General features: G+C 40.0%; 2 protein-coding genes and 1 non-coding gene across 16 annotated transcripts; 1 reads left to right on the top strand and 2 right to left on the bottom strand.

The window, feature by feature from the left end:
• Positions 1 to 1,479: 1,479 nt before the first annotated feature.
• On the bottom strand, positions 1,480 to 1,586 carry LOC112135108 (U6 spliceosomal RNA). Its single transcript, XR_002916406.1, has one exon. It is a non-coding gene; the product is annotated as a U6 spliceosomal RNA (small nuclear RNA).
• A 50,623-nt stretch (positions 1,587 to 52,209) lies between these two features.
• On the bottom strand, positions 52,210 to 110,104 carry OSTF1 (osteoclast stimulating factor 1). Of its 4 annotated transcripts, none has more exons than XM_009244526.4 (10): positions 109,667 to 110,104; positions 81,342 to 81,388; positions 71,548 to 71,598; positions 68,748 to 68,811; positions 67,567 to 67,620; positions 66,017 to 66,124; positions 65,023 to 65,072; positions 61,814 to 61,892; positions 58,513 to 58,611; positions 52,422 to 52,740 (listed from the first exon to the last, which is right to left on the bottom strand). In XM_009244526.4, the coding sequence occupies exons 1-10, from the start codon at positions 109,698 to 109,700 to the stop codon at positions 52,682 to 52,684; spliced, it is 645 nt and encodes a 214-aa protein (XP_009242801.1). In that variant the 5' UTR covers positions 109,701 to 110,104; the 3' UTR covers positions 52,422 to 52,681.
• Positions 110,105 to 110,119: 15 nt separating this feature from the next.
• Positions 110,120 to 137,299, top strand: NMRK1 (nicotinamide riboside kinase 1). 11 transcript variants are annotated; one of them, XM_063713847.1, is made up of 11 exons: positions 110,135 to 110,390; positions 110,990 to 111,070; positions 111,700 to 111,789; positions 115,330 to 115,393; positions 120,932 to 121,022; positions 121,305 to 121,353; positions 128,441 to 128,588; positions 128,670 to 128,741; positions 129,381 to 129,487; positions 131,639 to 131,722; positions 136,930 to 137,297. In XM_063713847.1, the coding sequence occupies exons 4-11, from the start codon at positions 115,365 to 115,367 to the stop codon at positions 136,947 to 136,949; spliced, it is 600 nt and encodes a 199-aa protein (XP_063569917.1). In that variant the 5' UTR covers positions 110,135 to 110,390; positions 110,990 to 111,070; positions 111,700 to 111,789; positions 115,330 to 115,364; the 3' UTR covers positions 136,950 to 137,297.
• Positions 137,300 to 144,179: the final 6,880 nt, after the last annotated feature.

Here is a 144,179-nt window from a genome sequence, read left to right as displayed (position 1 = left end):
TCTATCTTGCCTTTAATGTCCTAACTGCCCATGGTCATGCCTGAGTGTGGTCCAAGATAATTTAGGGAGAAATTTAGTTTATAGCTTAATTGATAATAGCCCATCCCCAAAACTACCACCTCTGTAAAACTAAAGGCCGCCAGGTTAGGAGGATGACAGGGGCCTCAATTCATAGTTAAATGACTACCAGCCATTATTCTGGAAGTCGTAAGATTTGCAACTTCCCCAAGTACTCCTGTAAATAGCATCACTATTGTAGAATCTGAGATTGGCCTTTTGAGATGTCTTTTCAGACTTTTGCATTTCTGATGATGGGATGGTCCTACGGGGACCAGCGACTCCTCTGTGCCCCCCACCCAGAAGCAGACTCAGTGCTGGAGGACTGTTTTCCACACCCCTATGATTTCATTCCCAACCAATCAGCAGCACCCATACCCTAGCCCCTGCCCACCAAACTATGGTTGAAAAATCCTAGCCTCCAAATTTTCAGGGAGGCTGATTTTAGTAATAATCAAACACCAGTCTGCCGTTTAGCGGGCTCCGCACGTATTAAACTCTTTTTTTATTGCAATTCCCCTGTCTTGATAAAATCGGCTCTATCTTAGCAGTGGGCAAGAAGAACACACTGAGTGGTTACACAAGCACAAGGAAAGAGGCAGGAGCGCGTGTGTGTGTGTGTGTGTGTGTGTGTGTGTACGGGAATGTTCCAGTTTGTCTGCAACACAAGGCACACATAGAAAGTAAAGGGACATGGGGCAGGGATGCAGACTGGAACATAGCACCAAGGCACCCCCATGCCAGGCCAAGGGACCCTTACATAAGTATTTCCTACTAGAAAGAAAGAACATTCTTGAGCAGTGAAATGCTGTGAAGCTCAAACCCTCCTCCCCCACCAAAATCCATTGCCTCGGGCTGCTGGTAGTTCCCCTGGCTAATAAGGATACCTCATCCGAGCCATTTCCACTTCCAGGCTTTGTCACCTGCTGAGGCCAGAAAGGCAGTGAAAGGGTCTGGAAGCATTGGTGGCCTAGGGAGGGTGGCCCCTGGTGGCCACTCAGCTAACCAACATGGTGGCAGAGGCAGCAGCGGAGGCCCCACTACGCCACATGGGTCTGGGTTGGAATAACAGAGTAAATGGTGGGCAGCAACTTAGCACTGGCATTATTGGTGAGGCTGGGACACGGGCTCTCCAAGTCCCACTGTGGAGGAGGTGCGGGCGTCTACATGCACACCGTTGCTAATAGTAAAATCCTTGGAAGACCTTGATGTAGTTCTTGTGTTCAATCATGGCTCAGAAAGGAGCACTATTTCGTCAGTGAAAACCACAAAAACATTTTTTCTAAAATCAATAAACAAGTTGGAAATTATCAGAATAATTTGGTGAGTGATATGCACCAGAATTAGTTATATCACTTGTTTTGTGACATACAGTTTAGTTTAGTTAGAGAATAAGAAACCCATTTCTGATTTCCTTTTTTTTTTTTTTTTTAACACTTCACAAACTTGTGTGTCATCCTTGTACAGGGACTGTGCTAATGTTCTCTGTATCATTCCAGTTTTGGTATGTGTGCCACCAAAGCGAGCACTGTCATTTTCTTATTCACTTATTTATCTATGCAGCCATAGCAGTTGTCGGATGTTTTAAATACCTCTCAGGTTTGCAGTCATTCATTCACATAGAGACAGAAAGCTGTCATGACGGCCTGGCAGCAAATGAGGGGACATGAAGACGTCCCTCCTACACAGTGGCTGAGCTGACCTTCCTGCATCCAAGACCATTCCCACTCACCCTGCAGAGCTCTGTCCTATGACATCACCTGCTGACTCCCCTAAAATAGTACATTGATATAATGTAGATATGGTTTGCTTTTTCCTTCAGAGGTGGAGGACACTGTTACCAGAACAGAACGGGTTTATTGCCTGATTAACTGGCCTAAACGGTGGGTGAGATATATTCATCCATTTCTAATTAGTGAAAGCTGGCTTTGTGCCAAGCTCTGTGCTAGACTCTGGGACACAGTAAGAAGAAATGAGTAAGCAAAGGAGCCTCTGGAGGAAGGACAGCCTTAGAGGGTAAGAAAAGCTTTTGGGAGAAAGTGGTGTTGACAACGCTGAGACCTGAGAGATGAGGAAACATTAGCCAGGCTCTTCAGATGCTGGGGAGGAGACAGGGAAAAAGAAAGGAGAGGAGGGAGGGAGAAGGAGCAGAACACAACTGCAGGAAAAAAACAGCAAGTTCTTAAAGACTTGCAAGAGAAAAAATATAGATCCTTGGGGAAAGTGGATGCTTCTTAAGCCTGGAGCACTGAGCACAAGGTGGGTGCTATAGTTTGAATGTTTGTTTGCCCCCTCTAAGCCTTATGTTGAAATTTAATCCCCAGTGTGGCTATCCTGGGAGGTGGGGCCTAATGGAAGATGTTTGGATCATGGAGATGGATCCTGCATGAATACATGAATGCCCTCCATGGGGGATGAGGGTGAGTGAGTTCTCACTCTATTAATTCCCTCAAACATTGGTTGTTAAAAAGAGCTGGCACCTCCCACTTCTCTTGCTTGTCCCCTCTCTCAGCGTGTGATATCTGCACACACTGACTCCCCTTCCCCTTACACCATAAGTAGAAGCAGCCTGTGGCCCTCACCCAATGCAGATGCCCAATCTTGAACTTTCCAGTCATTGGAATCATAAGCCAAATGATCCTTTTTTCTTTATCAACAGCCCAGCTTCAGGTATTCATTTACAGCAACACAAAACAGACTAAGACAGTGGGGAGCTGTGAGAGGTAAGACTGTGGTGACAAGCAAGGCCCAGGTCACAAAGATCTTCATGAGCCACATGAACAGGACTGGGCTTTATTGTGAGAGTAATGGGAGGTCGTTGAAAAGATTTAAGAGAAGGGTAATGTGATCAGATTTGCATTTGAGACAGGGTGCCCTAGCTGCACTGTAGGGACTAGACGGGAGAGGGCTAGACTGGAAGCAGGGAAACAGTAAGGATGCTTGCTGTGGTAAATCAGGTGAAAGAAAGATGATGGTGTCAGAACTTAACTAATGACCATGGAGTTGACAGAAGTGGGCATTTCACACACTATTTATCACAAAGAATTAAAGACCTTGGTGACTGATGGGTGGTTTTAAGAACTGAAACTTTGTGTCCCTCCCAACTCCTGACAAAATTTAAATTTTGAAACCCTAACTTTTATGTGGCTATATTTGGAGCTAGGGCCTCTAAAGAAGCAATTAAGGTTAAATGAGGCTATAAGTATGGGGCCCTGATCCAATAGGATGTGTCCTTCCTTATAAGAAGAGAAACCAGAGAACTTGCTCTCTCTCTCTCTCTGCCCACCATGTAAGGACACATTAAAAAGGTGGCCATCTGCAAACCAGGAAAAAAGCCCTCACCAAAAACTAAATTTACCAGCACATTCATCTTAGACTTTCCAGCTTCCAGAACTGTGAGAAAATAAATTTCTGTTGTTTAAGTCACCTAGCCCATGATATTTTGTCATAGCAGCCAAACAGACTAATACAGATGGGGGTTCACAGAGAGAGAGGAGTCAAATGGGACCTCCAGGGTTCTAGCTTGGTTAAGATGCAACCTGGAATACCAGGCACTGATAGGTGTGCACAGGAGAAACAGGCTTGTGGGGAGGATGAGTTCCAATCTGGGCATATAGGGTCTGAGGGACTATGGGACATCCAGGCAGAGATGCCCAGTAAGCAGTTGGATACATAAGTCTGGAGCTCAGAAGAAGCAGCTAGATCAGAGACGTAGATTTAACAATAAGCATATAGCTGATAATTAAAGCCTTGAAACAACAAGAGATTTCTCAGGAAGAGAATGAGGATGAATAAAAAGAAAAAAAAAAGACTGAGGACATACATCAAAAAATCACCAATGTTTAAGGAATGGAGAGGAAAAAGAAGTGCTTTTGGGGAAGTTTAAAAGTGGAAGAGGAAAAATCCAAAAATGATGGTGGACAAACATAAGTGGGGGTGTGGAAATATCAAGAGGGAGAGCATGAACAATAGTGTTGGCTGTTTATGGGAAACTAAGTTAGGTCAAGGCAGAGAAGGGATGCATTGGTTGAGCAGTGCAGGGGATGCTGGCAACGTGGAAAAGAGGACCTTCAGTGGAGTGGCAAGGGCAGAGTCAGGTGCAGAGTAAAGGGCAGAATTAGCAGAATAAACTCTGAGAGAAGTGGAAGTAAAACAATAGCAGAAATAAGGTCAAACCATATTTGCAAATATTTTTACTCTTGAGCTGTAATTTTTTTTTTCTTTTTTTTTTTTTTTTTTTTGAGACGGAGTCTCCCTCTGTCACCCAGGCTGGAGTGCAGTGGCACGATCTCGGCTCACCGCAAGCTCTGCGTCCCAGGTTCACACCATTCTCCTGCCTCAGCCTCGTGAGTAGCTGGGACTACAGGCGCCCACCAACACACCCGGCTAGTTTTTTGTATTTTTAGTAGAGACGGGGTTTCACAGTGTTAGCCAGGGTGGTCTCGATCTCCTGACCTCGTGATCCGCCCGCCTCTGCCTCCCAAAGTGCTGGGATTACAGGCGTGAGCCACCACGCCCAGCTGAGCTATAATTTTTTGATAGATGTAAATAGGAAGATGGAATTAGTTACTAGAAGGCATAAAGAGATACTTTATTTGTGTAATGCTATTTCTTAAATTAGACTATATGGCAGGTTAGAAATGAAGTCACATTTCAACATTATGTGGAACTAGATTGGTATATTTTGTTCAGATTAGATTTTAATGGAAATGAAGCTTTGTGAACTTTTAAGCTTTCAAAATGGTTTATTTTGTTTATTTGTAAAGTGGCTTGAGAGCAACTATAAATACATTTTGACATCAGGCAAATTCCAGGAAAGTTATCTCTGTGTATGTAATATTGGTTGTCATTATGGTGATTTGGAGAAAATAATACTCCGTACATTATTATAACCAAATGATCCATATTGACCCAAAGCCTTACTGAACTATTGTTGAGATAGAAATATCTGGCTGTAGTAAGAGTCTTGGAAGTGCTAATTCTCACCCTTTCCCTCTACCTCCCACTTTTTCTCTGCCTCTGTAATCATCCAAATGCAAAAAGCCCTAAATCAACACTTGGCAAAATCCTCCTAACATTATTTTGAGACGTTTCTGTTTACTTGTGAGTTTTAATTCCTCTGCAAGGAGTTCTTCCCCGCTCTCAAATCCCGAAATGTACTGGAGGATTCTATCCCTCTCCTCCTCCCTCCAAATCCCAGAACTTGGCCCATCCAAGACCCATAACCTTACTTTCCCTCTGATTCTCTTCTGCTCCTCCCAAGTCCGGGCAGACATTATCCAGTATTTATGTGGGAGAACTGGCTCTAACTGTTCATGTGGTTTTCCAAACTTCGTGTTTGCCTGGTCTTAACTTCAAAAATACAAAAGTTAAAAATTACTTTTCTTTTATCTGCAATCTGCTCTGTGTCAGCCCATCCCTATGGCATAAAGATAAATTTCATACTACATCAGACTGACGAAGAGATACAAAACCTATAGGGAGGGAATTTTAGTTTATATCTCAAAATATTATCTTGCCATTTAAGCAAATAAAAGAGAGAGCTAGAAAGGAGGAGGAAGGAAAGAAAGAGGAAGGAAGGGAGGGAGGGAGGGAGGGAGGGAAGGAGGGAGGGAGGAGGAAAGTCATCAGATTTAATTTAAAAATTATATTACCCCCATCATCTAACACACAATCACTGGGAACAATTTTGGTATATATCTTTTCAATTTATTATCTATATATCCATCTATATATTTCTACTATGTCTATCTTTTGCTACCTGTAGGGTGCAATCTGCTTCATTGAATTTAATAATTCACTTCTCTCATGCTTGACAGCATTACTCAATTCTGAAAAGCCTTTCTAAATACAAAAAGAGTAAATTTAAATTTTTTCTTTAATTTTTAATGAAAAAATTTATGACACTTTTTTATCTTAACCTACCTTACCCAAACAATTTTCACATTGCTAACTAAGCAATAAAAACAAGTTTATACAAACAGCAGACAACAGCATCCCAAAGTATCTGAATATGGTTTGTACATTGACTAAAATATAATAAACATCTATTGTACTCACAAAATGAGGACGAATAGTCTTCGTAGTGGATGTTGGTTGGGGACAGTTGTGAGAAAGTCATTCTTTTGGAAGATGAATTTTCTACGCACCATTTTCTTTACCAATTCTTCACATTTTCAGGGATTCATGATTATATTTGGCACTCAAATTAGAAATAATTGGACTTAGAAATAAAGTTAGAGCACTGAAAGCTATCTGTAGGGTAAAATAAAGGCTAAGTCTTTGTATTAGTCTGTTTTCATACTGCTGTAAAGAACTGCTCAAGACTGGGTAATTTATAAAGGAAAGAGGTTTAATTGATTCACAGTTCAGCAGGGCTAGGGAGGCCTCAGGAAACTTACAATCATGGTGGAAGGCACCTCTTCACAGGGCAGCAGGAAGGAGAATGAGCGCAAGCAGGGGAAATGCCAGACACTTATAAAACCGTCAGATGTCATGAGAACTTACTATCACGAGAACAGCACGGGGAAACCGCCCCCATGATTTAGTCACTTCCCACTGGGTATCTTCCATGACACGTGGGGATTATGGGAACTAAAATTCAAGATGAGATTTGGGTGAGGACACAGCCAAACCATATCAGTTTTATAATTCTTAGTAATGTATGGAAAGAACACACAGAGACACTATGTCTTTACCCCACTGGATTGGTGAACCTACACAAAGCAAAATATTTAGAATCACCTAATATGGTGCCCAATTCTACTTGTTTCACATTATATTATTTGACTAGAAACTACTGTGTTGAGAAAATTGGTTTGGTTAACATGGTTATCCTAAAAGCATAATGTTTAACCAGTTTGGTTTGGTTAACATGGTTATCCTAAAACTATAATGTTTCATATAGCATATTTACTTAGTATTGCTTGGGTGAAAATAGTTAAATTTTTTTAAACATTGTCTGAAAAGTTGTATAACTGTGAAATAGCCAATATGGCCAAAAATTGTTGAATGAACAGTCATTATATGAAGTAAATCTATCTATGAAAACATCATTTTATGCCAGTAAATATGATTCTACAGCAATATTTTAAATGGCTGCATAAATTCCATTACATAAATGTACCAAAATTTATTTAAACAATTCACAATTATTGGAAATTTAGTTATTTTTTTCCAGATTTCATTGTTACAAACAATACTATGCATGATCCTTCTTGTGGTGAAGTCTCCTAAGAGGCTCTTCATATTAAAGTATTAGCCTTTTTATCCAAAGCTAGATCCCAATTCTTCTGATTCCCAAGTTAGTATTTTTCTCTCTACGTCAAATTGAGGAGACAGGGATCACACTAAATTTGCTGCACATAGATTGACACAACCACAGAAACAAACAAGCAAAGATTCCCATGAACACACACATATTAAAAGTAATGGCAAAAACTGCAATTACTTTTGTACCAACCTAATAGAAGTTTACGTTGATCATTCGATTCAGAAGAATGCAATTCTCACTCCAGAGTAATTGACCAACGGTTTATTAAATAATATGCTTTTCAGAGGCATATAACCAAGAAAAAAATTACTTCTTGTCCAACTTTGTCTTCATGGTTTAGTTTGGAAATCTCTTCTGAAAGACTCAATGCTTTAGGCTAGAGTCTCTTTAAGAGTTTTTCAACTTTCCTTGTTAACCAAGTAAGGGAAAACTGTGTTATGCTAGAAAAAAAATGGCCTGGTTCTAATTCTTTTGCCTTTACCTTTGTTCCTTCATTGACTTGTAAAGGTAATTAATATGGAAAAACTCTGGTGATCCATATGGCCAGTGTTCTCCATTAATTAAGTTATTAGTTCACATACACACACAGACACATACATGTGTTACCTGGGCAACTATACACAGAAGCAGAAACTAATTAACCTGGTGACAAATATAATTAAAGCAAGAACCTATAGCCTTAAAATGGTATTATCTGGTATCACCAAAAGAGTAAGACTGAATGTGTTTTCATTTACAGAGAAATAAATGGCTTCAAATTCCTATTTCCAATTCAGTTATGACATTTTCCTGATGAAGCATACGTCCTGGCCAGAGTACTGTGTTATAAACAAGCAAATTTTCTGTAAATGTTACAAATCTATTTCAAATCTAACAGGTTCTCTTATTTCTCCAATAGTTCAGGTAAAAAATATATATATATAGCACATTAATATAATTTATCCATCTTGTTCAGGAAGAATAGAGAATTGGTAAGGTTAATTGATTTCCCATTTACTATTTCTGGTGTTGGTTTCCATGAAAAAAAGATGTGTTTGGATATCAGCAAATCAATGACTATTTCATTTTCCTTCATTCTTTTTATGAGGAGGCAGCCTAGGGCAGTGAAAGCCTCCCCAGACAGAGGAGACATGGAAATGCTTAAGAGGTGCTACAGCTGCTGGAACAGACACCTGGAGTTGGTAGTTGTCATAACCCACAATCCTCACAACAATCACCAGCAATTTCTAGCAACTCAACAATTTCCACTGTTATGGAAGCCAGAATCAGAAAGCTTACCCTTTCCTCCCATTTCTGAACTGTCATAAACGCCACTTACTGCCAGAACCTAAAAGGCAGCCTCTTGGCAAAGGATCCTGGGAAATGTAGTTTGTAGACTCCCAGAACTAGTAGTACAGAAGCAAGTAAGGAAGAGTAAGTGTTCAGCTTAGAGACAGCAGATAAATAACTGGCACACCTCTAAAACTAAAAACAGAAGCAGAAAAGCAAAACAGAATTACGGAATTCAGAGGAAACACTGACAGTACAGAGAACGGTAACCAAAAAAAAACTTTTTAAGAAATGATTAAGAACAGAAAAAACAAGAAAAGGTAGGACATCCATAAAAACAGAATGAGACACTGTTAAATAAAAAGACATCTTAAAACAAGAGAGAGCAAATGGAAACAAAAACTTTGATAATTAAAATTAAAAATAAAAGTTCAAAAGAACACTTGAAAGGCAAGGTAAAAAAAAAAATCCCATAAAATTTAAATACACAGGAGTAGAAAAAATGACAAAATTAGAGGATCTACTAAGATCTGAATAATAAGAACTTCAGAAAAAGAAAACGGAAAAAGTAGACGAAAGGAACATATAAAAGATATAATAAAAGAAAAATTGCCAGAACTGAAGACAATAAATCTATAGTTTGAAAAGCCCCACCCAAGTACCCAAAAATGGCCAAGGCATGTCACCATAAAATTTCAGCACACCAGGGATAAAAAGAAAATCCTAAAAGTTTAAATAGAAGAAAAAAGAGACCATGTATAAAGATTCAGGAATAAGAAGTCATCAGACTTTTTTTTTTTTTTTTTTTGAGATGGAGTTTCTGTTCTTGTTGCCCAGGCTGGAGTGCAATGGCACAATCTCAGCTCACCGCAACCTCCACCTCCTGGGTCCAAGCGATTCTCCTGCCTCAGTCTCCCGAGTATCTGGGATTACAGGCATGCACTACCATGCCCGGCTAATTTTGTATTTTTAGTAGAGATGGGGGGTTTCTCCATGTTGGTCAGGCTGGTCTCAAACTCCCGACCTCAGGTGATCCACCCGCCTTGGCCTCCCAAAGTGCTGGGATTACAGGTGTGAGCCACCACGCCCAACCGAAGTCATCAGACTTTTAAAGAGCAAAAATAAAGGAGAAAGGAATAGAAAGTATCATCAAAATTTTGAAGAAAACTTATTTCTAACATACAATTCTGTCCCATCTACATTATCAAACAAAAGGTAAAATAAAAATAGAAACATTTTTAGAATACAGGTTACCCCCAAAATTGTCTCCCAAGCATTGTTTCCCAAAAAGTTATTGTAAGGTAAATTCCTCCACAAGAAGGAAGTAAACCAAGAAGTCATGAGTTTCAAAAGAAGGAATGAAACACAGAAGAGGTGAGGGGAATTTGGATGAGAATTGGTTCCTCAATGGCAGCTATGCAAAAGCCTAGAGATCAGCCAATCCAGACTGGATTAGTAGGATAAAAGGCTCCAGAACAGAGTTGTTTCCATGGGGAAGAGTAAAGGGGAGGACTAATAGATCAAGTATGGCTATACAAAAAGGACATGTACAATTCTGTCAGAGTACTTGGGAAAGAATTGACAGGCACATGGAAAACCAAATATATTGGTGGTGGGGGGAAGATCCTAGCAACTACTAACTCCAGCAAAAACAAAAAGTTATAAAAGAAATGTAATTGTATTACATTTTATGATAATGCTGTGAACAATACAAACATAATCAAAAGAACGTAAATGGTGAATACTGATTTCACCAAAAATGTATAATGTAGTAGATGTTTGCATGGGGTCAGAGAAAGCATTGGTGATGTGGGAGTATATAAGAGATAAAATCTCAACTATGCTAGTAGAAAATCTACCGAATATATTGAAAACTAAAACATTAAGGAATGTCATTTAAGCATGAGGATCCGTTTTACACATTATGAAACTATTGCTTTTAAATTGTCAGCAAGTTTTCACAGGTCATACTCAGAAATGGGCAGTGCTAGGATTCCAGTCCTAGCCTGTCACGCAAAACCTGTGCCTTCGACTCCTTTATGTGCTGATTCTGCCTCATTGGCAGTGTCATCTTTTATGTCTTTTATGTTTAAGCTCTAAGTCCCACTCTCTAAGGCGTGCATTTCTAACACCATAGAATCCCACATGACATCATGTTAGGGATATTACTCAGAACCTATTGCAGAGGAGAATCATACCAAATCATTTGTCATATAATGTGCTAACCACAAATGGTAGCACATCCTTCGACCATCATCCTCAGAATAAACTATAACACCAAGATCCTCTTACAATTTTAAAAGGAAGTCATCTAAAAATGGGTTGCTCTCATTCCTGACCTCTCAATAATAAAGATTCTTAATAATCATTAAAATTCTTAATGATTTTTAGTAATCATAACTCTTTATGAATGATTTCATACCATTTCTTTTGGTGTCTCACAGAAATGCCCATTTTCATATTGCAAGCTACTTTGGAGAACTTTTTAAGTACATGTCAAGTCTAAAGTTGTAGTTTTTGCCAGATATAAATTGGAATAACCTGAGGAGTTCTTTCAAATACTGATCCCTAGACACCACCACAGACCAATTAAAAATCAGAATCTCTAGATGTTTTAAAAGCATCCCAGGTTATTCTAATATAAAGTGTTGAAAACCGTAGGTTCACAATGTCAGAGTCGTTTGAACCTGTCCAACTCCATTTTGAATAGGGGTTGGGTAAAATGAGGCTGAGATCTACTGGGCTGCATTCCCAGGAGGTTAAGGCATTCTTAGTCACAGGATAAGACAGGTGGTTGGCATAGATACAGGTCATAAAGACCTTGCTAATAAAACAGATTGCAGTAAAGAAGCCGGATAAAACCCACCATAACCAAGATGGTGACAAGAGTGACCTCTGGTAGTCCTCACTGCTACACTCCCACCAGCGCCGTGACAGTTTACAAATGCCATGGCAACAACAGGTTACCCTGTGTGGTCCAAAAAGGGGAGGCATGAATAATCCACCCCTTGTTTAGCATATCATCAAGTAAAAACCATAGAAGTGGGCAACCACCAGCCTTCGGGGCTGCTCTGTCTATGGAGTAAGCATTCTTTTTTTTCTCTACTTTCTTAATAAACTTGCTTTCACTTTACTGACTCACCCTGAATTATTTCTTGCGCAAAATCCAAGAACCCACTCTTGGGGTCTGGATCAGAACCCCCTCTCCGGTAACAACAATAGTGATTCTCAAAATGTGGTTCCCAAATCAGCAGCACTAGCATTACCCGGGAACTTGTCAGAAATGCATATTGAGCTCTGGTGACCAGAAGTCTGAAGTCAAGGTGTTGGCGTGGCGCGACCTCACTCCCTCCCAAGGCTCCCCGGTTCCTTGCCTCTTCCAGTTTCTGGGGTCTGTTGGCATTCACTGTGGCTGCATCCCTCCAATCTCTGCCTCCGTCTTCACGTGGTTCTCTCATCTGTGTGTCTGTGTCTTCCCTTCTTCTGTCCCTTACAAAGACACTTGTCATTGGATGTAGGGTCCACTTGGTAATCCAGAATGATCTCATCTTAAGATTCTTAACTTAATTACACCTGCAAAGACACCCTTATCCTCACATTCATAGGTTCTGGGGACATATTTTTGGGGGGACACCATTCAACCCACTACAACACTCAAGTTTGAGAAGCAGTGGTAGAGGCAGAATGAATGAGGAAATTCCACATGGAAAGGTGCTCCCATCAATTTCACACAAATCCTCCCCTCTCTTTTCATTTTCTCCTCTTGTTCACTTCTTTCTCTTCCTTTTAGTCACTTGATTGTTATGTGTTTGTATTTATTTTTTTTTCCTCATATTCCTTGAGAAAAAATTTTTCCATTACTTTTTGACTCTTACAGCCCCGTTCAGGCTGCAAACTGCATTTCTGTTTTAGAAGAAAATTCAAAATAGTGAAACAAGGCTTCCTTTTTTGGGTGAAATATCAAAAATCATATTTCACATAAAATGTGGTCAAATCTGATTTTAGAATTAATACTACAGATAAATGCTGTAGATGGTTTAGTAATTCTGTTTTTCCCATTGCAACCAGTGTCCTCTAGTGGTCAATGTTGGAATTGATAGTAAAAAATAAACATTTTCATCTCTTTTCTTGCTTACTGATTAAATAACATATGTTGAGAAAGCAATGTGTGTCAGATACTGTAGATGTCTATATAAGACACCTAGACAAATAAAATTAAGATGCCATCCTTCAAAAGCTCGACTTTTTCCTGTATTATTTCAGAGATGCTGGAATATTTGATTGGAATATTTATTTCATTAAAATCTATGAAAACCATTTCATTAGTGTAACTATGCAGACGTTCTAGTGAGCAATTTTTTTTGTCCAGAGGGATAATTCCAAGAAACTTTATAATGTATGAAAAATGAATGAAATATACAACATAACTCAAGTCAGAAACACTTGGCGTGATGATTTAATAAATTGTACATGCCAACATAAAAATTTTAACTCTTTGAAATCCCTTTATCTCTCATGTTAATCCTTATATATCTCTTACGTTTTGAAGAATAGCAAGTTGGTTCAAGAGTGCACTAATCAAGCACACACATTTTACTCTCTTTCCTCCCCAAATCCCATGGAAATAAAAATAAATAAATAAAATAAACATGAGAATAAATCTGTAAAGAATTGAATCATGGGAAACTGGCATCACCAGACCAAAAGAAAGTGCAATTTTGACTAAATGTATGGGGTAAGTGTATAGCACAGTCATGTCAGGCATGAGAATTCCTGATCTGAGTAGGGTTTTCCAAGAGTTGTATTGGTCTTCACAAGACAAGGAGGTACTTAGGGGTGAAGAGGCCATAGCAGGAAGGGAAGCTGGGGGAGTGTTTATGTGGAGAGCCCAGCTTCTGAGATGCTTTCCTCTTAAACCCCAATAAAAGAACCTTCCAGTTAGAAATCTAGTCTTTCCCCTCCTACACTATAATTCCCTCTTTTAAACTTTTCCAATCCTTCAGTAGATAAATTCTTATTGTTATGGGCTAAGTTGTATCCCTAAAAATGCATGTGTTGAAGTCCTAACGCCCAGTACCTCGGAATATGACTGTATTTGGAGGTAGGGTCTTTAAAAAGGTAAGTAAGGTAAACTGAGGTCATATGGGAAGGCCCTAATCCAATATAACTGTTTCATAATAAGAAAAGGAGACTAGGAAGCTGGCAACACACAGACTGAGGGACAAGCACGAGAGGGCACAGCAAGAAGGCCGTCACCTACAGGTCAAGGAAAGAAGCTTCACTGTAAAACAACTGCTGACACCTTGGTCTCGGACTTCCAACCTCCAGAACTGTCAGAAAATAAATTTCTGTTGTTTAAGCCACCCAGTCTGTGGTAATTTGTTATGGCAGCAAACTAATACACATATTCGCCTGCAGAGCCTGGTGGAATAATCTTAGAGAGGTCGCACAGGACAATTCATAAAAAGAGAATGAAAGGGAGTCCCAATACCTCCTTATAACACCGGCACCCCTCAAAAGGGATCCTTATTATTTCAAGTCTATGAGCTGTAGGACAATGCAGTCTACAGAAAGACGAGGAAATTTTAGAAAGAGCAGTAAAACCAAGATGTTCAGAAGCATCCCTGAGTGGACAACTGGAGACACAGATGACTGAACTATCTGCTTCCACTGCTCCTGCATGATGATTTTACTTAGTACATGGATGAGTATTCATTTTAACCATTACATATTTGTCTGGGTGTAATATATAAAATTATAATCATTATATCAAATGCCTTATTTTACAGACATTGCTGCTAAAAATAAGGCTGGTAAAAATCGAGAATTGATTTAAAGCTGAAGAGGAAAAGTGAAAAATTCCATAAAGAAAAAATGTTATGTACAAGGCAATAATGATCATACATCTACAACCTAAGATGCTAGGAAACAAAAGAGTATATATACAGAGTTCTAAGAGGAAAGGATTTAGAACCTAAAATCCCATATCCAGACAAATTATCACTCACATAAGAGGACAAAATAAGGATATTTGCAGATGTCACACAAAACATTTAGATATAACTACTGATCTGGTTTGGATCTGTGTCCCCACCAAAGCTCATGTTGAATCGTAATCCCCATTGTTGGAGGTGGGGCCTGGTAGGAGGTGATTGGATCATGGTGGCAGATTTCTCATGAATGGGTTCATACCATCCCCTTGGTACTGTCCTCATGATAGTGAGTGAGTTCTCATGAGATTGGTGGTTTAAAAGTGTGTGGCACCTCCCTGCTCTCTGTCTCAGTCCTGCTTTTGCCGTGTGACGTGCCTGCTCCCCCTTTGCCTTCCGCATGATTGTGAGCTTCCTGACACCTCCCCAGAAGCAGATGCAGTTATGCTTCCTGCACAGCCTGCAGGACCATGAGCCAAATTAAAACTTGCTTTTTTATAAATTACCCAGTCTCAGGTATTTCTTTATAGCAATGAAAGAACCGACTAATACAAATACCGAATGAGGAACTTCAGTAAGAAGGAAACTGAATCTCATAAGTTAAATTGTATGTAAGAAACATTGGTAAGCACATTGATAATATGTGATAAAATAAATACTGAGGCCTGGTGCCGGCAACTCACACCTGTAATCCCAGCACTTTGGGAGGCCGAGGCAGATGGATCACTTGGGTCAGGAGTTCGAGACTAGCCTGGCCAGCATGGTGAAACCCCATCTCTACTAAAAATACAAAAATGAGGTGGGTGTGGTGGCTGGTGCCTGTAATTCCAGCTACTTGGGAGGCTGAGGCATGAGAATCGCTTGAGCCTGGGAGGCGGAGGTTGCAGTGAGCCGAGATTGTGCCACTGTACTCCAGCCTGGGCAACAGAACGAGGCCCTGTCTCAAAATAAATAAATACATACATACATACATACACACACACATACTGAGTGCTGAGTAAGGTAGAGAATAGAGAATTCCCTTCTCTCGGCATGAGTAGAGAGGAAGGCTTGGTTTGGGAAGCCCTGTGTTATAGGACTGGGATCCCCCATCTTGCATTCCCTTTTTAGGGTGCTGATAGGCAGGAGAAAACACTTTGGGCTTAGCCCCAGATAGTCTGAACACAAGAGGTAGCTCTTTATGGGTAAATGCCAATTGTCCACACTTGGTGTCCATAGTGAGCACTGGTGACCTCAAGCACAGCCTCCCCTCTCCCCACCGGCTCCCCACTGGGGTAAGAAAAGCCCTTGTGATATGGTTTGGCTCTGTGTCCCCACCCAAATCTCATCTTGAATTGTATCTCCTACAATTCCCACATGGTTTGGGAGGGACCCGGTGGGAGATAACTGAATCAAGGCGGCAGTTTCCCCCATACTGTCCTTGTGGTAGTGAATAAGTCTCACAAGATCTGATGGTTTTATCAGGGATTTCCGCTTTTGTGTCTTCCTCATTCTCTCTTTGCCTGCTGCCATCCCGTCTTCCTCATTCTCTCTTTGCCTGCTGCCATCCATGTAAGAGGGGACTGGATCCTCTTTGCTGTCCGCCATGATAGTGAGGCTTCCCAGCCACGTGAAATTGCCAGTCCAATTAAACCTCTTTCTTTTGTAAATTGCCCAGTCTCCGGTATGTCTTTATCAGCAGTGCGAAAACGGACTAATGCATGTTGGTTTCAGCTTGCTCACTGCTCAGCAATCAAGAAGATCCCTGGGCCAGTCATTTGAAATATCATTTTATCTTCAAAATAGGTAAATAAAAATGATTGAGAATATAGAAACAGAGGAACTAAAATACTAGACAATAAATAACAATAACATATAATAAAGGAGGAAAACAGAGATAAACAATCCAAAGATTATTTGGAAGGGAGTTAAAGATATAGGCAAATTTAGATTCCATTAAAGCAACTAAGTATGTATAAATTTAAGAGTGAATGTAAGAACAAGTGAAATAGAATATATAACTTCCAAACTATTAAAGTCAAAAAATAAGAAAGAATTTGATCAATCCAATCAAATTTTAAAAAGAAAAAAGATGCAAAGAACATGTAGTGTATAAAATGCACAAAATGAGATGGTAGAAATAAGTTCAAATAGATCAGTCATCTAAAGTGATTAGAATAAACTCACCAATTAAGAGACAAATATTCTAAAAAAGAATTTTTCTAAGAAAAGGTTTAGAAAAATAAAATACACATATATGCTGTCTTTAAGAGATTCACATGAAACCCAACAGCACAGAAAATTCGTAGGAAAATATGGAAAATGTTATACTAACCAAAAGAAAGCTAATGTAACCATGTTAATATTAATAGCAGACAGAATAGATTTTAGGATTTAAAAAAAATCCTTTTAGGGATAAAGAGGGTCATTATATAATAATGAAAACTAATTCACCACAATGATATAATAATTTTTAGCTTATACATACTTAACAGCATCACCTAAAAAAGATATAAAGCAAAAATTCAGAGAATTACAAAATGAATATGATAAATTCACAGTCACAGTAGGAAATATCAACAGAGGTCTATGAGTAATTGACAGTTTGACCAGAGCAAAACGATTAATCTTTATATAGCGATTATATAGAGAAAAACCTGTAACGAATAATTAGTAAGCACACATCGTTTTCAAACACGTATGGTATGTTTACCAAAATTTACCATATACTAGGTAATTCTCAGCAAACACTAAGAATTAATGTCATGCATACCAGACTCTCTGGCTACTATAGAAAAATGTAGAATTCAATAAGCAAAATATAATTGTATTAGATTTCTATTGCTGCTATAACAAATTGCCTCTAATCTAGTGGCTTAAAACAACACCCATTTATTATTTCATAGTTCTGTAAGTCAGATATGTGGGTGCAGCATGAATCAGCTGGTTCATGAATCAGCATGAATCATCTGGTTCACAAGGTTATCATCAAGGTATTCAGCTGGGCTGTGTTCCTTTCTAGAGGCCCTGGGGATGTTTCCAAACTCAGATTGTTGGTCTAATTCAGTTCCTTGCAGGTATAGGACCCAAGTCCCGGCTTCCTTACTGGCTGTCAGCCCCAGCTAGTCTTTGCTCCTAGAAGCTGCCTGTACTCCTTCTCATGCTTTCCATGTGCGCCACCCCCTGCAATCCAGCAGCAGTGATGAGTCCTTCTCATACTTCCAATCTCTCTGGCTTCTGCCACATTTCTCTGTTTCCAGCCAGAGAAAATTATCTGCATTTAAGGATATATTTAAGTAGGTTTTCCCCACCCAGATAATACAGGATAATTTCCCTATTTTAAGATCCATCATCTTCATATCTGCAACTCACTTTTGCCATGTAGAGTAACATATTGGCCCGAGTGCACTGGTGTTTACAGCTAATTGATCACAACCAGTTATAAATTTGTTTCTTCTCCACTCCCACTGCTTCACTTGACTAGCCTTAAAAAATAATTTAAAAAATTAAAAATAATAATATGTAAAGTAACAGATTTACAGGTTCCTGGGATTAGAGTGTGGACATATTTTGGTAGTGGGGGAGGGTCTGCCTATCACAATAGCCCAATAAATAAACAATATATTCGGAATTATTTTAAATCTACACTTAATAGGTCAAAAGAAAAAATCATGAAAATTTTAAAATATTTAGAGCTTAATAATGATGAAAAGCCAAAACGTGAAGGAATGAGCTAAACCCAATTTTGCTTAGAAGAAAAGCCATAACCTAAAATGTTCATGTGCAAAGAGAAGAAAAAATATTAATGAATAAATGTACTAATACAGACTTTTAATTAAAAACAACAGTCTAAACTCCAGAGCTGGGAAGGAAATAGTAAAAATAAGAGCCAGAGTCAATGAGTAAACAACAAACAAATTATAGAGAGGATCAAAGAAATCAAAGAGTCAATCTTTGAAAATACTACTAAAATAGACAAATTTCTGACAATATTGATCAACAAAGAGAGAGAAGGTAAGAATACAAAAGGAGAATAAACTGCTTTTTTTCTTCATTTTTTTTTTTTTAGAGACGGAGACTCACTCTGTGGCCCAGGCTGGAGTGCAATGGCGCAATCTTGGCTCACTGCAACTTCCGCCTCCCGGGTTCAAGCAATTCTCCTGCCTCAGCCTCCCAAGTAGCTGGGACTACAGGCACACGCTGCCACATCCGGCTAATTTTTTTTTTTGTATTTTAGTAGAGACGAGGTTTCACTGTGCTGCCCAGGCTAAACTCCTGAGCTCAGGCAATCCGCCTGCCTCGGCCTCCCAAAGTGCTAGGATTACAGGCGTGAGCAACCGCGCCCGGCCATAAACTCCATTTTTTAAAAAAAATTATGTGAATACTATAAACAATTTTATGACAATAAATCAGCAAGATTGCTCTATATATGATCAATAAATGAAAATTAACATTCTGGTATAACAGCAATAAACAACTGGAAAATGTCAATTAAAAGAATTTACAATAGCAACCATAAGATTCCTAGGAATAAATCTAACAACAACAAAAAAGATATGCAAGACATTAATAAAATCAAAATACTATAATGGAGGACATGAAATAATGCCTAAACAAAAAAATCTCCATAAATGGAGAGATACACTATATTCACGACAGGATAAAAAAGAAGGCCATTATTTTCAAATTCATGTACATTTTCAGAAACACACAAGGAAAATAAAATTAGTACTTTTTAAAATTTGGTATTAAGGAAATAGTCTAAACAAAATTAAGGATAAGTCACAGACTGAGAGAAGATATTTGTAATATACACATATAATGAACAAAGGATTCTCTTCCTTAGTATATAAAGAACTCCTAAAATTTAATAAGCAGAAAACAAATAACCCAGTAGAAAAATGAGCAAAAGAGATAAATAGGCAATTAACAAAAGAGGAAAACTAAATAATTGAACCTTGATAATAATCAGAAAAAAAATCCAAATTAGAACAATAATAAATATTATTTTATATCCATCAAGATGACTAAATCTAATAATGTCTAGTTTCGGAGGTTATGTAAGGAAAGGGCAGCTCATATATTACTAGGAGTATAAACTGGTATAACTACAAACCCTAGTGAAGTAGAGACTACACATACCTTTCTATCTAGTAATTCCATTTCAGGCCCCAACCCTAGAAAAACACTTGCCCAAGGAGACAGGTATAAGGATGGTCTTTTTGTGATGAATTTCTCAGGTGTTCTTTGTGCTTCTTGTATTTGGCTGTCTAGATCTGTCACAAGGCTGAGGAAGTTTTCCTTGATTATTCTCCCAGTATGTTTACCAGGCCCCCCCGCCTTGCTTCTGCTCTGCCATGTGAGATGGCTCCACCTTCTGCCATCAGTAAAAGCTCCTTGAGGCCTCCCCAGAATCCAAGCAGATGCTGTTCCATGCTTCCTGTGCAGTCTGCAGAACCTTAAGATAATTAAACCTTTTTCTTTATAAATTACCCCACCTCGAGTATTTTATAACAGTGCAAGAACGGCCTAATACACTGATCATCTGATAAAGTCAGTACTGCTATTGTCGTCATTATTCTTATTTTATCACTGAGAACTTTGAAGCACAGAGTGTTTTAAAATTTTACACAAGACTGGTAGAACTAGTGTGGGAGCGCTGGAGCTTGAACCCAAGAAGTTTGTATTAATGAGCCCACGACCCTTACGAGTATACCATTTTTTCTTTCTTCGCAAGAAAAAAGTAGATTGAGAGTGCATTTACAATCTGTATGAGAGAGATTATGTGTGGGTAGTGATGATTTACCTTAAATCTTTAGATCTGAAGGACAAGTGGACATTCATAAGCAAAGAAAGGGAGTGTTCCAAGCAGAGTGAACTCGTAGGAATTACCTTTGGAAACAGGGAGCACAGCATGCAGAATGGGATAAAATAAGGTCAGGTAGCTGGGGCGGGGATAGCCAGAGGGAGAGCCGTGTGAAAGGGACTGGAGGGGAAGGATGAAGGAAGAAACATGCAGGGCTTTTAAAAATGTTTTGTTATTACCCTGGAAAACAAATGAGAATTCATCCATGGGGATGAGATTCAAGCATACAGAGCTGGTTAGATGGCCAGAAAATGGATACAGGGACATGGAGTGATCAGTTGGAAGGCAGGGGAGAGATGACCTAGCGTGGTCCAGGCTGCTAAGGAGGGATGGACAGGTTCCAGTGAGGTGGTCAATAGAATAAATAATGGGTTGAAAGTGAAGGGTTAAGGTGAGGGAGAAATTAAGGATTATTCTAGGTTTCTGACCTAGATAAAAGGACAGACAGTATTGTCACTAAAATAGAAAATGCTGAGTAAGTCTGTAGGATATGATGAGGTTTCTTTTCAGATAACCTGATCAATCTTTTATTCTTTAATTCATAGTACCCCCCTGCCTTTTTCCCTTTTTCTCTTTTTTTTCCTTTTTGCCTTTGTTAGATGCCCAGGCATGCCACAGTACCAGGCGTTACCAATACCAGCTCACATTCCTTTCCTTATTTGGAAAGAGGACTAACTTTCTAGCTCATTACAGACACCCCTTCCCCTTTCTTCTCCGCTTTCTTTTACATGCCCACCTTATCTAAAAAAATCAAATGTTTAACCAACCGGGATTCATTTAGATTGCACGACCCAACCCCAGCCAATGGAGAAAGGGTACAGGGGCAGGACTTGTGTCAGGAATAAAGGCTCTCATGCCCCTTTGTTCAGGTGTGCTCTCATGGCGACTGGCCAAGGAGGCACCCCTCTGCACAGAAATAAAATTGCTTTGCTAAGACTCCTTTGTTCGAGTGTTCAATTTCCTTAGGATTTTGAATGTTATTCCTAACAAGTCTGAGTGTGGGAATGAGGGAAGATCCTGAGTTGGGTTTTGCACACGTTGGGTTTAGAATGCCTTGGGAATGTTCAAGTGGAAAAGCCTGGGAGGCAGTGGGAGACATAGCTCTGGAGTCAAAAGGACAGAATGGCCCGGGATGGAAAGATAAATTTGGGAGTCATCTAGTGGTATCTAAATCCATGAACAAGCATGCTCTCTCCTAGGGAAAAGGAACCTGAGAAGAAACAAGAGTCAAAGGTACAATTAGAGCTAGCCCAAGGGGGCAGGAACCGCCCGTGGTGTGTTGGTACTGGTGAACCTTGGCTAGCACATGTGTCACAGTGGGAAAAACATCCAAGATGATCCGTTCATAGAGGCAGCTCAGGGAATCTGTCTCTATCACGACCCTGATATGTTGTTCACAATCCTCCAGCTGCAGAAGGCTTCACCAATGTGAAGTAGAGATCCACGAAGTAAGTCTACCCCTTCAGTATCCTCAAACCCAGGCCCATATGCCTGCCCATATGCCCACCCAATTAGCCCCATGTGTTCTTGTACTGGCTGAATTGTGCCTCCTTCCCATCCCCAAATTCGCAAGTTGAAGCCCTAACCCCGAGTACCTCAGACTGTGACTGTATATGGAGATAAGGCCTTGTGGAGTTGATTACATTAAAATGAGGTCATTATCATGAGCCCTAATCCAACCTGATTGGTGGCCTTAAAAGAAAAAAAAAATGGAACATACACGAAGACACCAGGGATGCACGAGCACAGAGGAAGGACCATATGAGGATGCCATGAGAGGGCAACCATCGCAAGCCCAGGAGAGCGCCCTCAGGAGTAGCCAACCCCCGACGGACCGTGATCTTGAACTTCCAGCCTCCAGAACTGTAAGAACATAGATTCCTGTTGTTTAAGCCACCCAGTCTATGATATTTTGCCATGGCAGCCCTAGCAAATGAGCACATTCCTCAAAGCTTAATGTCTCATTTTTAATTTTCTGCCATCTAAGGTAGGCTTTTCTTTTTTCTGCTAAAAAGGATTATCCGGCTGAGGGCGGTGGCTCATGCCTGTAATCCCAGCACTTTGGGAAGCTGAGGCGGGCAGATCACCTACGGTCAGAAGTTCGAGATCAGCCTGGCAAACATGGTGAAAATCCTATCTCTACTAAAAATACAAAAATTAGCCAGGCATAGTGGCAGGCGCCTGTAATCCCAGCTACTCGAGAGGCTTGAACTCAGGAAGCGGAGGTTGCAGTGAGCAGACAGTGCACCACTGCACTGCAGCCTGGGTGACAGAGCAAGACTCTGTCTCAAAAAACAGAAAAAAAAAAAAAAAAAAAAAAACAATTATCCATCCCTGGTTGTCTAGTGGTTAGGAAAAAAATAATAATAAAAGCTTACCCACTAAGGATCACCAAGACATATCTGGGGTCAAAAAGAGGTTAGGTTTACTTGCTTCCTGCAGCAAGAAGAGCACACACCATGAGAACTGTGGCACATCTCAAACTAGGGCAATTAGAGGAGGATACTTACAGGGTTTGGGGAACTAGGGTTTGTCATAGCATGCATTTAGGGCAGAAGATGATGGGGAGAGTCTGAGCAGTGATGAGTCAGAATCTGTCAACTTGATAAGTTTTTGGAACAATCAGTGGTCTTATCTTTAAAGGACACAAGTCCTTGTGCAGTTACTATCAAATCAAATTTGTGGTCTTATTTTGAACATAGGGCTCTGGATGAGCTGATGTTAAAAGGGTCATAGCTTGGATAGTTTGGCCTGCATGTCCTGGTTTGGTACAGTTTGTCTGTGTTGCAAGGCATAGAACAGTTTTGCAAGTTGTGATTTGTTTATTTCTCACCACTCAGACCTCTTTGTGCTTACCTCAGGGATCTCAGACATGACTTAAAGAGCTGACATGGATAAGTGAGCACTGGATTGGTGAAGCATGACTATGCTTTCTTTCTCAGTGACTCCAAACTTTCTTATCTGTTTACAAACCACCATGATCCTAAGATGTGAAAGAAGCGTCTTGGCATCTGAAAAACTAAAGATTCAATACGCTCAATTAAAACAAATTTACTTTCTCATTTAACTGACATCCAAACAGTAGAATTACATTAACAATTTAGCTCAAAAGTTCAAATTGGGGCTCTAGAGTCAGGCAGACCTTCATTCATTTCACATCTTCTTGTACGATTTTAGGCAAATTTCTAAATTTTAGGCAAAACACCTTTTGGACAGTTTCATCACCAGTAAAATGGCATATATAATACTGCCTTTCTAATAGGGTTATTGTGAGAATTAAATAAGTTAATGCATGTCATCTACTTACTTGTTACTACGTTACAAATAGCCCTAAAACTTAGTGACTTAAAACAGCAATTTTATTTTGCTTATGGTTTTGTGGGTCAGGCATCTGGTAAGGTTTTGGCTGAGCATTCATTTCTGCTCCATAAAGCACCAACTAAGTTGATTCCTTTGAGGCTGGGGATCCACTTCCAAGAACACTGACTCCCATGACCGGCCAATTGATGCTGGCTGTCAGCTGGGAGATCACCCAGGCCTGGCAGTCAGAGCCCTTGGCTCCTCTCCAGTGCACCTTCCCACAGTGCTGCTAAAGTTCCCCGAAAGTCTGGCAACTGAGTTCCAAGAGACCTCAGTAGAAGCTGGAAGTCTTCTTTTAACAAAGCCTTCAGTCTCAGAGTGTCTCTTCCACTGCATTCTACTAGTGATGCATGTCGCAAAAGCCAGGGAGGAGAATTAAACTCTACCTGTAACTGGATAGCAGGGTAAAAAATGTGTGGCCATCTTAAATTCACCACTTATGTAAGTGTTTTACATAGTAACTAACCACCGTACTCTGTGAGCTAGTACATTGGAGATGTACTAGCTCCAATCATTGGAGATATTACTGAATAGAACATAGAACAAAAGATAAAGCTTTTGCTTCCTAAAATCAGCATAGGAGCACAAAGTAGGTATATATTTTGATATCCTGATAGAACTTTTGTCATCTTTATTAACTCTGTATTTCTTCAAGGAATGTTTTCCCAGGTTTCTTCAATAATTATAACCACCATAAGTGCTAATGATAGCTTTTCAGAGGTATATGAATTCTAGTTTTGCTATTCTAGCTTTGTTGAAACATTTTTTAAATAATAACTTGTCTCTGTATTGCTCAAGAAGTCCGTTATGAAGCATTCCCACTACCGGTTGTCTCTAGCAACAGCTATCAGGCAAAGGGTGGGAAAGAGCTTTCTAAAATATTAAGTTAAACCCTTTCTTCTCTTCCCAGCCCCTACCCAGCACTCTCTACTTCCATAGGATAAAGTTAAATGACTGGTGATCCAAGTACCTGAGAGAGGAGGCGTGTCCAGCCTTGAGAGATGAGGTGTAACCTACCAGATTATCTTCTGGTCACAGTTTTTGAAATGAAGGACAGAAGATGTAGGCTGACTTTCAAAATTGTCTTCAAATATCTAAAGGGCTGTCATCTAGAAAAGGCAGATTTAATTCCAAAGTAACAAAAAAAATCTTGGAGGAGTGTATGAAAGTCTTGGTACAATAAAACTAAACATTCTCTTTCTCTTAGAGCTGATTAAAAATGGAATGAGTTGCCTCAGGAAGTAGCATTTTTCCATTCCCTGGAGGGGTAGGTAGCAGCAGGGTCTGGATAACTATTTTGTGGAGATGTTACAGAAGGATTCCTACAACTATTGGTCAGGGACAGGCTGTTTATATGATGTCCAAGTGTCCTTTGGACTGTATATAATTTACAGTCCAAATAAAATTGACTTCTTGTTTTCATGCCTTCTTTTACAATCTATGTATGTAAAATCCTGTGAGTATGTGATATATTAACCATTCCTTCCCAGGTAGGGAGTGGCTTTGAGGTTCAAGAGACCCATGCAGCAGAATTTTGGAGAGTAATAATAACTCTTACCAGCAATTGTAATATGTGCAGCTGTAATTACTGAAGAATGGCTTACAGATCCTGCACACTTGTGTTAAGGCAAAAAGTCCAACATGCCATACAAATGGAGATATACAGGAATTGGATATAATAAGGTGTGGCATCTATTGGTTTGGGGGCATAGGAAAGTCCGTGCACAAAGTACAGTGTTGGAAAGCAGAAGGAAATTAAGCCTGGTAGGAACCTTAAGCGTAGTAGCATTTATTCGCCATGATTAGGTAAGAGATCACTGGGATTATTGGGATAAAATATTGGAATAGTTATGGGCATGGTTGTACTATTAGGCTGGAGAAGGGCTTCAGTCACTAAGGAAGAGGCTGTCACAAGACTAAAGGCTACTATCTCCACATAGATCATTCTCACAGGGAAAGTGTTTCATCTTTACCAGAAGAATAATTAGAAAATTATGAGCTCACCAATGACCTTGATATTGCCAAATACAGTTACCATACTCTGGGCTAATCTTACTACTTCTTTCAGCAACTTTTCACACAAGTTTTCATTCCCGTCTTTTTTTTTTTTCTTAAGATGGAGTCTCACTCTGTCGCCCAGGCTGGAGTGCAGTGGTGCGATCTCAGTTCACTGCAACCTCCGTCTCCCAGGTGTAAGTGATTCTCCTGCCTCAGCTTCCCAAGTAGCTGGAAATATAGGCCTGCGCCACCATGCCTGGCTAATTTTTGTATTTTTAGTAGAGACGGGGTTTCGCCGTGTTGGCCAGACTTGTCTTGAACTCCTGACTTCAGGTGATCCACCCACCTTAGCCTCCCAAAGTGCTGGGATTACAGGTATCAGCCACTGTACCCGGCCACATTCCTCTTTCCTTCTTTAAACATTTTCCTCTCTTGGTTTCAGTGGTTCTACACTGTTCCTGCTCCCTCCTCTTTGTCAGTTTACTCCACCCACATTCCCTTTGCTGGCCCTTCTTGACATCTGTTGTAAAGACTGGGAGTCCTCAAGCCCCATAATAACTATTCTCTTCTCATATCATTAAACACCATCTATGCCACCCATACACTGATCACCTCCACCAATGTCTATCTTGAGGCCAGACCACACCTAACAGCTCAACGTATATATAGGTTATATACCTAACTGCCTACTTGACATCTCTACTTGTGTATTTCACACCCTTATACTGAAGATGTAGAAAATACCTTGTTTGATTTTGCCCTTTGCCCACACCTTTCCTCATACCCCCTCCCCTCCAAATCTGTTACTCTCTAAGTCTTCCCTACACCAGTACATTGTGCATCACCATAGACTCAGTTGTTTAGTCAGACACCCAAGAATTTTCCTTGACTTCTACTTCTCCCTTACTCTACCATATCCAATCTATATTAACAAGTTCTGTGAGTCCATGAACAAAATATATCTAGAATCCATCCACTACCCATTTTTTCATAGCCACAACCCTAGTACCAGCTACAGCAGACCTTGCAATGGTCTTCCTAACAGCTCTTCCCATACCTGCCTTGAAGACCTTCAATCTACTCTCCATCCAGCAAACGCCATAGCTCTTTCAAAAAGTAATTTGTTTATCTAACATGTGTTTCCATTTCTCCCCACCCCAGCCCCAAATGGCTCAAAAAGAAAAAGGCTTACAGAATTTTTACTGGACTGTAGGAACAGGTGAGGTATCAGTTCTTACAATTTCTAAGATGCAATCTTTCAGTTCTCGTTAATTCTTTTTTTCTATTATTCTTTTCCTTTTCATGTGTCAATAAAATGCCTAGGAAATATATCCTCATCTGTCAAAGGAGTCCACTTTTTGACATGTGTGCTAGCCAAACTAGCCCCATAGTGGTCTTTTTAAAAGATAAATCAATTCAAGTGAATCTTAAAACTGAAAACTTTCTATGACTTCCCTTTGAACTTAAAAATAAAATATAACTCTTTACTGGAACTTATAAGATCTCACAGCAATGCTTCTCAAACTATCTATGGTAAAGAACCAGCTTGTTTTTCTTTTTTTTTTTTTTCTTTTCAATTTTCAATTCCTCTCTGATGGATACTTTTATAAGATAAAATAAAAATGAATTACTAGAAAAAATGAAACCAGAAATAAGATATCAAAATATAAGTCCAATTTTTTCATTAGATTGAAGAGCTATCAAACCACTATGTCAAATCATTTAAAAGGCTTTACAAGCTTATTTTCAATTTCTGAATTTATCCCATCATGAGCTAGTTCAAGGATTGACACTGACCTGGATTATTTGGCTCCAGCTTACCTCTCCAACTTTATCCTAGAAAGTCTTTCCCTCCTTCACTCTGTTCTAGCCCTACTTTCTATATCTTAAACAAAGCAAGGTTTTTCTAGCTTCAAGGCATGTTTCTTCCCCTGGATCTGGAAGCTTCAATATCCCATATGCCTCACCTGAAGAGTTCCTTCTCACCCAGTCTGTCAACTGAAGAATCATGAGTTTCATAAATTTGAAAAAGAGAGCTTTTTTTATACATATAAAGGCTTGCAGCCTGCAGGGTGTCCTTTCTAACAGTCTGGGAAAGTGTATCCCCCAGCCAGAAGCCAGAAACACACTTCATGGGAAGGGCAAGGGGAACAAGAATTTATGATGAACAGGGTGGCCAAATATACATATTCAATAAGCTAGAGGAGGCCCGGGTGCAGTGGCTCACGCCTCTAATCCCAACACTTTGGGAGGCCAAGGCGGGTGGATCACCTGAGGTCAGGAGTTTGAGATGATCGGCCTGGCCAACATGGTGAAACCCCACCTCTACTAAAAATATAAAAATTAGCCAGGCATGGTGGTGGGCACCTATAATCCCAGCTACTTGGAAGGCTGAGGCAGGAGAATCACTTGAACCCAGGAGACGGAGTTTGCAGTAAGCCAAGATTGCTCCACTGCGCTCCAGCCTGGGTGTCACAACAAGACTCTGTCTCAAAAATAAAAATAAAAATAAAAATAAGCTACAGGAGGAGTCATGAGTATTTATGAAAGGAGAAACAAGCACACGCACAGAGCTTCGTGACTCTCTATGGAACCCAGGCACAAAAAATGGCAGTGTTAGCATGATCCAAGGGTGGAGTTTTCAGCCCTCTGATGTCAAAAGGTGAAGAGAGGACATGAAAATCCACACTACTCATCCCCTGTAGACTGGTCAGAACCACTCCGTGGTTGGTGTTCTCTTATCAGGAAGGAATGCTGGTCAGTTGTTGTGCTGAAGCTGCAAAAAGGGGGAGCAGCCTCAGGAAGCTGGGTGACATCAGAGGTAAAATGTTTTGAAAGAACTGGTTTCTGTTTAGCCCTCAGGGAAGAAAGCCTGTTGGTGGTTAGTGAGCGGATGGGTATAATAAGACGTGTCCTATTTCCCATCCCATCATGACCAAGAACTCAGTTTTCAAGGTTACTCTGGCATCCTGTTGGCCAAGAGGGGGTCCATTTAGTCATTTGGGGGGCCTAGGATTTTATTTTCATTTATCAAGTTTCATTTTCATTCCCTTTTCTCAAATGACAATCTCAACTGAAGAAATCCTGTCATTCCCTAACACAGCCCCTGGTTCCTTTCTGCATACCACATATCATAATTCATATTCTTTACCTATTTATTGTTTATTTCCTAAACTAGACCTCAGTTAAACATAGAAAAAACATGTCAGCTTTATTCACCACCAATACCTGGCATACACTAGGCATTCCATAAATATTTGTTGTATGATTGAATAAATGAATGAATTGAATGAATAAATAAATGAGCTTTTCTGATAGAGCACACTACTAGCCATGCTATCCATACATTTCATTCAGCATTTGAGCAAGGGCAACCTAGCCAAAATGAACAACAAAAGTATGCAATTATTCTATGACTTCATTCAACTGTTCATCTTGTTGACCTAAAGGATAAACTGAGGTAAAATTAAAACAAGTAGAGAGTTTATTGGACCAAGTTTGAGGAATGCAACTGGGGAGCATAGTTTCAAGTTTCCCAGAATATATGCTCTAATTAGCAGCAGCTACAAGTATACAAGTGGGTGTTTGTTTGTTTGTTTGTTTGTTTTTGAGATGGAGTCTCGCTCTGTCACCAGGCTGGAGCCCAGTGGCATGATCTCGGCTCACTACAACCTCCACCTCCTGGGTTCAAGCGATTCTCCTGCCTTAGCCTCCTGAGTAGCTGGGACTACAGGCACGCGCCACCACACCCAGCTAATTTCTGTATTTTTAGTAGAGACGAGGTTTCACTGTGTTGGCTAGGATGGTCTCAATCTCTTGACCTTGTGATCCACTGGCCTCAGCCTCCCGAAGTGCTGGGATCACAGGCATGAGCCACCACACCCGGCCACAAGTGGGTTGTTAAAGGAAAAATGAAGAGGCAGTTCCTAGGTTGTTTACCAAGTTTTTACATTAAAATAACACAAGCTAGATTGGCTATACATTTTTCTTTGTATCACAAATTCCAGGAACATGAAGATAATGGGTGAGTCAGCTAGTCAGGAAACTACGTGGAAAAAAAAAAAAAAAGAACGAAGTGCCTTTAAACAATTGCTCCTGGGCATGGGTAGGGGCTGGGGGATGACCTATGTCCCATTCATGCATCTCCAGGCCTTATAAATGTTGCACACCTCACATAGCTCAAACTGCTCTGGGCTATTTCTTTTTTCTCAATTTAAATCAGGAATTTTCTAAAAAATAGTACTAAATCCAAAATTATTTAATGACACAACTGTCTGCTATTAACTGAACTTCATGGGGTTTGTATGCCAAAAAAAAAAAAATCATCCCAGGTCTCTTCTATCCTTTTGAATAACTTCACAGATACTCTTTTACTCACTTAGTGTAAGCATGTGGCACTTATATTCCCTTCAGATAATACCATTACCCACAGGGGTAAACACTTTAAGGTTAAGATTAAAATAGCACTATATTTTTTTTTCATCAAAGCAATTTTGCTTTCTGATGTTTTGTTTTGTCCTTTATTTGTAGACTGTGGTAGAATAATATGAATATGAAAGGCAAATCAACTCAAAAACAAAAATCTTCTCCAAGCATATAAATATTCTTAAAACCTTTGTTGAGAAAAAGGCTTGACATGCAAGTGGCACCCTAGTTGACTACTCTGACAAAAACAATGTGTAATTTAATTTCCTTGCCATTATCCTGAAGAAACTTAATTAAATGTTATGCCTCCAGAGAATATTTTTCAAGATACAACAATCCACATTTGAAATATTAAATAAGGAATTAAGCAATCCTCAATTTAGAGAGTAGAGGTTGCAGGGGAAGTGGGGGGATAAACTTCAGGCGCCTCAAAGCCAAAGCTAAACAAGGGAGCTGAGCCAAGAGTTAAATTTCAGAATTTTCAAACAAATAACAAAAGAGTTGGAGAACTAGGAGCTGTCCCCTCTTCAGCACTTCCTTGAATGTCCACAGTTTCTTCTCCAAACCCAAAGGGTACAGGAAGAAGTCAGAAAGAGGAGAGGGGTTACTTTTTTTTTTTTTTTTTTGAGACAGTGTCCTGTTATGTTCCCAAGACTGCACTCAAAACTACTGGGCTCAAGTGATCCTTCTGCCTCAGCCTCCTGAGTAGCTGGGACTACAAGCACAAACCACCATGTCCAGGAAGAGGGATTGCTTTCAGATCCTTCTCCAGAGCCTAGTGTGAAGCTTCTGTTATCTAAGAAGTCAGCACCAAAAGAGCCATCTTTCCAAGGAAACACAAATCAACCTGTTGCTTTGTTAATGTTATTTATTGTTGTCTTCCCTTCTTTAGATATTCACTCTTTTAGGAAAGAAATCTTACCTCTATGATTCACCCTTGTAACTCAGCTAGGGCATGCCTTGAATACAAGAGGTCAATAAATATTGTTGAATGAATGAATGTATATATGACTTAACACTAGAATGTACAGTAGATGATGAATACAGCACTGTTCAAGTTGAATATACATTGAATTCAATTTTATATAAAGTTTTACACTAAATGCTGAGAAAAACACAACTATGAAGATTAACCACAGCTCTTACTCTTCAGGCATAGATGGTCTAATTGAAAAGCCGAACTTGCACTAAGTGACATCAGCAAAATGGTGAAGTTGGCAGCTGCAAGTTCTCATTTCCCACAGAAACTCTAAAAAACAAGCATCAACTATCAGAACCAACTTTTTCAGAACTCTAGCAAACAAAAACTGAATGAAAAAAAGCACAACAAAATGTTAGGAAACTGTGGTGATTTTATAGCAGATTTGGTCTTGAAGCAGGGGCTGCCTGCATTCTTAGTGTAGGACACTTTTCTCTGATTCAAGAGGGAGTGGAGCAGAGCAGATATTATTCACAAATCATGTATGTCTGTTCTAATCTGTCTGGGGACTACCTGAAGGAGTGATGGAAAGCAAACATGTCTTTTTCTGCCTCAGAAATCAGGCCAAAAAAGCAATGCTCACAAATACTACAAGCCCAACTAACAACTTTCAGGTGCCTGGGACAAAAGATTATAGTCAAAACATAAAAAAAGTTGCCCAAGGCAAAGGCTGAGGAAAATTTCTTTAGGAAATCAGGACATTCAAAAGTAGTCATGTATACTGGGAATTTAGAAAGCCATGTACACACCCAGGACAAAACATACACAGAAGAAAGACCTAAGACGACCCTACATTTTCACCTTGAGTTGATCTGTAGACTCAGTGTGAGGGTGGGTAACTATTGAAGGAAGGGCACACATGCACATATACAAAGGCAGTCTGGAAAGATTAGTAGAGGTGGTTTTCCCTTTCTCTCCCTTTGTTTTGTTTTGTTTTTAGCTCCTGGCACTCACGGAAATCTCAGTCAGAACACTAGCTGAATATAAGCTAAGGAACAAAGACTTCTGTGACCTCACATGATAAAAAATATAGTCTTTGCAATAATAGTTTGGAAAAAATACTAAACAAACAGACTACTATAACCTTCAACAATAAAAAAAATCACAAGGTACACAAGAAACAGGAAATTGTAGCCCATTCAAAGGAACAAAATAAATTGAAAGAAACTGTACCTGTGGGAGCCCATACATCAGACTTACTTGACAAAAACTTTAAAACAACTGTCTTAAGTATGCTTACAGAGCAAAGGGAAAACACAGATACAGAACAAAACAAAATCAGGATAATAATATATGGGCAAAATGAGAATATCAATGAATAGGTAGAAATTATATAAAGGAATCAAACAGAACATTTGGACTGAGAAGTACAAGAACAAAAAATTTTAAAATTCACTAGAGAGGTTCAAAAGCAGATTTGAGTAGGCAGAAAAAAGAATGGCCAAATTTGAAAATAGGACAACTGAAAATACTGAGTCTGAGTAAAAGAAAAAAAAGTGAACAGAGTCTAAGGGACCTGTGGGATACCACCAAGAAGAGTAATATATACAACAGAAGAGGTTGAAAAGGAGGAGCTAGAGAAAGGGGCAAAATAATATTTGAACAATATTATTGTTCAAATAATGGCTGAAACTTCCCAAATTTGATGAAATACATGAATCTACAAATCCAATAAGCTTAACCAACTCCAAGTAAGATAAGCTCTGAGATCCACACCAAGACACATCATGATCAAACTGTCAAAAGACAAAGAGATAATCTTAAAAGCAGCAAGAGAGAAGCAGCACATCATGTAAAAGGGAGACTCAAAATTAGCAGCTGATTTCAAAAATTATCAGAAACTGTTTGGGCTAGAAGACAGTGGGATAACATATGTGAAGTGCTGAAGCAAATAACTGTCAACTAAGAGTTCTATAACCAGCAAATAATTTTTCAAAAATGACGGATAAAAATAACACATTCTTAGACAAACAAGTGATGAGGGAGCTTGCTACCACTAGACCTGTCTTACAAAAAATATTTAAAGAAGTCCTTCATATTGAAATAAAAGAACACTAAACAGTAACTCAAAGCCATATACAAGAAAAATAAAGACCTCTGGTAAAGGTAAATACATGAGCAAATATTAAAGCGATTATTATTGTATTTTTTTGTTTGTAACTCTACTTATTTCCTACAGAATTTAAAAGAAAAATGCATTAAAATATAATAAATCTATGCTTCTAGACACATAAAGGTATAATTTGTGATAACATCTTTATGTGTCTAGAAGCATAAGGAGAGGGATGACAGAGCTCTATAGGAATCAAATGTTGTGTGCTATTAGAGTTAAGTTGGTATCCAATCTAATTAGATTGTTATAAATTTAGTTATTTGTTTTGGTTTTTAAATTTTAGGATGTTAAATGTAGTTCCTGTAATAACCACAAAAAAATCTTAAATATATGTACAAAAGGAACTGAGAAGGGAATCAAAATGATCTGCTACAAAAAAAATCAATTAATCACAAAAGAAGGCAGTAATGGAAAAAATGAAAGACAAAAAAGGCATAAGATGTACAGAAGACAGACTGACAAAAGTAAGTCCTTTCTTACCAGCAATTATTTTAAATATAAATAGGCTAAACTTTCCAATCAAAAGGCAGAGATAGGCAGAATAGATAAGAAAACATGATCCAATTACATCCCGTTACAAGAATATCCAAAGATTGAAATTAAAAGGATGGAAAAAAATATTCTATATAAATAGTAACCAAAAGAAAGCTGGGGTACCAATACTAAAATTAGACAAAATAGACTTTAAATCAAAATTGATTAAAAGACACAAAAAAGGGCATTATATGAAAAGGAGTTTATCAAGAAGATATAACAGTTATAAATGTATATACAACAGACAACAGAAATATTGACAGAATTAAAGGGAGAAATAGGCAGTTCAACAATAATAATTGAAGACTTCAATACATTTTCAATAATGGATAGCGCATCTAGACAGAAAATCAATAAGGAGAAAGAGAACTTGAACAACAACATAAACTAACAAGATATGACAGACTTATATACAACACTTTATCCAACAACAGCAGAATATACATTATTCTCAAGTGCACAGGGAACATACTCCAGGATAGAGCATATGTTATGCCACAAAACAAATTTCTATAAATTTTAAAAGATGGAGATTATAGTGCATCTTTTTCAATCGCAATGATGAGATGAGATAAAGCTAGAAATAAATAATAAAAGAAAAACTTTTTAAATTCACAAATATATTCAGTATGGATCTAAGGGGAAAAAATTCACAAATATATGGATATTAAATTACACATTCTTAAATAACCAAAAGATCAAAGAAGAAATCACAAGGGAATTTTAAAAATACTGAGAGACAAATGAAAATGAAAGACAGTATACAAAAACTTATGGGATGCAGTAAAGGCAGTGCTCAGAGGAATATTTATAGCTATAATCAACTATATTTAAAAAAATAGCTCAAATCAATAACTTAATTTTATACCTTTATGAACTAGAAGCAGAAGAACAAACTGAGCCCAAATTTACTAGAAAGAAGGGAATAATAAAGATTAGAGTGGAGAAAAATAAAATAGAAACTAGAAGGTAATAGGGAATCAACAAAATCAAAAGTCGGTTTTTTGAAAAGATCAGCAAAACTGACAAAATTTTAGCTAGACCTGACAAAGGAAAAAGAGAGAAGACACAAATAACTATTAAATAAAATCTGAAATACAAATGGAAACAATACTACTATCTTAACAGAAATAAAAGGGATAATATTATGAATAATTATATAGTAATTGGATAGCCTGCAAGAAATGAACAAATTCCACACAAATTACCTAAACTGACTCAAGATGAATTAGAAAATCTTAACAGATCTGTAACAAGAAAGATCAGATTAGTAATTGAAAACCTCCTAATAAAGAAAATTTCAGGACCAAATTGCATCACTGGTGAAGTACCAAACTTGGATGATTTACCAAATATTTTTAAAATGATTAACACCAATCCTTCTGACATTTTTCTAAAAAACAAAAGAGAGAGGAATACTACCTAACTTATTATGAGATCACCATTACCTTATCTGATATCTGTTGAGGTGATCAGACCCAACACCAGGCCGTGGGGGCTACAAAATCTGGCAGACTCAAAGGAATGAGAAAAGACAAGTTAAGACTGCATAAGGTGGTTCCAGGGGGCCAATGCTGGTATGGAAGCTGCAAAGGCCCCGAGCTCTGGGAGCCCACACTGTTTATTGGTGATTAAACAAAGCAGCTGGTAAGGATGTGCGGATGTGGGGGTAGAAAGGTAGCGGTGACACATACAGACACATACAGAATATGCTCTGCTACTTCAGGTAATGGAGAACATGTTTACGAGCCTGGGAGAGCAACCAACAAGTCTGTGCACTTTCCAGAGGCTACGAGGGGTTTTATGCCCAGGGCTTAGATTTTGTGGTGCAGCAGGGCAGCCTTCCACTCTTTGGCACAGAGCTTGGTGTTCCAAAGGCCACCAGGGGTTTTAGACCCTGGACCCCGGACATCTTCCAAGACTCTTTTATATTATGACAGACAAGCCAGTCCTGCCTCAGCTCTTCTACCGACAATATCAAAGCCAAATAAAGCCATCACAAGAAAAGAAACTACCTTTTGAAAAAATGGAAAAACACCTCATGTTCATGAATAGAAAGGCTTAAAATTATCAAAATATCAATACAACTAAGCAAACTATAAATTAATGTAATTCCTATAAAAATTTCAACAGCCTTTTTGGGAAAAATGGAAAAGCCAATCCTCAAATTCATATGAAATTTTAATGAACCCCAAATAGCCAAAATAATATTAAAATGAACAAAGTCAAGGACTTGCATGTTCCAATTTCAAAACTCACTACAAAGCTACAGTGATTAAAACAGTATGGTACTGGCATAAGGGTAGAACATAGATCAATGGAATAGTATTGAGAGTTCAGAAATAAACCCATAGATGTATGGCAAATTAGTTTTGGACAATGATATAAAGTCCACTCAACAATGAAAGAACAGGCTTTTCAACAAATGGCCTGTAACAACTATATTTCTACAGCTAAAAGAATGAAGTTGGACCCCCAAATTATACCATATACAAAAGTTAACTTAAAATGGAACAACCTAGATATAAGGACTAAAACCACAAAACTTTCCGAAGAAAACACAGGAGTAAATCTTGACCTTGGATTTAATAGTGGAGTCTTAGATATGACACCAAAAACACAAGCCACAAAAGAAAAAATAGATATATTGGACTTCATCAATATAAAACTTTTGCACATAAGGGGCATTATCAATAAAGTGAAAAGAAAACCCACAGAATGGGAGAAAATATTTGCAAGTCATATATCTGATAAGGTTATATCCAAAATAATGTTAAAACTCCTAAAACTCAACAAAAACAACCCAATTTAAATGGGCAAAATATTTGAATAGCTATTTCTTCAAAGACGTATGGAAATGGCCAAGGAGTAACAAAAAGATATTCACTACCTTTAGTCATTAGAGAAATGCAAATTAAAACCACAGTGTAATAGTGTTTCACATCTACTAGGATGGCTGTAATTAAAAGTGGAAAATAAGCGTTGTCAAGAATGTGGAGAAACTGGAACCCTCCTACATTGCTGATAGGAATATAAAATGGTGCAGCTGCTGTGGGGAACAATTTGGTGGTTCCTTTAAAAAGCTAAACAGAGGCCGGGCGCGGTGGCTCACGCCTGTAATCCCAGCACTTTGGGAGGCCGAGGCGGGCAGATCACGAGGTCAGGAGAGCGAGACCATCTGGCTAACATGGTGAAACCCCGTCTCTACTAAAAATACAAAAAAATTAGCCGGGCGTGGTAGGAGGACCCTGTAGTCCCAGCTACTCTGGAGACTGAGCCAGGAGAATGGCGTGAACCCGGCAGGCGGAGCTTGCAGTGAGCCGAGATCACGCCACTGCACTCCAGCCTGGGTGACAGAGCGAGACTCCATCTCAAAAAAAAAAAAAGAAAGAAAGAAAAAGAATATTATTCATCCATAAAGAGAAATAAAGTTTTGATACATGCTATAACGTGGATGCACCTTGAAATTATTATGCTAAGTGAAATAAGCCAGATGTTAAAAGGACAAATATTATATAATTTTAATTAGATAAAATATCTTGAATAGGAAAATTCATAGAGACAGAAATAGACTAGAGGTTGCCATGGGGCTGGAAGAAGAGGGGAATCAGAAGTTATTGCTTAATGGTGACAGAGTTTCTGTTTGGGTAAAGAGAAAGTTTTGCAGATAGACAGTGGTAATGGTTGCACAACATTGTTAATGCAATTAATGCCCCTTTTTAAATGTTTTATATATTTTACCATAGTAAAATAAATTACACTAACAAAAGAATGTGAACAGATATCTGTCTTAAGAATATTTGCTTTTCAATAGAGAACTATATTTATTTAAGTAACATTTCTTAAAGGCCCTCTGTGGTCCACACTCTGAATGCTCTGGTGCACAAGACAAGATTTCAGAGCTTAAAGAATTTACAGTCCAGCAGAAAAGGCGGACCAGCCAACATCAACCCTGATAAATCCAGGGAAAAATGTAAACCTGGGAAGTTAGGCAGTACACAACAGGAGCAGCTAATTTAAAACAGACTGGGTAAGGCTATAAGATGAAAAAGGGTCAAAGCATTCCAAGAAAGAACAGCAAGTTAACAAAAGCTGTCAATGAGACAAACTCGGGCGTTAGGGGGAAACTGTTGGTGGTTGAACAAGGTTGGAGCAGAATTGAGGGAGAGGCCATTATCGAGGGGATAGTGAGGGATGAGGTTAAAGATACAAGCAAAAACCTGACTAAACTACACTGAGGAGTCCTTATCCCAGTCTACAGAGATGCCATTACAGGATTTTATGCAAGACGGTAATACCATTAAGGGCAGCCCTATAAAGAATGGATTTAAGAGTGGTAAGACTAAATAAAGGGAGTCAGGCATTTCCATGAGCTTGAGAGAAAAATCTTTAGAAGATAGAGGACCTATCAATAATGTCCTAAAATCACAAAATGCTTGATAAGTCCTGCATTGGTAATGCTTTGGGTAAACAGTCATTCTCATACAGTGTTGATGTAGGGCAATTACCCTATCATAGTAATTTGACAATATTTATGGAAATATATGTGCATGCTTAGCAATTTTTCAGGAATTCATCCTAGAGATAGACATGCTCTTGTATAAAATGAAATACATATGATGTAATTTATCACTGCACTGTTTGTAAACCTAAGTTATTGAAAATAGTGTAAATATCCATCAGTTGTAGCCCAATCAAATAAATTATGGTACAGCCATACACTGGAATACCATTTGACAATTAAAAATAAATGATAAAGCTCTTATATAAAGACAGAGAATAACTGCCAAGATTTTTTTTTTTTTTTAAACAGGGTCTCATTCTGTTACCCAGGCTGGAGTGCAGTGGCACAATAACGGCTCATTGCAGCCATCAACTCCTGGGCTCAAGTGATCCTCCCACCTCAGCCACCTGAGTAGCTGGGGACTACAGACACGGGCCACCATGCCCAGCTAATTTTTTGTATTTTCAGTAGAGATAGGATTTTGCCATGTTGTCCAGGCTGGTCTCTAACTCCTGAGCTCAAGTGATCCTCACCTCGACCTCCCACAGTGCTGGGATTACAGGCCTGAGCCACTGAGTGAGGACTAAATTTTTAAGCAATAACAAAAACAAAATAATCTCACCCCATACCCCCAAAAAAGTGTAACATATGATAGTATTTATATTAAAAAGAAGGGAGAGATCTTAACTTTTTTTAAAAAATGCTGTTGCCAAGATAAAATTTTAAACAATAACAATAAAAAATAAACAAAGACCGGGCACGGTGGCTCAAGCCTGTAATCCCAGCACTCTGGCAGGCCAAGGCAGTAGGATGGCTTGAGCCCAGGAATTCAAGACCAGCCTGAGCAACTGTGGAAATCCTGTCTCTACAGAAAATACAAAAATTAGTCAGGTGTGGGGTGCACACCTATAGTACCAGCTGCTCAAGAGGCTGGGAGAATCGCTTCAGCCTGGGAGGTCTAGGTTGCAGTGAGCCGAGATTGTGCCACTGCCCTCCAGCCTGGATGACAGATCAAGACCTTGTTTCAAATAACAAAAATGCAAGAATTGAATATGTTACTTTTTGTGTAAAAACGAAAGAAAGAGAAATTCTGTACTAAAGAAGAAAAATGCAGCTGGGCGCGGTGGCTCACGCCTGTAATCCCAGCACTTTGGGAGGCTGAGGCGGGTGGATCACCTGATGTCAGGAGTTCAAGACCAGCCTGGCCAACATGGTGAAACACCATCTCTACTAAAAATACAAAAATTAGCCAGGCATGGTGGCGGACGCCTGTAATCCCAGCTACTTGGGAGGCTGAGACAGGAGAATTGCTTGAACCCAGAAGGCGGAGATTGCAATGAGCTGACATCATGCCGCTGCACTCCAGCCTGGGCGACAGAGTGAGACTCCCTCTAAAAAGAAGAAGAAAAATGTTAAAAGAACATTATTAAGACAATTGGGGAAGTAACATTATAACAATGTTAAATTCCCTGAGTGTCCTGAATGTGTTGTAATTATGTAGGAAAATGTCCTACTTTTCTATAAGCTGATTATTTGTTTTATCATTCATTCTATAATTTTGACAATGATTAACGTAAAGCCCATTGGCCTATAGTTTCTGAAATCCAACTAAATATTTCCTTCTTTTAAAAATAAGCACATTTGTTACCACCAAATACGAGCCTTTCGGAGAGATAATGAGGCCCTTTGTGGAAATTAATCCCAGAAATATTAATTGCTCAGCACTCAGTTCTAAATTTCTTCCTGATCATCAGTCTGATGCCTTGGTTAGAGTTCTGTGACTTTTTCATTTTCTCTGTGCTTCAGGAACATACATAAGAATTGTAAAGGTGGACACCAGACTGGAAAAAAAAAAAAGTTCTGTAGAGCCATTGGGAATCTTTGAGTTCAAGGTTAGACATTTAGTGTCATCATTCCTTCATTATCATCAAGTATATTCCTTAATTAGAAAGCCTGGATCACTATACCTAATTTATTGCCTCCAAAGTAATTTGAAACAGAAAAAAACATTAAAATTCTATTTTAAATTATCTAATGCAAGTCAAACTGGAGTATAAAAGAGGATCGAGACACAACATTTTACTTACCAATTCAGAAATTGTGTGCCTGGAAGACACACTTGTTCATAACTCACTCAATCACAAAAAATAAAAATAAAATAAATCCAGAACTAGAAAAATTTTTAGAAATCATCTATTCTTAGTCCCGCATTTCAAAGATAAGCAAGTTGAAGCTCAGAGAAGAAGGGATTGAGCGTTTATTGAATGAATATTATGTGACAAGCATTTTTTTTCTTTTTTCTTTTTTTTTTTTTGAGACGGAGTCTCCTCTGTTCCCCAGGCTGGAATGCAGTGGCGTGATCTCGGCTCACTGCAGCCTCTGCCTCCTGGGTTCAAGCCATTCTCCTGCCTCAGCCTCCCAAGTAGCTGAGATTACAGGCACCTCGGCCATCATGCCCAGCCAATTTTTTTATTTTTGTAGAGATGGGATTTCACCATGTTGGCTAGGCTGGTCTTGAACTCCTGACCTTAGGTGATCCGCTAGCCTCGGCTTCCCAAACTGCTGGGATTACAGGCGTGAGCCACTGTGCCCGGCCATGACAACCATTTCACACATGATGTCTTGAAGCTGTAACTGTCCTACTTGGCAGCCAATAGTAATCTCAGTTTTAGAGATGAGAAAACAGAGGTTCAAGAGATTAAAAAAACTTGCCTGATGCTTTTTAGTTAGTTTGTAGTTAAATCCACGTCCAAAACTCAGTTCTCCCTAAAAGTGGATGCATTTTTCTAGAAGGGGAAGTCAAAATACTTTGCACTACTTTTAATTTTCTGAGAGTGTCCTGCTCTATTTGAAATTTTTGAGAATTTCTTGCTCTATTTGAAATTTGTGAGAATGTCTACAATGACAACATCTTTAAAAACTATATTTAAAGTGTTTTGTATTTCTGAATCATGGGGAGTAATTCTGTCAATGATATAAACAGACATTTTGGACCTCTTGGAAGCATTTTAAAAATAGTCAATTAATTATATATAAATAACAAAATAAACAAATCTTTAGGCAGGCTCATGCATTCCTTTGGTTTGTAGCATCAAGCCTCTGAGTTTGGGAAGCAATTGTTTGATTTCAGAATCCAAATAATGTTGATGATACCTTACCCACATCCACAGCTAGCCAGAAGTAACCCCATCATTTTAGAAATCTGAAAAAAACATTGTTTGTATGTCTATTTTAGAACTATTCATTATATATAATCTTTATGTATCTATATAATATATATAAATATTATGTATATGTCCATTTCTCTATGTGCCTCCAATGAGGCTTATCACAAATTTTGCTTATGTATAGCAGTCCATAAGACCACATGGTTGAAATTATACTGATCATTTATTCACCTGTTCATTCAAAAAGCACTTGCTTAAACCTGTACACAAATATTTATAGCTCTTATAATTGCCAAAAGCTGGAAACGACCCAAATGTCCAGCAACGAACTGTGTTATATCCATATAATGGACTATTACTCAACAATAAAAAAGGAAGCCACAATTGAGACACACAACAAACTGATAATCTCAAAGTCCTTATGGTTGAGTAAAAGGAGCCAGCCTCAAAAGACTACATACTGTATGATTCAATTTATATGACATCCTAGGAAAAAACAGAACTACAGTAATGAAGAATAGATCAGTGATTGGCAAGGGGGAGGAGAAGGGGAGGGTGTGACTCTAGAGTGATAGCACAGGAAGTTATTTAGAGTGTTCTGTATCCTGATTGTGGTGGTGGTTACCCAAATCTATACATGTGTTAAAATTTATAGACTTAAACATAGAAAGAAAAAGATGTCAATATTACTATGCATTTCTTTTTAATGTTTAAGCACTTACTGTATGCTAGGCACTGTGCTATCTTGAGGCAAAAGCAATGACAGACCCTATCCTCAAAGAGTGCAATGAGTTAAGGCATGAATATAAACACAAAGTAACTACAACATAAAAATATTTGTTACCTGATAACTAAAAAATAAAAACAGCAAATGTTATAAGAAATTAAAGGAAAAAGAGATCATTTCTAGCTTAAATCTACAGAAAATGTTGCAGAGTAGAGGTTGTATTGGATCTCACTTTCAAGAGCCAGAAAAGGCAAATGATCATTCTATGTGAAAATTTAGAAAGATTATCTTGTCAATAGTGTGCAGAAAGGTGTCTCAGTCTGTTTTCTGTTGCTTACAACAGAATACCTGAAGCTGGGTAATTTACAAAGAAAAGGAATTTGTTTTTAAAAGTTATGGAATTTGGCCGGGTGCAGTGACTCACGTCTGTAATCCCAGCACTTTGGGAGGCTGAGGCAGGTGGATCACTTGAGGTCAGGAGTTCGAGACCAGCCTGGCCAATATGGTAAAACCCCGTCTCTACTAAAAATACAAAAATTAGCTGGGTGTGGTGGCACATGCTTGTAATCCCAGGTACTCAGGAGGCTGAGACAGGAGAATCGCTTGAACCCAGAGGCAGAGGTTGCAGTGAGCCAAGATCATGCCACTGCACTCCAGCCTGGGTGACAGAGTGAGACTCCATCTCAAAAATAAGATAAAATAATAAAATATAAAAATAAAATAAGTTGAAAAAAATAAAATAGGGCTGGGCGCAGTGGCTCTCACCTATAATCCCAGCACTTTGGGAGGCCAAGGCAGGTGGATTACTTGAGGTCAGGGGTTCAAGACTAGCCTAGCCAACATGGAGAAACCCTGTCTCTACTAAAAACACAAAAAATTAGCCGGACGTGGTGGCATGCACCTGTAATCCCAGCTACTTGGGAGGCTGAGGCAGGAGAATTGCCTGAGCCCGGGAGGCAGAGGTTTCAGTGAGCCGAGATCACACCATTGCACTGCAGCCTGGGCAAGAAGAGCAAAACTTTGTCTCAAAAATAAATAAAATAAAATAGTTACGGACCTAAGAAGTCTAGCTTCAAGGGGCCTCATTTGGAGAAAGCCTTCTTGCTGGTGGGAACTCTCTGCAGAGAACTGAGGTGGCATGGGGCATCACACGTAAGGGGGCTGAGCATGCTGGCTCAGGTCTTTCTCTTCTTATGAAGCCACCAGTATGACTCCCATGATAATTCATTGACCTATCAATGGATTTATGTATTCATGAGGGCAGAGCCCTCAAGACCCAATCACTTCTTAAACACCCCATCTTTCAAGACTGTCACATTGGGGATTAAGTTTCAACACAAATTTTGTAGGGGACAAACATTCAAATCATAGCAGAAGGGATGCAATAAAAAGGGCCTACAGGTAGAAAGCATGCTTAAACAGAAGACAAGGAATGTGGAAAGAGCCTGAGCTAGGGTGCTGGCCATGTAACCTGGCATAGCCTTCCAGGCAGCTAGATTCACACTTGGGCCCTCCTCCCACCTCAGGTTGTACCGCCTTTCCCGACAGAATCGATGTACACCTTACATGTATTTGATTGATGTCTGCTTGTAACTTCCGTCTCCCTAAAATATATAAAATCAAGCTATAACCCATCCACCCTGGGCACATGTTCTCAGGACTTAAGACTGTGTCTCAGGACTTGGTCACTCATATTTGCTCAGAATAAATACCTTCAAATATTTTACAGAGTTTGACTCTTTTTCATGAGCAATCTGCTAAGAAGGAGAATAGCAGAGGCTACACCTGGGCCTTTTGTTCCACAGCAAGAGGTTTGAATCTTTATTCAAACTTAAAAGTATTTTAAGTTCTAGAGATTGTTCTAGATTCTTTTAGAGATTAGAGATTCTCCTAGAGTTGTACAATAATGTGAATAGTTAACAATTGAACTTTACTCTTAAAAAACAGTTAATATAAATTTGACATTGTGTTCATTTCCAGAATTAAAAATTAAATATAAAAAAATTAGACAGTAATGATGGTTATACAACTCTGTGAATACACTGCAAACCACTGAATTGTATATGTTAAATGGATAAAATATATGGTATGCAAATTATATCTCAATAAAGTGGCTTTAAAATTTTTTTAAAGTATGGGAAACTGCATGATATAATTTTTTAAATATCAAATAATAAACAATCCCTTGACCGGGCATGGTGGCTCACACCGGTAATCCCAGCACTTTGGGAGGCGGAGATTGGCAGATCTCTTGAGCTCAGAAGTTCGAGACCAGCCTGGCCAACATGGTGAAACCCCATATCTGTAAAACAAACAAACAAAAATATACAAAATCAGCTAGGTGTGGTGGTGCGCACCCATAGTCCGAGCTACTCAGGAGGCTGAGGCAGGAGAATCGCTTGAACCCAGGAGGCAGAGGTTGCAGTGAGCCGAGATCATGCCACTGCACTTCAGCCTGGGCAACAGAGCGAGACGCTGTCTCAATCAATCAATCAATCAATCAACAATCCCTCAAATCACAATTTAAAACTTCTTATTGAGGTAGAAATAAGGAAAGAATTTTCATAGATTTTATAAAATAAAGAATAAGAAAATAATACATGATAAGAATTTCTTAAGACTTAAGTATTGGCTTCTTTCATAATAAAGAAATTATGTTGAAAAAGAAATGAAAATGACTTATATACAGAATAAAGTAAGTTTATCACATAGCTTGTAGTAACAAGGAAAATGAAACAGTACTGGATGTACATTGTTACAGTTTTAGTATTAAACCACAATCAACATGCAACAGAGGAGACCCACAAAGGAATGTGAACACAATGAGACTTTTATTGTGTATCATTATGAATTATGTAAAACCATTATCAACAGCGCAATAAAAAATGCATGCAAGCCATTAAAATAAGCAAAGCATATCAATAAAGACTAAGGACATGAAATGGCCTTGTGTTCTCATTCAGTTGAAGTAATTACAAATTTTACTGGGCTCTTGGTTAAAAAGGAAACATAGTCGCCACAAGTATTTACTGAAACATTACCTATTTGCCTATTTATGATGATTTCATTCTTAAGATTCCTCAGTGGGTCTAAAGGACAATGCTGCTACTAAACAAAGCCATTCAACACATTTATTCTTATTCTCCAACTTTAAAAGGAAGCATCTTAAACATGAAAGTGCTATTCACTGCTGATAGATGAAATAAAGAAAAAGCAGAGTGAACACTGATATTCTGTAATAGGACAGACTCCATGGGATTGAGTGATCTTGTTATTGTAGTAACTAAGAGACCATAAAAATCAGGACACAAGACATTCAACTCCTGTTTATCTAGGAGAGGTAATAGGGGACGGCCAAAAAACATGGGATTATAAACTCCATAATGGCATTTTGGTTGGCATTTCAATTTCTTCTCATATTCGCCACATTAAATCAGAAGATAAAAGGTTTTTTTTTTGTTTGTTTCGTTTTTTGTTTTTTTTTTTTTTTTTTGAGATGGAGTTTCGCTCTTGTTGCCCAGGCTGGAGTGCAACAGCGCGATCATGGCTCACCGCAACCTCCGCCTCCTGGGTTCAAGCGATTCTCCTGCCTTCGCCTCCCGAGTAGCTGGGATTACAGGCATATGTCACCATGCCTGGCTAATTCTGTACTTTTAGTAGAGACGGGGTTTCTCCATGTTGGTCAGGCTGGTCTCCAACTCCCGACCTCAGGTGATCCGCCCGCCTCAGCCTCCCAAAGTGCTAGGATTACAGGCATGAGCCACCGTGCCCAGCCTCAGAAGATAAACGTTAAAAAAAAAATAGTTGATTTAATCAGGCCCTTTCCATTCCCCTGTGTGTGGCTAAAATGGAATTAAAGAAAAGGAAGGAGGAGAGTGCTGAATATAGAGTACCTGGAAAATTCACTCAAGGAAAACATGCCCACAGTGGGAAAATGGTCTCACGCAGCAGCACGATCTAGAAGGAAATATTCGTGACAACCATCTCAGACCCCTTGCTTCCAATTCCTCACTTGCTGGTCAGCTGTGGTATTGACTTATGTTTCTCATAGCAAGTCACTTCCCAGCCTCAGGCTACAGCTATTAAAAAGGGGATGGGGGTAAGGCACTGGACTGGACATCTGAGGACAGTTTAAAGACAATATGGAAGAACAATTCTCATATGAGCAGTTATAGTTTTCCTGCTGAGATTTCCTAGCAAGGAATAATTGCTTAGTAGTTAGAAGTAGCAGTAGCAGTTTCAGTTTTAACACCAGAGGAAAATAAATACATTAATAAATAGTAGTGGTAGTGGTAACAATTAATGAATTCACACAGCAGTATACAAGACACTATTGCTAACTAAAAATGAGAAATGGGGAGAGAGAGAGCTGATAAGGCATGATTTCCCATTTTCAAAAACAGAAGAAAGGCATTCACAAACTTCATACAGTATCTATATATGGTGGCTAAAACATAAACAGTCTTGCAATGGCTCACAGAAGAGCAAGACTCCCAGCATTGCCCAGAGCAGGTCTAAAGATCCAGTGAATACCTCCACCACACCAGACCACACTCACATACTCAGCTGGGCCCTCGAGTGCTCTTTCATCCTGAGACCAACCACCTGAGCCCCAGATCTGAGATTAAGCACAGGGATTTGTCACGCGTCCTGATGCAGATGAGGCGTACCACACCCTGGAAAGTTGACACAACCACCACAGAGGGTTAAGCTGTGATCCGAGGCTCAAAAATCAGGTCCTGGTCGAAGACCTCTAAGAAACTGATGCAGCAATGATAACTTGCTTCACACAAGGAGGAGCTGATATCACCTGATCCTAATTTTGGGCATATCATGTGGACCAAGGGACCTGGTCAATGTCACAGGCTCAGGATGACAGAGGACTGCATGCCAGCTTTCCCTGAACCCTGCTCTCAGGGTGGCATGCCCTCTCTGAGAGCTTTCAGGGCCATGAATTTCTCCAAAGCCATTTCTAGTTTCAGTCAATGAGCAGCTTTGTGTGACTCTTCAAGCCAACCTGTGTCCAAACAGGCATCACATCCACATCTCATACTCACTGTTGGCATGAAGCATTTTCTTGTGGCCTCAGGAATTCCCCTTCTGAAATGGGTAATAACAAAATATGCAATTTAGTTCTTTTTTGTTCGCCTTGTTGTTCAAAGTTAATGATGATTGTATGATACTTAACTTTAAAGTGTCTTCAATTCTCTTTTTCTCATTGACGCTGTGAGACTAAATTCTTCAAGTTTAGACTTTATAGGGGAACCTATGAAGGTGCAAAGTCTATTCATTTGAATAATAGTATTGTCTGAATTTTGAAGTCATGTAAGAGCAGAATGGTAACACCAAACACCTTTCTGATTTCAAATCATGTATCAAACATCAGACCCAGGTCTATCAAGCCCATCAAACCACTTGAAAGCAACAAGATAAAATTGAAATAGTGGCAGAGACAATCTCCCTACTTCATCTTTGAATTACTGTAATAACACTAATAACCAGGTCTTTTCCAGTTACATATCTCTTCCCTGTAACTCAAAGTACATTTATATTGAAAAACTTGGCCGGGCACAGTGGCTAACGCCTGTAATCCCAGCACTTTGGGAGGCCGAGGCGGGTGGATAACTTGAGGTCAGGAGTTGAGACCAGCCTGACTAACATGGTGAAACCCTGTCTCTACTAAAAATATAAAAATTAGCCAGGCGTGATGGTGTGCGCCTGTAGTCCTGACTACTCGGGAGGCTGAGGCAGGAGAATTGCTTGAACCTGGGAGGTGGAAGTTGCAGTGAGCTGAGATCGCATCACTGCAGTCCAGCCTGGCAACAGAACAACACTCCATCTCAAAAAAAAAAGAAAAGAGAAAAGACAAAGAAAAAGAAAAAACTCTACTACCACATATAAAGAAACCTAAATGACTGGAAGGCAACATCATTGTCCTTCACTCATTTTTAAAGTATTTTAGGAAATTCTGCTCTTCAATATTGGTGGTGAAACTGAAAAACGTGTTGACATGCTCCTTTGTATAACACACGTCTGGTTTTAATGCAGACTTCCCTGTTCATGGTTATACCCAACATTAACTGAGCAACTGCTCAGCAGTAGAGTTTTTCAGGAACTAAGTCTTTTGCATATATGATTTTATTTAATCCTTCTAACTCTAGGCAGTAGATACTACCACTTCCTCCATTGCACAGCTAGGGAATCTGGGTGTTTAGGTAACCTGTCACAGGTCAGTCAGCAGAGTCAGGCTTGAATCCAGACAGTGTGATCCCAAAGCCCATACCCCTCACCACTTCTCGAAGCATTCTACTAATTTCTGTCGGAACTATGGGTCATTTAGAAAAGGTAACCATTTTTCCTTTGAGGCTCAGCCTCTTCACTCCTTGTCTATTCCTTCCACTTTCCTTCCTGCTTCCTGTCAGGCTAATGTATACCTTTGGATTTCCTCAGTGTTCTTTTCCAGCCACCGCGAGGAACCTGGCCTCCCTGTGGCTCCCAGTTGCCCACAGTGCAAGCTCTGGAGAAAGGCTGAGCCTGCTGGGAAACCCAAGCCACTGGCCACTGGCGACAGACACAGCAGCACTGCCTGGGAAGTGTGAAGTTACTTACCTCCACGTACACATCGAGCTCCCAGACTCAGGTAAGACCACATCCCCTGACCCTTCCAAGGGATGCATTTATTTTCATGGTTACACAGAAGTGAGGAGCTCTCAGACCCTCTGAGAGAACTGCTGAACTTAGCAATGTAAACTCAAAGCAAAGTGAATAGCTGCTGATCTAAGCTTTCCTTCTCTTATACTTACTCATACTCTAATGTGTACAGAGTAGGAAATTTTGGAAACTTGGGAGTAAAACCTGCTTCATTAAATATTTCTTTAGGGTTACTGGGAACTAAAAGTTTTGTGAAAATTTCTCTGGAAGTGCTTAGGGTCATTTTAAATAAATTATGAATTGATTAGCAGATATGCTGAATTTGTTAGATGCCTATATCCAGGGCTTCCATTGGAAAGAAGCTGTCCTGTTTCTGCAGATTTTTCTGAGAGAATGTGAATGATGACATCTGACTGTTGCAGCAGGCAATAGCGCGTGGGTTCCCCAGACCCGTGTGTCCACCTTCAAGCAGTGTGACCTTGAACCAGTTCCTTCACTTCTTCAAACCTCAGCGTCTCTGTAAAAAGTTGGGGCATTAACATTCCTCACCTAAGGTTACTGCAAAGATCAAATGACATCATGTCTGTGAAAATGTCTCGCACAGGCACTGGCAGAGTAGACATTTCATAAATGGTAGTTTCATTTAATTTTATGTCATTTTAAGGGAGGGGCAGATGTAAAAGCTTGTTATTGAGAAATAAGGAAACAGAAGCCATAAATTTGTGGTCTGCAATTTTTCCTTCACATGAGAAAACTGTTCACCAAAGCTATATTTGCAAACAGGAATACCAGAATCTTTTACAATATTTCTCCCACTAAAACCTCAACTTTTAGTAATTGGACACTTCAAAGTTTGGCTATACAATCTTTTCCTGCTATATACATATTTACAATATAAAAATCAAGACAAAAAATACACAGTCTGAGTCAATAGGGAAGGCAGATAATCAGATGTAAATGTTAGGTTCCACAGCCTATCAGAAAAGAAATCATTTACGAAGATGATAAATATAGTGCTCACAATAAGAAAATTAGTAAATCAGAAACTCTACACAATAAAAAACATTTATGAAGAAGGCTTATGTGGAAAAATTACATTTCCATCTTTAAAATTATCTGCAAATTACCTAAAATTTCATTTTCAGCATTATTTCCAATTTTTTTTTTTTTTTTTTTTTTGAGATGCAGTCTGTCTCTGTTGCCCAGGCTGGAGTGCAATGGCGCAATCTTTGTTCACTGCAACCTCCACCTCCCGGATTCAAGCCATTCTCCTGCCTTAGCCTCCCAAGTAGTTGGGATGACAGGCACCCACCACCATGCCCAGCTAGTTTTGTTTTTTTTTTTTTTGTATTTCTTAGTAGAGACAGGGTTTCACCATGCTGGCCAGGCTGGTCTCAAACTCCTGACCTCAGGTGATCCTCCCGCCTCGGCCTCCCAAAGTGCCGGGATTACAGGCTTGAGCCACCGCGCCCGGCCTATTTCCAGTTTTTTTTTTTAAGATTAATAAAATGGAGTCGCCATCGCTTTGTTCAACATTTCCCTTTGAGTAATAACATAATTTATCTACTGAAAAGAGGAACCATGGGGGCTCATAAAGAAATGCTGTAATACATGTCAGCCCAACAACAACAAAATGTGCAACAGAACAGCCCAGAAAGAAAACTGAAATGGGAACCTCTGATAAGAATTTTTCTTTGCATGAGGCTCCTGGGCCTACAACTAAACAAGTATCGCACTGCCCAAGTAGCTGGAAGGCATTTCCTATTTAAAGGGTGCAATCGCTAGAAAGGAGTTCAGGCCACAGTGACTGTCAGCAAGCTCAGATTACAGCAAAACCTCTGAAGTTACTTCCAAAACATAATCAGAGTTCTCCTCTGCACAGTCAAAGCAGTGGCAAATTCCTAGAACTGATTTTTGTTGCTGAGTTCAGCACTACACAATCTCTGAGAAAGCTCAGATTAGCCAGGCTGAATAAACAAGAAACAAACCAAAAAAATTTCCAGTGGAGTTTCAGCCACAACTAAATGAGTTGTCCTGTTTCACCAAAAATTCATGCACATAGCTAAGCACTCTCCTCATCTTCAAAAAAACTATAGTTGTCCAACTTCCTAAAATTCTCTTAAGTTTGATAATGTTATTCTTTCCCTCAGATATACAAATAATATATCTAAAGCAAGTACATGGTATTTTGATAAAAATTGTCTATAGCCACACAAGCTGTATTATTTCTGCCCATGTTTTAAAAATTAAGAGTCTTTAATTGAAATCCATCCTAATTACCCCAGCCCAAAGTATAGAAGAACAAAAAGTTACAGGGTTCTCTAAAAGCTTTTTGTTAAGAAACAAGCCCCATTTTAAAGAAAAATCTTAAAGGATCTATGGGAATAGATACAATTTCAGGAAGAATTTCATATCTTCAAGTTTATGTTTAAGAAGAAGTACAACTGGTTAAATCAAATTTAATAACATATTTATTTTAAGAATAAAATGCCCTCTTTTGTTGGTGCCAGAATTTGTGTTCATACTTTGTTGTCACTAGTGGTACAGATTCCCTTCTACTAAAATTTAGTTGGGGGTGTTTGAAAGCCCTCAAATGGGCTTCTCTGGGTATCGTTTCTCAAGGCTCCCACAGAGAGAAAAACCAGTCACAGAATAAACTCTTATAGAGGCAGTTATTCATTTCCTGAGCTAACCCACTTCCTTCTTCATACATTTCCTTCTCTTCATCAACGTGTTTTTTGAAATTAGCATTGAAATCATCTTGCAAAATATACTTTTGGACCTAGGGCCGGGATTCTAGGCAAATTCCAATGGCCATGTCATTTTTAATATCATCCCTGTAGTGATACAAAATTAGAACGCCAAATGAAGTGTCATGTCAGTAGTACAGAAGGCTCCCTGCAATGCTAATTGTGTTTCAGCAAAAGAGTCTGAATCATTATGAACTAGATCCATACTGTGAGAAAACCAATGTTATTAAAAAAACTGAATGCAAAAAATTTCATGGTTCCTGACTACTCCATATGGAAAAGTATGGCATCTATCATAAGGAAATAAATTTTTTTAACCTTTCAAATCTTAGCGAAACTGTAATGAGTTGTTGGGTTTCTCCACTCTAAATACAACCTTGGAGATAAAAACTGGAAGTCTCACAATTATTAAATTTACCTATTTTATTAGACATGCACCTTCTCAATGATTATTGTCCTGACTTTGATCAAAGCTAACACAAGAAGTTGAACTAAAATGTGGCTCTCATTATTCTTCTGTGCTAATAAATATAAAATATAATTTAAAAAATAAAATCAGTTCTTACCTAAATATAAAAAGCTTTACTTAACGACAGTGAGTGATACCACAGAAACAGACAAAAAAAATAAAGTCCTCAAAATGTTTATTTTTGTCAGAATAGCTGACGATTTTCTGTTAAGTATTTTGTTTTATTATTATAATAAGCATTTTCCCCCCTTGAAAAATCCATTCAAAATATCTCAACCATTAAGGTAAAGCACTTTAACTAAAAAAAAAAAAAAAAAAAAAAAAAAAAAATCCTGATTTGTTTTTAAAGAAAAAAAAATCTTAAAATTCCTTTTGCTTGATAAATAGAAATAATCTCTTCTTGTTCTACTCTGGTGAACACAAATGTATTTTATACAGCCAAGAATCCAGTCACTTATTGGCAAACCAAAGGTGGGAACAATTCATTTACACGTTCTACTCAAACACAGTGCAACACTGCCGTGTTCATATATACTTTTCTTTATAGTTACCAACACTTTTCCGGCAAAGACAAAGTTTTGGAATGGCAAAAGCAACAGAAGTTTTAGATCTCAAAGCTCCAGAAAGGAATTAATCTGAGTCTTCATCATCGAGATAGTCCTCGGCATTGCTTAATGTTCGAACTGCATCTGAAAGAAAGAGGAGGGAAAAAAGCAAAATAGGGAAATTATAAACTGCTCGGATTTTATTTTTCCATTTTCAAAGCTCTTAAATTAGAATAGAATCTTCCATCTGACCCAGGGATTGTACTTTCCCTGAGGATCTTTCTCCGCTTTTGCTTTTCAGCCTAACCATTAAGTTTCTGTTGCCACAGAGGCTGACGATGCGTTCCATAGTCATGCAGAAGAGTTTTGGTCCTAGGTGGCATGCATCCATTTCCAACAGAAAGGCCCAGCCACAGGCACCGTGACCAATATGACCCACCACCAGCAGCACTCCACTCTGACAACCGAGCTTCCAACCTCCTCTCCTAGTGACAGCCTGAGGTCTTGCCTAAAGTCAAAGTCACTAGGTAGGAAAACTACCTAACTACCGAAGGGGAAAAAGGAAAAGAAAGAATGAAAACAAAGCTTCCATTTCAATGTAGAAAACACCGACAACAAAGCAAAAGGCTGAAATAGGGGGAAAACGTTTTAAAATAGAAAGAGCTGGACCCCATCAAATGTTCAAGCAACCTTGAACAGGACTCGAAAGGAAGACATCTGATCTTTCACAGTCACCCCTTCAACTCTCTAGTCAAATTCCTATAGCAACAGATTAGCCCAAGTATAATTTTAGTGGGAAAAACAGAATGCAAACACAGGCACATTGTTGAAGTTCAATAAATATATGTCACAGCACCCAGATCTTCATGATCTCTAAGTATCACATCTCTGAAGCTTATCATACATATGACTGGTTCCAAGTATGGGGCAGGAAGTGTAAGGGATGGACCTAGAACCCTAGTCATGTCATAAAGCAAGCATCCTATCAAAGACAGCATCATGTGAAAGGGTCTGAGATTCAACTTAAAGAGGCCTCCACTAGCCAAAGATGGGCTATTGATAAAGCTAATTGGAATGGATTAAAGCACATCAAATATTTCAAGGCACACCAAAAAGAACTCATTTGTCACCCTTTGGAGGATGACAGAGACCAGCTTATTACTTTAAAAACTCTTAAATAAAGGGCAAAAATCAAGCATTTATCCTGCCCTTGGTACATTAACTATTCCTCTGCGTAACAAAACAACTGATGAGGGAAAACTTTTCCTAATAGAATGTTCCAGCTAATAACTCAAAAAGAAGTGATTTAATTAGAATATCATCATTTTGCGCCGTTTAGTGAAGTAACAGATCTAGGCAACGATCATCAATGGATGTCACATCACAGGAAGAGTGACAACCAGGTATCATGTGCCCCTGATAAAAGAACACAATATTCTATATGATTTATTATTCCTTCTACTACCAAGAAAGATACATGATTAGGTAGGTAGGTAGATAGGTAGGTACGTGAATAGATAGATAGATTGAACCTAAATTGGATCAAACCTCTGGCTAGCTAGCTAGATTAGATACATAGCTAGGTAGGTAGGTAAGTAGGTAGGTAGGTAAGTAGATGGATAGAACCTAAATTGGATCAAACCTCTAGATAGATAGATAGATAGATAGATAGATAGATAGATAGATAGGCAGGCAGATACATGATTGATTGATTGATTGATTGATTGATAGAATGAACCTAAATTGGATCAAACCTCTAAATCTAACACTAACTGACAAAAACATAAAGGACAGAGGAACATGACAAATAACACCATGGGAATGCAGTTAGCAATGTCCACAATGGGAAATTCAAGTGAGTTGACCCAGTTTCTTTAATAAATAAATTGCAAGGTTAAAAAGGGGGAAGAGGAGAGGGAAAGGAACTATTGCTTAAAAAATAAATAAAGAGATATATCTACCAATCACAAACTGACCTTATGTGAATCCTGACTTAAATAAACCATAAGTAAATAAATAAGTAAAAACAAAGATGTATGAGAAAATGGAAGTTTGGACAAGGACAAGATATTTGATGATATTAAGGAATATTAAGGAATTATTTTTTAGGTATGCTAATGCTCTTTTTTTAAAAAAAGTTTTCATGTTTACATGTTTTGGAAAATGATTATTGAGAAAAAGAAAAGAAGAAGGGATGATCAGTACAAGGGAGGTGGACGCCGATTTATCTTGCAAGAGAGAGAAGGAAAGATAAAGCAGAACAGAGGCCAAGTCTCTTTTCTGGATCTCATTCTGCCACCCAGGCTGCAGTGCAGTGGTACAATCACAGCTCACTGCAGCCTCGACTTTCTGGACTCAAGCGATCCTCCCACCTCAGCCTCCCAAGTAGCTAAGACTACAGGCGTGCATCACCACACTCAACTAGTTTTTAAATTTTTTTGTAGAGATGTCATCTCACTATGTTGTCCAGGCTAGTCTTGAACTCCTGGATGCAAGCAATCCTCCCTGCCTCCCAAAGTGCTGGGATTACAGGTGTGAGCCGCCACACCTGGCCATGTTTCAGTGACTTCACACCAGTCTTCAAGCTACTGGAAGTCTCCAGGTTGACTCTATTCTTCTCCACTCTCCTCAAGAGGAGTTCACAAGAAGTGGGAGGAATATATTTTGTTCTCCCCTAACACACACCCAGGAATTTCAGGACTTCATGTCAACTTGGTAAAATGTAGCTTTCTAAGCCAAAGCCTGAGAGACAAATAGGAAAACTCTGTCCCCTTCTACTTTGCTATCCTAAGTTTTGCCCATATTCTGTGTCCTTGGATGGTTACTTCTGCTCTTTATTTTATTCTTACTTCTATTAAAAAGAGAGGATGATTTGCCACGGTGCAGACTCTGACTGAATGGTCATCAAAAGACAGGCACAAGTCAGGCAAATAAATCCCTTCTCCTTCCTTCCTTTCATGAACTGTTCTGAGGCAGTTTTCTCAGGAAACCTCCCACATGGTCAGGTGTTGTGTGATGAGCTGTATCTCTTCACAGCCCACCTCTGGGCATAGCACGCATAGGAATGTATATCTTCCTACAGCACTGCCATCCTTCCCTAGCTCACGTTCATTTTACCTCAGTCCCATTACCCTGGCTTTACATATCTCAAATCAAGAACCAGCACTTAAAACCAACCAACAAACATACAAACAATAAATAAATGATGGAGAAATAAACACAGGCATATGGATGAATCTCACAGACATCATGTAAATGAAAGAGGTCAGTCACAAAAAGTACATACTGTTTGATTCCATTTTACATAAAGTTCACGAACGGGTAGAACTAATCTATGGTGAAAGAAGCAGAAGACACTGAGGAAGGCATGTGGCGTGTGGGAACGGTTCTCTAGCTTCATCTGGGTTGTGGTGAACAGGTGTAAAAAAAATTAATCAAGCTGTGTGCTTAAGATTTATGTACTTACTTAATGTAAATTATACACAAATTTTTAAAGTTGGAAAAAAATTTTAAAGGGCTCAACTCTTGAGTATAACCCCCAGCCCTATATCCTAGTTATCTTCCATAGTAACTGCAAAATGTGAATTTTTGTACCTATTAAAAAATCCACATTGTGTTTCTAAAAGTAGACAACAACTATTTTGGGAGGCCAAGGCAGGCAGATCGCTTGAGGTCAGGAGTTCGAGACCAGCCTGGACAAAAAAGGTGAAACCCCATCTCTGATAAAAATACAAAAATTAGCCGGGCATGGTGGCTCATGCCTGTAATCCCAGCTACTCAGGAGGCTGAGGCAGGAGAATCACTTGAGCCCAGCAGGCGGAGGTTGCAGCGAACTGAGATTGTGTCACTTCACTCCAGCCTGGGCGACAGAGTGAGACTCTGTCTCAAAAAAAAAAAAAAGTCGACAACAATATCAGAATATACCTTTTCCAACTTAGAGTTCATGCTGACAATTAACTCTATGGCCAAATAGTCCAAACCTATTCCAATGAGGATCATAATACAAATTAAAGCTTTTTTTTTTTTTAACTGTATAACTGGGGAAATGAAGCAAGAAAAAACATTTTAAAGGTAACATGAAAATTGAAATATAAAAACTCATTTCTTGGCTCTGTCTGCCAGGCCCTAAGATTACCTCATTAATGAATCCATTACCTAATCAGTTCAAATTCAGGAAGGTAGACTGAACACACTTGGGGTGCACAGAGAAAAGAGTACCTGCCTCCCAGCCCTGTTCTACAAAGGCTGCAGAAAGGCTCATTACCTGCTTCTCTCAACTCAAACCACTCCTGAGTAAGGCTTCTGGGTAAGCTCTCTGGGGTCTAAGAAAGTTTGGTATATGCCTTGTCTATCAAAATGGAGCTCATAGCATGCATTAGACTCTGATACCTTCAGGTCATAAGAAGCCTTACTCTTCAGTCAGGACAGGCTAAGGGCAGCCACACAACAGGAAGTCAGTGGCAGAGAAAGGAAGTTAGGCCAGAGTCCTACTTCCTGACCCAATCAAGGCAGCAAGGAGTAGGAGGTCGAACTCAAGCAGAAGTATGTCTCTCACACTACTGCAAATATGGCTTCTCAATCATAATGTAGCTGGGGAGCACCAGCTCAGCTGATACTTTCTCATTCCCTTAGTAGAAACCATCTCCACCTATCCATGAGGAATTACTTTAAAGAAAGGCTTGCACTCCCAGTGAGCTCTCATGGATTAATTAAGGAATACCAACTGATTAGCAGTTACACTATATTCAAACTGAAGTTAAAAAAAGAAAAGAAATCTGGAACAAAGACATATCTAGAATAAAGAACAAAAGGAGGCCGGGCACAGTGGCTCTCGCCTGTAATCCCAGTGCTTTGGGAGGCTGAGGCAGGAGGATGGCTTGAGTCCAGGAGTTCGAGACCAACCTGGACAACATGGCAAGACCCCTATCTCTATATTAAAAAAAAAATTAGCTGGGCATGATGACACATGCCTGTAGTCCCATTTTCTCAGGAAGCTGAGATGGGAGGATCACTTGAGCCTAGGAGTTTGGGGCTGCAGTGAGCTATGATTGCATACCTGCACTCCAGGCTAGGCAACAGAGTAAGACGCCTTCTAAAAAAATAATAATAATGTACACTTAAACTCTATTTTAAAAAACCACCCATAGTACTATGAGTAAAGTCCAGAAGATTTAGCAAAGTCTAGCATAATTTTGATTACAGTTTATTGATATCCTCATTTAAAACAGAAATAAAATATAATCATGGAGCTATTAAATGTTATTTTTAAAAATATTTAGTGATAATCACTCATAAATACATATTGAAATGAGGAAATGAAGACGATCATTCTCTGAAAAGGACTGTAATGGAAAACAGGGTGATTAGAACTTGATTGCAAAGAATAAAAGAAACACACAATAAAGGTAAAAGATTATGTTTCTTGTCTAATTTCTGTTTAATTGAGGGTGTCCTATTTTGGGGGTTCTGATTAAGATCAAGGATATAGAAACAAACTTCAGAATCATCTGAAGAGTTTATCTTTTTTTGTTTTGTTTTGTTTTGTTTTGAGATATGGTCTCGCTCTCTCACCCAGGCTGGAATGCAGTGGTGCGATCACAGCTCACTGCAGCCTCAACCTCCCAGGGCTCAAGTGATCCCCCAGCTCAGCCTCCTGAGTAGCTGGGACTACAGGCCCACACCACAATGTCTGGCTAATTTTTGGTACTTTTTGTAGAGACGGGGGTCTCACTTTGTTGCTCAGGCTGGTCTCCAACTCCTGGGCTCAAGTGAACCTCCTGCCTTGGCCTCCCAAAGTGCTGGGATTACAGGTATAAGCCACTGCACTCGGCTGAGTTTATCTCTTTTGCACAATTCTAAGTTAATAAATCTTAGTTATGGGGCACCAGAGGAGAAAGAAGAATTTAAAACAAATACCTGTTCCCTGTTTCTTTTTCAGGAGAGATGCACAGGCAGCATTGGTAGCCATGTCGAAGGCCAGCTTCTTCTCAATGTTTCTTAAGTCTGTTCTAGCACCTTCCCAACACAAGAAAAGTCAATTAGGTTTCTTTGAAGACTATATAGTAGTAGCCAATCCTCTCTCCCCACAGCTAACAACTTTTGGCAAAATAAACTAGTGAACAACTCTGGCCCAGAAGTAAACGTTCTCAAAACAATAAACTTTCTCATGCAGTATAATTTGGCATCTTTAATCAGGAAGCTTGTTGCTGCACCTGTGATAACAATTAATTCTGAGCCTTTTGAGTCCCTACAGAATTGCATGTGAACTTTTCAGTGAGGAGTTTATGGTCCCTGTGGGGCTTAACTTCAATGAGCCCTTTGCTTCCTCTTTTGCTCAAGAGGGTCTTTAGAAAAGACCAACTGGGTAGTGCTTGAGGGGATTAATATTTTATATCTGTAAGTATGCTCTCATGCAAATTAGCAGAATAGCAACACATAAAACCAAGAGGCAATTCATTATTCCCATAAGCCATCTTCTACCCACTTTTCCTTTGCCTTTAATGTGTTCAAAATTACATCAGAATTCATGAATATATTTGCATTGTTAAAGATTCAAAAATACAAATGTATGCTGAACAAAAGCACAAGTCCCATTTCATTCCTTCATCTTCTACCTACTCCTAAGGTAACCATTCTTAACAAGTGGGCGTGAGTTCTTATCTCCCTTATTTGCATCAATGCATTCACACACATATTGATATAGACACAAAATCATACTACACGTATTGGTCTGTGATTTCATGTTTTTAAAACTTTAATGTCTAATGGTACTGTTTTCTTAGCAAATACACATATTTGTAACTCAACCATTTAAGTATTCCATTTTGTGGATGCTCCAAAATTTAATTACTCCTGTATTGATGGGCACTTAGGCTACTCCTAATTTTCATTATCACAAATACTCCAGTGAACATCCTTGAACAACATCTTTGTTCACATGTATTTCTGAAGAATGGTTTACTAAAAATGGTATTGGAAAGTCAGGCTAAGTCCATTTTAAATTCTGACAGCTACTGTCAGATTGCTTTTCATACTAGTCTCTAATGACCCTCTGAATTTCTGTGGTATCAGTTGTAATATCTCCTTTTTCATCTCTGATTTTAAGACTGCTTTCCAAGAAGGCTTTAGACCAAGCACAGTGGCTCACGCCTGTAATCCTAGCACTTTAGGAGGCCAAGGCAGGCAGATCATTTGAGGTCAGGAGTTCAAGACCAGCCTGGCCAACATGGCCCATCTCTACTAAAAATACAAAAATTAGCCAAGTGTGGTGGCGCATGCCTGTAATCCCAGCTACTTGGGAGACTGAGGCATGAGAATCACTTGAATCCAGGAGGCGGAGACTGCAATGAGCCAAGATTGCGCCACTGCACTCCAGCCTAGGCAATAGAGCTAGACAGTCTCAAAGAAAACCAAAAAAACAAAAAAAGAAGGCTTTATCAGTTCATACTTTCTGCCACAGTGTAGGAAAGTATCTTTTTTTTTGCAACCACTTCCCCTTCAATAAACAAAAATAGGCCGGCACAGTAGCTCATCCACCTGTAATCCCAGAACTTTGGGAGGCTGAGGCAGGCGGATCGCTTGTGTTCAGTTTAAGACCAGACTGGGTAACATGGTGAAACTCCATCTCTACAAAAATTAGCATGTGTGGTGGTGCACGTTTGTAATTTCAGCTATTCAGGAGGCTGAGGTGGGAGAATCACTTGAGCCCTGGAGGCGGAGGTTGCAGTGAGCTGAGATCATGCCACTGCATTCCAGCCTGGGCAATAGAGACTCAGTTTCAAAAAAAAAGAAAGAAAGAAAGAAAGAAGTGTCCCCAAATTTAAAGGCATAGAAATATTGCATCAAGAAAAAAAATAGTATGTTTAATTAGTAATATAATGATCTTGTGTCAAAATCTTTCTCCTAAGCAGATCATTCTATTCACAGTAGGGTTATATAAAACCTCATTCTCTCAGTGTGCGACACATCAAAAACTCCTGAGGGTTAACAGTTCTGTGACTAATCATATATTATATTACACTTTAGAGCTCATAGACATGATTTCTATCAGAAGAGGAAATATTCACAGACAGTGATGATAAAGAAGAAACACAACTATTTCCTGGGTCCCTTTAGATGAGCACTAATAGGAATATAATGGGATCCACATATATAATTTTTAATTTTCTAATAGCCACATTTGCAAAATGTGAAATTAATTTTAATTATATATTTTATTTAACCCAGCATATCTGAAATATTATCATTTCAACACATAACCAACATGAAAATTACTGTGATGTTTTACTTTTTGTTTCACTAAGTCTTTGAAATCTGGTATGCATTTTACACTTACAGCACATCTCAATTCAGATAGCCTCATTTAAAGGGCTCAGTTGTGCACGTGGCTAGTGGCTGCCATATTAGGCATCAAAGTCATCAGCATACCCTTTACAGGGCACTAGAGTGATCCTCATAATGTCTGGCCTTTTAGACCTGCAGCTTACATCACCAGCATACTTAAAATCTAAACCATTTCCTATCATATATCCCACAATATTGCTCTGAGGATCCCTAATGAGGGTAATTTCATGACAAGTGTCTTGGGGACTCAAGCATCCTACATGATAGGCTTCTGGACTACAGTACGGTATAGGTGATCTGCCTGGCCTTCTCTAAGAGTAAACTAATATTTGTGGGACAAAAGGATAAAGGGATAGTCAGTTTATAAATTCACTGTTTCCTCTGACTTATAAAAACAGGGGATCAAGATATCCTTTCTCATTCACTTTACATCTAGCACCTGCTCAGCTCAAAGCAGGACATTGCAGCCACATCACTCTTGCTTATCCATCAAGACTTCCCTGTGAGAACAGGGGCCTCAGCAACTTTACCTATACAGCTTTCTCAGACAGGATCTCCCCAACACATGTGTACACATACATTCTTTGTTTCTAAGGCTCTATAATCCTGCAGAAACGTACAATATGGTTCTTACTAAAAGTAATATATGTAATGTTAAAGCTTGCCATGGTTTTAGTTTATATTAAAAACTAACACAAACCAACCCCCAATAATTTTATTTTATCATAACTACTCCATGATACACAGGCAGAGCAAAGGTTAAACCCTATTTTGAAATAAGACTATTATTCTTCCTACCATTTCAAATGGCATAAGTTGTTATAGACTATTTTTCAGGGCAAGCAAAACCAGATAAACTCAGCACAAACTTTACCTTTTGCCAGAAGCAACTGGACGATATCTGCATAACCCTTCCAGGCAGCAGCATGCAAAGCTGTATCTCCCAGCTTGTTCTATAGTGATAAAAAGAGAAAGTACCATTTTTAAGATAGAGGGTGGATTGAAAGTACATGTTAATTTAGGTTTAACCCAGTTAAACCTAAAATGGGAACAAAGTTATAGAACCACATAAAATTCCAAAGAGAAAAGGAAAGGAGACTCAAGAGATGGGAGAGGAGTCATTTTTGGGAGATGGAATAGGATGGAGGAGTACAAGCTGACTTAGTGGAGCATGAGCTGAAAAGCACATGCCTGCAGAGGGAGATCCAGGAGGAAGCAAGCAGATTTGAACATGCAGAAGCCTGGCAAAAATGAGGAACTGGAGATTCCTAGAGGTGCTAGGGCAGGCATGAGGCATGGGTGGGAAAACAGAGATATTGGTTTAAAGTACTCATAAAAAGTAGAATCTCAGAACCTCTTCTCCTTCTCTTGCTGCCAGATGACCCAATAATGATGACAGATTTACTTGGTGAGAAATTAGCCTGATAGTTTCCAAGTTCATGAACACTAGGTACAAGAGAAGTAGCAAAAGGCCAGAAACTAAAACCTAAGGGTTAGGTAAAAAAAACCTACAGACTGAACAGTAAGACCCCTCTGTCAGGTACCTTTACATACCCCACTGCCCAGTGTGCACATACCCCCAGGCAGGAGACTGGAGGGCACTTCTCTGGTGAAGCAGTACAGCCCCATGTGCAGGGAAGGGAAGGAGTGTTACTTTCATTAGCATTTGGGTGTCACCTAGCAAAATAGCCAGGACCTCACCACATCACCCTGTGGAGAAGCCCAACCGCCAGCAGGCCTCACCAAGCACACACAGCTTCCAATCACACTTAAAAATGAATGGATAAGGGCCAGGCATGGTGGCTCACACCTGTAATCTCAGCACTTTGGGAGACCAAGGAGGGCAGATCACCTGAAGTCAGGAGTTCGAGACCAGCCTGGCCAATGTAGTGAAACCCCGTCTCTACTAAAAAGACAAAAATAAGCCAGGCCGGTGGCACAGACCTGTAGTCCCAGCTACTTGGGAGGCTGAGGCAGGAGAATCGCTTGAACCTGGGAGGCAGAGGTCGCAGTGAGCTGAGATTGCGCCACTACACCCCAGCCTGGACAACAGAGCGAGACTCCATCTCAAATTTAAAAAATAATAATGAATGGATAATGACACCAAGTGTTCGTGGAAAGCCTATAATATTTTAGGAAAGACCAAAACAAACAAAATAAATGGATCTCAAAGGGAAAAAACACAGTACAGTGAAGAGCCAAAAAATACAGTTTGAAAAGTTATAAATATTATATCAGCAAGATATAAGATCATATTGTGTCATGAAACAAGAAAAAGATACTACGTAAAAGTAACAATCAGAGTAAAATAAGAGCTTATAACAGAATTCTAAGAACGGCCCCCAAGGTTCCTGGCCCTGGTACAGGCCCCCTCCTCTTGACTGCCAGTGAAAGCAGTGAATGGTAACAGGCTATCACTCCCGTAATTAGGTTTCTAGTCAGCGGATGTTGAATTCATCAAAAGGGACATTATCCCAGGTGGGCCTGATCTAACCAGGTGGGCCCTTAAAAAATAAAAACGATGAAACAGCAGAGAGACAATCTCCTTCTGGCCTTGAGGAAGAAAGCAAACAGCCATACTGTGAGCTGTCTACAGAGAGGGGTGGCCTCTAAAAGCTGAGGGCCTCAGTAATACTACAGATGGAAGAAAATCAATTCTTCCAACAACCTAAATGCACTTGGAAGAAGACCCCAAGCTCCAGATGAGAATCTAGCTCCAGCCAATACCGTGATTTCCACCTGGGAGACCCTGAGCAGAGAACGCAGCTATGCCATGCCCAGAATTCTGACGTACAGAAAGTATAAGCTGCTAAGCCTGTGGTTGTTTGCTAGGCAGCAATAGAAAACTAATACAGAACTCTGGGGAATTAAAAAGATAACCAAAATAAAACAAAAGTGAGAATATCTCTGGGAAAAATTAAGAAAACTGAAAGTTCAATCCAAGAAGTCCAACATCCTACTAATGGGCATTCCAGAACCAAAAGAACAAAGAAGGCTCAGATAAAAACTCTAAAAGAAATAATACAAGATAATTTTCCAGGCTGAAAGAGTTCATCATAATCATTGGGAAGAGATGAACGCTAGCACATCATCATAAAATTTGAAAACACCAACAATAAAGTAAATACTCTTAGCAAGAGAAAAAGCAGATCACACATAAAAGAATGGGAATCAAAATGGCACCAAATCTCTCAAAAGCAACCCTGGAAACAAGAATGCCACAGAGCCATGCTTTCAAAATTCTGAGGGAAACTGTTTTTGAACTAGAATTCTGATCAGCCATATAATCAATCCCAAGCTTCTCTTTCTCAGGAATCTACTTGAAGATGTTCTCTGACGAAAGACAAGGGATCCAGAAGAATGAAGATGCAACATGGCAGAGAACAGAAGGGGTTCCCTGGAGGACAGCAAAGGGCCACAGGGACCAAGCTGCTCAGACTGGAGAATGATGGAGAGCTTCAGGAAGTATGAATCCAGGGAGAAAAAAGAAAGCTGTTGATTATCTTACACATTTTGGAAAAGTATTGTATATCAAGACTATATAAAACAGTAGAGAAGTCACAGTGAGATAACAAAAAATGAGTTTTAAAAAGTAAGTACAGAAACAAAAAAAGGTTATATAAGCAGTGAACACTATTTAGACACCCATAATAAAGTAAATATTATATAGTAATATAACCAAAAACTGTGATGAAGTACACTGAGGAGCAGAGGAGAACAGGCTTGGTGCTGGGGTGCTGAAAGATGAGAGCTGGGGCAGCTGACAAGCTTAACCCTTCACATACCCAACAGGAGGCCAAAGTACACATGAAGACAATGCATGGCGAGATAGCTCCGTCAGCCTATTCCTTAGTAACACAAAGGTAAGTACACGAAGAAAGAGCTAAAAGCTGAAAGTGACATATGAGGAGGAGTGGGTTTGGCACTTGGGGCTGTGCATAATTTGAATTTTAGTACAATTATAATTTTTAAAGTATGTGCTTGTGGTATTTTGACTACAATACTTCACATGCCCATGAGTTGCTCTGTACTAAAGAGAACAAGCAGGTATGTGTTAAATAATTTTCAGACAAGCAGTCTTACCTGCTGGTTCAGTTCAATATTTGGTTGAGTAAATAGCATTTCCACTATATCTGAAATTCAAAGAGAAAAGATACTTTTTAAGAATGAAAATTAGAAGCCTGACAAATCTAGGTACAATAATTTTATAAAAGAGAGATTCTTTAGAAGAACCTTCAAGGAAATGTTAACACATTTTGTAAAATTTATAAAACAGAAAAACTTAAGAATCTAAAAAGTGGAATTATTTAGGAAAATATACTTTTTCTAACAGTTTTGACTTTTGCATTTTCATATGACACTTATAGGAATATTTTTACATTCACTATAATACTTTTCATTCATATAACTAACATGTTTATTAGCTGAAATAAGATAGGCTTCTTTTCAGGAGACAGTTACAAATTTTCCTTTGGCACTGCTATTTAATTTGTTGAGATCTTCATTTCTTATTGTTGTTGAGTTTATTTCTTTTGTTATAGAGAGAGGTAGAAAAGCGGTGGGTGATAAATTTTTGTCCAGGAAGAAATACATCTAAAAATTCAATTTGTCATTATTATTGATTATAACAGAAAAAGTATCAATGGAATCACTAACTTTGGCAAATGTTGGCTTTCTCTTGAATGTAATAGTTTGCATTAAACTTAAAATGCAAATCATAAAAGCAGACCTTGTGAAAAGCTAAGCTAGAGGAGCAAATTCTGATCTTTTCTTCTGTAAGATTAGACAGTGGTTTTGTTTTTATATTACTGCTGTTTTCCAGTAACCTTTCTAAGCCTGAGAGAGGAAAGGAAGTGTACAGTCTTTCAAGTGAGAGGGGCCCATGCAGTGAGGCTGACTGACCACATTCTACCCACTGTTCTACAGAGCTTCCAGGAACAAGGCTTTTGGCCGGTGTTCTAAAAGATTCAAAAAGAATAGCCAATGCTTTTTCTTTCTCATTTTTTGTAAATCTGGCTCCAGTAGGTGAAACATATTTTCAGCAGCACAGAAATGTATAACAAACAAAATGTAATACCTTTGTGGCCCCCGTGGCAAGCCCAGTATAAGGCAGTGCTTCCAGCTTTGTCTAAGCCATTAACACCCACTCTGTTGTCCAAACACTCTCTCAACCAGCTCAAGTTGCCTGAAAGAATTTTACATTTACAAAAACACAAGAAAAAAAGCTTTCACTTTTTATTATGCTTTCAAATCAATTTCATTGTTTCATTCTGCATAAATTTCCATTTCTAATGGATTAATCAGCAAGTATTAAATTAAGACCTCCCCATTAATGCATTTATTATGGTGCATTTTGACGTCCAGCTTATTAATGGAAAGTATTAACATCAATGTTTCTAATGACAGGTTAATGGGAAGAGTTGCCTAAATGGGTATACTTAAGATATTTCTATTGTGTTAAAAAATATATAGGGGTGGGTGTGGGTGTGTGTGTGTACTTTTTCTTTGTGAAATTCTGAAAATTGAGGAAAAAACAATCAAACCTAAGAACAAGCAGACACTATTCATATTCATATTTACAATGCATCTTCAGTTCCTATAAGAAAGGCTAAATAACCTACTCAAAGCTGCTGCTCTTATATGCTAAACTATAACTATTAATTTAAAATCCTCAGGCTAATGTCCCAAGTATCTAATTTACAAAGAATTTTTTAAATGTCAGTTTAGTCCTTTTACTTTTTCACAATCCTAACCAATAATTTCCTTGTGTACATTCAGATTTCCAAAAAATCTAAAAATGGAATGAAATGGAGCTCATTGAGGCTTTACAAAAACTCCCCATTATCTACAGCAGGGTTTCTCAGCAGCAGCCCCATTGGCATTTGGGGTTGGATTTATTGTGGGGGTGCTCCTGTGTGCTGTAGGATGTGTGGCAACAACCCCTGCCTCTCCCCAAAAGATGCCAGTAACATCCCTCCAGTCATGACAGTCAACACGTCTCCAGATATTGCCAAATATCCTCGGGGTTTGTGAAAGAGGAATCACCCCTAGCTGAGGACTACTGATCTACAGAATAAAGCCCAAGACAAGGCCGATCGTTGTTTGGTCAAGGATCTTCCCCAGGTTCATCCCTGTTGGTCATGCCCTCCCTGGCCAAATGCTCACCACACCAACGCTCTCCTAAATGCTGTACCCACCAGACCCTTCCATTCTCTTGCCCTCCAGTTACTCACCCGGGCCTCTACAGCCTGTCAAACACATTTCAATTGCTGTACTTATCATACCATATTTTAATGATCTGTTACATCTCTCTCTCCCCTGCCAGATGTTGCGCTTTGGAAGTCACAGACCATGTCTTTCAACTTGCATCTCCCCACAACAGTGTTTCTTGACTGACATTTTAAAATTAAAATCACACTTCTCTAGGGTAATAGATGTTGGGACAGACTGTCTCTGGGGAAGGCAGGGATTTAACTGAGAAGGTGCAAAGGGAACTTTCTAGGATGGCAGAAATGTTCTAGATCTTGATCTGGGTGTTGGTTACGTGGGTGTATGCATTTGTCAAAACTAATTGAAATCCGTGCATTTTACTGTACTGCATACCTCAGTCAAAAAAATCACACCTACCTCTTTTTGCTGCTTCATGCAATGGATTGTCAATGGATTCTGCCTGCTCAGCCACTAGATTGAAAATAAAAAGTGTTAACCCAATGTTGAATTGCCACACAAATGATTTACTGAAGCCACTCATTCACCACAGTCCCCCAGCTTCAGGAGTACCAGGGCATTCAACACAGTTTCCTTTACTTAATGTGGATAAAAAGTAACAGAAAATCAAACGGACAGTTCTTGCATTAAATGAAGCTGAATTATGTGTTAAGGGAAACCAAGCCAAGCAATAAGGCAATAACATAGTAATTAACTGGAAGTATAAACAAAAACAAACAAACCTGCATACCTGAGTTAAATGCAAACTTGACATTACTCAAGTATTTAATAAAGTCACAAAAATGCAAAAGAAAGCATTTGATGTTCATTTTTACATTTTGTAGATCACTCTGCTTTAAAGATACCTGAAAATAATTTTGGTTCTCTTGTGTGTATTTATGTAGGATCGGATGAGGGGGGGAATATTTTGCTTCCTGTATTCAGAAAGAACAATCAGCATAGCTACCTGTCTCTTAAAGAAGGCGTGTTCGCGGCTGTCCCAGAATCAGTAGGAAGTGTTATTAGGAAATGGAAGAAAGAGGAATAAAACTCAGGAGCCTTGTTTATCAATTCTGTGCTCTTTTGACTTGATTCTGCTGACAACTAAACAAGTGTTTCATTTGTTTGTCCCACTTCCAGGTAGAAGCAGCTTCATGGCAGGAGCCGTGTCTCTCATCTCTCAAAGTCCCCAAACTGCCATGATAAGCATTTAATGAACATCACTGCCCCGAACATGAATGAACAAGGTCGGGTTACTCCATCACAAAAGAAAGGGCTAGTCTAAGAAACCATCTGCAAGATTGAGTTTATCAGCATTAAAAAAAATTGTTTTAAGGGTTGAAGAAAGTAAAACCATAAATGTTTCCTTGGAAACCTTGGGTTAAGAATGCTACAATGCATTCTCTTAGGCCATAGAGTCAGGCTCAAGCACATCTGGTGTTCATGGCCAGTTTATTAACAGCAGGCTCATGGAACGGAAAATGTCCTAGACTGGCAATGACTCCATTGCTTTCTCAGCCACAGCAGCAAGCAGAAAAGCCTCAAGAACCAAAAAATTCCAAGTGAACGAAACTAAAGTAAAACCACTCAGCAACACTTACCATAGTTGCTTGGAATTAGTCCAGTCCTGCCTTTGGAGGTGCCTTTCCACCAATTGGTATCGCTCTGGTAAAACAAGAGTTAAATTAAGTGGTATGAAATCCAGACTGCATTCATTCACTTTTCAAATTATTTGGCTCCTAGGGAGTACCTGTTCTACAAAATGTCCAGCAACCCTACCCACACTATCAAGCTTCCTCACGCCCTAGCTGTGGGTGTCCGTCTCCCTTACCACTAAGTTACAAATAAATACGCATCTGCCTGCAACAAATGGAATACATTTCATGACCGTCTCAACAACCAAACAAATAGGAGATGATATGAAACAGAAGAAAACAAATTACGCTAGTTTAGACTAGCTATATGATTTTGTGTCCACAGTTTCATTTCTCTTAACTTCGAGACAATTTTTTTTATGGGGGAGGAAGTTCTAAAGATCTCTTTATATTATCTTCATTTTGGGGGTAACTTTTTATTATAGAAAAATTTAAACTTACAAAAAAGTAGAAAGAACAATGTAATGACCATATATATACCCATTTCCCAACCGCATAAATCATTTATTAATGACCGATATTGTTTCATATATGCCCCCACGACCTCCCTCCCCTCCTGGATTATTTTAAAATAAATTCTAGACATCATATTATTTCATTTGTGAATATTTCAGTATGTATCTCTGAAAGATACATATTTTTTGAAAGGCAATTATAATGCCATTATCACAGCTTAAAAGTTTTTTCCAACAATAATTCCTTAATATCATCAAATATCTAGGTCGATACTCAAATTTCCCAACTGCCTCATAATTTGGGATTCAAATAAGGGCTATACGATATGATTGATTTGTCTTTTAAGTATCTTTTAATCTATAGGTTGTCTCTCCATTCTTTTTTATCTCTTACAGTGTATTTGTTGAAGAATCCAGTTGGTTTGTTCTGTAGTTTCAACCTCTATGGATTTTGCCTGTTGTATCCCTGTGTTATCATTAAGCATGTTTCTCTGTTCCCTGTATTGCCTATAAATTGGTCATCAGTTCTAGAGGTTTAATTAGATTCAGCTTCAATTTTTTTTGGCAAGGCTATTTCCTAGGCAATATTGATTTCTTCCATTAGGAAATGAGAACTATCTAGTCGGCTTCTTTTTGTAATGTTAGTAGCCCTTCATGATCATTGTCTAGATCCACTATTTCCTAGAGGCTGCAAGATGGTGACATTCTAATTCTATCATTCCTTCTTCATTGAAATATCATTCCTTCTTCCTGAATACCTCTTTAAACAAAAACTTCCTCATCAACTCTCAGATCGCCCAGATAAGAAATTCACAAAGAAAACACAGAATAAATGGTGATTCTTTCCCTTAACAGTTGTCAGAATAAAAACCTGGTTTCCTAGCATTCTCTCATGCTGACCAATGAGATTTGTTCAGAAGTAACATCAGAAACTCATAAATTTAAGTGTATTTAATGTGTTTCAATTCTTGGAAGTTGTTGCCCTAATTGATGCTCAAATTGTCCTATCTTTGGCCAGTGGGAGTCTCTTCAAGTTCGTTCCCAAGTCCTTTCAGTGTGACCCTACTGTCTTTAGGAGTTTCCATGTTTTCTAATAAGAGGATGTTCTGGGTTTATCTTGTACCTCTGCTGCCCCTGACTTGGTACCAGCCATTTCTCAAAGAAGCCTGTTCGTTTCAATGGAAAATAACATATTATTATTGGGTTGGTCATTTTTCCTAGGCCCTTTTAAAGAACACAGCAGGGAATATTTTCGTTTTATTTTAGATAAAATACAATGTGATCCTTCCAATTCAGATGAAGGAATACAGAGTTTTTCTTAAACTGTCATTAATCTTACATCTGTGTAGCCTTTTTGCCATGCTGAAAATCCGTGAGCAACATCACCGACCTAATGACTCATTTGCTCTAAACCACAATACACATGCAACAATCTCAGAATTAGCAATACCTACATTTCCCTAACAAGGGCGTGATTTAAAACAATTTACCCTTTTTTGGCCAGTTCTTTTTGTCCATATATATATATATATATGTCTTTCATATATATCCATATTCTACTATGGATGTTCAGTCAAATTGCTGAGTTTTAAACTTGGAATATTTCCTCTCTGTGTGGTTACGCCAATTACCAGGGTACAATTAAGTTCATTTGATTCATTCTGCTTTTAATTTTTAGGGATTGCTTTTTACTTCAATTTTTAACTATGTCAAGGTTTACATCAGTTCAAAGTCAAATCCACAAAACAAGGTATAATTTTCTAAAAAGTCTATCTTCCATCTATGTTCATTATACCCTATTTCCCTCCTTCCACCTAGAGAAAGGATCTTTACTCTTCATAGAATAAAACTAAATTTTACCTTGCAACTCATCTTTCAACTTTTTATCTGAAATTGAGAAAAACAAGTGTCTGCATGTGTGTGTGTGTGCGTGTGTGTGTACACATACACTCTCACCCTTTCCTAGAAAACTGAGGATACACTATCTACATTTTCTCACTTTGCTTTTTTTTTTCACTTAAATTACTTCATAATAGCATACAGAGATATTCCCCATTTCTTTCTACAGCTGCATAACATTCTGTTTGTGGATAGACCAAAGCTTATTCAACTCTTTTCCTATTGATGGAAATAAGGGCTATTTTCAATCTTATGCTACTATCAATTGTGCTAAAATGAACAGACTTGTACATATGTACTTCTATGTGCATATACATTTAAATAACTTACAACGTTATAGCTACATAAAACAGTCTTTATATGTGGTATTACAAGATGTTATCTGGACTTACCATGTCAGTAATGTAGATAATATCACCTTCCTCAAAGTATAATTCATCTGGCTAGAAGAAAAAAAAAAGTTTGACTCCATGTGATTTTTCATGAATTAGAATATAATGATTATATAGATTCAAAATTCTATCATATTCTAATAAACAATGCGGTTTTATACACTTAAATCAGCACATAAGCCATATAATAAAACACTACTGAAAAATTAACACACGAATAGATGGCTGGATTTTTTTCCCATGATGAACTGCAAAGAATTACATATATAAAGATTCTCCACACACACCTTGCATTCTTCTACAACCAAAGCAAGACATTTGTATATCGAAACAGAATATTAATAAAACTTCTCCCTTGTAGAAATTCTATAAGGTGGTATATATTTTTTCATAAAAATATAAATGTCTAGAATTAGAGTCATGAAAAACAGCCAGAAGCTTGATTTTCTATTAAACAAGGCCTTAATCCTTGAACACTTTAAGATCAACATCTGCTATCTGCTCATTTTGAGAAAATCATTATCCTAGCTCTTCATGTTCAGAGAGAATGAACATTTTCTGTATGAGAAAAGTTAATATATAATTAAACCATTAATAAGGCTAAAGAGCTAAAAGATATGAAGCAGTAACTCAGCCAGTCCAGAAACCCCAAGCAGCTCTAAGGAGTTAGCTAATTACACAGACCATATGTGCTCTGGCCTGTACCAACTAAATGTTCTAAAAACTTTCTGAGGCCAGGTGCGGTGGCTCATGCCTGTAATCCCAGCACTTTGGGAGGCCGAGGCAGGTGGTTCACGAGGCCAGGAGTTCAAGACCAGCCTGGCCAAGATGGTGAAACCCCGTCTCTACTAAAAATACAAAAATCAGCTGGGCATGGTGGGGGATGCCTGTAATCCCAGCTACTCGGGAGGCTGAGGCAGAGAATTGCTTGAACCCGGGAGGCAGAGGTTGTGGTGAGCTGAGATCACGCCACTGCACCCCAGCCTGGGTGACAGAGCGAGACTCCATCTCAAAGAACAAAACAAAACAAAACAAAACAAAACAAACAAACAAAAGCAACCAAAAAAACTTTCTGAATAAAGATACACATTTTAAACATCTTTTGACCATCAGTAGATAACACTTACCATGACTTTATAGTAAGCAGGGTGATGCCTACTGAGAGCAAATTTCAGGTGTTAGGAAATGTTTACATCATCATGGTGGATGAAAAATGCAGGACACAAATTTCACATGTGATAAGAACACAACTATGCATTAAATAGACACAGAAAAATTTCCAAATTCTGTCATGAGCATGTGTTGCTTTCATAGTTTAGGTGGGAAAAATACTTTTAAAAGAAAGGCTTTGATATTTCTGATTATAATTACTATTCCATATAAATCAAAATTATGCTAGTGAAACAAATTACTTCATCCAGCCAGGCGTGGTAGCTCATGCCTGCAATTCCTGCACTTTGGGAAGCTGAGGCAGGCAGATCACTTGAGGACAGGCGTTCGAGACCAGCCTGGCCAACATGGTGAAACCCTGTCTCTACTAAAAACACACACAAAAAATGTGCCAGGCGTGGTGGTGTACACTTGTAATCCCAGCTACTCGGGAGGCTGAGACATGAGAATCACTTGAACCTGGGAGGCAGAGGTTGCAGTGAGCCAAGATTACACCACGGCACTCCAGCCTCAGTGACAGAGCGAGACTCTGTCTCAAAAAAATTTTTAATAAATAAAATTAAAAATAAAATATTTCATCCATTCATTTTTCCATTTGTTTACCTCCTCTCAGTAGCAGACTAGAGCAGTAAATATGATTCTGCATTAGCAATTTATTTAGTTTTAAAGCTGATCTACATTCTTATTATAACTATTTCTCCATGAATCTAAATGAAGGCTATTATCAGCAATAACATGCTTTAAGCAACCATAATACATGGAAATACTTAGATGCATTATGCATTCAAATATAAAAATTAGCAAATGATGATTACTGATGCCCCGAAATGGCTAAAGTCCTTTAAAAGGTAACTTTCTGAAATATATATTGCTTTTACACTTTGATTTGCACAGACTAGTCTTACACATAGCACAAACTATGGAAAATTAGTTATATGTACTAGACCTTGTAATATACATTTTGATATTATTTGAAATAAGTTTTTACTTTTTATTTTTGTTGCTTGAATTTGGGAAAAAAGAAATTAATGATCACTAATATTCTCTCAAACCTGCCTCTAAAATGTTCTGATGATCGATCAATGACCACTATTACTAACGATATGTGACAGATATAGAAAGTGATTAGGTAAACAAACTATTTCCTTTAGTATTTATTTGATGCAAACTGGATCACTCCCAGAGAGGCCAGAAAGATGACTCTCTCCGCACGCAGCATCCCAGCTGGACTCAGCAGCCACCCCCACCCCAACGTCCCGCCCACATTAAGGTTGGCCTTTGCTGGCAATTTTAACACCATCTGACTCTCTCTCCTTTAGATGGTGCTAAGGCCTGGGAGGGGAGAATGAAGGAAGAAGAAGAGTGTAAGGAAAATAGGATATGTGGGCTGCAACATTTTCCTGGAGCAACTTTTCATTTCCTGGAACTTGAAAGAGTTCAATGCCTTGAAGAAGACTGTCCCATCTATGAGCCGTCCTGGGCTGTTCTTACTGAGTACATCTCCCAAAGTTAATCTCGCTCAGTTATGTCTCAAAATAAATCCTCCTCAATCAGTACTTTCAAGAAGTTAAGACGTCATCTTTCTCTACAGTTTGACCCTCCTTCTAAAATCACAAAAGTCAAATCTCCCTAAATTTCCACATTTAATAAAATCACTCACCCTTTAAACAAACAAAACACATTATGAAAAAGTGCCAAACAAATAGCTTTTAAAAACAAAGAACACACACAATCATGGTAATGAGTCTTTCTTATAAAAATAAGCAATAAAGTCAGGGGGAATAGGGAGTAACTGTTTAATGGGTACAGGGTTAATCTGTGGGATGATGAAAATGTTTTAGAACTAGACAGAGGTAATGAATTGTGAATGTACTAAACACCACTGAATGATTCACTTTAAAATGGTTAATTTGGAAATAAGCCAGGCACAGAAAGACAAACATCGCATGTTCTCACTTATTTGTGAGATCTAAAAATCAAAACAATTGAACTCATGGACATAGAGAGTAGACGTATGGCTACCAGAGGCTGGGAAGGGTAATGGGCAAACCTGGGGGGAGATGAGGATGGTTAATGGGTACAAAAAAAATTTAGAAAGAAATAATAAGACCTATTATTTGATAGCACAACAGGATAACTATAGTCAATAATAATCGTACATTTTTAAATAACTAAAAGAGTATAATTGGATTGTTTGTAACACAAAGGATAAACGCTTGAGGGGATGGATACTTAATATCCCATGATGTGATGATTCCACACTGCATGCCTGTATCCAAACATCTCATGTGCCCCATGAATATATACACCTACTACATACTCACAGGAATTAAAAATTTTTTAAATGGTTCATTTTATGTTATGTGAATTTTACCTCAATTTTTTAAAAAAAGTAATAAAGCCCAAAATAGTTAAAACTCTTAATGTCTTTCAAGTAATTCTTGTCCTCTGTGGTTTGGGAAAGTGCATCATTTGAGGAAGACCACTAAGTGCCAGTCGCTTCGACACCTCTCAGTGCTATTTCGGTTTTTGAATTAATGGCTGCCGTTCAATAGTGGTGTCTGCCACAAGCCACCCATTAGGTCAGACTTGTTTTTCAACTGAGGCAATGAGAACAGGCAGTCCATTTCAGTCAGGCAAAAAGTGACCTCATGTTTTCATCCTGAGAAATTACAGTCGACAGTTTATTCTCTTTTAATCCATAACTCCCAGACACGGAATGCTACTACTCGTAAAATGTCTTCTTCTAAAGAAACTAGGGACATGTTTTCCTAATTTAGCTAAGTAGGTAGTCTACCAAATTCTTCACAGTGTTGGTGGCAGTACATACAACACGGTAATTTCATTATTTTAACAACAGATTTCACCTGCAATATTCACATTTTCCATTAAGAAACCACTAGCAGGATACCTGATCTAAATTGTTCAATGAGCCTCTACTTTTAAATTCTCAGCATCACAGTTAGGGAACAGAAATGGGAAAACAATAACATAATGAAGTATGCACTTCTCTGTTTCCAGCTTGTTCTTTGTTTTTTAACCACATTCCTCCTTTCCTCTCTCCTTGAAGAACAACAAGGTATCAGAATAAGTAGGCTGTTGTCCACTGGGATGTTACAGCAAAGAGTACACACTTGGTAACATATATTCCCATTCCATATATTCTTGGTAACATATAATTCCCAAGGCATTAATTTTGTTGGTTTATGCAAATATATTTTATGAAAAGTTCAGAAAAACTGATATACTTTTGAAATTTTTCAGATTTGTCAGTCTGAAGCCCCCAAAATTAATAAAAAGAGAAAACAAATTCTCCACAGATGTTTTTATTCAACACTTTATAGTATATATTATGTGCCACGTACTGGTCTGGGCATTCAGAAATATTAACTAATTTGTTCCTCACCAAGAACACTATGAAGTGGGTGCTATTCTTATCATCATGTTACAGATGAGAAACCTGTCCAAGGCCATAGAGCAGGTACATGGTAGAACCTGGACTTGAACTATAAGTCAGATTACAGAGTCCCCGCTCTTACCCACCACCTGTGCTTTCTGTCATACAAAAGGCATCACACACAGCCATTATTAGCCATCATGGTGTCATGACCGGATTAAAAGCTGGCTGCCTTGGAAAATATCTGTCTCTATCCACTCCCAACTGCCCTACCCCTATAGTGCAGTATAACAAAACCAATGGCAGCATATTTTACTTGCAAAGTATACTTGACCTCATTTGGTCCTCACAACTCACTAGGCTTGGATGGGTCATGGATATAATCTCTATTTCACAACCAGGCTTAGAGAAGTTAAAAAATCTCTACAAATCAGAGTGAGTGGCAGGGCTGGGCTCCTATCTCAGCTCTTAGATTCCCAGTCTCCTTCCTCTACACGTGGCTCTATTAACCTAGTGCAGCCCAGCAACCTTTACATGACAGAGTAGGGTCCTGCTGGTTTCCCTTTGGAAATCAATGCGCCTCCTAATACAGGAAATTCTGTTCTCTCCTCATCAGTCTGTCTTGACACTCGTCAATTCAGTCCAGACAGGTCTGTGGTTGACACTTTATTAAAAGGAGCTGGGTGAGACAAAAGAACCAAACGGGGCTGGGTGGTGCCAAGACACCCTTGCCTTTAAGCAAGACAGATGAGAAATGGGTTGGCAGGAAGAACCAGGAGCTACCTAGCATTCTTCCTATTCAATGGATCCCCAAGACTGGGGTTGGGCATTGCTGTTCCCATCTCCTGAGGGGGAACAGGAGCTTAAAACTGGACCCAGGCCTGCCTGGGGGGCTGCACATGCCAGCAATGTCCCTCAGAGCCCACCTCAGCCTTTCAATATTGCCTGGTCCCAGTGACTTTGAGGAGGCCAGGTCAGCTTGGGATATGCTGTGGTGTATCTATCCCTCCAGAGAAGATGGCTGCTGGTCAGAGGGGAGAGAGAAAGACCAAACAGCTTCCAACAGAAATTCTCATTCAGAAAAAGAAGATAAGACTAACCTAGTTCTGGAATGAGATTCAAAATTTAACAATGGGTATGGCATGGCACTTTACCAGTCAGGAAGGTCTGTGGGAGCTAGAGGCTACCTGCTGTGCCAGACGCTACCCGCTTCATACCTGAATTGAACGGAGCTGAACAGGGGAGAAATATAGAGGCAACAGGGCTTGAAGTGGTCATTACTGACTGTAGCCTACAATCCTTGGGACTAAAAATATTAAAAATACAACATTTTAAATATAGAATATTTTTTAAAGCCTAAAGAATTAAATGTATATTCTCCTATATATTCAATAATAACTAAGATTTTTTTTAAAGCAGTGGAGAAACTCCATCTTAGAGTAGAATTGGAAGTAAATAAATCAATACACAACCCATCAAAAATATCTGTTAAATGTCTATTAATATAGCAACCACTATTCCTTTGATAGTAACAATTACTCCTTAATAGTAATAGCAGCTTTAGGCAATTAATCTCATTTAATTCTTACTAAAACCTGGTGGGACTATTATTATCCTCACTTTACAGATTAGAACACTGTGACAGAGAGGTTCAGTAATTTCCTCAAGGTCACACAGCTGCTCAAGAAGTGGAGCTGGTCCTGAACCCTAGTGCGGGCTCTGAACCCGGTGCTACCCTGCTTCCTCAGACGCTGTGCCTATGAGCAGGACTGAAATACCATGTGTGGAAGTTCAGAGGCAGGAGAGGCAGTCCACCTCCAGCTGGAGTGGTCAGCAAAGTCTTTACAAAAGAGGAAGTATTTAATGTGAGCTTGGAAGGGACAGGGCCATGGGTCTAGAAAGGGTTGAGAGATAGGTTCTACTGTGAGTCACATCTAGATGGGATAGTTCAAGAACAGAAAGGAGCAGAGCACACCGGGGCTGGAATAGGGGCTGGACTATACAGGACGACATCTTTAGTCAAATAAAAGGTTGAAGCAGTTGGTGGAAGCAAAGCCACCTTTGAGGAATGCCAATCTAGCTCAGACGACAGATGGAATGGAGGAGCTAAGTCTGTAGGCGGTGAGGAAAGGCATAACCAGGTCATGAGGAAGCAAAGGGGAAGGGAGAGGTCGGTGAGAAAGGACAAAAGCGAAGACAACGAAGCATACGAAGAGAGGAGATAGAGTCAGGAGTCACCTCCAGCCTCAAAACAAAGTAAATGCAAGTCCCATTCTAGATTCGAGGAGGCAGCAGAGAATGGTCTATTCATTGAGTGGCCCAGGCTGGCACCTGACCACCCCTCACCTCCCTCACTTTTATCCCTCTCAGGGTCATGCAACCAACCAGGACACAACTGATAAGGACAAGCAGAGGCATAAAACGACAGCGCTCCCCATGAGCAGGGCTTAAACATAACAGCCCTGGGCCTCACACTTCCCTGTTATAGGCTCTTTGTGCCCTCTCCCTATCTCAAATGCTTACGTTAGAGTCCAAACCCCCAGTACAGACGCCCCTGACATACGATGATCCAACTTAACAATTTGTCAACTTGACGATGAGCTTATGGGGGTATTAAATGCATTTTTGACTTACGGATTTTTTTGTCTTACAATGAGTTTATTGGGTTCACCATAAGTTGAAGAGCATCCGTACTTACATATATGACTGTATTTGGAGATAAGGACTTTAGAGTTAACTAAGTTAAAATGAGGTCTTTAGGGTGAGCCCTAATCCAATGACACATATCTTCTTTTTTTTTTTTTTTTTTTTTTAAGACGGAGTCTCACTCTGTCACCAGGCTGGAGTGCAGTGGCGCAATCTCAGCTCACTGCAATCTCTGCCTCCTGGGCTCAAGTGATTCTCCTGCCTCGGCCTCCCGAGTAGCTGGGATTACAGGTGCACACCACCACACCCAGCTAATTTCCATATTTTTAGTAGAGATGGGGTTTCACCATGTTGGCCAGGATGGCCTCGATCTTCTGACCTCGTGATCCACTCACCTCAGCCTCCCAAAGTGCTGGGATTACAGGCGTGAGCCACCGTGCCCAGCGACTCACATCTTTATAAGAAGAGGAGATGAAAACACAGACATTCAGAGGAAAGACCATGAGAAGACAAGGAGAGAAGTCTGATATCTACAAGCCAAGGAGCAAGGCCTCAGAAGAAACCAATCCTGCCGACACCTTGATCTCAGTCTTCTAGCTCCCGGAATTGTGAGAAAATAAATTTCTTTTGGTTAAATCACCCAGTCTGTAGAACTTTGTTATGGCAGGCTCAGTAAACTAACTCTACCCATTCCCAATCCCTCACCAACACAGGAGAGTTGTCAGTGGAATCTCTTGGTGAGAAGACTAAAAACCCTACTTTTCTTGTTCCAGAAACATTTCATGGACAAAGTCTTGGGAGAACTGTCTGAATATGCACACCCCCATGTTAGTCTATTAGTGGCTACCATTTTTTGGTGCTCACCATGTGGTAGGCCTTCAATATTCACCCCGCTCCATGCTCAGGGCATGGTTCCACTGCACAATGGTATCCCCACTTTCACATGAGGAATCAATGGCAGTGAGGTAAGAAAATTCACGCAGTAAGTAAAAGACAGATTTGGGATTTGAAGGCAGGCCCTGGCCTGATGGCAGTGAACTGATGCTCAGTGTCACTTGTTCTGTGTGACCTTCTGAGTTGCCTTTAACTTTGGGGACAGCAGGGTCTGGGGCAAACCCAGATGAAGCTGGCAACAAGCTGACTGCCCACAGAGAGAAAGCTCTGGTCCCTAGCATATATGAGAGAAAAGTCAACGAGAGCAGGTTTCCCCTTGATATGGTTTTGCTGTGTCCCCACCCAAATCTCACCTTGAATTGTAGGTCCCATAATCCCCATGTGTTGTGGGAGGGACCTGGTGGGAGACAATTGAATCATGGGAGCAGTTTCCCCCATATCATTCTCGTGGTAGTGAGTAAGTCTCACAAGATGTGTTGATTTTATAAGGGGTTTCCCCTTTCACTTGGTTCTCATTCTCTCTTGTCTGCTGCCATGTAAGACATGCCTTTCGCCTTCCACCATGACTGTGACTCCGATAATCCTCTTTTTCTCTATAAATTACCCAGTCTCAGGTATGTCTCTATCAGCAGAGTGAAAACAGACTCATACACCCCTCCTCCCCAAGAAACCTTCTTGGTTTCTTTCCTTTCCCTCCTAACTGTCTCAACTCCCTGCTTCACCATCTAGTCACTCCTGTATCAAAACCATCTACTCACCTCCAATCTTACGCAGAGCAAAATCCAAATGAGATCCACAGGCCCTAAATGCTCTGCCCTTCCAGTCCACCCCAACTCTCGGAAGTAGTCTCCTACCACCCTCTCCCATGTTTGCAACTTTCCAAGCCATGCTGTCTTCCCTGCTTTTTCTATTCTAGCATCCACCAAGGATGCTACTTGCACTTGTTGCTCCCTCACTTCCTTCAGGTCTCTCCCCAGATGCCACCTTTATAGAAAGGCCATCTCTGAACATGCTATTGAAGACAGCACTCTTTTCTCCATTAACTTCTTTGCTCCTAACCCTCCTTATTTTTCTCCATAGTACTTAGCCCCTGACAGTCACATTCATTTGTCTGCTTACTCTCTGTCTCTCTCCACTGGATGCAAGCTCTATGAGACCATCCTTTCTGTTGTCCCTGCACTAGTCACAAGGCCTGGACCAGTGGCTGGCATATAATAGGCGCTTAATAAACCACAGATAAATGGATGGATACCAGAAACTGTAACAATGGAAAATGCACACTGCAGAGAAATAAAAAATTATTCTGGAAGGTTAGCAGTAGATATCATTATGAGCTATTTTGAGGGAGAGGGTCAAGAGGAGAATGAAGGAAGGTTAGTATGAGATTCAGACGAAGGATGACTAAGACAGGGTCGCTGTGCTTTATATGCAAGTCACTTGTCAATTTGAAAGCAGGTGGTGTCACCATGTAGGGAGAAGCTTTACAAGACAGACATGACCTCAAGATGCAGAAGACATGCAAATCAGCCTGGGACTTAACTTGCACCGCTCTGGACCCAACATCCATTCCTGAGAATTACCTAGGTCTATCAAAGAAAAGGCACACCATTCACACCAGAGGAAATGTCTAAATAAAATCATCTTAGGTTTTTCTGTCAATTTTAAAAGTTAAAAACTGAACACTTACAGTTCTGGGTTCAAACGTATACAGGGCTCTGAAGACTTTAACTTGCCCTAAAAAAGGAAGAAAAAACAACAACTGAATTTTTCATTCCTGAATTTGCTCTTAATAGCATTATCCATTATATCCTTCAGAATCCCTAATTAGAAATCCACGTGATCAAGCAGAACAGAGGATACTAGAGGCTGGAAAGGGTAGAGAAAAAGGAAGGACAGGGAGAGATTTCCTAAAGGATACAAAATCACACCTAGATAGGAGGAATAAGTTCCAGTGTTCTATACCACCATAAGATGGCCATAGCTAACAATTATTATATAGTTCAAACAGCTAGCAGGAAGATATTAAATTTCCCAATACAAAGAAATGATAAATGTTTAAGATGATGAAACGCTAATTATCCTGATCTGATCACTATACATTATATGTATCAAAACATCACTATGTAGCCCATGAATATGTACAATTATCTGTCAATTATAAAATAAATTTTAAAAACATATCATTATGTATCAATGTGACTACATAGAAAAATTATATAAGTAGCAGCAGCAACTACTGTCATTATAAAAACACTGACTGAAATATCTCTATCCAAGAAAAAAAAAAAGCCTGTGGGAGAACAGTATTCTGTTCACAAAAGAATTCACAAAAGAATTGAGTGCCTTTTCCACATAGGAGATATTTTTTAATATTTCTTAAGTGAATGTAAGAACAGACACACACCTCTGAAAGATGACTTTGCTTCCTTCTAACAGCAAGGAGCTACATAATTATTTGTGCTTAGGTTCTGTCCTATACAGAGTCCTTCCAACCCTGAGATATAAGTTTAAAAATATAAACATGACCATCTTAACATAAACAAATCCTTAATGTGATCATCTACACTGGTTTAATATTCTTAAATCAGTGGGTTGGAATTCTATATATTCCAAAAGAAAAGAAAATACCACGGAGAGGAAAAAAAAAAAAAGGACCCACTGGAGAAACCTATGATTCCATTAAGTCCCAAAACAGAAAAGAGGCAACAAGGTCACATGCCTGAGAGTTGTCCTCCTTCCTGCCAAACAATACTTCCTCCTTTCTCTCTTCGTAGACTGCATTTCCATAACACTCCGGACTATAATCACTGATTTGCTACCTGTCTCATTTGACGGCAGGAACTCTAACTTGGTCAATTTCCCAGCACCTAACTGGCACATAGTAGAACTTAATAAATGTTTGCTAAATGAGTATAATCATCCCTCAGTATCCAAGGGCACCGGTTCTAGAACCACGATGGATACCAAAATCCATGGATGTTCAAGACCTTTATATAAAATGGCATAGTATTTGCACATATATACATCCTCCCATATACTTGAAATCATCTTTAGATTACTTATTATACCTAATGCAATGTAAATACTATGTAAATAGTTGTTATATTGTAATTTTTATTTGTATCATTGTATTATTATTATTATTATAATTATTATTATTATTATTTGAAACAGATTCTCACTCTTTTGCCCAGGCTGGAGTGCAGTGGCACAATCTCGGCTCACTGGAACCTCCACCTCCCAGGTTCAAGAGATTCTCCTGCCTCAGCCTCCCGAGTGACTGGGACTACGGGCACCTGCCACCATACCCAGCTAATTTGTATATTTTTAGTAGAGATGGGGTTTCGCCATGTTGGCCAGGCTGGTCTCCAACTCCTGACTTCAAGCGATCTGCCTGCCTCAGACTCCCAAAGTGCTGGGATTACAGGCATGAGCCACCATGCCTGAACAGTATTGTTATTTTTTAGTATTTTTCCTGAATATATTTGATTCACAGTTGGTTGAATCTGTAGATGTGGAACCAGTGGATACAGAAGGCCAGCTGTACATAAGTAAATTAACAAACCCAAATAGTATAGGAAAAAAGCCTACAGATAGCAAAAAAAAAAAAAAAAAAAAAAAAGGGCCTCTTTTAATAAAATAAATAGATTTAGAACAGATATCAAAATAAAAGGACTATCTATTTGATAGCTATTTAAAAGCTTTGGGAGGCCAAGACAAGTGGATCACTTGAGGTCAGGAGTTCAAGACCAGTCTGGCCAACATGGTGAAACCTCATCTCTACTAAACATAAAAATTTGCCGGGCATGGTGGCGTGCACCTGTAGTCCTAGCTACTCAGGAGGCTGAGGCAGGAGAATAGCCTGAACCCAGGAGTTGGAGGTTGCAGTGAGCTGAGATCACACCACTACACTCCAGCCTGGGCAACAGAGCAAGACTCTGCCTCAAAGTAATATAATAATAATAAATAAAAGCTCAGTTGCAGCACTAGAAGAACGTTTACAGATGGTTATCTAGGACAAGAAAATAATGCAGAACAGTGGCCTCCAAGGTGGGATACGGGAAGACTACTTCAGAAATCATTTACATTTTTATCTTTCTTATTCTTTTCTATTCCTATTTGAACATGTTTTGTGATATAACAGCATAGAATAATATACATACAACTTATAAATCTACATGCGTTTATATAGACTGAGTACTCAAAAACCTTTTGTGGATCAACTGTAAGCATTAAGAAGACAAGTATTTTTGTTGTTTTATGAATGAGACACCCGAGTGCCTACCACAGTGCCTGGCACATACAAGGTACTCAATAATTAGTTATTTATGGAATGAATGAAGCATGAAGAAAGGAATAGATGGAAGCATGAATTTTAAAAAGTCTGAGGCCAGGCATGGTGGCTCATGCCTGTAGTCCCAGCACTTTGGGAGGCCAAGGCAGGTGGACTGCTTGAGGCCAGGAGTTCGAGACCAGCCTGGCCAACATGGCAAAACCCCATCTCTACTAAAAATACAAAAATTAGCCAGGCTTGGTGGTGCACACCTGTAGTCCCAGCTACTCAAGAGGTGGGAGTCATGACAATCACCTGAACCCAGGAGGTGGAGGTTGCAGTGAGCTGAGATTGCACCACTGCACTCCAGCCTGGGTGACAGAGAGAGACCCTGTCTCAAAAAAAACAAAAAAAAATTAATATTAAATAAAAATTTTAAAGTCTGAAACCAGTAGTTTACAACAGTACTGTCTGACATAACTTCACACAATAATACAAAAGTTCTGTATCTGTGCTAGTCACATGTAGCTTCTGGGCACGAGAAGAATGGTTCATGTGACTGATAAATTGATTTTTAATATTATTTTAGTTAATTTCCCTCATGTTGCAGGTTTAGAACATCAGAAAATGGATTGACTTAATGTCCATTGAAAGGGGATTATGTAAATACACTCTGACTTGTCCACAAGACACAGTCATTTTAAAAAGAATGTTGCACATTATTCACAATAGCCAACATAGGAAATCAACCTAAGTGTCCATCAATGTCAGAATGAATTTTTAAAATGTGATATATATATATATACACACACACACACACACACACACACACAATAGACTACTATTCAGTCTTAAAACAGAAAGAAATCCTGTCATTTGTGACAACATTAATGAACCTGAAGAACATTATGTTTTGTGAATTAGCCAGGCATGGAGAGACAAAAACTGCATGATTTCACTCATATATGTGGGATCTAAAAATGTTGAACTCATAGAAACAGACAGTAATATAGTGGTTGCCAGAGGCTGGCGGGTAGGGAGACTTGGGGGGATGCTGGTTAAAGAATACAAATTTCTGTTAGACAGCAGGAACAAGTTCAAGAGATCTATTGTACATCATAGTGACTACAATTAATAACAATGTATTATGTACTTGAAAATGCTGAGAGTAGATTTGAAGTGTTCTCACCACAAAAATATAATGTAAGGTAACACATGTTAATTAGCTTGATTTAGTCATTCCACAATGTATGCATATCAAAACATCATGTTGTACACCACAATGTATACAATTTTTACTTGTCAATTAACCAAAAGGGTTGCCCAGCCTGGACAACATAGCAAAACCCCATCTCTACAAGAAATACAAAAATTAGCCGGGCATGGTGACATGCACTTGTAGTACCAGTTACTGGGGAGGCTGAGGTGGGAGGATGGCTTGAACCCAGAAGGCGGAGGTTGCAGTGAGCCAAGATTGCACCACTGCACTCCAGCTTGGGTGACAGAGCAAGACTCTGTATCAAAAAAAAAAGAGACAGAAAAAAAAAAAAAGAATGTTGCAGACAGAACCACAGACAATGACATAGAAAATAATCTACACACAAAAAAGCAGGTTTAGAACAGTAGGCAAGTACCATCCTGTTTATATCAACAAAACACACACAGTCATTGGATGAGAACACCAATTGTGGGGGCATCATATTCTACTTGACATTTACCGTTTACATTCATATGCCAAGTGTGTATTACTTTTATAATCAATGAAAACAGTAACAGTGTGATTTGGGATTGGGAGGAGGAATCATTCTTCTAAACATCTTAATACAGAAGAGCAGCTCAGAGCCCTGTTACAAGAAAACACTCTTTTCACCATCAGAATTCCAGGGCCACATCTCTCCTGCTCTACTAGGAGGGGTTTAATAGGCACACACAAAAGTAAAAACTTTTTTGGGTTTGGAGTTTGTTTTACACTCATATAGACTGAAGAAAGGAAACACCAAGCGGAAGGAGGAGCTGCCAGGAGAAATACAGTATTTTCTGCTGACTAGATTGTCTCTCTGAGAGCAGAGATTAGTTATCTTGATTACTTCGAACTTTCCAAAGAGAAGTCATACAAGGAAGCAGTCCACTTGTGACCAAAATCAATAACGATAGAACTTTCTTGTTCCTTTGAGGGAAGGCAGCGATGAGATGTGTTATGGCTAATTTTGGAAACAAGATCCCATGCGAACTAAATGGGTTTAGGTGAAATTCAACAAAAATTACAGAACCTGAAAACAAATACGTGGAGTATGACTAAACCACTGATTTTTGTAATTGTATCTTTCATGATCATCTTACTTAAAATGTTCACAACTGAAAGTGGGAGATTTATTTGCATTTTGATTTATACTAAACAGTGAACAGCAGGCAACTCCTTAGGCTATTATGCAAATAAATATTCTATCTGTTGTAGAAAACACTTTTACATACACAACCTTATTTATTGCTTAATGTTGGGACATTAGCCTCTTGTCCCTTTTCATCCATACATTATAAAAGTTCTGGGATTAATTTATTCCATCTTCAAAATTGAGTCAAGTGGAAAGGAAAGAAGGAAAGAGAAATAGCCTCAGAATATGAAAGAAATGCATAAAGAAGAAACACAGATGACCTTTATGATTACTGTTTAACAACCCTGGATACTATTCTTCTCAAGAAAACAATAATAATAATACTGAATTCATTGATCATTTTACATCATATTTATTTCAATTTTGAGCAATGTTCTATAGGTCTATACATTTACAGAGTATCAAGGGGAAGAAATCAGAGTACTCTGTGTTTCTGTATTATCTTCCCTGCAAACATCCTTAAAGAAAAAAAAAAAAAAAGCAGTAGGCTGAGCGCGGTGGTTCATGCCTGTAATCCCAGCCAGGCTGAGGTGGGCAGATCACAAGGTCAGGAGTTCCAGACCAGCCTAACTTGGTGAAACCCCGCCTCTACTAAAGATACAAAAAATTAGCTGGGCGTGGTGGCACGCGCCTGTAATCCCAGCTACTCAGGAGGCTGAGGCAGGAGAATCACTTAAACCCAGGAGGCGGAGGTTGTAGTGAGCCGAGATCGCACCATTGTACTCCAACCTGGGCAACAGGGAGAAACTCTGCCTCAAAAAAAAAAAAAAAAAAAAAAGCAGTAAACATCTTAATAGATCACCAAGAGGAAGTACTGATCAATTCCAAATTTACTTGTTCTTGTATATGCAAGGAGGCTAAGTTAGATGCTTTCCTCGGGCTCCCTCAAGCTTGATCATTTTCTCATCAAAGTCTAGTGACATATAACAAAGAGGAAAAATGGAGCTCAGAAGACTATATAAATAACCTGAAATTACCCTGGAATTCAACTGAATTAAGGTTAAAATGAAGCCCAATCCTTTGTCTGAGGCTTTAGGTGAACCTTGCATGAACCAGCATGTATTAGCACTAAGGATCTATGCAGGGCTGGTCTCTTCACATAAGCAAGATCAGCAAACTCCCATTACAGCAGCATCAGTGGTGCCCCTGCTGGCTCACTTCACTGGCTCCTCACCTTGCCAGTCCCACCCTTCTCTGTTCTGTCCAACCCCACCCAGTCCCTGAAGACAAGGGTGAGTCCACTAGTCATCAGCCAAACACTGTATTTTCCTCTGGAGTTGGGATGACCCTAGGCTTCCATAAATGAATCCCTGTTCATAGTGATAGAGGCATGGCAAAGGCAGAGAGAAGGGTTCTGCAACAGGATATTCTACAGGTAAAGGGTAACTAGGTGAAATTTCTGCTTTAAGTTATGCAAACAGAGTATGTGTCAGCTCATTTTTGAGGGCCTGAAACAGCACTTAGAAGGGCTTGGGGCTTACGAATTTGAGCAAAGAATTTCTAACCTATTTTATTTCCTGTTGGTGAAAAACTGGAGAAGCCTCTAAAGAAAGCCACTCAGATATCATTAAAAAGGGATTGGGGCTGGGCACGGTGGCTCACACCTGTAATCCCAGCACTTTCAGAGGCCAAAATGGAGGACTGCTTGAGCCCAAGAGTTCAAGACCAGCATGGGCAACACAATGAGACCCCAGCTCTACAAAAAAATTTAAAAATTAGCCAGGTGTGGTGGCGGTTGGTACGCACCCATAGTCCCAGCTATTCAGGAGGCTGAAGTGGGAGGACTACTTGAGCCCAGGATGTCAAGGCTGCAGTGAGCCATGACTGCACCACTGCACTCCAGCCTGGATGACAGAGTGAAATCCTGTCTCAAAAAAAAAAAAGAAAGAAACTGCTCACTATAAGAGACAGATATACAGATATACGATAAACAGCAAGAGGAATGACTATTTAAAATATCAGCCCCTGGCCATCTGTAATAGATAGACTATTTCACTTATGTCTTTTTAAGAATGTTAAGAAGTGTGAGACACTTAGATGGGCTTCACTTACAATGGCTGTGATAACTACTACATACCCACTCTGATGGCTAAAGTGAAAAATACTGACAATGGGATAAATCAACTGCGGTGTATTCAGACAATGGGATATTATTCAGCACTGAAGAGAAATGAGCTATCAAGCCATGAAAAGACACGGAGGAAACTAAAATGCGTATTACCAAGTGAAAAGTCAACATGAAAAGGCTATGTACTATATGATTCCAACGATATGACATTCTGGAAAAGGCAACACTATGGAAACAGTAAAAAGATCAGTGGTTGCCAAGGGTTGGGGGAGGTACATTTGAAAACGCAGTGTACAGTGGATGTTTGGGCAGTGAAACGACTCTGTATGATACTCTAATGGTTTATTAGAGTACCACTGCCATTACACATTTGTCCAAACCCATGGAAACCACACCAACAACAGCAAACCCTAACATAAACTATAGATTCTGGATGATGATGATGCATTGATGCGTCAATGAAGATTCATCAATTCTAACAAATGTCTTTTTAAGAACGCTGTATCTGGTGAGGGATGTTGATAATGGAGGCGCTACACATGTGTGGCAGCAGGGGTATATGAGAAATCTCTGTACCTTCCACTCAATTTTGCTGTGAAACTAAAACTGCTCTAAAAAAAACAGTCCATTAATTTAAAAACAATACCAGCATTGCTAAGCATTATAGAACAAATAGAATTCTCAGATACTGCTAGTGGGAGCGTAAACTAGTACAGCCACTATAGAAAATTGTTTGGTGGTAGCATTAATTCATTTTTACTAGTCTTATCATGCCTTGAGACCTTAAGTTGCATTTTTGGGAGTGGAACATAACTAGAAATCCCTTCCGGTCATCTTCTGTAGGACAAAAATATTGCATACAAAAATAACCCCTCCTCACTGTTTCACTAATCCCAGAACACAGTGAGTCACCTCAACACTTTTAAACTGAAGGTCATGACCTACTAGTAGATTGAGAAACTAATTTAGTTGACTTTAAGAAAATTAAATGGGTCAGAAAGACCAGTGTACACTATACATAATAGAAGAAATTACAGTTTTGTGAAATTTTGTTTTATTGGGAATGGACAGGTAGACAGATATTTAATTAATAAATTTACCAAATACACATTTTTTGGCCTAATGCCAAATGACCAAATGCTAAAATTAATATTTGCCAAAGCCAAATGTGGCTTTAACAGAATGAACTACTGGGATACAAGAATAAACCTGAAACCTGGCCGGGCATGGCGGCTCATGCCTGTAATCCCAGCACTTTGGGAGGTGGAGGCGGGCAGATCACTTGAGATCAGGAGTTGGAGAACAGCTGGCCAACACAGTGAAACCCCATCTCTACTAAAAATACAAAAACTAGCCGGGCGTGGTGGCGGGCACCTGTAATCCCAGCTAGTTGGGAGGCTGAGGCAGGAGAATCTCTTGAACCCGGCAGGTGGAGGCTGCAGTGAGCCAAGATTGCACTTTAGCCTGGGCAAAAGAGTGAGACTCCACCCAAAAAAAAAAAGAATAAACCTGAAATTTTATCCAAAAAAATAATTAAAATTACACTCTTATTACAAAAATTCCGGTAGACTCACTTTAAAACTTTGATATAAAAGGACAGAAATGGTAATTCCTTGGTACTGTTAACTGCAGCCTGATGGGACTTTTGTAAAACTAAACAAATCCTCTATCTAAAATGAGGTCTGTAGAAAAAGCAAGATGTTTTTGCACTAGCTCTGCCAGAGTCACTGCTGCCGGAAGTGACGCTGCCAGCACATTAGTAAGCTATCCTTCCTCCCTGATAGGAACCAACTGAGGTCAAGACTTAATCTCTTCATCTCCTGGGCCTGAAGATTTGCTTAATGATTATGATATAATGTCACTGAAAGTAATCCCACAAAGAATACAATGGATTCCCCAAAATTACTAGCAATCACACTCTCTCAACATCAGTTCTCAATCTATGCCTGTAATTTTTACATAATAATTTTCATACTTAAAATTCAGACTCATTATCATCATTAATTATTACAATAATTTACTCTTCCAACAATGAATAATCATTTATACATTCAACTGAGAGAATTTCAATATATTAATATTGAAAATTTTCTTGGGGAAAAATGGAAGAAAATGATTTCAGTCCTGGGAATTAAAAAAAAAAAAAGTTACCCTGGTCATGCCACCTCCACAAAAGGCAAATCAGACCAATACGAAAAGCACACATTGTAAATAAGTTACATTTAGAGAACTTACTTGTTTCCAAAGCAAATTTTTTCTTTTTCTTTTTTCTTTTATTTATTTATTTATTTATTTACTTATTTATTTTGAGAGACAGGGTCTCACTGTCACCCAGGTTGGAATGCAGTGGTGCAATCATAGCTCACTGCAGCTTCAACCTCTTAGGCTCAAGAGATCCTCCTGCCTCAGCCTCCTAAGTAGCTGGGATTACAGGTATGCACCACCACACCCAACTAATTTTTTGTAGAGACGGGAGTCATGTTGCCCAGGCTGATCTCAAACTCGTGGCTTCAAGCAATCCTCCCACCTTGGCCTCCCAAAGTGTAGGGATTACAGGTATGAGCCACCAGGCCCAACCTTCAAAGTGAATATTAAGGTAACAGTAAATCCATATGTCATGCCTTGTTTGCATTACTGATGCTGCTAAAGTGATTAGGCATGAGTGTTACCAATGCACTCTATAATCCTTGCTCAAGCAGAAGTCTTGGCGTGCCAAATAAAGTTGGCATTCCACCATTTGGCCAGTTATCCAAAGCTTAATGGTAGATTTTGGAAGAAATTTGAGTCTAAAGCGAACTTCTGTGTTCCCCTCTGGTCATGTGTGTATTTTTATGTTCTGGGTTATCAAGAAAAATACACATCTTACTGAAGTTCAAGGTCAAAAAACGCTTGGGAGCCATTGCTCCAGACTATCTGACGAAATTAGGAATTGTTACAGGACTCTATAAAGAATATTTTCCTACTTTGTGGATTTCAGCAAGTATATAAAAAACAATATTCTCCCATTTCCCCCAAAAGCAGATAATTACAAGCAATCTTAAAGCTCTCAAAATGAAAGAAGAGGAAGAGAATTATTTGATCAAGAGAGAATCATGGAAAATAATACTTTATACATATATCTTTCTCATATCTAAGAACATGCAGGGAGCATTAAACTTCCTAATTTATACCCTGTGGGTACTAAAAAATAGTGTCATCATCTCTGGCTACTCTCGGGGTAAGAAAAAGTATTAATTATTTCTATGAGACATATTTGAATTATTCTATTAAATATGCATGATGAAACAGGATGTTTTCTGTTGAAAAACAAAACAGGAGGAGTCTGTGGGATGGTATCCAAGAGTTAAGGCCATCATTTTTTATTCTTGGGGTGATAGAAAACAGCTGTACTCTGTTGGGCCAACACAGGCTCCCCCTCAACCTCTGGCTTTGTGGATTCCAACACCCATAAATGAGGTGATTAGCTCAGAACAGGCCTCCTGGCCCAGATCTCTATTGGCATCATTCCACAAAAGCCCACTGCTTTTTTTTTTTCTTTTTTTCTTTTTTTTTCTCTTTTTCTTTTTTTTTTTCCGAGATGGAGTCTTGCCCTGTCGCCAGGCTGGAGTGCAGTGGCATAATCTGGGCTCACTGCAACCTCCGCCTCCCAGGTTCAAGTGATTCTCCTACCTCAGCCTCCTAAGTAGCTGGGATTACAGGCACGCACCACCACACCCAGCTAATTTTTGTATTTTTAGTAGAGACGGGGTTTCACCATGTTGGCCAGGATGGTCTTGATCTCTGCACCTTGTGATCCGCCCGCCCCAGCCTCCCAAAGTGCTGGGATTACAGGCGTGAGCCACCGCATCCGGCACCCACTGCTTTTTTTTTTTCTTTTTTTTTTGAGATGGAATTTCACTCTTGTTGCCCAAGCTGGAGTGCAATGGCACGATCTCGGCTCACTGCAACCTCCACCTTCCAGGTTCAAGCAATTCTCCTGCCTCATCCTCCCAAGTAGCTGGGATTACAGGTGCCCGCCACCATGCCCAGCTAATTTATGTATTTTTAGTAGAGATGGAGTTTCACCATGTTGGCCAGGCTGATCTTGAACTCCTGACTTCAGGAGATCCGCCTGCCTCAGCCTCTCAAAGTGCTGGGATTACAGGCATGAGCCACTGAGCCCAGCCTAAAAGCCCACTGCTCTTGAAAATAAAAAGACAGGCTATAATCCTTGGAAAGAAAGTCATACTGTGAGTATAACAATGTCCAATAGTTTCCAATGTAATGAGTAAGTTTCTTCCTGCCTACTTATACTCTTGGATTAATTAAATCAAGTTCAATTAATTGTTTGTACATATACCTTTAAAGAAAAAACTAACAGCAACAACTCTGAACATGACATTCCCATCCCTCCTCTCTCTAACACCACCTCTTCCCCACCACTTCCCCTATCCAATCCAAAAAAGAAATAGAAAAAACCTAAAGAATTTGAAACACGTCTTGATTTCAGCTGCAGGAATAGCGGACTCTTTAAAAACAGTAGCCTGAGTGTTTTCTGACAAGAGGGTTCTGTTTATTAACAGTGTGCCTTTCTAATCCATTTTTTCTTTGCTTTTACTTTTCAGTGCCTTTCAGCAAACTTGGTTTACTTTTACATCTTGAGGGACCATACCTACTGGTTAATTTTATTTAGTCTCCACCATATAACATAAAAATCCCAGAGAGCGGGGTTTGAAATTTCAACTGACAAGCTCTTTGCCAACTGTCTTCACTGGGTAAAAAATAGAGAAAGAAAGCAATGGTTCCTAAAAACCCTTCATCTCAGGACAAACTGCTTCCAATGTCAGTCTGAGGAGACCTTGGGAAAAATGGAAGAAAATGATCTCTGTCCTTGGACTTGAAAAAAAAAAGTTACCCTGATCATGCTACCTCGGCAAAAGGCAAGATCAGTCCAAAGGCTCATCCATGAAGGCAATGCTTGTTTTTGTATGACCTTTAAGCTAAGAATGGTTTTACATGTTTAAACAGATGAGAGAAAAAATGAAAAATAGTATTTCAAGACACATGAAAATGATCTGAAATTCAAATGTAGTGTCCATGAATAAAGATCTATTGGAGCACAGCATTCATTTGTCTTTTGTCTGTGGCTGCTTTCACATTATACCACGGCAGAGTTGAGTAGCTGCAAAAGAGCGACATGTGGCCTACGAAGCCTAAAATATTTACTATTTGGCCCTTTATAGATGATGTTTGCAGACCTCTACCTTGTAGTCCTCTTTTTGCAAGTAACAAGTCAGACAAACAGAGCACTGGGCCACAGCATGAAGATCTGCAGCTCCTAATCTGCTTCTCCCCAACCCCAAAACCAATCTGGGTCACGACTTCCTCCCATATGAAATGACTGGTTGGGCAAATGATTATATATATGCAAGATTAAAGACAGAAAATTCCCTAACATCAAAATCTTTAATCCAAAACTAAATTATCCTTCTAAACTCACATTTATGGGACACTTACCATGGGCCAGACACCATGCAAAGTACTAACTCACAGCAATTTATTTAATCCTCAAAACAACCTGGTGATGTAAATGTTTTATTAACCCTATTTTATAGCTGGGGAAACTGAGGTTAGAGAGGGTAAGTAACTAGTCCAGGTCCACACAATTAGGGAGTGGCAGCAAAGAGCCTTAAACTCAGGCCCCTCTGGCTCCAGAACCCATGCTCTGAATACTGGGCTTTTAATTCTGGCACCCAGGGACTGAATGACACTAAACAAATACCATGTGTGAAATACTGAGCGCAGTTCCTGATGTGTTGTATGTGCCCATAAATGTTAGCTACTATTAATTACTATACCTTTTTACATTATTCTGGGACTTACTCCTTGTGTTTCTCCTTACTGGCAAGACAGCATTATCGAAATCCTCACCCTGTATATTAGAAAATTTATCACATATGATATCCCAGCAAGAGATATTCTAATGTTTTTTTTGTTTGTTTTTAATTTTAGAGACAGGGTCTCACTCTGTCACCCAGGCTGGAGTGTAGTGGCTCTATCATAGCTCCGTATAATCTCAAACTCCTGGGCTCAAGTGATCCTCCTGTCTCAGCTTCCCAAAGTGCTGGGATTACAGCCACCATGCCCGGCTAACTTTTCAAAAATTTTTTTGTAAAGACAGGGTCTTGCTGTTACCCAGGCTGGTCTTGAGCTCCTAGCTTCAAGCAATCCTTTTGCCTTGTCCTTCCAAAGCCCTGGGATTACAGGTGTGAGCCACTGCACCTGGCCGTAATGCTTTTTGTGTTTGAGACAGGGTCTCACTCAAGTCGCCCTGGCTGGAGTGCAATGCCACAATCACAGCTCACCGCAGCCTTGACTTCCCAGGCTCAGGCAATCATCCCACCTCAGTCTCCCAAGCAGCTGAGACTACAAGCTTGTAGTCTCACCACACTGGGGCTGCGCTCCTTTTTTTTTTTTTTTTTTTTTTGTATTTTTAGTAGAGACGGGATTTCACCATGTTGCACAGGCTGCCCTTGAACTCCTGAGTTCAAGCAATCTACACGCCTCGGCCTCCCAAAGTGTGGGATTACAGGCATGAGCCATAACACCCAGCCCACAATGCTTGTTTTAAGCAAAGCTCACACCTGTAATCTCAGCATTTTGGGAGGCTGAGGCGGGAGGATTGCTTGAGCCCAAGAGTTTGAGACCAGCCTGGGCAACACAGCAAGACCATGTCTACAAATAATTTTTAAAAAATAGCTGGGTATGGTGGTGTATGTCTGTGGGTCCCAGCTACTTGGGAGGCTGATGTGACAGAATCTCTTGAACCCAGGCAGTGGAAGCTGCAGTGAGTCAAGACTGTGCTACTTGCACTCCAGCCTGGCACTCCGGCACTCCAGCACTCTAGCAACAGAGGGAATTACCATAATTAAAAATAAGAGTTTATCGTGTCCCTTAAAATTTAGCTTCTGGGGTATATACTTATCTTTTGTTGTTATGTAAAACAGGCTGGTGGTAATATTATACATGCAATCAGCTATGTAAAACAAAAATCTGCATAGAAGAAAAACTGGAAAGAAACCACATCAAAATGCTAACCGTTATCTCTGAGTGGTAGAACTATGAGTCATTTATTTTCTTCTTTATTTTCTAAATTGTCTACAATGAATAGGTATCCCATATACAATCAGGAAAATGTGTTCTCTTTTAACGCCCTTTTGAAGAATAACTTACAAGGTACCTGTATTTTATTTTATACATTTATTATTTATTTGTGACAGGGTCTTGCTCTGTTGCCCAGGCTATAGTACAGTGACGCAGTCATAGCTTGCTGTAATCTTGAACTCCTAAACCTCCTGCCTCAGCCTCCTGGGTAGCTGGGACCACAAGCACGTGCCACCACACCCAGTTAATTTTTCTATTTTTTGTAGGGATAGAGTATCATTATGTTGCACGGGCTGGTCTTAAACACCTGGCCTCAAGCAATCAGCCCACCGGGGCCTCCCAAAGTGCGGGGATTATAAGCATGAGCTTATAATCTGGCCTACTTGTGTTTGATTTATCAGCAATGTATTTACTAATATGAGTCCTCTTTACCCACTTTCTCTTCCTGACTTCACCATGAAAAAAAATTGCCATGCCTAGTACACCCATAAAACTGAGAACATACGGACACTTAAATTAACACAGTGAGGAGGCTTTCATGATCAGCGCAGGCTATCGTGGGAGGTGACATCTACTTTAATTTTGGAAATAAAAGTAGTTATTCATTGTGATGCCACAGGAGTAGAAAAAATTTTAAAAAACAAACAAACAGTAGTTACCCATGCAAAAGGGGGCAGGGTCAGGCAGCCCCAGAATAAAGAGCAGAGTCTGGGGTTCAGGAAGTGGGGTCTAAGAATGTCCAGTCAATCAACATGCCGGAAGCCTGGGGTAAAAGATGGCAAGAGATTAAACTGGGGTATGAGCAGATGCTAGAGGTTTTCAAAGTTTTTTGAGATCCATAGGAAGAAATATATTTCATATCAGGACACGCACACTCATAAAATGTAAAAAAGGTCTTATAAAAATTTCTTATCCTTACTTTGAGTGATTCACTCTGATATTCTTTGTCGTATTCTATTTTCTTTTCTTCAAGACGCTAGTCATGAGTAATTATACTGACTTTACTACCTACCAATTCACCATTCACAGTGTGAAAAAACACCAGGCCAGAGCACTTCACATATCAATGTGTGCATCCACTGTTTAGAGATGAAATTATAAAAATGCCCTCACTGGCTGGGTGTGGTAGATCACACTTGTAATCCCAGCACTTTGGGAGGCCAAGGCGGGAGGATCACTTGAGGCCAGGAGTTCAGGATCAGCCTGGGCAACAGAGCGAGACCCCATCTCCGCAAAAAACAAAAATAAACAAAAAATTAGTTGGGACAGTAATGTGCACCTACAGTAATGTGCGCTACTTGGGAAGCTGAGGCAGGAGGACAACTTGAGCCCAGGAGGCTGCAGTGAGCTATAATTGTGCCACTGCCCTTCCAGCCTAGGTGACAGAGCAAGAAGCCATCTCTAAAGAAAATAATAATTTAAAAATTTTTTAAAATGGCCTTACTCTTGGCTCTCTATGAAGACACATGCTAGCAAGACAACATGATGATATAAATGTGCCCTTTATTTATAGTTCAACCTCTTTCAAACCTGATGTAGAGACCAGGATATACACAACATCTAAGAAGACAAAATGGGAATCACTAGGGACAGAACTGAGCTTAAGCTAAGAGCTCAATCAAAGCTGACCCAACAGATACACAGGGGCCAAGTTCGTAGCTAAGGGTATTTTACTATTCTAGGTAATATTAGAACTCTGGTAAAATAATACAAACTTTGGACATAGGAGAAAGATTATAAAACACAAGAGGAAAAAATAAAGAGCAAAGGATTATCAATATCTTTGAAAACGGAGCCCCTCTTTGTTCAGAAAACAGGATTCAAATGTTCTTATGTAGCACATACAAGAGCCTCCAAAAAAAGTCCATATCTCAAATTCTAACAGACCCAAAAAGAGGAAAACAACTTCAGAAAGGTCATCTATGAGAAACTAACAAGCTGTCCAAAGCATCTGTTTCTTCCAAGATCATCTACTCACTAAGACAACAGCCTTTAAACTGAAAATTGTTTCCCTAATTGCATCCTCTCTCAAGTCACAGCAGTGCTACTTCAAAAGGTTGGTGTTGTGTTCCTAAGAGCCACATTCCTATCATAAAAGTGGCTTGCCTGGTGACCTGGAAATGTCTGACCTGACGCCCTGACCTACCACTCCACTCCAGGGCTCCTCCTAGACAGCCCAGGTGGTGAGCCCTTTCTCCAGCTTGGCCCGGTCCTGAGAGTCGAGATTGTTTACGGGAAGAAGGGGCTAGGCAGAAGTCAGGAGGATCTGGAAAGACCGAAGGAGTCCAAGTGACTCCCAAAAATGCCAGGGGAGAATTTTAACCCTAAGAAATGTCAAGGTATTTTCCAAGCCGGCTCAAATTAGGGGTGGAGGAAGGGAAGCACAAGAGAATGGAGTCCTTTAGGATTTCCCCAGAGAACGGGAAGGCCAGGAAGTGAAAAGCTGTGGTTTCTGGGGCTGTAATTAAAATATGGTAAATTACAGGACCATTCTTGCCGAAATCCCCCTTTCTCCTGGAAGGTGGGGGAGAGTTGTGACAATACTTCCATATTCTTACCTTCAGCCACGCCAAGGCCCCAGGTCAGACCTACCCCTGAGGTTACAGCTGCTCAGAGACTTTTTTTTTTTTTTTTTGAGACGAGTCTCACTCTGTTGCCCAGGCTGGAGTACAGTGGCCTGATATCAGCTCACTGCAACCTCCACCTCCCAGGTTCAAGAGATTCTCCTCCCTTAGCCTCCCAAGTAGCTGGGATTACAGACATGTGCCACCACGGCCCGGCTAATTTTTGTATTTTTAGTAGAGACGGGGTTTCGCCATGTTGGCCAGGCTGGTCTCAAACTCCTGACCTCAAGTGATCCACCTGCTTCAGCCTCCCAAACTGTTGGGATTACAGGCATGAGCCACAGCGCCTGGCCTCAGAGACTTTTTTTAAAAAAAACTCTTTTTCACTGATGGATGCCCAGAAGATCATTTTATCTCTTTATGAACATGGACACATGGACAAGGAGGGAGGAAATGGAGACAATGGAATTTTTTCTTAAACTTCTAGGAATGCCTTGGTCCCCACCCAAGCCCTTGAGCCTGCAGAACTATTTACTGTTTAAGATGTGGATGGCGTGGCAGTGAGAATAACCTCTGCTCACAGAGACAGAAGGAAAAATCAGTGCTCTCTGGGGCAGTGGCTTGCCACCACTATGCAGTGGTCATTTAAATTGTAGGCTTTCAGAATAATCACTAGGAATTTGATCTCCTTCTATACCCACTGTCTACATGCAGAAGTAACCTGCTATCTCTTGCTATCTGTCCTAACAAATTGTAGTTCTTTACCTTTGGTTTTAAGACACTTAGTGGAAAACTAACACTTGAGCACTATAATAATTTTCAACTATGAATAGAATGATTTTTGTTCGAATTCTAAAGCCATAGCAACAAAATTTATTCCCGTAAGTATAATTCTATGTCCTTAAAATTGCCATTTTGGCCAGATATAGTGGGTCATGCTGGTAATCCCAACACTTTTTTTTTTTTTTTTTTTGAAACAGTGTCTCACACTATTGCCCAGGCTGGAGTGCAATGGCACTATCTCGGCTCACTGCAACCTCCGCCTTCCAGGTTCAAGCGATTCTCCTGCCTCGGCCACCCGAGTAGCTGGGTTTACAGGTGCTCGTCACCACACCCGGCTAATTTTTTGTATTTTCAGTAGAGACGGGGTTTCACTATGTTGGCCAGACTGGTCTCGAACTCCTGACCTAAGGTGATCCACCTGCCTTGGCCTCCCAAAGTGCTGGGATTACAGGCGTGAGCCACCACACCCAGCCTAATCCCAACACTTTGGGAGGCCCAAGTGGGAAGACTGTTTCAGCCCAGGAGGTCCCACTATGGAGACCCCATCAGACCAGCCTGGGCGACACTGTGGGACCCCATCTGTACAAAAAATTTTTAAATAGTTGGGCTTGGCAGCACATGCCTGTAGTCTCAGCTACTCAGGAAGCTGAGGTGGGAGGGTCACTTGAGCCCAGGAGGTTGAGAGTGCAGTGAGCCATACACTCCAGCCTGGGTGACAGAACAAGACCTTTTCTTAATTTAAAAAAAAAAAAAAAAAAGCCATTTATCAGAATCTCTTTAAATATATAAATGTTATTTTCTTTACCCCTGTAATCCCAGCACTTTGGGAGGCCGAGGCGGATGGATCACCTAAGATCAGGAGTTCGAGACCAGCCTGGCCAACATGATGAAACCCCATTTCTACTATAAATACAAAAAATTAGCTGGGCATGGTGGTGCATGCCTGCAATCCCAGCTACTCGGGAGGCTGAGGCAGGAGAATCACTTGAACTCAGGAGGCGGAGGTTGCAGTGAGCCAACATCATGCCATTGCACTCCAGCTTGGGCAACAAGAGCGAAACTCCATCTCTAAAATAAATAAGTAAATAAAAAAGAAAAAAAGAGGCTTTTGGTTTCTGCCAGTATAGCTGGCAGAGTGATGGGTAGGGAGAGAATCATTCTCTTAGCAGATTAGTCCTCCCTCTTCTAGAGATAAGCACTGAAAACCCTCCTCTCTGGAATCAAATACAATGATTTCTGTAAAGCAAGGTCTTAATTTAAATCTATGGCTTAAAACTATCACCTCCAAAAGAGATGGGAAAAAATAGTATGAGAGGAGACAAGAGGATCCTGAATGATATTTTGCACAGAGAATTTCTACAGTCTAGTAGAATACATAGTATTTTCACATCTTGGGTCTACAGAGTTGATGTTATTGAGTTATAACCAACTTTACATTTTCCAAACATAAAAGTCTCCAGTATCTCGATGGCCATTCAAGAACCACATTTTGCAAGGGTCTCCTTGGAATCTGTGCATATAAAGCCCCAGACATATTCCTGCAGGGAGACCCCAGTGTTCTCTTTCTCTAGACAGCTACAAGAAAAGAAAAAAAAAATTCTGCCCTATGTAGCAAGAGCCTAAGTGAACCAGATCAGGCCTAATTATTAATACATTACGCCCCCTTCCTAACCCTCATCCTATCCTTTCCCATCTCTTTGTTGTTTCTCATGGAAATCTGGACTTACGAAAAGCCTTTGCTTGGTGTGTTTAATTCCTCCATATGTTTCTATCCACATGCTGCTGAGCACTGAGTAGCTGGGATTTGGGAAGGGGATCATTGAAAATGGCCCAGGAGTCTAGGAGAAGGAGCACGAAATGAAATTAGTCAGAAATGTGAGAAATTATTTGAGAGGCCAGTATGAGGCCATGAAGATTTCAAATCAGATTTAGCATGAGATGAAGAAAGTAGCCTGGGCAACAAGGTAAAACCGTGTCTCTACAAAAAATACAAAAATTAGCCAGGCATGGTGATGCACACCTGCAGTCCTAACTCCTGGGAAGGCTAAGGTGGGAGGATCGCTTGAGCCCAGGAAGCAGAGGTTGCAGTAAGCCCAAGATCATCACACCACACTCCAGCCTGGGCAACAGAGCCAGACCCTTGCCTCAAAGAGAAAACAAAAGAAAAAGAAACAAAAGAAACTGAGGCATAAAGTAGTCTAGTGACTTATAAAGGTCACCTAGCAAGTTAACTACAAAATTGGTGCTAATGGAGCTGTTGCTTTAAAAAAAAAAAAAAAAGGAGACGGCAGGAGGGCCAGAAGTTCATCCCACTCATAACGAAGCATGTCCAACCCCCATTAGACTTTTATGTTTGGAAAATGTAAAGTTGATTATAACTCAGTAATACCAACTCTGGAGACCTAAATATGTCTGGGGCTTTATATGCACAGATTCCAATGAGATCCTCAAAAAATGTGGTTGTTCATGAATGGCCATCAAGACACTGAAGACTTGATGTTTGGAAAATGTAAAGTTGATTATAACTCAGTTTATCATGGTCTGAACTAACTTTTCAGGTTAAATCTGGCTGAGGGGAGGGGTCCATTCCATTGGTTGGGGAGCTTAGAGTTTTATTTTTGGTTTACACTTTAGAGCCCCAATATTTAGATACAGAATAGGTTTTCAAGAGTGCAAAGGCCTTAGGCAAGGACCAGAGCCCTGTCAGATGGGAAGGGTTCCCTCTAACCCACACTCAGCGAGCTAAAGTTTGGAAGCATCTTCTCCCCAAATATGGATTTGGTCAGGAAGTTCCTCAAAGACACACAGACATTCCAAGATAACCTCCAGGTTGTAGTCATTTCTTTATCTCACGGGAGTAAGTCCTGGCTGGGAAGCCGGGAATCCTAAAATAGAATCCATGAGTTTCTCAGAACCAAGCAAAATTCCTGGAGTGTAGGGATGCCAGAGAGACCCTTGTAAGGGGCCTGAGACAGTCCCTCTAGCATGAGTATAAACTGAGTTGGTTAGAGGGTCTCCCTTAATTTGAATTCAAATTGCCCTCAGGCTCCCTGGAAATTGGGAGCACCCAGCAGAAAAGATCCACATTAGATGCATTCTTCGGTCCCAAGAACATAAAACCAAAATAGCTTATCAAATTATAAGGGATGCTAAAGAGTTTTAAAATTCCATGCCAATCAAAATGCACAAATATAAAACCATCCCCCAACTCTAATCCCAAATGTAAGCTGAGAAATTTGCCTTGTGGCTTTCTAAAAATCCTACAGATGCACAGACATAAAGTGGTAAATGACTGGAAGAATAAAAAGGAGGGGGCATGTCCCGGCGCGGTGGCTCACGCCTGTAATCCTGGCACTTTGGGAGGCCGAGGCAGGTGGATCACAGAGGTCAGGAGATCGAGACCATCCTGGCTAACACGGTGAAACCCTGACTCTACTAAAAATACCAAAAATTAGCCAGGCGTGGTGGCGGGGGCACCTGTAGTCCCAGCTACTCGGGAGGCTGAGGCAGGAGAATGGTGTGAACCCGGGAGGCGGAGGTTGCAGTGAGCCGAAATAGCGCCACTGCACTCCAGCCTGGGCGACAGAGCGAGACTCTGTCTCAAAAAAAAAGGGGGGGGGGTCCACAGCAGTCACACCAGTAACTTGTTTAATTGATTTGCAGTTGCTAAATCTCTTTAACTCATTGCCCTAAACTAAACACCTACAGCAACTGTTAACACTCTGAGAAACAGATAAGCAATCTGTGAAGAGGGGTGACGTGTGCATTTAAATTCTTGCTTTCTGTGTGGAGCAATATCATTTTTTACAAACTGTTACACTGGGTAAACGGCCTTCTCTTTATTCAGAGAAAATTATCTGGTTCACAGTTCTCTGTGCACATACCAAATTTCCTTGACTTCTCTGAAAGAAGCTTAGCCCTTATTTAGTCAGACAAATGTGGATAGGAGGATGCATTATTTCATTTCTGCCTGAATCAAATGACTTTTCCCCCTTTGCTGCCCAGCAAACTCTTACTCAGCATTCGGAACTCTGCTTAGATTACTCCTCTTCCGTAACATCTTCTCAGGTGCCTGAAGCTCCTTGCCCCGTGCTTCCCAGCCCTCTGATCACACTTTGATAACATCTCCTATCACAAGCAGTGAGATTTTTCTGTTTAAGACATGCTCATACATTTTTGGCAGGGAAGTAAACTGGTATGACCTCTTTGAAAAGCGATTTGGAAATTTCTATGAAAACAGCAGTGCACTTACCCTCCGAAACAACAAATCCCACCGCCAGGACTTTATCCTGTGGATTTACATGTGTAAGCAACAACAATACTATTGGGAGACTATTTGTTATAACAAAAGATTGAAAACAATCCAGAAGTACGTTAATTAGGGTCTGGTTAAATGAGCTCAGCAGAATACTATATAGTTATTTAAAAGAACCAGGAAGTTCTCCTGGTTCTAATATTTGTGTTGTAGTGTTTGTTTGTTTATTTGAGACAGGGTCTTGCTCTGTCACCCAGGCTGGAGTGCAGTGGCACGATCTTGGCCTCCCAGGCTCAAGTGATCCTCCCACCTCAGTCTCCTAAGTAGCTGGGACTACAAACATGCACGACCAAGCCCAGCTAATTTTTTTCATATTTGTTGTAGAGAAAAGGTTTCACCATGTTGCCCAGGCTGGTCTCAAACTCCTGGGCTCAAGCAATCTGCCTGCCTGGGCCTCCCAAAGTGCCAGGATTACAGGTGTGAACCACTGTGCCTGGCCTGTACATTTTTCTGAAACTCCTTTAATTTGATAGAGAATCTTGACACCTCACTCATATCAGCCCACTGAAAGGTGTCCCTGTATCTTTTTTTTTTTTTTTTAATGTAGTCTTTCCCTGTCCATTAAGCAAGTGAGGACAACTTTGGCAATGGGTTCTGTTATGCCCTGAGGTATAAGGTGCATATTAGAAAATCTCACTGCACTAGTCATGTAAGTCAAATTGTGGGAATGCTGAAACGCCAAGGGAGGGGACCCCAGTATTTCCAGAAGGGAGGAATGCTTATCAGAAGCACATAACCTCCAGCCTTTGCTACTTTGTAGTAAAGCTACAAGAAAAGCCCAATCACAGTCTCTGAGTCCACCCCCACCTTCTTTCAGACAAAAAAAAAAAAAAAAAAAAAAACCCACCTTTTTTTTGCATCAAAGCGTTTTACATTATCTGTCATTCATAAATGATTTAGTGGCTGTGCAGTTACAAAGAAATAAAAGACTCTTCCACTCTCAAAAAGTGCATAGTTTAATGCTCTAATACGGATCCATTGAAAGAGGGCAGTTACACAAACCAAATATCAATAATACAACTGCATAAGCTAATAAAATGACTGTCCAACAAAAGCAGATCCAACCCAATAACATCTCTGGCAGGTTTCTCTGCTCATATGCATGGACTCAATTAAAGCTTCTGTTCCACTTCAGGTCACACCAACCACTCACTAGCTTTGAGATCTTAGATAGTTTACTTGACCTCATTAAGTACTACTTCATCCATAAAACAGGGATATGAGGACCCACCCACCTGAAAGGAAAGTCAGAATAATTAAAGGAGACAGAGCATACACAGTGCTGGGTGCAGTGCCTGACATATGGGGCCAAATATATGTTAACCACTCCCATCATCATCATCATTGTGAAATTTTCAAGATGTTTCTCAGGCTTTATTCTGCCAACAGGTATAAAAACTATCAAGTTTATAAAAGAAGACTATTCACGTGCATATTTCACCTCACTTTTTATTAATTCCTTTGTTGGGGTAAAAAATACATAAAAATTAAGTTCATTTTAGATAAAAACCTTTTTCTCTCAAAAATGTTATTTAAGCAGCATGTGTGTGATGTCTTTTAACTTTTATGATGTTTTTACTCTGAATAACAAAAGAAACTGAAACACTGACATTTGCTTCTTCAAAGTTCCATGAATTTATTTTCACAAGGCACATGAAATATTTATGCTTTACTTTCACCACCAAAATCAATAAGCCATTTGGAAAAAATGGCCAAGGTCAGACATCAGGTTTCCAACTACAATAGAGAGTTACCAAACCTGCTTAGAATGAGATGATTCTACGGCCCAAATCTCATTCAGTATCCTTTGGCCCATTCTTACTCTCAGAATAAAATAACTTTTAAAAGATTTAACGAGAACAAAAGTTCTGTTTTCTACACTTCTACACTCTAACAAGCCAGACAGATTCAACGCTAATTGAACTGCAAGGCTTCTGAGAGTGGCTGAAAACAACATAAATGCTATACGTGTAAAACTAAGAGGTTGTACTCATTTAGAAAAAGGAAAGGAGGGTCCCAGCCAAGTTTGGTGGTGAGCACATATAATTCCAGATACTCTGGAAGCTCAGGTAGGAAGACTGCTTGAGCACAGGAGAGCAAGACCAGCCTGGTCAACATAGCAAAATCCCATCTCCAAAAAAAAAAAAAAAAAAAGAAAGAAAGAAAAGAAAAGAAAGAGAGAGAGAGAAAGAAAGAAAGAGGGTACCATAAAGAATGAGCTGAAGACCACGAAATTGCAACACATCTTAGTAGAGTACCATGGTGGCACAGACAACAGTTAAGGGAGAAAGTTTCAATGACAGACCTTGTGTGGCCAAAAGTGATTCTATAGAAACAAAATCAGTAAGCAAGGAAAGGTCAAACTGTGACAGAATTGATTTTTCAAGCAGAATGCAGACAATACCATACAGCCTTTCGGAAACATATGCCAACCAACAGCAAGACATTTCAAACGGAAGCTGAGGCGCTGTTCTGAGGATAATTGTTCTTATTTTCTTTTTTGAAATGAAATGGATGTGAAGAAGAAAGAAACCTGAAAGAATATTCAACCAAATGTAAATAGTGATTATCAGTAGATGACAGGGATGATTTCTATATTTTAGTTATATATTTATTGTTTACCTTTTTCCAAATTTTCTAAAAATAAAAAAATATATATTTTTACTTACAAGCTTTTTAAAAAAAAAACAAAATGAATGAGATCAGCCATCCACTTGTAAATGAGATACTCTAGGTAATATCTGTAGATACATACGTCTTCCCCATTAGACTCAGGACCCTCATGAATGACACCTTAGATTATTGTTCCTTGGAACCCCAGTGTCTAGCACGGGCCTAAAATATGAGCTACATTTATTAAGAAACATTTGTTTAACAAAATGAATTCTGGATATGGCCAAAAACCCAAACAAGGTAACCCTGATCTATCCTCCAGATGGTACAAAAATGGCCAGGGTCTCCCATTAGCATATGCCCAGGACTTCCCTGGGCAGCCTCCTTCCACAAACGGTCCCCCTGTTGGGGATGTGCTGATCAGCCGGAAAGATGCTATTAGCCTGCATTATAGCTTAATGTCCCTTGTTTTTAATATCTTCCAGCAAGTCCTTTGTCCTTACTCACCTAGCTCCTTTCCTTTTATTATTGTCTACTGAATTGAGCCATGCTGTTTTGCCCAAATCTTGCTCTGAAAGAAGCTATAAGAAACATGGCTAGGATGTTCTGTCTTGTATTTCTGCTAGAGATATCCAGGCCACTCCAATACTTTAAGAGAACCCACAGGAAAATCAGTCTCAGATCTCAATGCCATTAAAATAACTACTTTTCAGAGCAAGTGACACATTTTAATTTTATGAGCACTATGAATCTTGAGATTTTTCTCTCTGCTTGCAGCTGAGAGCCAAATCTACAGTGACCTTACTACACATGCAGGTCTGTCTGTAAGCTAGCTTTTCCTCTTGTTTCATCTTACTATTCTTCCCTTCCTCTAGATGGCCATGCTTTATCTTTACTTTTTCCTCTCTCTCAGATCATGTGTATTTTTAGAAGTCCTTTTGGAATGAGGTAGGGTTTAAACAAACCAAAAAATTAAATACAACCCCAAAGCCCCCAATCCCATGCTGTCTTTGGAGATTTTTATCCATGCAGCTTGCCAGCAGGACAAGAAAGTAAAGCTCCACACCACTCTCCTTGCTGTACCAACCAGGGGCTGACCTTTATGTACACTTGTGACAAGAAAATCTGTAGACCAGAGGCCCCTCCCTTTCGACTTCCTGACCACCAGCTCTAAAATACACATTTGACCGCCAATGTGAATGGAGCACTATGACTTAAGGCAGAACAGCAAATGGTTAAGAGTGCAGACTTCCGCCAGGCGCAGTGATCCCACACTTTGGGAGGCCGAGGAGGGTGGATCACAAGGTCAGGAGTTCAAGACCAGCCTGGATCCTGTCTCTACTAAAAATACAAAAAAAAAATTAGCCGGGCATGATGGCGGGCTGCCTATAATCCCAGCTGCTCGGGAGGCTGAGGCAGAGAATTGCTTGATCCCGAGAGGCGGAGGTTGCAGTGAGTCGAGATCGTGCCACTGCACTCCAGCCTGGGCAACAGAGCAAGAGTCTGTCTCAAAAAAAAAAAAAGAGTGCAGACTTCAAAGCCAGACTACCTGGGTTTTAATCCTGCCTGCTACATCCCCCACTCTAACTGTTGACTTTAGACAAGTTAAATAACATTTCTGCGCATCTTTATTTCCCCATCTGTGCAACAGGAACAATATAATGGTACTGATCTCATAAGTTGTTGAGAGCAGCAAATGCGTTAACACATGTAGAAGTGACTATACCACTGCTTAACACACAGTAAATGTGGGACAGTACTATGATAGGACATTTCTGTTTTTGTTTTTTGTACTCTGTTGAGACGGGGTCTTGCTATGCTGCCTAGGCTAGTCTCAAACTCCTAGCCTCAAGCAATCCTCCCACCTCAGCCTCTTAAAGTGCTAGGATTACAGGCATGGCCCACTGCTCCTGGCCATCGCTTTTTTTTTTTTTCAACTAAGCTAGCCCACACAAAGTTTCAAGTCTGATTGGCAGTAATGTTTCTCACTGTAAATTACTAAACTGGCAAACCCATTTCTATGGTAACTTTGTGTCTGGATCTCATTTATAAATTAATGTTGATTCAAAATTCCCTTTATCCTGAATCAAGGACCAGATAAAACAAATTAAAATAAAATAAAACGCAAAGTTCCCTCTAAACACCTGTCATGTTTAACCATAAGCTTTCTGATGTGAAGGAGAAAGGAGGTTCCTGGGAATGTATCCACAATTAGTAACAGGATGACCCTTAAACCCCCAAGTGTGAATGAACCCACAAGTATACATTACTGTGTGCACACACACACACTCACACACACACCTGTCAATGTCCCTCCATTTGCAATATAGACAGCATTTAATATGCCTGAAGAGATTTTTAAAAAGGGCATTCTTTAACGTATTTCAACAGGCAGCAGGTGATCAGAAAAAAATAAAATAAATAAAATATGGTTTAACTATCAAAGAACAACTCTGTACTGTTAGATACTTAAGGTCCTGATTTGCACCTGAGTTTAGAAAGCTACCTCATACATATGCACTTAAAATGGAAATTTCTCATCAGATTCCACATCTAATGCAATGCAGAACCCAACTCTAGCTGTGCCCCATCTTTGCTCAGGACAGAGCCAGTCTCAGCAACTTCCTTCACACTCAGCCCACCAAGATGTCAGTCCTCAGTGAAGGACTATTCCACATACGTACGTACATGATTATCAAATAAAGGGACTTCATACTCCAACTGCAGGAACGCAAAGAAACAAAACTAGGTAAGTATGAAAGCTATAGAGTTTAGGAAAATCAAGGAAAAAAGTAATCACTGAAACTCTTATCTCTTGTGACGAAAGTTACTTCAAAATTTGAGGTAAATTGATTAAATTTCAGCATTTCGCTATACCGAAATTACACGATGGAAATAAAAAACCCAAGAATACATCGGAGGCATTTATCTTCCATTTCCTGTATTTCCCTTAATTACCTACCCAAAGGAATGCACGTAAGAGTTGTTAAAGTACTGAAATATGTCAGTCCTTTCTAATTACCTACCCAAATGAATGAGCGGAACAGTATGTTACAACTTTTAATTAAAATACGTCAGTTTCTTTTACAATTATCTTATTTCTGCATATCACAGAAAATATTCTAAGAACAGAGCAAAAATGAACAAGGACAATCCGCCCAGAAAACTACTTTGAGGAATTTAGTAATCTCAGCCCTCTCAGGTTTAGCACGCCAACGTCTTTGGGAGAGCGAAGGCAAAGGAGATGATAAAATGACACTTCCGAATAGCAACAGCTGAGATTACTGCCGCATCCTAGATTCTTTCCACCAGGAGCGCGAGTACAGGGTTTTTTTCTAAACGCTCTTCCCAAGATCCCGAGGTCAATTTCAAACGCTGCTCCTCGCTTAAGTCCCGAGGGAGGCTCGCTCGCCCACCCCACCCTGCAGGCATTGCACTTCCCGTTCGCTCTGGCGGGTCAGGAACCCTAACTTGACAGTGACAAACACTGAGAAAAGAGGAAGTGGCTAAAGATCATTTCATGACATTCTTTAAAGGGAGATCAATGGCCCTGTCTTTCCGGAAAACTTCCATGGGACGTTGCCATCACACCCTCTGAAAGTTTCAGCGAATTACAGCGTAGCAAAAGTGAGGGCTACTCCCATTTAAAAATATATATATTTTTTAATCCTCGAAATCCTCTTGCTATCAAAATCGATCCCTCCTCCGTAACAGCGAACGCAAAACTAAGAGCGCCCATCCCGGTGGGGCCGATCTCGGAAGCCAGGCTCGGGGCCGGGTCCTCCCTGCCAAGCTGCAGAGGAGGCGCCGGCACCGCGGCGGTCGCAGGACCCGGCAAGCGCCTACCTTACCTCCCTCACCTGGTTTGACTGGTTTGGGTGGCGGCTTCGACATCTCGCTTCCTGGAGCTGCAAATCCTAAAGACTCCGCCGAAAAGCCCACCGCTTGCCCACCACCTGGCACTCCGGGCACCCCAGTTTCTTTTTGTCTGGCTTACAACCGTGCGCCTCCCAGGACCGGCGCCCACCCTTGGCTGCGGGAAGAGCGGACGCAGGCAGAGCGGCTTCGCCGAGTGCCCCGCCCCGCCCCGCGGCCGCCGGAGCAGTCCAGAGCGCGCGCCGGGCCGACGAGGAAGTGGACCCCGCCTAGCCGAGCGCTAATTGGCTCCCGGGCTGGCAGCTTCGCCGCAGCAGGAGCGCGGGCGGCGCGCACGGCGGCGGAACCAGCGGAGCAGAGCGAGGGCGAAGCGGCCGTGCGCCAGTGCCGCGGGCCGCGCGCGCTCCCAATAGGGAAGGGCCGGAGCTGGGCAGGGGCGCGCGGGAGAGGCCACGCTAGCCGGAGCCCCGCCCCGCCCCGCCCCGCCCCGCCCCGCCCCAACGGGGGCTGGAACCCGGCGCCGAGCGGAGAGAAAAGGGGCCTCTGGTGACCGCCCCTACCTGGCATTTCTCTAATACAGGAGGAGCGTGGGGAAGGGGGCTGTGGGCCTCTCGGGGAGCGAGCTGCGGGTAGCGGCGCATTGGGTACAGGCGCGCGCTCGGCTGTCGCCTCTGCCGCTGTGTTTGGGAGGACTCGAACTGGCGCCAGGTGAGTGCGTACCTGTTCGCCCCTGCCGCGCCGCGCCGCCTTGCTAGGGCCTGGAGGTGTTTCCAGAGGGTTTCTGTGCTGGAGCCCGGAACTTGGTTGCGCCCTGAAAGCCTTGCCTGGACTCTTGCCACCCTCACAGAGCTGATAAGTGGCCTGCCGAGGAGGACGTGTACTTATGGTGGCGTGGTGCTCTAGCGCCCCGGAATAATCCTGAAAATGGGAACGCTGCCTCCAGGAGACCGCGCAGCCTGGAGAAGTCGCCAGGGACAGGATCAGGACTTGATCCTCGCGGGTCGACATGGTCTCATTCCTCTAGCGTTTGGGTGATGACCTACTGCCCGCCTGCTGCCTGTTATTGTAAGGCCTGCTAAGAATTTTTTTTTACGTTTTTTTAATGGCTGAAAAGAAATAAAAAGAAATATAATACTTTGTGACACGTGAAAATTACACGAAATTCCGATTTCAGTGTCCGTAAAATTTTATTGGAACACGGTCGCGCTCATTTGCATCTGTGTTGTCTGTGGCCGCTTTCGCATTACCCAGCAGGGTTGAGTAGCAGCTGGCAAAGCCCAAAGCATTTCCTATCTGGCACTTTACAGAAAAAGTTTTCCGGCCCCTGATCTAGCGGATTGAATCTTCGGTGGGAGGAAAGAACTGGAGCACACAAGGAAGCCAATGGCGTAAGTTCAAAATAACAGTCAATATTGTAAATTAATTGTATATTTGGGGAAAGAAAAAACTATTTACATAACCTACATAAATGAAACCAATGGGGGAGGGGCATGAATTGCGTTTTCAAAAACCCCAGCCCTTCACGTCTGGAATCCCAGCGCTTTGGGAGGCCAAGGCGGGTGGATCACGAGGTCAAGAGATCAAGACCATCCTGGCCAACATGGTGAAACCCGATCTCTACTAAAACTACAAAAAATTAGCCGGGCGTGGTGGTGAACGCCTGTAGTACCAGCTACTCGGGAGGCTGGGGCAGGAGAATCACTTGAACCCAGAAGGCAGAGGTTGCAGTGAGCCAAGATTGCGCCACTGCACTCCAGCCTGGCAACAGAGCGAGACTCTGTCTAAAAAAAAAAAAAAAACCCAGCCTTGAGGGATTTGTCTACCAAAAGGGAGCAAAGTTTAAACAATAGTAGGAAAAGACTGCCCTATCTCCTGGAAGAAGAGAATCAAAATAGCTGTTGAATAGAATACAGAGTAAGAAGTCCTGGAAACATTTTTCTCTTCTTGAAATATCAGACTGTCCTGTAGATACATTTGAAGAGCACATTTAGCAGGAACTTTGTCAACTGTCTTTCAGATCACTTGTGTTAGAGAGTTGCCCTCTTCGTACAATCTGCTGATTCTGCACATGCCACTTCTGACCATTCTGCAGTTTAGAATCCAAAAGGTAAGTGTTTAGTAGTGAAATGAATTAAGCATAATAAACACACCTGAATTATTTTTAAAAACCCAACATTTTACTTAGGGTTAAAAAAAGGGTAAAAAATAAAAATTAGTCATTTCAGATTTGCTCTTGGCTATCCTACTTTGTTCTCCTGCTATGCAAAAGCTCTCCGCTGTTGAGGAAAGCTTTGCACGCACTGGGAAAATAAACTACACAGATATTCCATGAGATTGAAGGTGGTGTGGATTCTAGTGATAGACGTGCCCTGAAATGATGACTCTTTGGACACATCACATGATTTACAGTTTGTACGAAGCTTGCATTTGCTTCATGAAGCCTGGCAACTCATAATTGCGAACTTTTTAAATTTGATTTTTTGTTTTGTTTTTGGTTTTATGGGAGGCAGTTTTTGGGTTGTTTTTTGCCTGTTTGTTTTGGTTTTTTTCAAGATAGGATCTCGCTCTGTCACCAAGGCTGAAATGCAGTGGCGCAGTCATGGCTCACTGCAGCTTGGTGATTTTTAATAGTTCTTATAGGGGCCACAGGCAATGAAATAGTAGAACGTGATGTGGAGGTGGACAGTGCCAGGCCTGAACTTGGAGCTCCCCTAAAGCTCCCCTGTGCATCCACACTGTTTTTGAAATAAATGGCTTCAGGAATTGCTAGGCCCACCCCCCACCCCACCCTAGTCACTTAGCCCAGTTGCCTCTCTTGTCTCTGCATGTTCCAGTTGCCCACCCTTCCCATCACATTGTCACTTGCTCGTGGCTGATAGGGTATGCCCAGCATTTACCCAAACACTGGCTTGGACAGGCCCAGACTGCTAACTGATGTAGAACTGGGAGTTCCTGTTTTGGTAAAAAAAAAAAAAAAGAAAAACTTACATTTGACTGTATCTGAGAGATTTTGTAAGTAGGTTTTTTACGCCATCTTACTACTGGTTCCTGAATGCAAGTAACCCCCTCAAGCCTATTTCTCATGCCACAACCATGCTCACTTGTTATTTACATGCCATGTAATTGATGCAGTGGTCACACGTGTAACCACAGATGTGGCAATTAGGACGGGGACCAGTAGTCCTTTCCATTCTGTGTGCACAGCAAATAGATACCTCATCAATAATACATCAGTAAGAATGACATCAATTATACATCAGAGCCTGACAATTAAGCTAGCACATACCTAACACCCTTTCTTTGCTGTTAGTAATAAAGTGCTTTTTAGCAGCTTGGAGTGATAGAAAGAAGTCAACTCAATTGGTTTAGTTTAATATCTGGCTTTTCCACTTACTGTCTGTGTGACCTTAGGCAAATTGCTCTATTGTCTGAGCCAGTTTCCACTTCTGCAAAATGAAGGGGTAGACCAAGTAATCTCTAAAGCTATACTTCTCCAAGTTTGAGAATTTATGCTTCAGCGAGCTATCCAAAAATAATGGGGGCAAGGAATGACAAAGTTTTATGAATTTTTATTTTATTTGGTAAAGTGAGGCTATCACTCTACTAACATCTTCTGACGACATAGTTTTGTAAGAGAAAGAACATTTATCACCACAAAAGTGAGATAAAGAGCAGCCTCTCACTTCCCAAAAAAAGGCTAATTGGCAGCATTGCACCGACATACCGAAAAAATAAGAATAGGGTAAAATAAAATTCAAAAGCAGAAAAATTACAACGTAAAAATGTATTTGACAATATTCATTGTATGCAGTCATTCCCTCGATATATCTTGTAAATTTGGATGGAGATGTGTATTCAACAACATAACTCTCATGAAACTCAAATATCCAACTTGTCTGCTATTTTATTTTATTTTTTAAGACAGGGTCTCACTCTGCCACCCAGGCTGGAGTGCAGTGGCTCAGTCTTCACTCACTGCTACCCCTCCCCTTGCAGGCTCAAGCAATCCCACCTCAGCCTCTGAAGTAGCTGGGACTGCAGGAGCACGCCACCATGCCTGGATAATCTTTTGTATTTTTGGTAGAGACAGTGTTTTGCCATGTTGCCCAGGCTGGTCTCAAACTCCTAAGCTCAAGCAATCTGCCTGCCTTGGCCTCCCAAAGTGCTGGGATTATAGGCGTGATCCACGGTGCCCTGCGGCTATTTTATCACAGTCATTATTGAATTCTTGTCTCACATAGACTTGTTAATGGAAGTGGACCCCACTCTTAAGCAATTGTACTCAATGTGGAATATTCTAGATAAGCCAAGAAGTCAGACAACGATAGCCCTCTCCCCACCAGGCTTTTTTCTGCATAACCCCTCCCCAGGGAGAGTGTGCACACAGATCATAGAAACTGGAGCATTGCTGGGAGCCTCCAGCTTGGCAGGCAGCCAGTTGCTCCTGGCTACACGGCCTAGGTTCCTGGCCACCCCCCGAGCAGATAGGAACGAAGAACAGTGGCCATCAGGGATGACCTTCAGCAGCCACTATTCTAAGATTCCCTCCAGCTGTGCTTCACCTTTTCACTTAGTGAGAAAAATGGCCCATTGTAATAACCAAGGACTACTTTAGTGAAACTTAGGGAGGCATGTATGAAACTGCCCTCCATCCCCTAAACCGAAAGTCCACAAAACGATGGCCGGTGGCTTAACTTGGCCCTCTGCCTGAACATTTGCAGTTTCATGTAGAAAGCACTACAGAAATCCAATTCAGGGAAATGATAGCCCAATAAAAGGGAATTTCATTCTTGTCATTAGTAGACCTGTTAAAAAAAATTATGATTATATATTGAATTTCATCAAAAAAATTTGTGAAAATGTTTTTTCTCTTGTTATATAAGTCCATACATAACAACCTAGATTTTGCCTCTTGGCCCACATAGTGTCAAATATTTACTATCTGGCCTGTTTCCAAAAAAAATGTACCTAGCCAGGCCCAAGACCTAGGCTTTTGGGTGAAGAAATAGTGTCTTTAAATGGCATTAGCTTCATTTTGCCTCTGGTCAGCAGTAACTTTCTTCTTGTCTCATAAGGGCAGTATCTTTAAACGGCATTAGCTTCATTTTGCCTCTGGTCAGCAGTAACTTTCTTCTTGTCTCATAAGGGCAGTATCTTTAAACGGCATTAGCTTCTTTTTGCCTCTGGTCAGCAGTGACTTTTTTCTTGTCTCATGAGGGGAGAAAGAGGCCATCCCACAGGGGTCCCTCCCTCACTGATAATGAGTCATACCCAGGTGACTGAATCGTGCAGGTGGAAGGCAACCTGGCTAAGGAGAGGATGAAACTTCATATACCACGCTGTGGCCGAGCAATTCTTCCACGCCCAGAAAACAGACGTTCAAGGGGGAGTGCTCCAGCAACTCACCTGACGTTAAACTGTTTGACAGGCCCTGAGCACGCCCCAGTGGTTAGCACTCAGTGGTAGCAAGGGAAGCCAGTGCGGTGGGAATGTGGATAATGCGGGGCTGGGCTGAAAGGTCACTGTCATCCTCCCCTCTCAGCTGGTGCTCCTAATTTAGGATTCTTTCTTTTATCTCCCTAGACATCTAAATGAAATGCATTTGATTTTTTTTTTTTTTTTTTTTTTTTTTTTTTTTTACTTTTAGGAAATATTAGGAAGCTGTGGTTTTCAAAGCTAATTATGAAAACATTTATCATTGGAATCAGTGGGTGAGTAATTTTGCTACAAACAGCTTTTTAAGATACTGAGGATGTCCAAATGGTGTTTCCGTGTGGATGGAGTGGGGGATGGAGAAGCAGTGAGGATTCCAGAGTCCTGGGGAAGAGCAGACCACTGTGGAATATCAGTGGAGCACTGGCTTCATAAATGCCAACAAGAGATGGAAGAGTTTTCTATAAACAGAGAAAGAGAAGAGTCAGTCAACCACATTTACCCACTTTCCCATTTATTTTGTAGAGCTAACACCAGAGACAAGGTCTGATTGGGCACTGCTTTCATTCAGGATGATTTATCATTCCCCATATCATTCTCCGTCATCATGACGGAGGAGAAAACTTAGTTTCTTTCCAGCTGTGCCCAGCTTCAGACATTTGGTATACAGAACACCTTCACCTCCATTCCTTTCCCCCATGTTTTGGGTGGCCTTATGTCCCATGTTGCCCAAGCTATTCCTTGTGGCCCTGGATGCACCTCTCTTTCTCTCAAACATGTTCTAAATTATATGGTCATCCTACCTGTGGTGCCATAGACAGGCATGCAAATAAAACATCAACATCAACTGAAAATGACATTATTTGTTTTGCTACCATATTATATTCACCTTTACTCTAAGTATATTCACGTTATTTGTGACCCAATTAATAAAATATCTGAGACTACTTTGTAATTTTGGGGAAATCATTGTGTTATGATATTACATTACCATAGTAAGTCATCAATCAGAAGTAAAATTGAGTGAACTAAATGTCAGAACTCTGCTTTGCCTCCTATCTAATCAGAAGAAAAGTTCAGTTTTTCTCTGCAGTACTTCTCTTGTGTTTCTCTTCCTTCTCACACTCACTGCCACCATCCTGATATAGGCTATCATTCCCTAATCCCCATCTTTCCCTTCTAATCTTTCCTACACACCTCCATCAGTTTAATCTTCATACAGAACATTTTAATTATCTGCCTGATGAATGATATTCAGTGGTTCCCAGTTATTGAGAATTAAATCTGAATATCACGGTGTATGAAGGCCATCCATAAGTAATAAAGGAAATGTATTAGCCTCAGGGGTAGCAGGCTGCAGGAAAAATTTGATACAGGAGCTCAGTGGTATCACCAAAGGCAGTTTTTCTCTCTTTTCTGTGTCCTTCATTTGTGTTCATCTTAGAATTGGCTTATCCTTTTGGTCACAAAGAGCTACTAGGAGCCCTGTGACTTGTTTCTTCATAGCCTGTCACTGGGCAGAAGGGGAAATGCTTCTCTTCCCCTAGGTCATAGGTCTCCCTTTGCTGGACAAGCTTGGTCCACATACACCCAGCCACCGTGGTAAAAGAGATGGGATTACACTGATTGGTTTAGGTCAGTGGGTTCTGTTCTGGAATTGAGAGTGGGAGCAGTCCCAGCCGGACCTAGAAAACAGACATGGAACCTGGAGAGGCAACTACAAAGTCCACTACAGGATCCAATTCAGCCTTCATCTGGCATCTGTGTAAATAAGATTTCCCTCTTCTCAACGTCCCAATACAGGGCCGTATACCTAGAACTACCTCCTGTCTTGTCCTGTGCACTAGGTACTATCCATAACTTCCTAAGAAAGCCTTCTTTCCACTATCTTTTATTTAGCAAGTGCCATGATTTCTTCTTTTTTTCTTTTAAGAGACAGGGTCTCACTATGTTGTCCAGGTTGGTCTTGAACTCCTGACCTCAAACAATCTTCCCATCTGGGCCTCCCGATGAGCCACTGCTCCTGGCCAAGTGCCTCAGTTTCATTTTAGTGCTGCTGCACCTGTGAAGCCCATGCCAGATTCAGTTATGGCGACTTTTGTTCCTGCCTTGCATCTTATGAACTTAACCACTTGCTTCCCTAGGAAGTAATTGTCCAATAAGCCTCAGTTGAATAATTACTTTATAGGGAAGTAATAATTTAGTAATTATTCAATTGCAAATAACAGGGGTTCTGAAGGAATTCAGGGGGCATCCATGAACCTCCTGGAAATTTAACACAAATGTAAAGACAGTCATTTTTCTGGGTGTGTTAGTCCATTTGTCTTGCTATAAAGGAATGCCTGAAGCTTAGTAATTTATAAAGAAAAAGAGGTTTATTTGGCTCACTGTTCTGCAGGCTCTACAAGAAACATGGTGGTGATATGTGCTTCTGATGAGGGCCTCAGGAAGCTTACAATCATGGTGAAAGGTGAAGGGGATCCAGCATGTCACATGGCGGAAGAAGGAGCAAGAGAGAGTGAGAGGGAGGTCTCAGACTTTTTAAACAACCAGCTCTCACATGAACCAACAGAGCAAGAACTCACTCATTACCATGGGGATGGCACCAAACCCTTCATGAGCGATCTGCCCTCATGAGCCAAATACCTGCCAGCAGGCCCCACCTCCAGCTTGGGGATCACATTTCTTTTTTGAGACAGAGTCTTGCTTGCCCAGGCTGGAGTGCAGTGATGTAGTCTCGGCTCACTGCAGCCTCCACCTCCTGGGTTCAAGCGATTCTTGGGCCTCAGCCTCCCAAGTTGCTGGAACTACAGGCATGTACCACCACGCCCAGCTAATTTTTGTATTTTTAATAGAAGTGGGGTTTCACCATGTTGACCAGGCTGGTCTTGAACTCCTGACCTCAGGTGATCCGCCCACCTCGGCCTCCCAAAGTACTGGGGTTACAGGTGTAGGTGTGAGTCACCGTGCCCGGCCAGGGATCACATTTCAATATGAGATCTGGAGGGGACAAACATCCAAACTCAGTCACTGGGGAAAGAGATGATAACCTTCATGGGATTCTCAGAGTCCCACAACATAAAAAAGTTTAAATCCATCCTGGCATTAGACTTTCCCATCTCCATTACTTAACATGGACTAGTTTTATTAGTATACAACTTCTCAATCCTTAGTTACCTCAACTGGAAAATTGGAATATTGACATCTACCTGTTGCAAAATATATTCTCCACGTGTTTGAGTAATTACAGACAGCCTTTTACTTCTCCCTAGTCCACTGTTATGTCCAAATACAATGAGCCCTCTTGTTACCTGGCACATAAAAAAATAAATGGGCCAGGAGTTGTGCATTTATTTGGGTGTTGTGAGCAAAGAAGGGAGTGGCACCAAGTAGTCACCCTTTTTCCTTCCTCAGATCCTAGGACAGAATACATTCTGGGCACGCTTCTCCTCAGGTTGGCTAGCACACGCAAGCAAGGCTGTGAGTGTGCTACACGTGGTGGTTATGGGCATGCCATAGGAAAATGTTCCCATTCCTTTCCCACATGTTTTGGGTGGCCTTCCTATTCCTTTCCCCCATTCCTTTCCCCCATTCCTTTCCCCCATCCTATTCCCCCATTCCTATCCCTTTCCCCCATCCTGTTGCCTTCCCCAAGGAAGGTTCCTATTCCTTTCCGTCATGTTTTGGGTGGCCTGAGCTGTCACCTGACCAGGATGTCTGCAGTCTGAGTGTGGATCTTAGGTGCAGGCTTGTTTAAATACTTTTTCTCCCCTCTCCTCTCCATATCTCAGACTGTCTTCTAGCCGATCTGCCTCCTCCAAGGCTTGTGCAAAAATGGGGTGTGTATTTCTCATTGGCTTTAGCTAAGTCAGTGAGAAAGGATCTAATTACCACTGTTGGTTTGACTGCGTGATCTTAACAGAGATAAGTCTAAAAAATGACAGATTTTTCTAGCCAGATTGTTCATATTGTAATAAAGTCACCCCTGTTCACTATCTCATTTAAACCAAAACTTAATACCTAAACTATGGACATTTGGTATGGTTTACAGACATTTTTGTTAAAGAGGGGGAAAAGTCATAATATGTTCTTGATACATAGAGTAGCACCCACTCACTTTTCGTCGTTTTCAAAGAGATGGCCCATATCCTACCCAATTGTATATCGTAAAATTGTATATCGTAAGGTTACATGAGAAATCTTGTGAATCAGGTTCCTTCTACCTTGAGGTATAAGGTAGTAATTGAGTTATATACAAGCCATTTTGATGAATAGATATTAGTTCATTTTCCCTTTTCTAGATTATAAGTATTTGTGGATTGATCTCATCTGGGATTAAGCAAAGTTTCTTACAAATAGATGTGTAGTCAGGAGGTTTTTGTGCTGTGAACATTTTGGTGGTATGGTGAAATCTTGACCTCAGAGTAATAGTTTTAAGTGTACAAAATAAAATGCAGGAATACAAAAGAAATTGGTTATATTGAAATATAGTTATAAAAATATTTTTAAAAACAAATTTGTGATATTGTGATATATACTCTTCTATGTTAATATATTAAATAACAATATCCAGAGGTGGGTCTAAACAATGCCATAAATCAGAAACAATAATGAACATCGATGATACTTCAAGATATCCACCCCAACTGCAACATAATATGAAAACATCTGTGATTTCTCTTGGTGAATGTCAGAGGTACTTATATCACTTATATGTATAATTAAAGGAGACGCTAAATTTCTGTTAGAATTCATTGAAAATAAAGGTATAATTTTTTTCTCATTCAAGTTCACAAATGCCCTGACTTATGTTCACAAGACATGAGCGCCAGGTTAAAACACTCTTTCAATAAATGACTGAATAGAGAGAAGTGCCTCCCTCCTGTGTGATCTCCTCGATGCTGCAAAACTAGATCTAAAGAGGAGTAACTCAGTGCCCCTTCTCCTGCAGTTCACAGTCCTGTCAGAAGAGACAAATAACTGGCCTGTTGTGATAAGCGACAACAGACCTCCTAGCTGGCCCCCAGGTGGAGAGAGATGGGGAAAAGGAGGCATGGCAGAGGAAATGTGATTTCATGGTAGGTGGGCTTGTAATAAGCCACTCCTCTGTTTTTTCCACTGTGCCTTGAAGCAAAATCACAGTGACCATATGCAGTTTTATACACTTGCACTAAAATGTGCTACTCATATTCTCTGTGTTGCATATGAACCATGTGAATATTTTGACATAGGCAAAAAAACATTTCGCTTGCGACACAGTGTCTGTATTTTTAAGTGTTAGTGTTACTCAGTTCACTTACTTGGTAGTTACCTTTCTCCTTCATCTTTCCCAACTTATTATTAAGTACATCAGATCTACCAGTGCCTGTGGTTTAAGGCACTATCTATGAAAGAAATCATTTTTTTCTTAAATAGTAAATATTGCTTTAAATACCCTCTTAAAAAATTATTTTAAAGTGTTTAATTTTGGGCCAGGCCTGGTGACTCACGCCCAAGCACTTTGGGAGGCCAAGGCGGGTGGATCACCTGAGGTCAGGAGTTTCAGACTAGCCTGTCTAACATGGCGAAACCCCATCTCTACTAAAAATACAAAAATTAGCCGGGCGTGGTGGCAGGCACCTTGTAATCCCAGCTCCTCGGGAGGCTGAGGCAGGAGAATCACTTGAACCCAGGAACCGGAGGTTGCAGTGAGCCGAGATTGCACCACTGCACTCCAGCCGTGGTGACACAGCGAGACCCCGTCTCTCAAAAAAAAAAGTGTTTAATGATTTTTAATGCATTTTCCTTCTTGGTACTTTCTTTTTTCTTTGCTTCAGTGTGACAAACGGTGGGAAAACAACACTGGCTATGAATTTGCAGAAACATCTCCCAAATTGCAGTGTCATATCTCAGGATGATTTCTTCAAGGTATCTATAAAACTTCTTAAATTATTTATTTAATACAAAAATGTTTAACCACCGAGTTAATTGAATTACATCCAAGAAGTCTTTGGCTAGAGATTTACGTTTTGTATTGAAATTAGGCTCAGCGCAATGGTGTTACATATCCACTAGATGGCACTCTCTATCAGTGCTGATCTTTCTTTGATCATCCAAAGCATTTATTAAAGACTTCTCTCCTCTTTAGTCTATAATTGTGTTATTTCTTTCCTACACACTGTTTTGATGGATACTTTATTACTTTTCCAGCCAGAGTCTGAGATAGAGACAGATAAAAATGGATTTTTGCAGTATGATGGTAAGTAGATTTACTTGTCAAATATTATATGCTTATGTTCATTTTCTTTTTCGAAGCCAAAGAACTTCACTATGTTGAAGTTGATGGTTCTGTGGAACAAAAATTTAAAAAAAGAACTTCACTATATCTGTGAAGGCAGTCTTAAAATGTGTTTAAATGTATTGTTGTACTTTAAGCCTGCATTTGTAGGTTTCTGATTTATGTTGAACTATTTAAATAAGTTAAAACCTTTTCCCAGTTTTATATTTAAAACTGAAAACATTGGGGCCAGGCTTGGAGGCTTACACCTGTAATGCCAGCACTTTTGGAAGGCCGAGGCAGGCAGATCACTTGAGCTCAGGAGTTTCAGACCAGCCTGAGCAACATAGGGAGAGTCCATCTCTACCCAAAAAAATACAAAAATTAGCCAGGTGTGGTGGTGCATGCCTGTAGTCACAGCTCCTTTGGAGGCTAAGGTGGGAGGATCACTTTGCCCAGGGGGCTGAGTCTGCAGTGAACCGAGATCGCACCACTGTACTCCACCCTGGGTGACACAGTGAGACCCTGTCTCAAAAATATATATATTTTTAAATGAAATAAAACTGAAAACACTGAAATGATAGATTTTTCTTATTTTTAAATGAGGTAAAATATGCCTATATAATTTACTATCTTTACCAATCTTAAGTGTACAGTTCATTGGCAATAAATACATTTTTTTTTCTCCCTTCACTCCCCCCCACCTGCCTCCCCTTCCGGGTCTCTGGTAACCACCAGTCTACTCTCTATCTTCATGAAATCCACTTGTTTTAGCTCCCACATATGCATGAGGACATGAGATATTTGTCTTTCTGTGCCTGACTTATTTCATTTAACATAATGGCCTCCAGTTCCATCCACGTTGCTGCAAATGACAGGACTTCATTCTTTTTAAGGCTGCATGATATTCCATTACATATACACACCATACTTTCTTTATTCATTTATTCATCGATGGGTATTTAGGTTCATTTCGTATTCTAGTTATTTGTGAATAGTGCTGCAATAAACATGGGAGTGCAGATATTTCTTGGATATATTGATTTCTTTTATTTTGGATATATACCTGGTAATAGAATTGCCGGATCATGTGGTAGTTCTATTTTTAATTTTTTGAGGAATCTCTGTACTTCTCCATGGTGGCTGTACTAATTTACATTCCTTCCAATAGTATATGATGGTTCCCCTTTCTCCACATGGAATCACAGGGTTTTCTTCTGAAGCAAGCTAGGCTTGCTGTCCCTCTGCCCATTCCTGTTCTGAAGATGTATAAGTAGCTACATTGGCCGCCCTCAACCACCCCATGAGAGAATTTTGCCTGGAGCAAACTATATTCTCTCATTCTTTCAGCTTTCCTTCTTGGTGGCCAAAGTACTAGGCCACTGTGGTTTGGTTTTGTTTTTTTTCTCTGTTCAGAAAGGTTTGTGAATATATTTTAGATGGATTCTCCTCATTACTTACTCCAAGCTCACAGTTTTGAAGGCAAAGGATTACAGTCTATCATAAAACATTTTCTGTATAGAATATGCTAATAGGCTGTTTAATATTTGATGATCTTATTAACTTTTATAATTAAAAAGATGATCATTGAGTACTTACACAAACTAGTGACAGAGGGAGCTCTCTTTAAAAAGTCATAATATTCTCTATTTTAAACTGATAATCTTTTAGGAAAAGTGTTATCGATCAGTTCTTACAGACACATAATAGTTTTATGAGAGGCAAAATTCTTGACTCACTCTCTGTTCTTGCATCTTGAGTTGCAGCCAGGATCATTTTTTTTCATCTCTTCCTCTCGTCCAGAGGTTAGTGAGAAAAATCATTACAAAATAAAGGTAAAAAACAAGGAAAAACAGTTTTCAACAATTGGAAAAGAATTACTATTTTAATTTTTAATGAATTCTTACAAACTGATAAGAAAAACTAATATCCCAGTAGGAAAAGGGCCTAAGGATGTGAATAAGCTCTTCATAGAAGCAGCCAGTTATTGGATTAATAAATGTACAATAAAAGTCAACCTTAAAGAACTGCAAATTACGAAGATGTTTAAAGCAATGATAATTATCCAGTGATAGCATGGGCTCAGTAAAACAAAGGCCCTAATATACTTTAGATGGAAGTATATAGATAAATTGGTACAGTCTTTCTGGAAAGGAGGTTGAGCATGTATCCCAAACTTAGCATGTTCATGCCATGACTTCAAGCATCTCACATCAGGAATCTATCTTAAGGAAAAACTTGAACATTTTAGGTAAATGTACAAATTTAAGGTAAATCAAAGTACTAGTCAAGGTTTTCTGAGCACAAACAGGATAGCTTTAAAATGTGGAACTATCAAGTTTGTAGAGGAAATAATTCATTTTCAATGGAATATAGTTGATTAATATGAAAGATGTCAAAACAAAAATTAAAAAAGGATGGCTGGGTGTGGTGGCTCACACCTGTAAGCCCAGCTCTTTGGGAGGCCAAGGTGGGTAGATTACTTGAGTCCAAGGGGTTCAAGAACAGCCTGAGCAACATGGCAAAACCCTGTATCTACAAAAAATACAAAAATTAGCAAGGTGTGGTGGTGTGCACCTGTGGTCCCTGCTACCAAGGAGATTGAGGCAAGAGGATCACTTGAGCCCGGGAGGCAAAGGCTATAGTGAGCCGAGATATGCCACTGCACTCCAGCTTAGGTGACAGAGTAAGACTCTCTCAAAAAAAAAAAAAAAAATCAAAAGATGGTGGAAAAATAGAAAATAATAGTAAGATGATAGATTTAAACCCAAATATACCAGTAGCCACATTAAATGAAAGGAACTAAAATACTCCAAAAATTGTCAGACTGGCATTTTTTTTTTTTTTAAGCCAACAATAAGCTCCTTAAAAGAGAAAGACTTAATGGCCAGGTGCAGTGACTCACGCCTGTAGTCCCAGCTACTCAGGAAGCCGAGGCGGGAGAATCACTTGAACCTGGGAGGCTGAGGTTGCAGTGAGCCAAGGTTGCGCCACTGCACTCCAGTCTGGGCAACAGAGCAAGACTGTCTCAAAAAAGAAAAAAAAGAAAAAGGATATGTATAAGGACATAGAAATATAGGCAGTAAAAGGCTAGAAAAAGATCCATGATGGAAACACCTACTGAAAGAACTGTTATAACTCTTATCAACTATACTAATACCAGACGAAGTAAACTTTAAAGCTGAGTATTACTGAGATAGAGAGAAATGAGTTACTTCGACAGGAAGATAAAACAACCTAAAATTTTTATCTACCTAATAACATAACATTAAAATGCATTAAGTAAACACTGACAGAACTAAGAGGAGAGAAAGACACAAATCCACAACTGGTGTGGGAGTTTTTTGTTTGTTTGTTTGTTTGTTTGTTTTTTATTGAGATGGAGTCTCACTCTGTCACCTAGGCTGGAGTGCAGTGGTGTGATCTTGGCTCACTGCAACCTCTGCTGCCCAGGTTCAAACGATTCTCATGCCTCAGCCTCCTGAGTAGCTGGGACTACAGCCGCACACCACCACGCCTGACTAATTTTTTTTTTTTTTAAGTAGATTTGGGGTTTCACCATGTTAGCCAGGCTGGTCTCGAACTCCTGACCTCAAGTGATCTGCCCACCTCAGCCTCCCAAAGTACTGGGATACAGGTGTGAGCCACCACGCCCAGCTGATGAGGGGGATTTTAACACAACTTCCTTTGTGTATTAGTTTACTAGGGCGACATAACAAAGTACCACAGAATGCCTTGAACAACAGAAAATTATTGTCTCACAATTCGAGGGGCCAGAAGTCTGAGATCCAGGTGTCAGCAGGGTGGGTTCCCTCTGAGGCTGTGAGGGAGACTCTTTTCGGTGCCCCTCTCCTGGCTTCTGGTGTTTGCTGAAATCTCCGGCAGCCTTGGCTTTGGCTGCATCACCCCAGTCCCTGACTTCATCTCCACATGGTGCTCTCCCCATGTGTGTGTCTGAATTTTCTCCTTCTGTAACCAGTCATATTGCATCAGGTGCCCACCCCACTCCAGTGTGACCTCACCTTAACTGATTGTATCTGTAATGACCTTATTTCCAAAGAAAGTCACATTCTGGAGAACTGGGCATTAGGACTTTAACATAGGGGGACGCATTCAACTCGTAACAGCCACTAATGAGACTAGCAGACAAAAATTGCTAATGATATAACAGATTTGAACAATACAATTAACTAACTTGACCAAAAACTGACATGTACAGAACATGCACCTAATAACAGCAGAATACATATTTTTTTTTCTTGAGTACATGGAATATATTACCCCAAACAGTCCATATTTGCAAGGGCATGGAGTAAGTCCTAATACACTTTATGGATTGAAGAAATATAAGGATACTCTGTAATCACCATGAAGTAAATTAAAAATCAATAACCAAATGTTTGAAAAGTAAGCATTACCCTTTTTTCTGATTTTCAAAAACTTTTTCTAATGGAAAATTTCAAACATATGCAGAAGTCAGCAGAAAAGTATAATGAACTCTCTCATGAGTTCGCCATCCAGTTTTAATAATGATGAAATTTTGACCAATTATATTTCATCTATACCCTCACCCACTCTATTCACCTATATTGTTTTGAAGCAAATCCCAAACATCATTGTATTTTATCTGAAGCAAAACACTTATCTATTCCTTGGCTCAAAAGCTAAATCACAATGAAAATTGGAAAATATTTTTAACTGAATGATAACAAAAAATATATCAAAAGTAGTAAGACTGCTGGTTCCAGCCAAGATGGATTAGTCCCATTGCTCACTGGTCCTCCCTCCTGCAATGAAAAACCCTAGACATAATGCAACAAACAGACAAAGGAAGACTGAAAGGAAAAAAGAAAGCATGCTGGCTACAGATTCCAGGACATGAGGAATGACATGGCTATGGGATCCATGGGTTTTCTTTTTGCCTCCTACATATACAGGAGAAGTATACAACATGGAACCATCCATAGGCACAGGCTAAAAAATGGACAAGGAAAAGAGTGGCCTACCAGAATAGAAAACCTTTTTGATAATATCCACCCTACTCTAGCCAGACACAAAAGGCAAAACTGTCCTCCCTTCATGGTGTTAGCTGAGTGCAGAGCTAGACTTCCAGAAGATCCATTCAGCATTAGCAAGGCAGGGTGAGTCACCCCTCCACATCACCCATGGGGGTTGGATCAGTGGAACCAAACGGGAAGCTGCACTTTTGCCTCCACCTGGCAGTACTCAGGTGGAAAGAGGCAGTGTGCAGTGGAGCAGGTTGGCACTTCATCTTCCTTACTCAGGTGGTGTCAGCTCCTGTCAGCAGAACCCAGTGGAAAGCTGAACTTCTACCCACAACTAGCAGCAATGAAACTTAACCAGCACTCTCCTTGACTCCCTCTTCCCACAATGGACCAACTTCCCCCACAACACAGCATCAGCAGGGCCTAGCAGGAAGCAGAGCATCCACCCCCACCTGAACCTGCAAGCTATACCAGAACAGAGTGACTGCCTGCAAAAGAAGATTAAATAGGATCTACAGCCTCATAACACAGGATCTAAAATGTCCTGGACACAACTGAGAATCACTTATTATACCAAGAACCAGAAAAGTCTCAACTTGACTAAGAAAAACAAATCAACAGACACCAATACCATGATGACACAGATGTTGAAATTATCTGACAAAGAATTTAAAGCAGCCTTATTAAAAGGCTGTAAACATAATATTGCAAACAGGCTTGAAACAAGTGAAAAACTAGACTGCCTCAGTAAAGAAATAGAAGATTTGAAAAAAGAACCAGATGGAAATTTTAGAATGGAAAAAATACATTAATCAAAATTTGAAAACTCACTGGATTGGCTCATTAGCAGAGTAACTATAACAGAAAATAATTAGTGAACTTAAAGACAGAACAATACAAATTACTCAGTCTGAACAACAGAGAATAGACTGAAAAGAAATGAATAAAAATGTGGAACAATAATGAAAGATCTAATATTCATATCATTGGAGTCTCAGGAGAAAGTGTGGGACTAAAAAAGTATTCAAAGAAGTAATGGTTTAAAAAAAAACTTCTCAAATTTGGTTTAAGACATAAAACTTCAAGAATCTGAGCAATCCCCAGATTAAATAAGTCTGATAAAAAAATAGAGAAGGAACAGATTACAAATACCAAAAGCAAAAAAGTTAATATCACTGTAGATCCTACAGACATTAAAGAGATAAAAGGATATTATGAACACTCTTATTATACAAATAAATTTGAAAAGTGAAATTGACAATTTCCTAGAAAGACATCGTTTACCAAAACTAACACCAGAACAAAGAAAAAAAATCTTAATAGTCCTATGTGTATTAAATAAATTAATCCATCATTTAAAAACCTTCCACTAAAAAACACTCTTACGTGCTGTTGGCTCAATTCAGTAGTTCTGGAGTGGAGCTGAGAATTTGCATTTCTGACAAGTTCCCAGGTGATGCTAATACTACTGGTTTAAGTACCATACTTTTAAAAGCTATAGACTACTTTTCTAAAATCACAATTAGCTCGAGAAGTATGTACATTTTAGAGTGTGACAATGACATATTTGTGTTCTTTACAAATAGTCTGACTTTTAGTTATTTATCTAGAAGAGCTCTTTGGTATATGAAATATCTTAACTCTTTGCCAAAGACATTACAGATATTTTCCTCCATGTGTCATGTATCTTTCAAACTTATCTGTAGATATTTCATCTTCTAAAAATTTTAAATTTTTATGTAGTCAGGAGAGAATCGAAGTTATAAGTAAAGCAAGGTTAGCCATGGGTTTCTGATTATCAGAGCTGGTAATAGGGACGTAGGAGTTCACTGTACTTTACTTTTTTATATGTTTGAAATTTTCCATAATAAAAATGTTTCACTCTGGTTTGTCAGCATTAGAGTTTCAACGTGTTATCTAAATTATTTGTTATTAGGAGTTTTGAAGGGAAATAAAATGGTGGTGTATATATTTACAGAATCCTGGATATACTCATCACAAAAAGTCACATCACAAAATTTTTTTGCTATATTGATTGCATATTTTTGTGTGTTTGTTTGAAGTGCTTGAGGCACTTAACATGGAAAAAATGATGTCAGCCATTTCCTGCTGGATGGAAAGCGCAAGACACTCTGTGGTATCAACAGACCAGGAAAGTGCTGAGGAAATTCCCATTTTAATCATCGAAGGTTTTCTTCTTTTTAATTATAAGTAAGCATCTCCACCCTAATATTGTCTCTGAGTGAATGGGGGGATAAAAACCCTTGTGAACTAAGTATGCTGTTATTTTAGGCCCCTTGACACTATATGGAATAGAAGCTATTTCCTGACTATTCCATATGAAGAATGTAAAAGGAGGAGGAGGTAAGTTTTGAAACCATCTTTGTGAGTTGTAATTCAAAACAAAAAATGTAGAAGAAAAATGAGGACAGCAACATTATTGAGCAATGTGTATAGGTCATTTTTCAGAGACAGGAAGCCTTAACTCTTTTACAAAAGGAGCAAAACTTTTTTCCATAAATGGTCATCCGCATGGAGTAATGCAAATTACTTTCTAAGAAAAGGGCCTTATATCAAGCTTTTGGCTCAGTTCTCCTAAATCCTCAAACAAAGCAAGCCCATGGTGATTATGATTTTAATGTGAGTGAGCCTGTTCTGCCACAGCTACAAAGAACACCAATTAGTTCAAAGCTTAATCCAGCATAGTGGTCTCTCCATTGTTATTTACACTATTTGTCTCTTAGTTCTCTTATAAAGCACTAGAAGGAAAAAGGATAATTAAGAATGATAGTCAGTGGATTACAAAGTTAATTTTAATATCAGAGAACTAAATCCATGGTACTGTCGTTCTAACTGCCATTAAGTTAAAACATGTAGCACATGTAGTCCTAATCCTGTTTAGATTCAGCCTCTGAGTGATTTCCCTATTATCCTGACCATTCATATTTTACTTTATCAATTGTGTGTTTCTGTCAACATAAAGTTTCCTACGTGTTTTGATAGTACAAGGGTCTATGAGCCTCCAGACTCTCCGGGATACTTTGATGGCCATGTGTGGCCCATGTATCTAAAGCACAGACAAGAAATGCAGGACATCACATGGGAAGTTGGTAAGCGCCTTTTCTCCTTCTGTTCAAGGCCTTTTACTTGTCATTTGCCTCAAAGTATAGAAAAGAAAGGACTCATAGAAAAGTATAAAGGGACACTTAAGCAAGAACACTCTGGGCTTCTCCTTTTCCATAGCTGGTTCTCCTGGTTTCTGTTTCTCTCTGGGGCTCTTGTCAGCTTCTGGATGGTTATTCGTTCGACCAGTATTGAATGAATGCCTTCCGGTGCTGCCCTGGAGATGGTGAGGGGAATAAGGCAGACCCAGCCCCTGCTCTTATGCAGGTAACATTCTATCATGGAAACAGGTGCTAGAGATACCAGCGGCCCAAGCCTGTCCTTTCCAGCTGCTGTAAGTTCTGCGACACCAAGTTCTAGGGGACTGCCAAGATCCTGGTAGTCAGGAAAGGCTTCCTTGAGGAAGTCACATTTAACCAAACTTCGAAGAGTTTAACTGGACAAAGGAGAGGGGTTGGGGAGATAGAAGATCACCCCAGAAAGTGGGTGTGGCACACGAAAGGGCCAGGGGACAGGAAGGAATGAGAAGCCCCTGAAAGAAAGCTGGTGTTGAGAAAGCTTTCTGGTAAAGAAAACCAAGGGAGTGGATTGATGCTGGTGATACAGGCAGAGTCCAGACCCTATAAGGCCAATAGTCTAGGTAAGGACTTTGATCATTGTTCTCAGAGAAGTGGGAAGCTCTCTAGAGAGAAGTTTTAAACAAGGACATGATTGATAAAAAAAAAAAATTCTTGTTTTAGTTAAGACCCCTCTGGCTGTGTGGAGAATGGAGGAGGATAGATTTATAGGGTGTGATGTTAGACGCCCGCACTCGGTAGAACTGGATGATAGAACAGCTATGGAGGGGGCGGGAAGATGACAGATGCCTCAGCAACTGACGGATGTTAGAAAAAAGTGAAGGCATTGCAGACCTGTAAGGGAGGAATGCATGTCTGTTTTGCACATAATGAGGTTGAGGTGCCTGGGAGACATATGTAGCAATTTGGAGGTAAGCATCCGGATCTGTGGGCTTGAGCTAAGAACAGATCACTGGAATAGGGCACTTAATGCAGAGATGGCAGAAGGCTGTTGGATAAGGCAAAGGAGTTAGAACTGACGTATGCTTTTCACGATAAAGGGGACTTGTCTGTGTTGTGAGAAGCCTGTTGGCCTCCAGGATAGGCAGCTATGTCAGAGCCATGCGGAATGCACACGGAGTGTATCCCCAGGGCCAATGCTGAGATTCTGGCTGCACCATGTCCAACTTGGACCATTGGTTGCAAGAACATCCTCTTGCTTCCCTTCTCTCCCTTTTACCTAAAATGCAAATCTAATCAGGCTCCTGCCCTGCTGAATACCTTGAGTCATCTCCAGATCTTTGAGATACAATCCAAACAGCCAGACATCAAGGCCTCTAACGACTGAGGTACTGAGGTACACCCTTGCTCTAAAATCTCATCTCACGCTGTTCCCGGAGCTTCCCCATATTCTAGCCATTCCAAAGGGTGCATCAGTGCTCTTGCCTCTCCCTACTCATGCTGTTTTCTGACCAGAAGGCCCTTTCCTTCCTTTAACCTAGACAACTTCTACTTTTTCTCCAAAGCTGCTTATGCCAGTTTTATTAAAAATATGTCTTTTCTCTGATAGCAGAAAACACACACACACACAAACATACACACACACAAAATACATATTTTCTGAGCCTGGTGAATTCTGAGTTTGTACATATGTTGCAGCTCCCAGACCACTGCATGGTTTAAGAAGCTTCCCAGGTGATCCTGATGTATAAGTGTGTTGAAGAATTACTCTTTACGTGACCCTTTCGGGTGAACACCTTCAGCGTACCTGAAGTGCCGTATGCACAGCACCACTTTCTTTATTCTGTTTCTTTCCTCTTTTCTTCTTTCTCTTCTCTTTTAATTAAATAATTTTCACATAAGCCAGTGTGGATTTATCTGTAACAATCCAATATTTTTGACCTATTATACCTAGCTAGCATCTATTTCTTTCTTTAATCACTATTAATTTCCTTTTAAGTTATGGTCCTGGGTGCCTTGGTTAAACCTATTGGCATTTACAAGAGATGTTGGGTGCCAAAGTAAACCTTGTATATTAATAAGCCTGTTAGCATTTGAACCGCTCTCTTTTCCCCTTCGTAGTGTACCTGGATGGAACAAAATCTGAAGAGGACCTCTTTTTGCAAGTATATGAAGATCTAATACGAGAACTAGCAAAGCAAAAGTGTAAGTATTGTGCTAACAAAGTGGATGGTAGAGGAGAAACAACCAGGAAAATCGTTCATTACATATGAAAGAATGGAATACCAGAATGCTAATGTAGGAGTGATTGCGCTCATCCATTCTTTGCTTTGAGGATAATTCAGAATCAGAAATTCTAGGGGGGGTTTGGAGACTCAATTATTTTGTCTGTTTTTAGGGGTAAAACCATGTACCCTTTGTTACATCTCTTAATGCTATTTGTGTGATTTACTTTAAAACTTTTAGTGGATGACTGTACCAAATGGGACTGGAAGTATACTTTGGGCACAGTATAATTAAAATGCTGATGATTTTTTTTAGTATGTCCAGAGCTCCCCTTTTCTTTTATTCCCTTAAAGACTTTCTGTAAAATTTCTACTTTCCAAATACCTCAAAGATAAACAAAAGATTTTAAAAAGTATTATGAAGTGTTTGTTTAAGGTTTTCATATTGGGCGGCACTTTTTGCAAGTGACAGAGATCTGCCTAAATATGGGTGCAGCAGAAAGACAGTACAGGGGTAATGGTGGCTTCAGGCTCACCTGGATTAACTCATTTATGCCTAGTGTTCCATTGTTGGAACTCTAAGCTTGTAGGAGTTATTTATATCCTACTGCTCAAGGTCATCACCAAGGTCTGGTTTTTCACGAAAATAATTTGCAACCTCCAACATTAATGGGTTAAGGAACTCAGATAAGGTCCTCAGGACTCTGCTTCTATTCTACTTTCTATTTAGGGTTTATTTTAAAGTCAGGCTCTCCACTGACCTGATGTCTGTTGACAACAACATCTTCCTAGGTCCATCAGTCCCAGGGTAAAAAATATCTTTTTCAAGATTTGACCACGCGTTGATAAATGTTGGAGCTGGGTATTGAGTACAAGGAGGTTCATATTTATTCTCACTTCTTTTGCATAAATTTGAAATTCTTTATTTTAAATAGTTTTCTAAAAAGCAGTGTTCTATTGTAGCCCAGATGATTGGTCCTGCTGGATCACATGACTTGCCAAACCAATCACTATGGCCAGGGAGGTGGCATACTCTGATTGGCCAGGCCTACATCACATAACCCATCTTGTAATTGAATACCCCACCTAAGACCTTCTGATTTTAAAAATTTCTCTGGCCAGTTGCAGTGGCTCACGTTTGTAATCCCAGCACTTTGGGAGGCTAAATTGGGAGGATTGCTTGAGGCCAGGAGTTCAAGACCAGCCTGAGCAACATAGTGAGAGGGACTCTGTTTCTACAAAAATTAAAATTTTTTAAAAATTAGCTACCAGGCACAGTGGCTCACATCTGTAATCCCAGCACTTCGGGAGGCTGAGGCAGGCAGATCATGAGGTCAGGAGATCCAGACCATCCTGGCCAATGTGGTGAAACCCCGTCTCTACTAAAATACAAAAAATTAGCCAGGTGTGGTGGCGCGCGCCTGTAGTCCCAGCTTCCCCGGGAGGCTGAGGCAGGGGAATCTATTGAACTCGGGGGGCAGACATTGCAGTGAGCTGAGATTGCACGCCACTGCACTCCAGTCTGGCGACAGAGTGAGACTCTGTCTCAAAAAAATAAAAATAAAAAATTAGTGGGCATAGTAGCACGTGTCTATAATCTCAGCTACTCAGGGTACTGAGGTGGGAGGATGGCTTGAGCCCAGGAAGTCAAGGCTGCAGTGAGCCATGAATGTGCCATTGCACTCCACCCTGGGAGACAGACAGCCCTATTTCTAAAAATTAAAAAATCAAAAATTTCCCAAAGAGAAAGCAGGGCAGGAGGTAGAAACCAGAAGAAGGTCGAAAAAACATGCTTAAGGGACAAAACTGTAGATGTAGCTGTTGTTGTATTTGAACTATTTGAATTAAAAGAACTTCCATGGCTAACACCAGCAAAATGCAATCATCAACTGGCTCAGACAAGACAGTATGACTCACTGCAGCAGTGAAGAATATTATATGTTTTTTTTGGTGAGAAGCAACTTCCCTAGTCCAAATGTTGTCCGTCCTCAGTAAGAATTAGATTTCCTACCTAGATCCTCAATAAATTCCTCTTTGACTAGGAGACTGAGCCCAACTAGGCAGCTCACTGATCGTAAACATTGTTGATTTCAGGATCAGCCCATCATATAGGCATGAACCCATTTGAAGGAATTTCAGGACCATTTTAAATTTTCTTCTTGCAAGAAGAATTTAGAATCCTTGCCAGATATGCCCGCCCACTCCTGCCATCTGTTACTTTGATGAAAGTCAGGCCTTCCATAATGAATCTCAGAGCACCAACATGAGTGGATATAGACGGTGTGGGGTGAAGGGAGGGGCTCAGCCTTCATAAATGATAGCACATGAGCCAGAGCCACTTCTCTGAGAGTTATTGGCTCCCCTTTCTGTCCCTAATGAGGCACTTCCAGGAGTGTTTCAGCTGTTGGACATCTGTAGCTCTTTGTCTTCTCAGCAATGGCCAGTGCTTGGGTCCAACTTTCCTTTATGACTAAGTCGTACACTGGAGTTTGGCCTTATGATCTACCTACTGATAAAGATGAAAGTAGCCTTTGTCATGTAGCTCAGGTAAATTGCAACGAGCTCCATTCCAAATTCAGTCTTCACCATCTGTTCCAAGGCCCAAGAACAGCTGACATGTTTTGACAGGTGCTGCTAGCTCACAAGAAAGTGCATTTCCCTGTGTTGTGACGCCCCTCCTTCCTTCCCTACATCCTAGAGGCAGGCAGGAAACTATTTAGCTATGCCATTTGCGGCTTCTAGATATTAGATAAAGTTTAAAAAAAAAAAACTGAAAAGAGGGATAAAAACAGAAATATATCAGCTTTTCTTACCTCCAACATTTGTGCTGGTTTTTCTCAGTTACATAAATAAGTTACTGTTTTATTTCTAGTAACCTATCACCTTTCCTATCTCTTCCATCCACAGTATCCTGGCAAAGCTGTCCTGAAGGTACCCTCAGCATAGCCTGGTTTAACCCTGAGTATGACACACACTGAGCTAGCTGGGGAGGCCTTTCAGTGTTTCCAGTGACTAATCTTCAGGGTTTTTTTCTCACATCTCATAAACTTGTTTAGCTAATTTTTCAGTCTTAAGTACATAAAATCATAATTATGATAAGGTAATAATAATGAAGGGGAAACAAGAAAGACTGAATTTAATTGTTAATGAAACAATAAATTATCCAGCAGAGTAAGAGAATGGAGTTACACATTTAATTTAATCCTTATTTAAATCCAAAGTGTGAGGCAAAATTTAATCATTTCCTTATTCTTACTAAAACAAAGTAGTCTAGCCACCAGGAACATTCAAACTCCCTTTAAAAACATTTATTTTCACCTCATTAGAAAAACATATTATTTTTAAGGTTTTTTTATTTTTTGTTTTATTTATTTTTATTTTTTATTTTTCTGATATGGAGTCTTTTTTTTCTCTCTCTCTCTTTTTTTTTTTTTTTTTTTTTGAGACGGAGTTTTGCTCTGTTGCCCAGGCTGGAGTGCAGTGGCACGATTTTGGCTCACTGCAAGCTCCGCCTCCTGGGTTCACACCATTCTCCTGCCTCAGCTTCCCGAGTAACTGAAACCACAGGTGCCGGCCATCACACCTGGCTAAATTTTTATATTTTTTTAGTAGAGATAGGGTTTCACCATGTTAGCCAGGGTGGTCTCAATCTCCTGACCTTGTGATCCGCCTGCCTCGGCCTCCCAAAATGCTGGGATTACAGGCGTGAGCCACTGCGCCCAGCCAATATGGAGTTGTTCTGTCGCCCAGGCTGGAGTGCAGTGGCGTGATCTCAGCTCACTGCAACCTCCACCTTCTGGGTTCAGGTGATCTCCTACCTCAGCCTCCCGAGTAGCTGGGATTACAGGTACACACTACCATGCCCTGCTAATTTTTGTATTTTTAGTCAAGACGGGGTTTCGCTATGTTGATCAGGCTGGTCTCAAACTCCTGACCTCAGGTAATCCGCCTGCCTCGGCCTTCCATAGTGCTGGGATTACAGGCATCAGCCACCACACTCAGCCTTTTTAAATGTTTAATATAAAGCAAAAGGGAGAAAGTAATTACCTGTGTTCCCTCCAATCATTAGTGTTAACATTTTAATGAGTACACATCCAGTCTTTTTGCTGTTCACATCAATCTCTCTTTTACAAGACTGCAAGGACAGTTGTAGTTAATCAGCCATGCTTATCTCTGTTTTTAAATTAGTATTTAATATTTATGCGCTTTATAGAGTTCATTATATAATGAAACTAAGTAGCTCTTCCAGTTAAAAAAAAAATCAAGGCTGAGTTCTGTTTTGTACACTGAATAGAAATGTAAGACTTGACATTGACCCTTTAGTACAGAAGAAAGATGTCACATGTCTAGTTCCAAATCAAAGGAATAAGAAGTTGCAAAATAAAATTTAATTATCAGACGTTTGTATTTTTCTCATTAAATATAAAATATAATCTCATTATAAAATTATAGTATAATTATCTTGTACAGTAGTCCAAATTAACATAAGATCACGTAACCATTTCCCAATTGTTGGATATTTACTGTTGTTACAAGTGTTTCACATGGATAAATCACATGCCATAAAAAATATCTACACGTACTCTTTGTTGGTTTTCTTCTTTTTGAATTATATCCCTGGAGTAAATTCCCAGAAGTGTCACTTATGTAGTCAAAGGATGTAATCATTTTTACATTTTACATATTTCAAAAATGAAATACTACCCAAAAAATGTGTGCTCTGCAACATGAGCTGTGTAATAAGAATGTGGTAGGTTTGTCATTGAATTTCCATGCCAAATCAAGTATTCCACTGGGCTTCCTTCATTTAAGAAAAGGGATTAAAGGTAACAATACTTTCCCCACATCAAGAGTAACACTCCAAAACAAGGATTATACTGCAGACAACTACCCTTTGTGGTTTTATGCTAGTCTTCAAACTATTTCATTCTCTGAAGTCAAGGATTACGATACGAACTACAAGTGATACTGGATATCTATCTGATATTTTAAGGTATGCTTCAAATTTAATGCAGGGATTAAAAGAATGGGACTTGCACTCAATTTAGTTCTTTACAGGAAACCAGCATTTTTGGCTCCAGAATCCCTCTAATTTAAACATCCTTAGATTTACTGTTGTTGATGTAAAGATTTAATAAAATGAGAATTGGAATTATCCATTAATTTCTTTTTATGTTTATTCCCAAGGTTTGCAAGTGACAGCATAAAGACGGAACTCAGCAAATCCTTCCTGAAGTGAATTAGGAAACTCAAAGGAGTAATTTAAGAACCTTAACCAAGATACAATGTATACTGTGGTACAGTGACAGCCATTGTTTCATATGTTTGATTTTTATTGCACATGGTTTTCCCAACATGTGGAACAGTAAATATCCATGCCAATGGACAGGACTCGACCTTAGCAAGTTGCTCCCTCTCCAGGGAGCACATAGATACAGCAGAGCTCACAGTGAGTCAGAAAGTCTCCACTTTCTGAACATAGCTCTATAACAATGATTGTCAAACTTTTCTAACTGGAGCTCAGAGTAAGAAATAAAGATTACATCACAATCCAATATCTGTAGAATTCATTGTGTGTATGTTTGTGTATTTGTGTGTAGGTGTGTGTGTGTGTGTGATACATACATACATCAAGTATCACAAGACATTGACCTTATATATTATGCACTGTGATGTTTTTCCGTCTTTAATTTTAAATAATATATTGATCACAACCACAATCTGGAAAATGTTGCTCCATACCATCCCATACCAACACTCACCACCTGCAAATAATAGCATTACTAGGAGCTGCAGTCACAATGAATAAATCAACAATTCTCTACAAGATCTAGGATTATTTGTGTATTTTGTTGAGTGTGTGTGTGTGTGTGTGTGATGTGTGTGTTTCGGCATGTATCTAATACCATTGTATCTCATTGTTGAGACTTTGTTACAAATAGGGTTTCTGGTTTCTTTTTCCCCCCTCGTGGTTCATTTTGTTTTTGTCAAACCAGCAGTCTAAAATCACAGAAATAAGCAATTACTTCAATCATGTGGAATCTGGGGGACCTATCTTTGGAAAGCACAGAAGGAGATCTGAGTTGTGTGATCTCTTGAGGCTGCTTTCAATGCTGGAATTTAAATTATGTACTGAACAATCTTTTGCTTATTAATAACAAAAAGATTACACACAACCATCTCAATCTTTTTTTTTTTATACTTTAAGTTCTAGGGTACATGTGCACCAGGTGCAGGTTTGATACATAGTTATACATGTGCAATGTTGGTTTGCTGCACCCATCAACTCATCATTTACATTAGGTATTTCTCCTAATGCTATCCCTCCCCTAGTCCCCCACCCCCGACAGACCCCGGTGTGTGATGTTCCCAGCCCTGTATCCAAGTGATCTCATTGTTCAATTCCCACCTATGAGTGAGAACATTCAATGTTTGGTTTTCCATCTTTGTGATAGTTTGCTGAGAATGATGGTTTCCAGCTTCATCCATGTCCCTGTAAACGGCATGAACTCATCCTTTTTTATGGCTGCATAGTATTCCATGGTGTATATGTGCCACATTTTCTTAATCCAGTCTATCATTGATGGACATTTGGGTTGGTTCCAAGTCTTTGCTATTGTGAATAGTGCCACAATAAGCATAAATGTGCATGTGTCTTTATAGTAGCATGATTTATAATCCTTTGGGTATATACCCAGTAATGGGATTACTGGGTCAAATGGTATTTCTAGTTCTAGATCCTTGAGGAATCGCCACACTGTCTTCCACAATGGTTGAACTAGTTTACAGTCCCACCAACAGTGTAAAAGTGTTCCTATTTCTCCACGTCCTCTCCAGCATCTATTGTTTCCTGACTTTTTAATGATCGCCATTCCAACTGGTGTGAGATGGTATCTCATTGTGGTTTTGATTTGCATTTCTCTGATGACCGATGATGATGAGCATTTTTTCATGTGTCTGTTGGCTGCATAGAAGTCTTCTTTTGAGAAGTGTCTGTTCATATCCTTTGCCCACTTTTTGATGGGGCTGTTTGTTTTTTTCTTGTAGATTTGTTTGAGTTCATTGTAGATTCTGGATATTAGCCCTTTGTCAGATGGGTAGATCGCAAAAATTTTCTCCCATTCTGTAGGTTGCCTGTTCACTCTGATGGTAGTTTCTTTTGCCATGCAGAAGCTCTTTAGTTTAATTAGATCCCATTTGTCTATTTTGGCTTTTGTTGCCATTGCTTTTGATGTTTTAGTCATGAAGTCCTTGCCCATGCCTATGTCCTGAATGGTATTGCCTAGGTTTTCTTCTAGGATTTTTATGGTTTTAGGCCTAACATTTAAGTCTTTAATCCATCTTAAATTAATTTTTGTATAAGGTGTAAGGAAGAGGTCCAGTTTCAGCATTCTACACGTGGCTAGCCAGTTTTCCCAGCACCATTTATAAATGGGGAATCCTTTCCCTATTGCTTGTTTTTGTCAGGTTTGTCAAAGATCAGATGGTTGTAGATGTGTGGTGTTATTTCTGAGGCCTCTGTTTTGTTCTATTGGTCTATATATCTGTTTTGGTACCAGTACCATGCTGTTTTGGTTACTGTAGCTTTGTAGAATAGTTTGAAGTCAGGTGGCGTGATGCCTCCAGCTTTTTTCCTTTTGGCTTAGGATTGTCTTGGCAATGCGGGCTCTTCTTTCGTTCCATAAGAACTTTAAAGTAGTTTTTTCCAATTCTGTGAAGAAAGTCATTGGTAGCTTAATGGGGATGGCATTGAATCTATAAATTATCTTGGGCAGTATGGCCATTTTCACTATATTGATTCTTCCTATCAACGAGCATGGAATGTTCTTCCATTTTTTTGTGTCCTCTTTTATTTTGTTAAGCAGTGGTTTGTAGTTCTCCTTGAAGAGGTCCTTCACATCCCTTGTAAGTTAGATTCCTAGGTATTTTATTCTCTTTGTAGCAAGTGTGAATGGGAGTTCACATATGATTTGGCTCTCTGTTTGTCTGTTATTGGTGTATAGGAATGCTTGTGATTTTTGCACTTTGATTTTGTATCCTGAGACATTGCTGAAGTTGCTTATCAGCTTAAGGAGATTTTGGGCTGAGACGATGGGGTTTTCTAAATATACAATCATGTCATCTCCAAACAGGGACAATTTGACTTCCTCATTTTCTAATCGAATATCCTTTATTTCTTTCTCTTGCCTGATTGCCCTGGCCAGAACTTCCAACACTATGTTGAATAGGAGTGGTGAGAGAGGGCATCCTTGTCTTGTGCAGGTATTCAAAGGGAATGCTTCCAGTTTTTGCCCATTCAGTGTGATATTGGCTGTGGGTTTGTCATAAATGGCTCTTATTATGTTGAGATACTTTCCATCAATACCTAGTTTATTGAGAGTTTTTAGCATGAAGGGCTGTTGAATTTTGTCGAAGGCCTTTTCTGCATCTATTGAGATAATCATGTGGTTTTTGTCATTGGTTCTGTTTATGTGATGGATTACGTTCATTGATTGGCATATGTTGAACCAGCCTTGCATCCCAGGGATGTAGCTGACTTTGAGACAGTCTCACTCTGTTGCCAGGCTGGAGTGCAGTGGTGTGATCTCGGTCACTGCAGTCTCCGCCTCCCGGGTTCAAGCGATTCTCCTGCCTCAGCCTCCTGAGTAGCTGGAACTACAGGCGCATGCTACCATGTCCAGTTAATCTTTGCATTTTTGGTAGAGATGGGGTTTCAGGATGGTCTCGATCTCCTGACCTAATGATCCGCCAGCCTTGGCCTCCCAAAGTGTTGGAATCAGAGGCGTGAGCCACCACGCCCAGCCAACTATCTCAATCTTTAAAATATATTGTTACATTAACCATTCTCTACAGACTCAGTCAACTCTCATTATTTCTTTATTTCTAACTAGCTTGCACTCACTTGGTGATGACTGGACAGTTCTTTGGATCCCACACACTACAAAAAATACAAACAAAAACAAAACCCAGGCTCAAATTACAGTTCATCCGCTCGGTAGCTATGACTTCAATCAAGCTATTTAAAGTCTTGGTTTTCTCTTTTTAAGATGAGGGATATCAACAGTATTTAGAATGGGTGTAGGGTAGAATAAGGATAAAGTTCAAATATTTTAGTGTGGCCTCCAAGGCTTTCTCTGATCTGGCTTCTGTGTACCTCTCTATCCTCATTTCCCACCAGAACTGGGTCATATAGTCACTTCTCCCTGCAAGGGAGGCTGGGAAGATGTCTTGATAGTTTCAGACCAATTGTGACTCTGCCTTGGGATGTTGCCACTGATCAACATCAAGGATCTTTTAGTGAGGAAATAGGAAAGCCACTGAAGATGCCTACCACGGCCTTTTTCTGCATACCTTCCCTGGCCATGATTTTATCAAGTTTGGGTTGCTGTAATTTGTGTTATTAATACATTAGGAGAATTTTGTTTTGTTTTATTAGGATAAAAATAGAATATGAATATGATTATTAAACTTCACTTCTAAGAATTTCTGAGATGCCCTCTTCTCCCCCTCCCCGCTGCAGAGGCATGGCCCTGCTAATTGAGAATCATCAGTTTTCTCCCCATTTCAGCATATGAAGGTCAGAGAAAATATATCTTGCGAGAAAAAAAATGCATCAAAAAGGAAAACATTCCAGTAATTTTGGGAAGAAATAAGTATATTTTTGCTCACTAGTATCAGTGAGAAATAAATAGGAATTTGAAATAAGAATACCAGTGCTTCATTTCTGTATGCACTGATTCACATTACAGTTACTCTTTATTACAGGAGTTAATGGTGGTACTGTTATCTATTTGGAAAGATACAATACATATTTGACAAGGAGCACATCTGCTGAAGTCTTCACTTTCTGTGCATAAATAACCCCAGTCCCTTTAAGATGAGTTTGCTGTAGGAAGGCTTCATTGTGTTTAGTATTAAATTAAACATGAGTTCAATTTCAAAGGTTTGAAAGACACACACCATTACACTAAAGGATGAGATTCAAGCCAAATGGTTTATCTTTTAAGTATATGCTTGTGATATATGACAGTCACAAAATGTTGAGGTATTAGTACAACACTCTATATCTCAGTATTGAAATTGAAACTAAAGCTGTCCAACACCATGCAACTACCTGGTGACAGGACAAGTCCACAATCCTGACATCATACAAGCATGCACACATACATTTTTCATTTTACACAAAGTGCTGAGACCAGCTTGGTCGGGGAGACCCTAACCCAGCGGTGCTAGAGGAATTAAAGACACACACACAGAAATATAGAGGTGTGCAGTGGGAAATCAGAGGTCTCACAGCCTTCAGAGCTGAGAGCCCCGAACAGAGATTTACCCATGTATTTATTAACAGCAAGCCAGTCATTAGCATTGTTCATATAGATATTAAATTAACTAAAAGTATCCCTTATGGGAAACGAAGGGATGGGCCGAATTAAAGGAATAGGTTGGGCTAGTTAACTGCAGCAGGAGCATGTCCTTAAGGCACAGATCGCTCATGCTATTGTTTGTGGCTTAAGAATGCCTTTAAGCGGTTTTCTGCCCTGGACGGGCCAGGTGTTCCTTGCCCTCATTCCAGTAAACCCACAACCTTCCAGCATGGGTGTTATGGCCATCACCAACATGTCACAGTGCTGCAGAGATTTTGTTTATGGCCAGTTTTGGGGCCAGTTTATGGCCAGATTTCGGGGGACTTGTTCCCAACACAAAGAACGGCAGAAAAGGAGCCTGCTAGAATACATCATCTCTCTTTCCCTATTTTAAGGAAGCAAATCAAGGAGCCTGGAAAGGCAAGAGCTCTGTCAGGGCAAAATGAAGCTTTCTGTTCCACACTTTTGGAGCCTAGTCAAGGATGCAAGCCATCTCATGAGGTTATCCATGGGGTAAGGAACAGTGGTGAGGTCCTGGAGCTCCATGCCACCATCTGCCTGTGTTGACCTGTGGTTTGTGGCTCTAGCTGTTCTTTCAATACGCCATCAATGGTGGGGAGTTCAGAAAAAGCAGGCTGGGTGCAGTGGCTCTTGCCTGTAATCCCAGCACTTTGGGAGGCCGAGGCAGGTGGGTCACCTGAGGTCAGGAGTTCGAGACCAGCTTGCCCAATATGGTGAAACTCCATCTCTACTAAATATACAAAAATTAGCCAGGACTGACGGCATGTACCTGTAGTCCCAGCTACTCAGGAGGCTGAGACAGGAGCATCTCAGAACCTGGGAGGCAGAGGTTGCAGTGAGCAGAGATCATGCCACTACACTCCAGCCCGGGCAACAGAGTGAGACACCGTCTCAAAAAAAAAAAAAAAACAGCTATGGTAGAAGTGAGCTATGTGACTTCTTAGGCCAGATCATAAAGGGTGATACAGCTGAAAAGATATGGACAAGGCAAAAAAGGCATTACTCTCCTGTGCCCACACAGAAATAGATGAAAATTGCAATAGCAGCTTTTGGGTCCTAATCAGGGTAGCATGACCTGCAGATAAGAGAACATCAAAAGCAAAACTTCTTACCACAGTGAGCATATCTGATGCATTCATGCTCCTGAGTCCAGAAATGCAAAAGTAGAGACAAAGTAATACGTTCCACTTCCAGATCCTAGAAAAGTTAGGTTGTCTTCTTCAAGATTAGAAATAAAGACAAGGCTGGGTGTGCAGGAAGCTGAGATGAGAGAATTGCTTGAACCCAGGAGGTCAAGGCTGCAGTGAGCTGTGCTTGTGCCACTGCACTCCAGCCTGGGTGACAGAGCAAGACCTTGTCTCAAAATTGAAAAAAAAAAGAAAAATAGAGACTAGGCTGATTGTAGTGGCTCATGCCTGTAATTCCAGGGTTTGGGAGGCGGTGGTGGGAGGATCACTTGAGGCTAGGAGTTTGAGACTAGCCTGGCAATATAGTGAGACCCCGTCTCTACAAAAAAAATAAAAATTAGCCACACATGGTGCCTTGTGTCTGTAGTCCTAGCTACATGGGAGGCTGAGGCAGGAGGATCACTGGAGCCCAGGAATTTGAGGCTGCAGTGAGCTACGATTGTGCCATTGCACTCAAGCCTGGGTGACAGTGACCTTGTCTCTGAAAAAAAAAAAAAAGAGAAACTAAAACTCATACAAAGAAATCCTATTGACTCTTCCTGTCAAGCTTGCACAAGCAGATTCTTGGAACTTCCCGCTTATGGCAGTGGTTTCCAAACCTTAGCATGTGTCAGAATCACTTGGAGAGCTTATTAAAATGTAGATTGCTAGTCCCCAATGCCAGAGTTTCTGATTCAGTAGGTTTGGGATAGGGCCCTAAAATTTGCATTTCTAGCATGTTTCTAGCTAGATGCTGATGTTCATTACCCAGGGACCACACTTTCAGAATTCCGGCTCTATAGTGGACAAACAGCAGCTTCCAGGCTCTGAAGGGGCCACACTGAATTGTTATTTGGATACTAAAAGCCTGAAATTGTCAGTATTA

Source organism: Pongo abelii, chromosome 13 (genome assembly GCF_028885655.2).
Source record: "Pongo abelii isolate AG06213 chromosome 13, NHGRI_mPonAbe1-v2.0_pri, whole genome shotgun sequence".
Lineage (NCBI taxonomy): Eukaryota > Metazoa > Chordata > Mammalia > Primates > Hominidae > Pongo > Pongo abelii.
Note: the sequence above shows the minus strand (reverse complement) of the source record. Positions and strands in the feature narration are given on the sequence as shown.

Coding starts and splice junctions, on each gene's coding strand:
- OSTF1 (XM_009244525.4), bottom strand. CDS start 109,700: ATGTCGAAGCCGCCACCCAAACCAGTCAAACCAGGTGAGGGAG. Junction 61,893..65,022: donor ATATTGAACTGAACCAGCAG/GTAAGACTGCTT, acceptor TTATCACTATAG/AACAAGCTGGGAGATACAGC. Junction 52,741..58,512: donor GAAAAAGAAACAGGGAACAG/GTATTTGTTTTA, acceptor TCTTTCTTTCAG/ATGCAGTTCGAACATTAAGC.
- NMRK1 (XM_054519361.2), top strand. CDS start 120,153: ATGGGGAAAAGGAGGCATGGCAGAGGAAATGTGATTTCATG. Junction 120,194..120,931: donor AGAGGAAATGTGATTTCATG/GTAGGTGGGCTT, acceptor TCTTTGCTTCAG/TGTGACAAACGGTGGGAAAA. Junction 128,742..129,380: donor GAATGTAAAAGGAGGAGGAG/GTAAGTTTTGAA, acceptor GTGTTTTGATAG/TACAAGGGTCTATGAGCCTC.